Genomic DNA, 141,360 nt, shown 5'->3' with positions numbered 1-141,360 from the left:
CCATAGGTTCGCCACCACTGCTCTACATAGTGGGACTTCTTGTGCTTCTGCCCTTACTGACTCCCCAGAAATGTGGTTCTTGGAGGTCAGCAAACCCTTAGGAACAGCTAAGTAGGCAAAGCAGGGCACATCCAATTAGAAATGGGAGAACCGGTGGAAATCAATACTGCCTCTTCTGAAGATATAAGTGGTTCTATACATGCCTCTGATTTTAACACTGGTCTCCATAGCAATCCTGTTCTATTATGTTTGAGGGAGAAGTGCTAAGGAGTTTGGTGAAGTTTCGTTCTGAACAAACGTGCAGACTATTTTTCTAGGGGTCTGCAACCTGTGACTCTCCAGATGTTCATGGACTACAATTCCCATCAGCTCCTGCCACCATGGCCAATTGTAGTCCATGAACATCTGGAGAGCCACAGGTTGCAGGCTCCTGCCTGAGGTCCTTGCTGCCTTTTATTCTTGAGGTGCTCATTCCTACGTCTCCCACAACTTATTCAGCATCCTAAATAAAATTTGGCGGCTTTTAGCTAATGTATATATATTGGATATATAAAACATAATTTCCTTTTAACTGTTTGGAAACAGTTGCAGTTGATGTATAGAAAAGTTGCTATAGCAATTTATTGCTATAGCATTGGAGTGGGCTGCCGGCGATAGCAGAATAAATTAAAGGGGGAGAGGCTCTTTGTTCTGACAACTGGTCACCCACCAGGTCCCCATGGAATAGATCAACATTGGCAGTGTCAAAACTACAGGGGCCCACTGAATGGGGGAATGCCAGTCAGTGATGAAGAACATCAAGTGCTTGTCCAAGGAATTCTCAGATTGGGCAAACACAGATTACAAAACTGATATACGCATTTCCATGTCCCAGTCTAAGGAACTGCTACCAGCTCCTTTATCTCCCCAAACAGCCAGAAGCCAAGGGGGCAAGCTTCCAACCTGCCTGCAAGGTAGACTGCTTGCAAAGTTAGTTTCACACAAAAATGCAAAAATGCATTGGTAAATGTAGATAGTCCAGGGCTAGGAACTGGAATTAGACTGAAACCTCTGAAGACAAAACACTACAAGATTATCATGAAAGTGATTCATTACAGTCATGTAAGATTATTGCTAAAATAGACAGTGGACAGTGAGGATTAAAATACCAAAGCTAAATAAAAAAAACTGCACAGTAATAGCATTGGTTCAGATTAGCAGATGTCACCGTTCTGTTGAAGTCCTTCAGCTTTTAAAGTCTATACTTGTCTAAGAGCAACCATGGATAAGTCAGCAAGACTCACCCATGAAACAGGCACACAGAATCAAAGGTGCATGGTACTGGATTTATTAAGAACAAAACAAGAATGAAAGCTCAGTTGATGATGTCAATCATGAAAGCCAGTTGATAGGGATGGGACCACAAGGGTACAGTGTGACTAGACCAGTGATTCTCAACCAGGGTTCCGTGGTACCCTAGGGTACTATGAGCACGTCCCAGGGGTACCATGACAATGCTACTGCCTGTTCCCCCCCCCCCCACCGGAATCAAATGGATTTTGAAGGGGGGTTGGAAGCTTCATGGGCTTTGTTTTATTTGCCTAAATTCAGTGTGTGGGGGGGTGTAGATTTAAACGGAGCTCTCCCTTTAAATTCCCCCAATCCATGTTGAATTTTAGGCAAACAAACAACGCGGCTGTCAATGCTGCTTTCCCTCCCCTCCCCCTGCTTGCCACTCCCCCCACCTACAGGCCAAAAACGGGGAAAAACCTAAAAAATGCAAAAAAAATCAAATGAACCTCAGGGGTACCCTGAGATATGGAGAGCGAGGTCAAGGGTACCACAATGTCGAAAAGGTTGGGAAACACGGGACTAGACCAAAGTGGTTTCACAGTTCTTGGCCTTGGTAACTTGAAGAAAGGAATCAAAGGATGTGTTCTTTCTTGTACCTGGATTTTCCTATTCTGGGTTTCTAAAAGTGACAACTTGCTAAGTTTTGATCAACAGCTCAGTTATTTTCCAACTAGTACATTTCTGTTGCAGGCCTGAAGTCTGAACCAATGTATGAAAGAACAAGGAATTGCACTAAGGAACTTGGTTTCTTGACAAATACAGCTAAAACAACCAGTTATGCTAATAGTTTACCCTGCCTTGGATGGGTGGCATCCATGATCCTCTCTTCCATTTTATCCTAGCAACCCTGTGATAGATAGATAGATATTTATTATTACGGCCTTTTGGCCAGCCAAGTAGCAACCCTGTGCACTTGACTTGGATGGCCTAGGCACAGGTGTAGCTAGTGAAAATGGAGCCCAGTGCAAAATCTGAGTTTTGCGCACGCCCTCCCCCATATTTGTGTTTTTTGTGTTTTTTCCGTTTTTGGCCTACAGGGGGCACAGTTTTTAGGTTAGCAGCACCAAGATTTCAGGGTATCTTTAGGAGACTCTCCTGATGATACTACCCAGGTTTGGTGAAGTTTGGCTCAGGGGGTCCAAAGTTATGGACCCTCAAAAGTGTAGCCGGCATCTCCTGTTATCTCCCATTGGAAACAATGGGAGATGGGGGCACCCCTTTTGGGAATCTATAAATTTGGACGTTAGAGAAACCTTAAGGGATAAACACATATACTTATAAGCAAGGCTCTCCTAAATTAACAATAACAAAACCTTAAACTAACTGGAGAACTTAGTCAAACTAAAATCCTAAACAGCGGGCACATCATAAATTCAACTAAAGAGGGGCTTTTATTACATCTTAAAAGGGCATAAGCAAGAGGGAAACCATATAGCCGTGGTGGCGAACCTTTGGCACTCCAGATGTTATGGACTACAATTCCCATCAGCCCCTGCTAGCATGGCCAATTGGCCATGCTAGACTGATGAAGAGAATCCAACTGATCCTGCTATTGATAACGATGGATCCAAGGACCCTCAAAATAATCTGGACAAAGTTGGTGAAGCAGATAACAAAGCTTTTATTGGTTTACGGCAGGGGTCCCCAAACTTTTAAAACCGGGGGCCAGTTCACTGTCCCTCAGACTGTTGGAGGGCCGGACTAAAAAAAACTTATGAACAAATTCCTATGCACAAATGATTGTAAAATGTTTGATTTCACCTTTCAGCCTTTCTGTCATGGTCTATTTTTAGAACAGTGACCAAAGTATGTCAAGTATAGGGTGGGCTCCAAATATTGTTGGGGAGGCTGTGGAATACCTTCCCCTGTAAAAAAAGAAAAAGCAGAACTTTCCCAATGAAACATTCCATCTAACCCAGGATCAGGTATCTTCCTGATAACTCCTCTAGCAGCCAGCGATCGATTAGCCAGCCACTGGCTGATGCCAATGGGAGTGAGGCAGGGAGCAAGAAAGCCTGGAAACAGCTTACATGGAGTAGCTGAGAGGAAGAGGCGGGCGAAGGTTATACATGTAAGGTTTCCAACTCTGGGTCAGAAAATTCATGGAGGTTTGGGGGTGCCATCATGTAACTGCAATCAACAGCCGTTGGGGCCAGTTCCTCCTCTCCCTCGAGCCCCCACTGCACATGAATGGAGCCATCGCCGCCATGCCTGGCGGGCCGGATAAATGCCTTCAGGGGGCCACATTTGGCCCCGGACGTGGACTGAGGGACCCTGGTTTGGGTCTTGCAAGATCGGGTGTCTACCCAGTAGTAGGCACACCCTTCCTTTGTTCTACAACAGTTTATATTACTTTTTCAGGACCACCCAATCCCTCCCTCACTTCTCCATTGGCTAGGAGATGAGGGCCATAGCCTATTACAATTCATCTAGTCATACTATGTCATATACCAGGTGGTATCTCCTCCAATTAATACATCTCTATATGGTCATTTTCTGTAATTAATATTTGGTTCTTCTTAACTGTCAACCCTTCGGTAGTGCCTTCATGATATATATCCATGCCGTGTCTTCATGATATATATCTTCACAATATCCTTCCTCTGGATGCCCTCTGGATGCACCTGCCACGTCTTTGGTTCCCTTATCTTACTGTGAAGACACCATCATATTTTACCTTCATCCAAAGGCCTTCTATCTTGGCACAGGATCTTAGCTTTCCTATAGCGAGGGTACTTCTTGGCACAGAACCTAGGTTTCTTGACCCACTCCCTGCTTTGAAGACACTATCCCAAGCTTGCTAGGGGCCCTCTTATCAGCAGGTGTCTGTTTGGCACAAGAACTCATGTTCCCTTATTATTTATGACTATTGAAACCAAGCCTCAGAAGCATTTTAGAAAGACTTTTGGCTAAAAGGCTTTAAGAAGCTTCTGAATGGAGTTCTGTAGCACCTACTGATTAGGATCTAGAGAAGCAACTGTTTTAGCTATTTTACACTTTAAACTGAGAGAATAACATTTATAGCAGGATTCATTACACATGAAGCATTAGGATACATATATTGAACATGAGTGATTAACATATTATTTAAGTTTCATTATTTAGTTACAATATAAAAGCATTCAAATATACAAACATGATTATAAACTACTACATCACCACATCCCATATTCCCCTCTAACCCTTGACCTTTCTTCTTCTGCTAGCTCATTATTTTAAAGCAGGTGTGCTTTTAATTGTGATATAATAAGAAATACACAAGTCAAATGGAATATATTAAGCATCATACTCCCATCTCTCTTTGGATTCCATCCAACTTAACAGGCTTTCAACCTCATTATATTCAAGTGTAGATACTATACATGAACTTTATATTCAGAGTTCGCCTACTAAATCTTGTGATTCTGTGAAGGGTATATTCTTTGTGACTTCTAAATCCCACATTTGTGCACTAAAATATGTTTATGTGTGTAGATAATTTAATATAGTCTTAATACCTTATGAAAACACCTAAAGATACCTTCTTTTATAACTTATAAGGCAATCATTGTCATTGTCCCATGTATACTTATGTTTATAAAAGTAACACCTCTTTGGTATATGTAAAAGCAACATTTTTACCTCTCACAACATCTGGAGTGCCAAAGGTTCGCCACCACTGCCATATAGCATTGGCACAATCATACATATACATTCTCCGTGAGCCTTATGGAGGCTTCGGAACCACACAAGTCTCTGCATCCCAGCATGGAGCCAGTGTAGTCAGGCAACCTGACTCAGGAAAATATTTTGTTTATTTTCCTGGGCGGTAACAGTGCCACAAGGTTCCTGACAATTCTATTTTGTTTTTTACTGCAACATAAATGGCTAACCCATCTGGGATCATGCCCTGGCTATTTTTTGGGACTGCAAGCTTTGTTTGTTCAACGAAATCAATGAAAGCAAGGACATTTTATTTTTGCATATGAGGATTAAGAACACATTTTAATACACTTAATATAATTTGGTTGATATGCCTCTGTAGTAATATGTAATAAAAAAAGGATTAACATTGGCTTATCCTTATAACTATGTTTGGTAGTTTTTGTTTATTGATTTTTTACATTGTTTCGCATTGTCTTAATTGTCATGTTAGTTTGATAATTTGCAAATGTACTGACATTTCTTCAGTTAATTAACGCCGAAGGAAGACATTCTCCATCCGCCCTTCAAGCATCTTTACACCCTCTGGAGTCACTCAATAGGACATTTTTGAGGCTGAAATACCTGGTCAGCCTTCCGTCCTGGAGGAGGAGGAGGGGCGGCAAGAGGCCACGCCTCTTTTCTGTTTTCGCCCGACCTAGTGAAGCTGGTCTGGGACGGCAGCCTGATAACTCCCCTCCCCGCCTTTCCTGAGCCCCCTCCTCCACTTTCCCGCCACTTCGAGTTTCGGCGCGTCAGAGAAAAGCGGGAGCCCACAAGGGAGTCAGCCGGTATGGCGCGCGCGTCTTTGTCTCCATGGCAACGGAGAAGGCAGGGGCCGCGCTTCGGATGCCTTCCTCCTCCTTGGGTTGAGGAAGGCCCCTAAAGGGGCGGGGGGGGGGGGCGGGATGTTGTACGACCCAGGGTGCGATAACGAGGCTGAGAAGGGGCGGGTGCCCCCGAGTACTTCCCCAGGAGAGTGGTTAATTTTTTGAGTGCCAGCAAGCCCTTTTGAGGGGGGGGGGGCACCTCCTCTTCTCCCGACTGGGCAGAAAACGACTTGTCCCTTCAAGTAATAGTGATGAGGGTGGGATGTAAAGTCTCACATACATGAAATCCCCATCAAGTGGAAGGCAAATCTTCCAATCCACAAAGTGTGTGTAGGAAGAAAAGGCTTCTTTTTTTCTTCCCCTTCTCTGATTCCTTATATGCAAAATAATGGTATTAAGCTAGAGTCAAATTATTTTTATCCTGTAAATTGCGGGGTTGGTTATTTTTTTGCTGTACACAGTGAACACAGAAACCACATTCAAAGTCCCAATAACCAATCTGCAATAACTAATTGCCGCTGTTCTTTGTCTATGCCTTATTACCTGTGAGGCTGCTTTCTTGGTGGGTTTCATCCATCTCTCCCCCCTTGGTCTTTCATGGGGACAGACTTTCCTTTCATGTATGGTTCCCTCCTCCTTCATCTTACCTTTAAAATAACCACAGAACCTAAGTTCACTTGGTAAAGCTTACCTACTTGGGAAACCTCACCTGTTGTATTTCTGCCTCTTACAGCTTGGTCTCTGAGATGGGAGAGGGTTGGAGGGGGCTTGGGAGGGTTGGTGCTGGGCCCAGCTTGGTCTTTGGGGCCAAACAGTCAGAAATAGGAAGCACACTACTCCCACCTAACAACTGCCAACCACACTTAGACTTTTTTTGTGAGACAATATAGTCACAATTATTTAAAGGAACCTCTACATCCAAAGGCAGTAAATGTATTCCAGCGTTCAGAGGCAACATCAGGATGAAGCCTTGTCCTCTATGCTTCATAGATTGGCTCTCCAGAACAACAGATGGGCAACTGTGTGAAATAGAATTCTGGGCTAAATGCACCACTGATCTGACCAAGCAAAGAAAATCCCTTTTTTTTCTTATACTAGACCAGGGGTAGGGAACCTTTAACACTCAAAGAGCCATTTGGACCCGTTTTCCACGGGAAAAGAAAACACTTGGAGCCGCAAATAATTTTTGACATTTAAAATAAAGATAACACGACATATATATATATAGGTTTTTTAACCTTTTACTCGCTCATTCTGAAGCCTGCAGAGGAGCAAGGATAAGCCGACTCAAATGCCTTGCTGGCTGCGGCTCCGCCAAACTCCTCAATGAAGGTGAATTTGAGAGGAAGCCAGCCGGCGTGTGAAACCATGGGCGGTTGGTGCCCTGTACCTGCTGCCTGCAGGGGGGGGCAAGAGATGGAGCTGGCTGCTTTCATTACGTGGAGCCACAGTGCAAGGGCAGAAGAGCTGCATGCGGCTCTCAAGCTGCAGGTTCCCTACCCCTGTACTAGGCTGCTGGTCCAAAATCACCCCGTGATTTTTGTGGCCTGAACAGGGGTTCAAACCCATGCAGAAGTTCAACACTTTAGCCACTATACCAGGGGTAGGGAACCTGTGGCTCTCCAGATGTTCAGGAACTACAATTCCCATCAGCCTCTGTCAGCATGGCCAATTGGCCATGCTGGTAGAACTGATGGAGCGTTCTATTCAGAGGCATACATTTCCAAAGTATTTAATAAAATCCCACTACCCATTTTTTTGCATGTGAGGGTTTTATATTTCAGATATTCGTAATGGTAATATTTTTCTATTTCAGATATTTTCTAGAACAAAACACCATGGACAAGTATGAAATAATTAAAAAGATTGGGGAAGGCGCTTTTGGCAAAGTATTCTTGGCTAGAGGAAAAGAGGATAACCAACAGTGTGTTATCAAAGAGATCAATTTAGTGAAGGTAAACTTTCATTGTTTTTCACCCAGCAATGTCTCATTGAACCATGGGTACCACTCTTAACTAGTCTTGTGAAAGAATGTTTGCTGAGTGTCTAGAAGAAGAGTTTACAAACTCCTTTCCCTTCCCCGCTCACAGCAAACAGTGGGGCTGAGAAATAGGTGGGGCTGAGAGAGCTCAGAAGAACTGTGACTAGCTCAAGGTCACCCAGCTGGTGTGCACAGGCTAATCTGAATTCCCCAGATATAGTAAGTCTCCACAGCTCAGGCAGCAGAGCGGGGAATTAAACCCGGTTCCTCCAGATTGGAGTGACCTGCTCTAACCACCACCCCACTGCTGCTCCTAGCAAACTTCTTCATTGGCAATATGCAGCTAGTAGGACTAAGTGATATATGTTTGCCCTAAATGTCTATTCTCTGTGTGTGTGTTAGTTGCCATCAAGTTGCTTCAGACTCATGGCAGCATGACTCAAAGGCCTCCAAAACGGCCTATCGGCCTATCATTAACAGCCTTGCTCAGTTCTTGCGAACAGGGCTTTGGCGGTCAATGCATCTCCTGTCAGGGTCTTCCATTTGTCCTGTTGCCTTCCACTTTTCCTAGCATTATTGTCTTATCCAGTGAATATTGTCTTCTCATGATATGACCAAAATACAATCACCCCAGTTGAGTCATCTTAGCTTCTAGGGCAGGGGTAGGGAACCTGCGGCTCTCCAGATGTTCAGGAACTACAATCCCTGTCAGTTCCTGAACATCTGGAGAAGCCGCAAGGCTGAGTAGTTCCTAGTGGCTTCCTCTGAAGGAGAGTTCAGACTTGATTTGACCTATAATTCACTTATTCGTCTTTTTGGTGCCTGTTCTACATACTATGAAAATCACACACTAGTCCAACCATTAGGACACCTGACGGGATGCTGGATGAGCTGTAACGTTTCAGAAGATACAAACCCAGCTGTGGTTTGTTGTGTGGATTATTCATATGTGAAAGGAAATAGAAACAGAGAGGATGAGAGAGAAAAACTTGCATAGGTAAATTATGACATTGAAGCCAAAGGTAGGGCTTCATTGCCATCAGGTACTTTCTGAAACATGTTACCTGGTCGTTGAAAAGGAGGACAAACATCCACTGCCAGTATTGCTTCTGTTAATTCTCAATCTTGAAAACCCACTAGATTAGGGTGCCATTGGCCATGTTGATAACTGGAATTTTTAAAAGTGTTCTGTCATCTATATTCTGATGTATGTGCACAGTGTTCCATTCCCCCTTACCCTAGGAAATGGCTGTGGCTCAGTAGTGGAGCCCTTGCTTGGCATGCAAAAGGTCCCAGGTTTATTTTATTCATTTATTGCATTTATACCTCGCCAATCTCCCGAAGGATTCAGGGTGGCTTACAAATAAAAGTATATAAAAGAATATAAAAGAATAAATAGTATAAAAATATAAACATTGGGGTGCTGTGTGGTTTCCGGGCTGTAAGGCTGTGTTCAAGCAGCATTTTCTCCTGACGTTTCGCCTGCATCTGTGGCATCTTCAGAGGATCCTCCACTACAGTAGGACTTAAATTACAGAACCGGAAAAACAGTGCAAATGAAAAGTGGTCTAAGGTAGGTCATACCATAATGAAGAAATGGGGTTATGAAGGGTAGATAAAATAGTAAAGTAAAAGGAGATGATTCATACAATAAACAGTGGCAGTAGACTATATTACCATTCCTAGAAGAAGAAGAGTTTGGATTTATACCCCACCTTTCTCTCCTGAAAGGAGAATCAAGGTGGTTTACAAGCTCCTTTCCCTTCCTCTCTCCATAACAGACACCTTGTGAGATAGGTGGGACTGAGAGGGTTCTGAAGAACTGTGACTAGCCAAGGTCACCCAGCAGGAATGTCGGAGTGTGGAAACATCTGGTTCACCAGATAAACCTCTGCCACTCAGGTGGAGGAGTAAAGAATCAAACCCAGCCTAGAAGTGACCTCCTGTGCTGTTCCATTACATTTACCATGAAATGGTGGAAATGTAGAAGTTTGTTGTGAGGGGGGAAGGGCAAGGAGATTGTAAGCCCCTTTGAGTCTCCTACAGGAGAGTAAGGGGAGTAATAAATCCAAACTCTTCTTCTTCTTCCGGACCACTTCAAGCAGGCCATTCCACTAGCTCGGAGGCGGAGCCACCACAGAAACAGTGCATGAATGGAACAGTTGCCAGTCTGATCTATTTGCAGGATATCACCTTCAGAAGGCTTGGCTCAGATAAGTGAACCTGTCACAGGGGAACAACGCCCTTAACCATGGTCATAGCGTTTATCATGATTGCCACTTACGTAATAGTTGGATGAATAGGAATTTTCCATCTTCATTAACTTATTTCTAAACTAATTTAGATGCCGAGGAAACAAAAAGAATCCTCTAAGGAAGAAGTTGCTCTCCTGGCCAAGATGAAGCATCCCAATATAGTAGCCTTCTACTCTTCACTTCAAGGTCTCCTTTTTAATCTGTGGTTGTTATTTCATTAAAAAAATCCACTTTAAATGTTTTTTCCCTAGTAGTGAGAAATTAAATACCTGGGAACAATTGGTGTATGTGTGCGCTGTGACGGAACCTGGTAGCCTTCTTTTCTTCCAAGTTACCCTAAGGCAGGGGTCTGCAACCTGCAGCTCTCCAGATGTTCATGGATTACAATTCCCATCAGCCCCTGCCAGAATGATCAATTGGCCATGCTGGCAGGGGCTGATGGGATTTGTAATCCATGGACATCTGGAGAGCCACACGTTGCAGACCCCTGCCCCAAGGCCTTGCCTGAACAATTGACTTTGTGTTATAGGTCTGGTTTGTTTTCTGAAGCTTTTTGTGTACTTCACAAATAAAATAGATGAGCTCTTGCTTTTGAAGGCTGACAATGTGATGAGGTAATTTCTGGCTCCCCTCCCATTCAAGTGTCGTCTCCCTTCACAACTTACGTTACTTTGAGGCAAATTCATTTTATTATGAAGTAAATAATGGAGTGAGTATTCCTGGTCTGCTTCTAGAGTTGCCAGCTCTGGGCTGGGAAATACTTGGTGATTTTGAGGGTGGAGCCTAAGGATGGGGTTGGGGAGGGACTTCATTGGGGTATAATAGCATAGAGTCCACCTTTCAGAAAGGCCATTTTCTCTACACTTATCTCTGTCACTTGAAGATTGGTTGTTGGAGGTTGGCAACTCTATGGCCCCTTCCGCACATGCAGAGTAATGCATTTTCAGTCCACTTTCAATGCACTTTGCAGCTGTGTGGAATAGCAAAATCCACTTGCAAACATCTGTGAAAGTGGATTGTTCTACATGTGCGGAAGGGGCCTATCTGGCATTGGCTTCAACTACCTTCTGACAGTCAGCTATTTCTTAATGACTTTTGCTCTTGTGGCTTTAACAGACTGCTTGGTCACACTTGTTTCTTGAAATAGTTGTGAATGTAAATATTGAATAGTATAAAACAGATTTTAACAGAATGGCTATTAAAAAGAAACAATATAGCTGCATCTTGTTTTGTGTTGATTGACAGCTGTGGTGAAAGCAGTTGATTGATTTGTTTATAAATGCAAAAGCATATTTAAAACACAGTATATTTTATTGTAGAGAAAGATAAGCTATATATTATCATGGAGTACTGCAGTGGAGGTGATCTAATGAAGAAGATAAAGCAACAGCGTGGCATATTGTTTGAAGAAGACAAGGTAGGATTATGAAGATTTTGAAGAAGTGTTTTTCCCCATTCCATCCCTCATGTATTCATCACAGAAAGCAAATAAATAAAACAAAAGCCAGAAGTCCTGACTGTGACAAAGCTGTGTGTGTGTGTGTGTGTGTGGTGGTGGGGGTGGTGGGGGTGCTAGGGCATTCCTGGGGCTGGAACCGACATTAGTCAGTTTCCACGCCACGTTTGTGGTTAATTGCGCCACAGCCCTGCCCTTGAACTTGATGGCATTAAGAAGAAGAAGAGTTTGGATCTATATCCTCCCTTTCTCTCCTGTAAGGAGACTCAAAGGGGGTTACAAACTCACTTCCCTTCCCTTCTCCTCCACACCAAACACCTTGTGAGGTAGGTGGGGCTGAGAGACCTCCAAAGAACTGTGACTAGCCCAGGGGTAGGGAACCTGCGGCTCTCCAGATGTTCAGGAACTACAATTCCCATCAGCCTCTGTCAGCCTCTGTCAATTCCCATCAGCCTCTGTCAGCATGGCCAATTGGCCATGCTGGTAGGGGCTGATGGGAATTGTAGTTCCTGAACATCTGGAGAGCCGCAGGTTCCCTACCCCTGGACTAGCCCAAGGTCACCCAGCTGGCACCAGATAAGCCTCTACAGCTCAAGTTGCAGAGTGGGGAATCAAACCCGATTCTCCAGATTAGAGTGCACCTTCTGTTATCCACTACGCCACACTGGCTGTCCATTGCCCCAGTGTTGTGCTTTCCAGTGCCAGGGAGGGGTTTTGCTTTTTTCTCCCTCCCAGCATCTTTGGAAAGCCTGTCAGAGGTGATGCAGTGCTGCTTTTGCAACACCACCACCAATGCCACAGTGCAGTCCAATGCACTTGGAAAAGTGTAACTCTTTTAAAGACTGCACTGTTAAACTATTGGTGTGAATATGCTTTAAACTGGACATGGTCCAATTGCTGTTGGATTTTATTATCCTTTATACAAGTAGAACTGTCATTGTAGCTAATAGGTGTGTTTCTGGTATAAGGACCGCAACTATAGATTGTATTTTTTGTAACCTAATAGTATTAACCTAATAATATTCCACTTTTTACTGAGCTTTAGAAAAAAGATTTCTTATTTTGTTTTTTGTTCCTTTTTTGTCTAGTCCTATTGAAATGTTAGTGATCTAAAAGATGTTGTGTATTTTGTATTTTTTTTTGCACATAGATCCTGGATTGGTTTGTACAGATATCTTTAGGACTAAAGCATATACATGACAGGAAGATTTTACATAGAGATGTAAAAGCACAGGTGATTTTTAGAGCTCATTTTTCATTCCTTATCAAGCCAAAAAATTTAATACTGTTTTCAGCATGACATATTGTTTTTTGCAGAATATTTTTCTCAGCAATAATGGAATGATAGCAAAACTTGGAGACTTTGGGATTGCAAGAACATTAAGCGAGTAAGCATGCTCTGTCGTTGATGATAGGTTTTTAAATGATGACTTTGTTCCATAGCATATTGAGATAGAGAAAAAAATGGACAGTGTCAGTTCAGTATGAATTATTGCTTTTCACATTAGAAGAAGAGTTTGGATTTATATCCCACCTTTCTCTCCTGTAAGGAGACTCAAGGTGGCTTCCTTGCTCTTCCTGTTCCCACAACAAACACCTCATGAGGTAGGTGGGGCTGAGAGAGTTCCGAAGAACTGTGACTAGCCTAAGGTCACCCAGCAGGAATGTAGGAGTGCGGAAATACATCTGGTTCACCAGATAATCCTCTGCCGCTCAGGTGGAGGAGTGGGGAATCAAACCCAGTTCTCCAGATTAGAATCCACTTGCTCTTAACCACTACACTACAATGGGTAGGTGGCATTAATCTCTCTCTTAGTGGATTGTGGTAATACATCTGATTCAATTAAGGATTTTTTAAAAGATTGTGGAAGAAAATCTGTAATTTTGTACTATTTTGGAAAGGACACAAACTCAGTAATGTCGATATTTCCTAAAAAACCAAAAATTTGCAACAAATGTAATTTTTGTACAATACAGTATGGCTACCCACCATTTTTCAAATGAATTAAACCTTTTGAATTCCTTCAGACACTTTCTTTTGTTCAGACACATGATTTTTTAATCACTTTTCTTTAGTACTATGGAATTTGCTTGTACCTGTGTAGGAACACCATACTACCTGTCTCCTGAAATCTGTGAGAACTGCCCATATAACAATAAAACGTAAGTATCAGAATGTTTCTAAATACCAGAAGATTGTCCAAAAATCTGAAACAGTTTTTCCAATCTCATGAAGAAATTATCTGCGCCATTTTCCAATATGGCAACTCCCACCACAGATTTTTTAAAACTTTCAGTTTGTTTATTGCAACTGTCAAATGAACATACCTTGCCATGTTCAGCTTTTTATTATAAATATTTAGATTGGGCTTATAATGTTGGCTTGCAAATGATGGAACTTTTTGTTCTGTTTTGTTTTTTGGGTTTTTTAGCCATTTTGGAAAGAACATTTCTTTCTAAATGCTATAATTAGCTGTCTAGAAACAGTAACATGTTATGGGTCCAGCTCTGTTATTAGGAAATAGCATTCACATGATACTGTAAATCCAATTTAGTTTGTGTACAATTGAATGTTGTGAATCATGTCACTGAACTCAGAGCTACCTTTGTTGTGTTGCTAGATTCAGTTTTCACTGATACATTGATTGTTTCCATTTACAGAGATATATGGTCTCTTGGATGTGTCTTATATGAGCTCTGTACTTTAAAACATCCTGTAAGTATTTTTATAAGTTGATTAGTCACGTGTCATTGAACATAATATTATAACTGGAGATGGCTCCATTGTGGCCTTTCAGTGATGGCTGTTGAAACCAGATTAGATAAGTGCTGTTCTGTGGACCATTTAGGAAGACGGGTTTGTAGATTTGGCACGGAAAACCCTATTTCCAGATGTCATATGGGAAGAGGTGCTCTCATTTCTTAAGCCAACGTTGTAGGCGATATAATAAAAAGTCACTTATCACAGGTAGCGTTTAACAGGGTTATTTACAAAGTAATGGTGTGTGAAAACACTGTGAGTGTAGAATGATTTCCCCTTGTTTGTGTGTAATGATGATTCTCCTCTGGTTTAAGGTATATTTATACTGATATTTTTCATGTGAATCCTGCCAAAAATTATTGCTGGCATAAGGCTTTCCATCAGTGCAGTGTGACTTTCTCATTTCCCCCTCTTCAGCTGCAGTCCAAATGCTCCCCTGCTCCTGAGGGATAGGGGAACCCAAGAACAGCATTAAGAATTGAAGGTTTCCAGTAGGAGGGAGGAATTGACAAATATCCCCCTATCAGTGGTAATGTTTGGTGGGATCCAACCCTTTTTCTGCAAATTGGCATCCATCCAGTTGTGGACACCTGTTGAAATCAGAATTGAAACAGGTTAATGGATGTGTACAATCCTAAAGATACTTAAAGACATTTTGGGAACTTGTGTATGCAGGTCCTTTGGAGACAAAACATGGCAGAGAACCACAAATTAAATATGAGTCTAGAATAACCAGTGAAATGCAAATTATATACTTTGAAAATGATGCACATTGTGTGTGAGTTGCATTCACTTACCTAGCTTACTTTCTTAGTGCAATACTTCAGTTTGTTGCAAATTCGGATTGGAGGAAAACTGTTTATAGTACAAGGCAATAGAAGACATGGGATATGAAGGTGGGAGTAGCAGAAAGGAAAGGAGGCTAGGGATTGAGAAATCTTAATTCTTAGTTGCTGTAATCCTCCCAACTGAGTCTTTAGTGGATGCTATCCACACACTTTTAACTCTTTTCTACAACAGGATGGCTAGATTTTTTATATATAATGGATAAAACCTGATATCCCCCAGTTGCAGATTGTTCGATTTTTTCCAGCTGGTTGGCATACATGTAGGGATAGGCTGGTTGGCATACGTGTAGGAATTCATATTACCTACAAAGTAGTCATAAGCATTTGAGATTAAAGGAGAGGACATCACAAATGAGGATGAGTAAAGCTAGCCCAATTGATTGGAAGGCCTTGCTAAAGAGCAGGCCATGGCTCCTTTTCATATTTGGCTGTCTGCTAAAATTTGTATTTACATTAGCACAGGGTGACAACATGTGGCAACTTACTATTTTTGGAATGTATCTTAACAGTTCGAAGGCACAAGTTTACACCAGCTCATGCTGAGGATCTGCAGAGGCCATTTTGTGCCGGTGTCTACAAAGTACTCATATGACTTAAGAATTTTAATATCCCAGTTGTTTAAAACAGCTCCAAGAAATCGCCCCTCTATCAACTCCATATTGAAAAAGCCCTTCTTGGAGAAGCGAATAAAGAAACATTTATCTCCAAAGGTAAGTGTGTCTGATGCTGTACCAGGAAGTACAGCCCAATAGAAGGATATAAGCTATCTCCTCCTTTCTTAGTTTCATACCACTTGTTCACATTTTCCCTGTCTTGGTGCCTCCTGTTTCATTTGTCCTCTGTGCATTCTGCGTGGTGTCTAGGGAGATGTTTAGCAAAGGATAGAGTTTTCCTGTGAGTAATGCAGCTTTCCATGTGAAAAAATAAATACAAGGTTTTAGCGTGTCCCACCTTAGGCTGCCAGAAGGAGCTTGTGGCTTAGTCAGATCACTGTATGGGACATATCTGGATCAGCGTACATACAACAAAAAGATAAATGTGTTTGTCGGTGTCTGTTATTTGCTTGTAGGTAATGGAAGAAGAGTTCAGCCACACTGTTATTCACAGTAAAAGACCTCTAGCTTCATTGTCATCTGGTAAGTTGTTACAACCAAAGGTTTTTATAGAGCATTGAAATGCACATATTCATAAAACATGTTTATTTTCAATTGAGACTGGCTCTGAGTCAATATGACAGATTTCAAGACCCAAAGATGAATACATGGCATGAGTAAAGATGACCCAAGATGGGTAAATGGCATCCACTTAGTCCTTAAAGAAAAGTGCAAGGCTACACTCATCAAAGCATTTAAGCTTATGAGCCTCTCTGGCGCTTGAGATTTCTAGATGTGGTGTCCGTTTGCAAGTACTGAAAGTGAGAAGTAGGATCAGAAGCTCTGTGCCTTAAGGAGAAGCGCAATAGCAAAGTTAGCTTGTCCAGGTTTTCACTAGTATGATGAAAGTGTGTTTGCTGTTCACATTGATGACATTGAACTAAAAGCAGGTTTGTTACACTTTTACCTAAAAAAAAAACCCGTGACCATGGATTGGACATGTGTTTTATGTGTACATGAGTGTCATCAAGTTGCAACTGACTCATGGCAACCACAGCACGGGGCTTTCGAGGCAGGTGAGAAGCAGAGGAGGTTTGTCAGTGCCTTCCTCTGCACAGCCTTCCTCTAAGGCAGTGGTGGCGAACCTTTGGCACTCCAGATGTTATGGACTACAATTCCCATCAGCCCCTACAATTGGCCATGCTGGCAGAGGCTGATGGGAATTGTAGTCCATAACATCTGGAGTGTCAAAGGTTCGCCACCACGGCTCTAAGGTCTCTTGTCCAAGTACTGACCTTGCTTAGAAGAAGAAGAAGAGTTTGGATTTATATCGCCCCTTTCTCTCCTGTAGGAGACTCAAAGGGGCTTACAATCTCCTTGCCCTTCCCCCCTCACAACAAACACCCTGTGAGGTAGGTGGGGCTGAGAGAGCTCCGAAAAGCTGTGACTAGCCCAAGGTCACCCAGCTGGCGTGTGTGGGAGTGTACAGGCTAACCTGAATTCCCCAGATAAGCCTCCACAGCTCAGGCGGCAGAGCAGGGAATCAAACCCGGTTCCTCCAGATTAGAATGCACCTGCTCTTAACCACTATGCCACTGCTGCTCCTAGTACTGACCTTGCTTAGCTTCTGAGATCTGATGAGATCGGGCTGAACCATGCCGCCTTCCCTTCCATGTCTTTTACAGGCATGCCAAAACAAGGTACATCAAGTGATGCACTGTAACCTGCAAATTTAGAAAACGATATGAACCCACAATATGAAAAAAAATGTGACAAGCATATGATTATAAATAATATTCAGTGTACCCATATGAAGTGTATAAATACACAGAAAAATGGTCAGTATAAGTATACATCAAAAGACTTTAAGACATATGGCTCCTCCTTGATGTATTATATATTTAAACATACTGTCCATTTTTGTATGCATTTATATACATCTTATGGATGAATTGAGTATTATTTTTTTTTCCACAATGTGAGTTCAGGTAATCTTTTCAGTTCGCAATTTACAGTATACCCCTACTTTTGATGTACCGTCTTTTACTTTTATGCCCTTTTTGCATTCGTTCAGGGTATTCTTTTTTTTCCTATTGCCTTTTTTAGGCATATCAGTGCAACACGTAAAATTATCACAGGCTAAATGACAGCGTCTGTGTTGTTTGCACATTAGTCACAAGTTACACAGCCATATTGCATATGTGTAAATCATTTATTCACTGCATTTTTATTCTGCCTGTCCTCCAAGGAATATAGGGTGGCCTCTTCAACTCGATTTAATTCTCACAACAATCCTGTGAGGTAGTTTAGGCTGAGAGATTGTCATAGGCTCAAAGTGAGTCAGCAAGTTTCCATGGCGGAAAGAGGATATGACCCTTAGTTCTGTTAATGGAGGCCATTCAGTCTAAGGCTTTTGTGTCATAACTATATAATGCGTTTTAAGCATGATTATACAAATATTTTAATTATATTCTTAAATCAGCTCCTAAAGTTCAGAAATTAAAAATCCATGATCATCATCCTCCAAGACCCAAGATGGAGGTGCAGGCTGGAAAACAAAAAATATTATGTAAAAATGAACGCAAATCTCCTTCAAGACTCCAGGATCCCATTATCCAGGTAATTAAAAATTTCACTATGGTTTCTTTTGGGCTACTTGCTTCTGCCTTGCAGCAATAAGTAACAATAATGATGTTTGCCTGAGAAGGCTAATCAAGTTTTCAAGTCAAGTTTTTCTTAATTAAGTGACTGTGAATTCTGGAGGGCTAATGATTTGTACCCACTTGTAGTGGATGGAGTGGAGTTGGCATTTACGGAGCAGGGTAAGAGCTTGGGCACAGCCTTGCTGTTTGAAAAAGAGAGTGGCAGAGTGACTTAAGAGTGCCTTCCATCATCTTCAGCTGGTTGCCAATTCTCACCCTTCTTGGATTCAAATGATCTAGCCATGCTGGTCTATGATTCTGTAACCTTGCAGTTGGACTACTGTAATATGCTCTGGGTTGAGCTGCCCTTGAAGACAACCCAGACACTGCGGCTGGTTCAGAATGCGGCAGCCTGATTACCATCAGCAGCTAGCCAGTGGGAATGTAACCTGCTTGTTTTAAAACAGTTCCATTGGCTGCCAGTTTATTTCAGAGTTCAGTTTAAGGTGCTATTCATGACCTTCAGAGTCCTGCATAGTCTGTCCTCTCATCTGTCAACTGCAGTCCTCAGGCTGCCCTCTGCTAGTTGCTTCCACACTTAAGGTAGTCTCCCTGGAATCAGCCAGAGCCTGTGCCTTTCCATTATCGCTCCCACTCGTGGAACAGGCTTCCCAAGGAGGTGGGGCGGGGGGTGGGGGGGCACCCACCTTTAGAAATGTTGCTGCTATAAAGCCATTTTATTTGCCAGGCTTTGATGGAATATAAACTGCATGTATCTTTTGGGTGGAGGAGATTATTTGCGGGGGGGGGGGGGGGGGAGTTGATTTTAAATAGTGATATTTTTAGTTATGATTTGTAAGCTTCTTTGTGCCGGAAGGAGAGGTGAGATATACATGTTTCAGTAAATAACATTAATAAATTAAGGAGAAAAGTCTGTATTTTCCTACATAGAAGCCAGGCTGGATGAATGTAACAGGTTAGGGAATATTTTTAAGAAGTTGTTGACTTCGTAGTTTAGACTTTTGTCAGGCCATGGTAGTTGATAGTATTACTTTAAAAATAGAGAAGAAGTGCTGGAAATCACTTGAATGTTTTGGCCATTAGAATTAAATGTACCCTTTGTTCATAGACTCCTTCCATATGTAGAACTGCATTTTGGATCAAATACTGAAGAGACTAGGAAAGACATGCTTATTTGTTTACATTATTTTTGTCTCACTCTTCCTTAGAAAGGTCAAAATAGTTTGCATGTTGAGTATCACTACCTTGATGTTACTTTAATCAGAGGCATGTGAGTGGGGAAATGGCGCCCGGGGCAACACCCCCCCCCTCCCGTGCCCCACTTACCTTAGCTGGTGGAAGCCTGCTGTGGGCCACCCCTTGACCTGGCCCCACCAGGCTGCTCCTTCGGCCAGTGGAGGCTCCGCCGGCTGAAGGAGCAGCCTGGTGGGGCAGGGCCAAGGGAAGAGGACACCCCATGTGTCCTCGTGAGCGCTTCACCCCTGACTTTAATAGACAGGCAGGATAAAAGTCTGGGTTAAAATAAACAAATAAGTCTCTCAGTAGTCTTAATCCAAGCACTGATCAATTGTAGACTTCCTTTGAACAATGACATACAATTGAGTGCTCCCAGGCCATTCACTAAGCCTATATATTGTTACCAAAATCGAGAAACATTCAAATCTGGAGTTTTGGGTTTATTGTCTTTCTCATTGGTGATACGTTTTCAGCACAGGAACCCCAAGTTTAAGTTGTACGGGAAGCCAGAAGTTGTCAAAATGTGTCGGCCCTATAACCATTATTATGAAAAACTTGACAAGCTGCGAGAGAGGGCCTTTGGGGAAGACGACTGTCCTCCTATTAGCCAAAGAATGGAAGATTATTTTATGGAGAAAGGACAAGAACCACCACCACCACCATCTCATTGGTACTAGTGTCTTTTCTCGAGTGTTTATATAAGTAATTACCCCTAGCTGGAACAGGAACTCCTAGCTGTATAAGAATCTGCACGACTGTATTAGTTTATTCCAACTCCTCAGCCTAATTCCATACCCAACCTAAGCCTGGGAATGTTCAGAGCTGAGACCCCAAAATGCAACTGAAAGTCAGCAATTTTATTTATAATGTGTACTTTGAAATATGTTGCAACTTAATTGCACTTGTACTGGGCCAGATCCTGAATCCCTATTGTTTTGAATGGCATCTGTTGCCAACCTTATTTTAACTTTGATTTGAAATTGAGCTTTTAATTGATTTTAATTTAAATGTATTTAAACCAGAGTGGATTGGATTTTACCTACTATAACTTTTTTATATTGTTTTAACTAGATTAGATTCGGGCTTTTTTAGAACTGCTATAACTGTCTTAAACTGCTTTAGGTGTTTTATTGTTTATTTGATCAAATTTATATGTTGTTCACTATTGTAAGCCACCCTGAGCCCTTCTGGGGAGGGCGGCGCAAAAATCTAAGTAAATAAATATGTAGCTGATACAGGCAGTAGCCAGCTAATTTCAAGTAGAGGCATCCTGGAATTATTAGGTCATTCATAACCCAAAACAGAGATGCAAAATGGAACATTTTAATGCAGTTTTTTATATTACATGGAGTGTATGGGAAATCAGCAGTTTAACATAAAATACCTTATTTTATGGAGAGCCAGTGTAGTGTAGTGGTTAAGAGCAGGTGCAGTCTAATCTGGAGAACCAGGTGCAGTCTAATCTGGAGAACCAGGTTTGATTCCCCACTCTGCCACTTGAACTGTGGAGGCTTATCTGGGGAACTAGATTAGCTTGTGCACTCCAACACAGGCCAGCTGGGTGACTTTGGACTAGTCACAGTTCTTTGGAGTTCTCACAGTCCCCACTACCTCACAGGGTGTTTGTTGTGAGTGGGGAGAGGAAAGGAGTTTGCAAGCCCCTTTGAGTCTCACAGGAGAGAAAAGGGGGATATAAATCCAACTCTTATTATTATTATTATTATTCATCTTCCTTTCAGTTCCTCAATCAATGTTTCTGCTTTATTTTAGGCCTGCAGATTACCTTCAAAGACGATTCAATGCCCAGCAATACAAGATAAAAGTAGAGAAGCAGCTTGTAAGCCAACATCGATTCATGAAATGAGTGTATAAATTATAATAGATAAAGTAGTAAAAATTCTGTGAATAATTATTGCAGGAATCCCAGGGGAATGCTTTTTAAAATGTGTCAACATGAAAAGCTGCTGTGACTGTGTACATTTTAATCTATGTGTTCAGTGGGGTGGTTTTGTTAAAGGAAAGAAAATCCTTTTCATATGTTAGTGTTATATTTTCCAAATCATTAGGGGCTGCGACCATCATCTGCTGATCCCCGCTATCATGAGATGCAAAATCAGGAAATAAAGGAAGAGAAACTTAAAGTCTGGCAAAAACCTAATTCTAAAAAAAATGAAATGAAAGAACAGGTGAGAAAGAGGAATTGCATTGCTCTCAGCAATTTGCTCTGTACAGCATTAGTTCTGTACTTGGATAAAGTTTGAGGAAACTGTAAAACTTCTTTAAACAACTCAATTTATAATGCAGCTAACCTGATGTCAGCAATGCAATCCTAATCATAGATGTATCCTTCAAAATCCGTGGGTTTAGGAGAGTGTATCTCTGCTTAAGATTGCACTGCAAGCTTAATAAGGTAATATCCAAATATTTATCTGTGTGAAGCTACAAAAAGTCTATGAGACACATATTTCTTTGCAGAGCAAGATTTGAGCCTTGTAGCAGCTTAAAGAACAACATGATTTCTGGGATATAAGCTTTCAAGAGTCAAACCTCCCTTTGTCAGATATTTTCTAGTCTAGTCCAGTTAGTTATAAAGTATGTTGTCCAATTCAGATCTTTATGATGCTTGAGAAAGTGTAATGTAAGGCACATTCCCTAAGGGGATGTGGTTTTGAGTTTAGCCAGTTGTCAGCAATCAGATGATCAATCCTGATGGACATGGTGCCATCCATGCCTGTCTCTTATATTAATGGTGTTATGTTTAAAGGAGCATGCCTGCTTAGTTGCTTTTTAACTCTGATGATAATTCAACAGGAATACCTAGAAGAGCTGCAGAAAATTCGTCAACAGTACCAAAGTGAAATCAATGAAATTAAACTTAGAGCAGAAACACTAGAGGTAAATTTCCCTACTCCAAATATTTATCCTGTCTTTCCCATACCTCGATTTCCACAATGTGAAAAATTGGTAATATGGTCGATTAAAAACGGTTCTAGTTCTTGAAATATTGTAATTATCTGTTGTAGCAACTTGTTAAGCATTTAGAGAGAGAGTATGAGATTCTTGCCGCAAGACCCCATCATCATAGGATGCTGACCACTGAATAGAATGCTATGGGCTACCTTCTGAGAAGTGGGAGTGGATCTGTTTAAGGAATGGATCTTTCCTGTTGTTTCTCCTTCCTTTGCAGCCCTCCTCTGAGGGGTCATAGATTTTTCAGAATGGTGTGACAAATTTGGCAAAAGGATACAACTCAAAGGGGAAATCTATGGAAATTACAATCCCCTTGCTTTTGTGTGAGAATGTTGTACATTCAGTAATGTACACTTCATATCAGACTTGTAAAGCATCGCCAAATTTCAACTTTTTCTGGCTTAGTTGAGTAGAAAAATTCTTAGGGGAATAATTTTATATATCCCTGAATGTAGATTTTGTTTGTTTAGTTTAGTTTGTTTTTTAGTTTCAGAAATTATATTTAGGCTGGGTTCTTTTTAAAGATGTCTTTTCATTCTGTCGTATGTTTGGTTGTGAGTTTGCCTTATTTCATTTTCATTATTTTAACAGTATTTTCGTTTAATTCTTAAAATCACATTAACATTTTCCAGAGCATCCAGAACACAGGGAATTACCTTCTGCTGTTATCTAGCACACTCTTTAATCGGTTTTTAACTAAGTATGGTTTATCCTAAAGGAGAACCCAGATGTGAGTGGGAAAACCTATCTCGTGAAACAAAAGAAGACCGAGGACCAGCCAGCTCACAACAGTGACGTCCCTGAAGGAAAATGTGATCCTGTTCAGGTACTGACACTTCTATGACATAAATTAGTCGTAAAATATGATGATGCCACGGTCATATTAATCTGAAAAGGTGTATGCATATAATTAAAACATGGTATAGAAAGGCTGAAGTGGTGATCCACAGTGCTTCATTATCTTACAGTCCATTCCCTTCTAACAGCCTGTAACAGGGTCCCTTCTCTCTGGCACCACTAAAAAGGATTCCCACCCTTTGATACCACTAAAAGGGAACCCTTACTGCCCTGTAATGGTTTATTTCCCTCTATTTTGCTGAGGGAGAGCCGAGACCAATAGCACCAGGGCAGAGGCACGTACTCCACACTCACACATAAGCCCTTCAAGGCTGATCCTGTCAGGCAATGTCACGCTGCCACCACTGAGGGAAATTTAGTACTGTGAGATCTCACTTTTCCCTCCAAAACTATGTACTCTTGACAGAGAGTCACTGTGAGACTTTTTAAAAAAACAGTAAAACAGAATCAGAACGTTTAATTTCAGGATCTTTCTTCTCAGATTGATGTTACAGAGAGTTCTTTTAAGCGTTTCTTGTTTCTTTAGCCAGGTGTTACTTAGAAGTTACAGAGCAAAATGTAGGTTCTTTTAAACAGCAGCTTCAGTACAAAATAACTTCACACAGCCCAATCCAGAAGCCCAGGTGGGTGGGGGGCAGCACTGCTGCTGTGCTATCCCATCACCTCCAGAGGGTTCTTCAATGGTGCAGGGAGGGGAAAAAAGACCAAAAAAATCCCTTCCCTGCCACCAGAAAGCCCTCCACAGAGTTTCAAAAGGATGGCGTAGGTTGGAGCCTGGGGCCACAGGACATCCAGAAATGCCCCCGCCACATAGCAGCTACCCTCCAGTGGATTTGTCCCTCCACCGGGTTAAGCTCCCCAGGGAGGGTATATCCTCCTGCATAGGGCCGCACTGCCTCCACAGTTGCCTTCACATCCCCCCCCCCCGCCCAGTTGGGCTGTAAGTCTATTAAAGTTAAAGCCAATGGACTTAGAATGGTATGACTCTCTTTAGGATGGCATCGTCTCTTTTGGTGCTTTAGAATCTGCTGTTAGGTCAGTTAACATACAGTTGTCACTATGATGTCTATCTGCTGTATTAGTAATACTCCTTTTAAGTTTTTCTCCCTAGCCATCTTTGATCAACAATTCAATTGGCCTTTGAACCATGCTTACACCACATATTTTGTTGGCTTAATTGCATATCATTTTATGTACTAGGATTGCACTGTAAGAATACTATATTTTATCTGGGAATATCTGAGCATGTTTAAAACAGTGGTTTTTCTCCCTTTCAGGCTATTGAACAAAACTTGAAAAAACCTGGACTGCGTAATTGGCAAGACAGAAATGTTGCAGCAGTAAAACACAAAGCGAAGGTTAAAGATTAATAGTTTTATCTTTTTCCCTGTTGTTGTTTTGACTGGTCTTTTTAATGTTGATAACTCCAGAAATTGGTTTCACGTGGCATTTTATATATTTAAAACATTATTTTACCAAACTCGTGTGTGGGAGAAAGAACCCCTCAAAATAATACACAGTGATTAAAAAAATGTGCAATATAAAAATACAAAAACTTTAACCTAGGAAAAATTGAAAGCAGCCGGCAGGTGAGAAGGTAAGTTTTGTTGGATTTGACATAGTTTTAATGTAAGCTGACTTCATATTCCTCTCAGCGTAAAGCAGAACTTTGTCCTTAATGTAAATATGTGTTGAGGGAAGGTGGTGTGATAATAGCCTCATCTCATCAGATCCCAGAAGCTCAGCAGAGCTGGTACCTGGATGGGAGACCACCTAGAAAGGCTCTGCAGAGGAAGGCAACAGCAAAACACCTCTGAAAATCTTTTGCCTTGCAAGACCCTTGCGGCGGTTGTAATAAGCTGGTTACAGTTTTGCACCACTGATGAATATATAAATAATGTGTGTTGTTTCTGGCCATCAGTGTTGATTGGTGCTATAATGAACATCCCAGTCAAGTGGGGGCATAAGCTATCGCTACTTAACTTCATCCTGCTAATCTGTTGCATATGCCCACATACACTGGGAAGGGAAATACAGAGCCTTGCTATAGACTGATGCTCCTTTCCATTTGGCAGGAAGAATGACCTCCCCCACCTCCAATACCACATAGACCCCTGCCTGCATTTCAGGTAGACAGATAGCAGGAGGTCTTTATCTAAAAAAAAAAAAAAACACAATTTTTGAACTTTGGAATTTAGCATCCTTTTATCAGCTATTTATTTTTGCAGGTTATTAAAATACTTAAAACTATTTTTCAGGGAGGTATAAAGTTTCAGATTGATTTAGAAGATGGTGTTCCACAGGTGAATAATTCCCAAGGCAATAAAGAGGTAAACAGCTTTGCGTAACATAATATAGCAATACTGCATTCTGATAATGTGTTTGGATCATAGGCTGACCAGTCTTCTCCAGGTATCTCAGTGGGGTGAACATCTGCGTTTGCATTCTGCTTCTTCCATTGGAGTGAGGCAGCCCCAAGAGGAATAATTATGTGTGCAAACAGATTAATATACACGAATTCCTGAAAGGCTGTGATTTTGTTGCCATAAAAACTGGCACTCTTGTGTTAAGGTTTGCTTTTTTTCCAAAAAGAAAATGTGGAGAAAGATTTCATATTCCACAAGGAGAGCTCTTGCTGAAATGAACATCTTCAGTCCAAGATGAAGGATTGATGGGATCCACTGGTTCAAATTTGTTGGGTTATTGCAGTTCTTTAGTTTTGCTTGTTCTCCCTGAAGGAGAAGTTTTCATACGAAAGCTAAAATAAGCTTCAACATTCTTTTGTCTGATTTCAGGAACAGGATAAGCTTAATGAGACCTTGACTTTTGAGGCTGGAAAAAATCTTAAAGAAAAATTGACAAATATCTGTAATAATTATACTGACCAAGCTTTGGCAGAATTATGCTGTTTGGAAACAGGTATTTCTCTTGAAATTGGTGGATTTATTACGATGGGTGACCCCTTATTAGTTAGCCTTACATTCCTACACATTTGGATTGGTATTACACATAAACTTTGAGAGCTGTTTCACGCAGTTGATTCCTTATTATAGCATGGCTCCCAGTGGCCCTGGTCTCTGGGCCTGATCAGCTCTTTTAAGAAAATAGATACTTTATTAAGCATGTGGCCAATTCATACACAATAATGGACTCCAAAACATCATCAAGTCTTTGCCAAAAAGTCATGCAATGGAGAAGAAAACTCTCTGAACTCTTTTGTGCTTCAGAAATGTTGTAAGCCTTCTTGATCAACCGTTGACGTTGGGGAAAAATAAATTTCAGTCAGCATCAGCATTCCATCCACACAGAGTTAAAAACAGTTACCGGTAACAATCACCTCATCTTTCTCCTTAGATTCTGAGAATGAAGATGATTCTATATCTAACAGGAAGCACTGGCAGGACGCAGTTCCACAGACACTCCTGAACCTCTTAGGAAAAGCAGATGTCACCACTGAGTCCCTACCCATGGATAAAGGTGGTTTTTGTGGCATATTTTCAGTTCTTATATTAAGCTGAGATTTGTGGGATCCACTACAAATTGGCCTTTGCATTGGAGTGTGAAAATGCAGTGCGATTTGTTTGTTTGTTTCAAAAAGAGGACTCTGCAGTAACAGAAATATTATTTCTGTGGTTCTCGAGACTTTGAGAGAGGTGTCCTAAAGAGATCAGGGCAAGTGCTAGGTTAAGGATGTACTGAAAATTCCATCAGTACATCCATCCTGAAAATTCCCAATCCAGTGTGTTTCCATGCTCAACGCAGTTTGCAAGGAGAACAAAGTCCCATTAAAATTATAAGAATGGTACAATAAAACTCCGGGCAAGGAAGCCTCAGTCAGAGTTGAAAAACCATGTCAAGCCCAGCTCTTGCAGATTGATTTACCGTTTCAACAAGGACTGCTGGCTTATTACTTTGGATTTTGTTACTTCCTCTCCCCCTACATAGACAGTGAATTGCCCAATAGTGTTCCCTCATTGCTGTATTTAATAGTAAACTAGCCATGAATGTGGATGACAAAAGTCAGTACAGTAGGGCCAGACACAGACAAGATAGGGGTCTCTGTATCTTGAAGGGGACTTTTCAAGTATGCAGAAAAAAATGACTTTGCAAATTAACCCAAAGGAGAAAAAACATCAAAATGACACCATGAAAACTAAATATGCTTTGGCTAAAACAGAATGCTGAAGGGTTCTTGATATACTGAAGTGTAACTCAGATTTATATGATCATCTCACTAACATGCAGTGAGCTAACACCTTGTTTCTTAGCGGACCCAGTGATCATTATGCCTTTAGACTTCTCTGAAAAAAGGAAAAAATGGAGCCAAGAATCCCCTGGGACACTACTGAACATGTTAGCAGAAGCAGAGTGCTCCAGTGTCTCTCTGAACCAAGCTGAAGAACCCAGTAAGTCAATTCTCATGTTCTAAAAACTGTTCACATCCAAGCTGTTCACATCCAAGCAAAAAATATCTAGCGTCTTAAAATGTAGTTTAAAGTCGGACAGCTAGATCTGAGTCCTCCAGCCCCATAGAGACCATCAGGATTCTCAGGGGATATACTTTCAAGTGTCAAAGCTCTCTCTGTTAGATATCATCTGACTTAATCCTGATAAGACAGATGTTCTCTGGATTAGTAGAAAGACAGTCCATGGACTTGTGATTTCTCGTGTTGATGGGGTTACACTTAGCTTGAAAAGCCAGGTTTGCAGCTTGGGGGTGTTTCTCAACGCATCATTCATCTCAGGTGAAAACCAGGTGGCTGCTGTGGGGATTGAAAAGTCCATCTCTCATATATCTGCACCAGCTGAATTGGGCTCAGGGGGGAGGATTGGTAGCTAGTGTAATTGCTGAGATATTGGGGTCACATGTTCCTGATAGCTGGCCCTGACCAGTGGTCTAGCCTCAGCATTAGCTACAGCTTTCAAACAACCTTCAAGAGTAGCCCCAAGAAGAGCACATTGCAATAGTCTAGTCTCAATGTAACTGATATCTCCCAGTGCCAGTGGAAGACTCCACAGTTAGGTGACTGGGAATGTTGAATAAAACCAAATATAATTGTTGATTCAGAAAATGTCTTTGTCTCCTTTCCATAAATTTAAGGGGGCTTTCAAATTAAAACCAATTAATTGTTTTTCTCTTCAGAGGAGGCAGTAACCCCACCAGTGCCCAGAACTGATGACACCGAACCAGAATCAGGTTCTGCTGTTGAAGTGGATGAAGACAGACTTGTGCCAAGGTCTGATGATGATGACACGTAAGTTAGTTCAGTTAATACAGTTCAGTTAATTCAAGGTCTGGGCAACATTATTGCAGTATTGGTGTCATGTTAACACCCCTGAACTTAAGACTTTCTTCAAGATCATTGTTGCTTAAGGATAGAAAAGGTCAATGATTGATGGAACAAGACTTCTGGCTAGACTGATGCTAGCAACTGGGATGCAGTTTGCTTTGCAGGTCCTAGAAAGATCATGTAGTGGATTTCCCATTCGGTCAATTAACATCTCAGTTCATGTGCAACTTATTATCATAAATATGTTGATAGCAAGTTAATGATCTATATGATTATTTTTAAATTTCATACATAGCCTGCCTTTCTTGCCGAGACTCAAGATGGATTACAAAAGACAAATCAAGCAGCATAAGACATCCAATAAACAATGCAATAGTACTAGGTTTCCAGAGTCAGAAAGCAATGTGACAAAAAAAGACAAAATATCTAAAGTATGACATACCATAATGCAATATGGATTACAATGGTTAGAAGATAATGCAATGTTTGTTTTAACCTGTTGTGAACTGCCCTGAGCCCTCAGGGGGAGGGCGGTATATAAAACTAATAATAAATAAAAAATAAATAAAAGCAAAGTGAAATGTTGCAATTGACTGTAATCCTTTCCTTCTAAAAGGGTCCTCCTGAGCTTTTGTTGCTGTTGTTATACTAGAGTTCCAATCCTTTTAAGAAACTTTCCTGAACATTTCTGTTTTGTACATTCTGTGGAATGGTAGATATGTGGGGGGCCTTCCTAGCGGAAGCTGTCAGATTCAGTTCAGGGTACCAGTTATCATTGCAATGACCTTGGATCCACATACCTGCAAGACAGCCTCTTGTGCTGTGCTCCGCCACAACTTCACCTATCTAAGCCAAGGCTTCTGAGGATGCCACCATACAAATGGGTAAGACTGGGAACTGCTTGTTCACAGATATTCTCTCCTGTGGCTCCCACCTTGTGGAACAGGCTGCCTGAGGAGGCAGGAAGACTCCCACATTCCTATCATTCTTCAGGTTGTGCAAAAAGAATTGTCTTCTCTTGTAAATGTCTGCATTGTTCTGACTTTTGTAATCCTAGATCTTGTTTTATATCATGAGACCACCTTGAGTGTTAGCAAGAAAGGTTGTCTATAATTTTTTAAAAAACTAGCCTGGACTTCTGAACATCAGGATGACAGCCAGCATGGTGTAATGGTCAAACGCGATGGACTCTAATCTCACGAACTGGGTTTAATTCCTTACTCCTCCACATGAGTGGCGCATTCTTAACTGGTGAACTGGATTTGCTCTTCCACAAGAAGCCTCTTACCTCATGAGATGTCTGTTGAGGGATAAGGATGGGAAGGAGTTTAGCCACTTTGAGACTCCTTACTGGAGAGAAAGGTAGGATATAAATCCAAACTCCTCCTCTTCTTTAACTCTCGGTTTTCTCTCATGCGTTCAAAGGCATAGAATAGGTACAATTTACAGTTCCTTGTAATTTGAAGGCACACTTGAACACAAAGGCCACTTCTAAGCGAATGTGCACCCCATTATGTAGCGGCCCACATGGGGTTTCCTCTGGAAAATCACATTGCTGTTTGATGGGTCTTGCTTATCATAGCCATTATACTTTTCCCAGATGGTGCAGGTCATTAAAGTGTACTACTGTCACAAGAGGAACCAGGGCAGCCACAGCTACACTACCTCTGTGGAGGGTTCTGTTCGCACAAACCGCCCATTCAGATAATCTGCTTAGGTCACAAGCCTTCACCTTGCCAGGGTGACTGGGCAGGAATCACCCACAGAGCAGCCCTTAGATCTTCAGATCAAGCCTGAACTGTCATTAGAAGCTAAAATGAATAAACTGAGGCTGAGATACTTTAGTCATATTAATGCATTACTGGAAAAGACAATAATGCTAAGAAAAGTTGAAAGCAGCAGGAAAAGAGGAAGACTCAACATGAGATGGATGGACTCTATAAAGGAAGTTTGCAAGACCTGAACAAGACCTGTTAATGATAGGATGTTTTGGAGGACATTGATATGTAGGGTCTCCATGAGCTAGAAGCGAGTTGACAGCATTTAACACGCACACACTGGCCAACTTGAAAATGGAATATGCTGTTTTAAAACCCTCTGAATATTCATTTTCTGCCATTAATTACACAGTAATTTTGAAGAATCTGAAGATGAATTGAGGAATGAGCTGATAGAATCCCTGGAGAAAGTAATATCATCACTGGAAGAAGGTTTAAAAGGTCCAGTGGAGTCAGTGGACCAAGATCAACAGGAACAAGACAGATTAACCAAGAAAACACCGGATGGAGGTTTGGAAGAAAATGGTGACCTGACTGGAAACAAACGGGAAACTCCAGTCAGTTAACGTAATCTTGCACAATAGCTTCTAAAGACTTATAGCAACAAGAGTTTGCTTTACAAAACTAGTGCCCATTTGTAGGATCAACAGCCATCACTCTGTAGTGAACCAAGTATCAGGTTCTCAGTACTAGAAATGAGATGTTCCACTGCACCTTACATTAATGAACTTGACAAAACATACAACTGCCCTCCCTGTCTTTGAAGTTACTACTTCTTTGCATTAACTCCATGCTGGTTTTTTATGCTGAAACATTTAAGTTGCCAGTTTCTCTAGTTTATCAAGTATTCCATATTATTTTCCAAAACTAGAAGTTGATCATTCCATCCAATTATGATATTGCCACTTTCTGGTGACCGGATTTTTGGCTGGGCTGATGTATGTTATGTCCAGCAGAATACAATCTTCATGTAATGACTGGTGAAATTGATTACCTATTTCAATGATAGTTTTTCAGTATGATACTTCAGGAAGGTGGTGTCAATTTAACAGTAAGAATAATTTCCAGTCAAAAGTAGATGGGGGACTTAATACTATAAAAGTTAATTGAAAAATCTAACTAACTTTTAGCTATACAGTCAAACAAGTTGAGCTACCCCCTTGAAAAACAACTGCAGTCTTAAGATGTCCTGACACATACAGTATGCATGATTTTATCTGTACTTATACTACATAAAATACGTTAAAATTCTACCATACTAAGTTGTTATGGCCTATCCCCATACCCAGGAAGCCAGTATGTATCAGAAATACTTTATTGCACAATGTAATTAATAAATAAAGACAATATAAACGGCGCACCGTAATCCCTCTGGTGTCCAGACGCATAAACAACATTTTATTTAAAAAATTGTTCCATGGATGATAGGAATGTTTCCTCAAATTCTTGTTCCCCAAATCTCTTTACAGACTGACGCGCATTTTTTCTGATCTCCAGCCTTTTTGCAGGAGACAGTGAAAAGATATGAGCCATAGTGTCTGCATAGTCATCTTCACTCTCTGACAGAAATCCAGTGAGATTCCCTTCGTAGGGCACCACAATGTCCAGTTTGGGGCCTCCAGAGTTGTGAGCGAGTATAACTGTGCCTGCTGCCATGCATTCAACGATTCCTGTTAAAAAGGCAAAAGGAATTGTTGTGAATTAGTGCATCTCATCTGGAGGAGGAAGAGGGATGCCTGCAAACCACAGAACAATGAACAGTGTTTGCAGTAATCACTGAGGGGCAGCTTATCCTTTGGCAGTTCTGTTCTTGCCTTTGCCAAGATCTTTCTGTCTCCTTTACCTGAGAATTTGCTGAGGTTTGTACGGTTGTAGACTGTTTACCAACTGATGCTACCAAAAGGGAAGAAGAGTGCCACCCAGCTGAGGTTACACAAAGTTGTGCTGCTGTCTTGCATCCTGTCCCAGTGGGAAGAAGCATTTATTTATTTACTTCATTTATAGTGTGCGCCTTTCTCACTGAGAAAGAATGCTCTAATATCTCCACACAGGTTGGAAAAAAAATCACGGCAAGGCAGCTCAATCCTTCATGATCCTACAAACATACATTATACTTAAAAACACTAAAGAAAATATACTTAAAAACACTAAAGAAGAAGAAGAGTTTGGATTTATATCCCCCCTTTCTCTCCTGCAGGAGACTCAAAGGGGCTTACAATCTCCTTGCCCTTCCCCCCTCACAACAAACACCCTGTGAGGTAGGTGGGGCTGAGAGAGCTCCGAGAAGCTGTGACTAGCCCAAGGTCACCCAGCTGGCGTGTGTGGGAGTGCACAGGCTACTCTGAATTCCCCAGATAAGCCTCCACAGCTCAGGCGGCAGAGCTGGGAATCAAACCCGGTTCCTCCAGATTAGATACACAAGCTCTTAACCTCCTATGCCACTGCTGCTCCCAAGAAAAACATACATTATACTTAAAAACACTAAAGAAAAACACTAAAGAAAATTTACAAGCGGTGTTCCTAGCATGCAATTCTGCTGTATTCACTTGGCATACGAAGTGGATGGCATTTTGCTGAAAATCACCTCTACAACCTGTAGGTAAGGGAACACACGTTTTATGGAGCCAGTTTGACTTTGTGAAAAAGAATACAGGCAACTTTCTAGACAGATCAAGGAACTTGGTTCCAACATAATGGCAAAACATGATTTAGCACTCCTTGAGCCAGCCCTAAAGGGTCTCCAGGCTTGCTTGTGCAAGCGCAACTCTCTGTATTCTGTACTCTCTGGGAGCCAGTGTGGTGCAGTGGCTAAGAGCAGTGGGCTCTAATCTGGAGAACCGGGTTTATTTCCCCACTCCTACACATGAAAACAGCTGGGTGACCTTGGGCTAGCCACAGGCCTCTCAAAACTCAGCCCCACCTACCTTACGAGGTGTCTGGTATGGGGGGAGAGGAAGGAAAAGCTATTCTGAGCTGCTTTAAGACTCCTTATGGCTGACAAAAGCTGGATACAAATCCAAACTCTCCTTCTATTCATGGAATAATGATTAATTTTGTTTAGGCCAACCCCATACTTTAGCTTTCCATCCAAAGTGAGAAACTGATTTATGCCTGCTATGCAAGCCAGCATTCTCCCCATTTAGAATCCGGGATTGTGGAACGTCTCATATCAAGCCAGATTATATGCAGAAATACTCACCGATTCCAAAGTGTTCGTTCCACATGGTGTGAAGACCAATGGTTGCATTTCCCACGTGGGTTTTCAATTCTTCAAATGGAATGTTAACTTTGAATTCCACCCTTTTCTCAACACCCAGTTCTTGACAGAGCTTTTTAAGTTCATTTACACGCTGGTCATCTTCTTGGTTACGGCAGCCCCCAACCAGAATAAGTTTGGGTAGCGCCTGCTGCCCTTCAGGCTTCTGCAACAATTTAGCAAAGGCTCTGATCTGCAAAGGGTGGTCCTTCTCTGGCCTGAACTGGCTTACTGAAACAACGGTGTGCTCGGCGGTGTTATTTTCCTTGCACAGAGGTATATCCAGGAATGCCTGAACGTCACAAGGAGGATATACAATGTTTGGGTAGAAGCCACAGCGCCAAAGGGAAACAATATGACCGAGTGTCCATGAAGAATTAACCATGACAACATCAGCACAAGATCCAGCTAGCCCATACATTAAAGCGAAAAAGTAATAATATACAAGTTTCAGCTTGCTTAATAGGGGATTTTTTGCAATGATGGTGGCATTATTAAATCTGGCATTCTGATTCTTAACCACAGAAAGCATATCAGTACTGATGGTTGGGTAGTGAACGTAACATCCTACTTGACAGCCCCCTAAATACTTGAAGAGGGGGAGCGTGAAGGCATAACCCATGGAGTCAATATAAACATCGGGAGTACACTTCAGAAGAGCTTCCCAGCCCAGAACCAGTGAACCCAAGCTCTGTCCCAGCAGAGTGAAATACGGGTACAGGGAAGCTTCCACAAGGTAGCGCTTTTTCAAAAACACGAACTTCACAGGTTGATTTAGTCGGATGTTAAATCGCCTGTAAGCACCTTGGTGAATATTCTCAGCTGTGACACCGGTATCGCCAGTATAGACAATGTAAGAAGCATCTTTGTATCTGCAACATAAAACATAATTTACTATTCAGACTTTTCAGTGAAGACATTTAGAGTACAAGTAAAACTAAACATGTTTCCCTCTCAGCTTTTCTGGTCTATTTTAAATGGCCAGATGAAGTTGGAATTGAGGCTGCACAGTGCCGTGGAAAAACAGGTCATCCCCAATGATCTCACCAACAAAAACTTGAGTAACTACCATAAAAAGTTGACAGCAAAAGAATTTAGCATATTGCTGCACGACAATAAATGAAAACCCAGCCCTTGTTATGCTTTCAATATTAACTAATTGCATCAAAATCTGTGTAATTCAGAAACTTTGACTTAATAGTAGTTATGAACCAGGTATATGGTATTTCAAACCTTCTAAAACAGTTCATGTGTTGTTTATTTCATTTATACCCCAGTTTACTTCTCACTGGGGACCCAGAGTGGGTTACAACATTCTGCCCTTCCCCATTTTATCTTCTCAACAATCCTGTGAGACAGATTAGGCTCAGTAGATACGACTGGTCTGAAATCATCCAGTGAACATCTATGGCAGAGTGGGGACTCAAACTTGATCCTCCAGATATTATTGCAGGGTTGTTGTGAGGATAAAATGGGAGACAGAGAAGAACGATACACGTGCCTTTGGTGCCCGCTGGGGAGAAAGGTGGGGTATAAAGTAAGTAAATAAATAAATAAATTCTCATAACCAAAAGCCTAATCTTTGATTCAACCCCCTCCCCCCAAAAAATACAGACAGAAAAACCAGTTTCAGATACTATTTGTACCATATTGCTGTAGTGCACATGAAAATCTTAAGGGCACTTAACTGAGCTCTCTCTAGATTAGGACCACTGGGATCATGTAAATAAGTGCTGTTTGACAAAACAGAGAATCTGTAGTGTGAGATTGATGTGCTTACACTTAATACTGTGTTTGCAAACTGGTAACAATTCATTTTCCTATAAGTGAGCTTTTTTTTACCAATAGTCTGTAACAGCTGCATTTTTCTACATTAATTTTTTTTCTAAGCATAACTTCTGAAACAGATTTGCCGGTTTCAGACACAAATGCACAAGCACATTAGTGACTTTTTGCCCTTAAGGACCAACACAAGATCTAGTACAGATAATAAGAAAATGAAAAAATGAAAACGAAATTCAATTACAGAATGGTTTAGTTGTGGAATGTCATCTTGGAAAGATACAAATGCAAAAATCAAACACCAGTATTACAAAGATAAAGTGCACTTACTTATTCTGCAAAGCTCTTAGAGCACACCATAAGACCCTTTCCCCTCCACCACCTGCATTGCAATATGGATGAAAAAATGCCACCACGCGTGGCCTTTTCCCATCTTTCCTTGGGGGGAGTAACTTGTTTTTCCTTTGTTGGAGCCACAGCCGTATACCCCACAGGAACAGCAATAGACCGATACATAGAACTCCACTGAGTATCAGTGCAGGGATAGCCAAGGTGTACAGCAACCTGAAATGACAGAGATGAGCTGAATGTACACCAGAAGTTCTTAAAAGCTAATGAAGCATACTTATTAAGGAACTCAGCAAGAACCAGTTCTTAATGTTTCTGTGATTGGATACTCGCCACAGGGACTAGATTCTGCTATGAAAGTAGTTGAAATGATTATCTATGGACCTTCTTTTCTCTCCCTGTTAAGTGGCCAAGTCGATTTCAAAATTTCAGAGGCAAGACTCCCCCACCCGCACTATATTTCAGGAGGAGACATGCTAAGTCCGTTTTGATGGACTATTGTGACTGGTCATAATTTTAGCCCCCTGATCTGGTGCATTCAGCCATCTTCAACAGCAGCATGACACTGAGCCACACGGCACACGAGTTTCTGAAACATTCTCCAGAATCAAGACAAAAATTACAGTTCGCATAAATTTAAAATATTCTGATAGGAAGAAGTGGTGGGGTATTTGAACACAAAAATGTATAAGCCCAGTAAAGCAGCCAGCAATGGTCTGGCAATCCAGATTTGGATTGGTGTTCAATCTTGACCTTCAGTCATTGCCATTCCAGCATTCAATTTATCCAAATTGAGCAGAGACATGTACCCAACACTGGACAGCAAAGGGCTAGTGTGGCATATCCCTTGTAGAGAGTTCGACTAGGTGCCCGAAGGCCAGGGTTCAACCCCCACTCTGCTATAAACCTCCTTCAACGACTGTATTTCAGCCTGGCCTGTCTCATACGGCTGTTGTAAGGCATAAGCAGAAAAAGGGAGAAACGCATTCGCTGCCTTGAACTCCTTGGGAGCAGCTAAAAACCACAATAAAGCAGGGAAGAAGCAACTTTGCCTCCCTGGGACCTACTTAGCCCCCGACCCACAACCTATGAAGATGAAAACAGTGCAATTGCGAGGGTTGAGAAACACCACTAAGTCTGATTGTTCACCCCCCGCACTCCCCTTGCCTCAATAATGGAAATTCATGTACGGGGGTAGGGGGAAAAGGGAGCCGCTCCGGAAGCCCCAAAACCTGAAGAAGGAAAGGGACACTTTCCAAGCTTAAGCACACCTGTTAGCGACCCTCACCTGAAAAGCGACCAAGACTCCGCGGGAAAAACTGCCATCTCGGCGGGTCCAACTCACCCACCCCCGGGACCACTCGGCGGCTTCCTGTTCCTGTGTCTGGAGGCGGGATTTCCTGGTTACGTTGGACGCCGACCTTCCTCTGGTTATAGCGAGCAGTGGTCGCTGGCAGGCGACAATGCGGGAGTCCAAGATTGTCCGCGCATCTGATGCATCAGAACACGTTCTTGGTTGTCCACACTGAATAGACTGATCTAGGGTGATAGCGAAATAAATTCAACGGCGAAGTCTACCTAGTCATAGTTTCCCATGCCCGTTGAAGTCAATGGCCTCGCAATAGTGTAACTCTGCTTATGATGGCACTGTTATATTTTGAGGGACCACAGGTCGGCTTAAGTTTTGCTGAAAGGGTTCCTAGTCAATCTATAATAAACAACAGTTTTTGCAACAGTAGGGAGAGGAGGGAGGGCTTTGAGAAAAGCGGGGTATAAATCCAACTTCTTCGGATTGACAAAACCGACAGTGAATTAATTTTTTTTTCATTAGTTCCCCAGGTTTTCTCAATTGATACTTTCCTATTATGCGATTTTAACGTATACTGGAAATTGCCATGTGCGCAATTTTAAAACGTTTCTTTAGTCGTTTAAAATACTATCTTAAAACAGTTTTTACATAATGAATTACGAAAACATTTAAACTGTTAAATGTTAACTCCCTAAGCCTGTCACCCTCTCTTAACAATATGAATAGACTAGAAATACAACCCGTCCGTGTCGCTCTATTATATCATTCTCTATGGTCAGACGGATGTCTTAAAATAAATTTAGACGATATCATAGAGTTGGAGAACTTATGATACCGTGTGATTTAAGACTTCCGTCTGACCATAGAGAATGATATAATAGAGCGGACTGAGTGGGCGGCTCATGGAATCTGAAAGAAACAAGAGAAATCAGGTGTCTTTGTCGTCATCTCAGAGCGCCCGCAAGAAAATTAGCCAATGAACGAATGAATGAATGATTGCGTAGCCAATCAGCGAAGGCAACTCAAATTTAAAGAGTAACTTTGTTATCTAAGTGGAAATATATATTTATTTTCCTGTGGGCTTCAAGGCATTTTTGTGTAAGAACTAGTGCTGTGATGTGAATACCAGGATGGTAACACAAGTGCATCGTGGCTTTTTTTAAATAATGATTTTCTTTGTTGCGAATAAAGCACAAATAGAACTCACATATAATGTATAGATTTTGTTTCAAGTGTTAATAGTGCGAAGCTGCATGAATCTCCGTGTTGGCTGTTTCGACCATTACGTTTGGAACAAAGAAATTTATTGTAGTCAAGCAGCTGATCCAAGGAGCTGGATGACCTCTACTGTGGAAATCCGAGGTAGCTGTGAAGCGATTTCTGCAGACTGGTTTTATGTGGGATTGCTCTGCATCTTAATTGTTTTAACTGTGACCTGTCTTCCGTTCAATTTGGGAGGGAATATGCATTAATATTTTACATTTAAAGACTGGATTTACAAGCCCCTGTGTGACCTTGAAACTAAACACATATTTAAAGCCTGCTTTTTTGGGGAAAACAATTACAGGAATGAGAATTTTTAAAAAAATTAAGTCAAACGATATAAATGTGAAAAAAGGATACATATCTTTGTGGGCTTCCTACTGGACAGAGGCCATGTTGAGCCATCTCAGGTTCTGAGATCTAATAGCGCTTTTCTGTATTTCACCTGGATCGTCCAGTGGGCCCGCATGGATGATCCTATATTTCAGTTTTTATACTCTCTTAGTACGTGAATGCCACAGTGTTTCTGCTCATAATTTGAGAGCCACCAACCTTTCCTTTCTTTGCTGGGAAACAACTGGAAAAAAAGGATTAAAAATAGTGGCACTGTTTAAAAAATGTTAAGGGATTCTTAATCTGTGATACTGAAAATCTCACTGTTATTGAGTACTCTCCAGAACATAAGAAAATTAAGATACATAATCTAAAATGGAAATGTGGTATAAAGTAAATAAATTGTAAGAATATAATGCACAATCTCAGGCCGTTTCCGCACGGCCAAAAGCAGCGACGCGATGACGTCGCAAATTGCGACGCATCCCAAAAAAAGCGTTCACACAGACAGGCGGAGCTGCGGGCGTCCGCAGCCCCGCAGAAATGTGACGGTTCGCACGGAAGCGCTGCGGAAGCGGCGTCTCGCGATGTTGCGCCTGCGCACTTGCGAAGCCGTGCAGGCCCGACGCCATTTTTGACGACAGCTCCGTGGCGGCTGTTCGCACGAGTGCGGCGTCGATGCGTCACATGGGGAAAAAGAGTGGTTTTAAGCGTTTTCTGAATACACCGTCTTCGCGCCGGTTTAAGCGTTTTACGACGGCAGCCGACTGGCGCACCTACGCCGCCAAGCTCGCGAACGCATCTCTGCGGCTTCTGGCGCTTTTCTTTTCCGCTATGACTGACGGCGCTCCTACATTTTGCCGATCGCGGAAACGGCCTCAGAGTTGGGGTAATACAGTATCAAACACAAATCTGTCAAAAATAGTTTGCATTTTTAATACAAACAAAAACGTGGAAACAAAATTAAAATTAAAAATTTGTTTCCAAATTGTCTTCTTTAATATACAAATGTGCCTTTTCAACTTGGCATTATTATGAGTAACAGTCCTGTTAGCTTCTTGTAGCTCAGTTCATTTTAACAATGTCGATTTCAACATGATATGACAATATATCATGGTGAATCTTGCTTCAGTTCCCATAAAGAATTTATCTGAAAAGGAAATATTCTAGTTTTTCCCTTTTGTTCCCTCTGTCTTCTAAATTTGGAATAGTTTAGTAATTGTATAGTATACTTTCTGGTTTCATGTATTTCCTGGGTAAGGAATATTTTGTAATTGAGCAATAAACAAGGAGCCCTTTTAAAAATTAATTCATGTATACACTGACTGAGATTATTTTTAGGCTGGGGAGGGTTGATTATTCTTAGGGTGGGGAGGGTGGGGTACTAAATCCAATAAAATAAATATTCTCACCCAGATGTTACAGCATTCAGACACTTGAGGAGAGTGAAGTAGCTACTTTTGAGCTATAGAAAGATTAGTGATGATGTGAGATAGTTGATGCCTGTCCTGAATGCAACTGAACCTTCCTAATTCTCCCCAGACCTTCTGACATGAATATAAGGGCAGAGGAATTTTTATTCACATTTGTATCTAACAAAGTGAGTTTTGACTAATGACAATTTTGCTTGTCTTTAAGGTGCTATCAGCCTCACATTTTATTTTCCTGCTTAATAGTATATGTGGGGCAGTAGAACTTTACAAAGTCCCATTGGGAAGAGAAAGCGTGGTGAAAAGACATTTTAGCCACAGATATCTGTATGTTTAAAAATCAGAAACTTTGCAAAGTACTACTTTCTTTTTTTGCAGTCTGCACTGCAGAGGTTAAAGCAAAGCCTCCTTTTCAATGAGCAGATGACCACAGTCCAAGATTTTCCATGTGTTGATGTGAGGTAGCCAACAGAACAAATGACCAGGGCCTGGTTGTATAATCAGGAAAGCCTTAGGCTCCTTCCGCACACGCAAAATAATGCGTTTTCAAACCACTTTCACAACTGTTTGCAAGTGGATTTTGCTATTCCGCACAGCTTTAAAGAGCACTGAAAGCAGTTTGAAAGTGCATTATTCTGCATGTGCGGAATGAGCCTTAGAGAGCCTTTTGGAGTCTGGCTAGCAAAGTTCCATCAGAAACGATGGGTGGGGTCTGATTGGCTTTAAAAAGAAGTCTGTTTAGGGCTGGGGTGTGGAAAAAGAGATGAGAACTTGGAACTTGGGGTGGTGGAGAATAAATGAGTTTGGAATTGATCTGTATAATAATTCAGTTAATTCATATCCTGATTTTTGAAATTGGGATTTGTTGTATGGATTGTGGCATGGTGTGGTGGTTAAAGTGTCATCGTAGAGCCTGGGAAACCCAGGTTCGAATTCCCACTCTGCTGTGGAAATTTTCTGGGTGAACTGATCACACACTCTTGACCTTGAGCCTGGCAAGCATTTGGATAGGAGTGTACTGGGGTGTACTGGGTTGTCCAAGGAGTGTACTGGGGTGTCATACAGAGGCAGACAGTGCTCTGAAAACCCTATGGAGTTGCCATACGTCAGCTGTGGTTTGACAGCTAAAAACAAAAAGGAAGCTTTATTCCTGCCCCCCTTACACAAATCAATAGTAAATCATTCGTGTACTGTCTCTCACAATTTGTAGGAGTCACCATTCCTTAAAACATTAATTGCAACTTTAAAATTGCTAATGGCATCCATTCATTATTCTTAATGTCTATGTAATTGTGTGTGAAAATTGAAAATTTTCCTGTGGCAAAAGTACAGCCCTTTCCTCCCCACATCTCTATCTCTGATTTATTGCTAATTTGTTTTAATCCTTTTTCTCAATTGCACCCTTCTGAAACTCAGTTTAATGCCTCAATTTTCTTACAAACCATATCTAGTTATGGAATAGTAGATGATTGTAGAGCTACTCAAGAGCACCTGGAAATCTAAGAAAGATGAAATGTATTGTCGAAGGCTTTCACGGCTGGACTCCACTGGTTGTTGTGGACTTTCTGGGTTGTGTGGCCGTGGTCTGGTAGATCTTGTTCCTAACATTTCCCCTGCATCTGTGGCTGGCATCTTCAGAGGTGTATCACAGAGAGAAGTTCTTTTGCAATGTACCTCTGAAGTGCCAGCCACAGATGCAGGCGAAACGTTAGGAACAAGATCTACCAGACCACAGCCACACAGCCCAGAAAGCCCACAACAACCAGTAAGAAAGATGAGTTTGTTTCCTTAGGATGCACCTACCTAGTCATGCCAAGTAGGATTTCCAACTCCAGGTTGAGAAATTCTTGGAGATCTGGGAAGGCAGAGTTTGGGGAGAGGAGAGAACTTAGCAGTATCTATCTTCCAAAGTGGACTTTTCCCCCATGGGAGCCAGTTCTGACATTTGGAGATCAGTTGGCATTCTGAGAGCTATCCAGGCTGCACCTGGAAGTTGGCAACCCAATTTGTTTACTTTGTAGGCTGCCTTTCTCACTGGGATTTAAGGTGGATTACACAGTGTAAATTGATGCAGTCAACAGGATGAGTCATGTAATAAGCAGCATAATAGGAAAGATAATAAAGTATGAACATAAAGTATTAGACACGGTAGGTTAAACATTGCAAAAATGATGTTGCATAAGTTGAAAGCAATCCATTGAAATCAGGTAACCCATACCAACAAACAGATAACCTATAGCATCCATACTGGTTAAGACCACAGTTACAATTTTGCCATGCTTTCAGCCATCTTTTTGCTTGAACATAGTAGGTAATGTGTCAGTATAGGACAGGAGTTCTAAACCTGTGGGTCGCAACCCCTTTGGGGGTCGAACGACCCTTTCACAGGGGTCACCTAAGACTCTCTGCATCAGTGTTCTCCATCTGTAAAATGGATAAATGTTAGGGGTGGGGGTCACCACAACATGAGGAACTGTATTAAAGGGTCACGAAATTAGGAAGGTTGAGAATCACTGGTATAGGGGGAAGCACACCCATTGTAGATTGAGGACTGAGCAAATTTGATCTTTGTGTGTGTAATTTGCCATTATGGCTCTCGATGCTGGTGTTCCATATCAATTCTGAATTAAAGGGTTTGCTCATGAATGCTGAACCGGAGAAGAACACGTGACATCTTCGTTCAAAAGTTCATTTATTACTTTAGGCATCAGAGAACTGCTGTTTGTCCCCTTGCACCAAATGCCTTTGGGCCCATGTTTGTAGCTGCAGGAAAAAAAGCAACTTTAGAAAGAAGGGAGCCCAGCACAGGGAAAGCTATTCATGTGGAGCTGTTTGCTGAGCTGTGTCATCTCGAAACAAAAGTTATACAGCCAATTTCATGCAGTCAGTCCGGTCAGTAACAAACTAGATTAATTGGGCATAAGTACATTCCCGTGATCATCATGTGGTCTGAAAGACCACGTTGGCTAAGTTGTTGGCTTTGCTTTTCTCATGCTATACATTGTGCACTACATTGACAGCCCCTGGGGAACTACAGCCGCATCAACACTCAGCTTCCAAAATGCCTGGAACTCTACTGGACCAGAGAAGCTTTAGATTATTCAAATCCAAAGTAAGTTTACAGAAGCCCAGTTAAGATTTCTTGCGCAGCATAAACAGCGGGAGCTATGTTGCATGGTGTGTCAGTTGTCCCAGGTCTGAGACTGTGGCCCTAGCCAGTTCTTTTGGAGTAAGTCTCCTTGAACTCGGTGTGGCTGAGTAAAGAGGCAAAGGGTTCAGCTATATGCTTGGTTAAAGTAAGGGGAGTATTTCAGGTTGGTGAAGAGTAGCAATTGATTTGGGGATCAAAGTTACGGAGATCGTGCTCGTGAAAGACCGAATGGTACAAAGCCAAGAAAATGGATGTTGTGAAACTGCTGTGTTTAAACAATTTTTATAAATGTTGCAGGAATTAAATTGGGTTGAGGATAATGGGAGTGCAAGAACAATTTTAATCTGTTCAGTTAATCCCATTTGTTTCCCTTTTAGGAGCTCAGAGCAGCACCTGTGAATTAGCTTTTTACCCAAGAGTGCTATGAAATAGGAAAAGCAACTTCATGGTGGTGATCCAAGCAGTGCCCTCCTAAGCAGAGTTGCCCCTTTCTAAATCCAATGGAGTTTCCTGTTTAGGATGTTTCCTATTTAGGATGGCCCTGTCTTCAGTTTGATCAAGTTTGATTTCCAGCTTCCAAAAAGAGTACTGCATTGGGCACACACTTAGGGACCTGAAAAATGGCTCTTAGAAAGCTTGCTTTGGGTGGCATGCAGAGGTGGGATCCAGCAGGTTCTCCCCAGTTCCCGAGAGTGGGTTACTAATTATTTGTGTGTGCTGAGGGGGGGTTACTAATTGGGTCTGCTTTTCCATTAGAAATTCCATTAAGTCCAAAAATCATAAAGTCCTGTTGTTTCCTATGTGGCTGGTTAGCGAAGGTAGAGAATGGGATAATTCTCCCTGATGGGCTGTTTTAAAAACATGTTTTAGAAATATGGTAAAGTTCCTTGTTTAAGAAAAGTATCCTTCTTTTGATTTCTAGAAACAAAATTAAGTATTTGAAAGTATTAAGTATTTGACAGGCCGTCAATTAGAGGAGAAGTAGGTGTTTCTGTTGGCAGTAGACAAAGGACTTGCTATCATGAGTTTAAATTATGGACAGAAAGATACCAGCTGGAAATTAGGAACTTTTTTTTACAGTAACAGAGAAATTATTAATGCCCCGCCCCCGGAATGCCCGGCCACGCCCCGTCATGCCCCGCCCAGCCCCATTGGCGCTACGCCACTGTTTGAATCCCACCACCATGGGAACCTGTTACTAAAATTTTTGGATCCCACCACTTGTGGCATGCAAGGGAAGTGAGTGAGTGAGTGAGTGAGGAGTGGCATGCAAGGGAGGGGAGGGGGCCCGGCATCTGGACATGGCCCACCCACCCTAGCAGAGGGAGGGGGAGGGGAGTGAGTGAGTGAGTGAGGGGTGGCATGCAAGGGACGGGAGGGAGGGGTAAAGCCTTTTTTCTCTGTGACACTGTTAAGTAGCCAAATCTGATTGACATGGGGGGGAGGGGAAGGGGGCCCAGGACCTGGACATGGCCCGCCTACCCTAGCAGAGGGAGGGGGAGGGGTGGCATGCAAGGAAGTGAGTGACTTCAGTTTGATCAAGGTTTCTAGACTTCAGGAAAGACAGGTCTTGTCTTGTGTTTATCTTGATTCGTTCTGATTTAAAGGATTTTATGCTTATGTTTTAGGATTTTTAAATAATCCAGAATGGATAGACATGCACAGTCTTCATTTACACATGTATTGCCCAAATATTTTTGAGTTTTTCTAAAGTTTGTAAAAAAAAATCCTGTGAATCCAGCACTATGGGCTTAGCTGAAGAGGTCAATCTGGATGTTTGCTTCTAACTTTTTAAAAAACCAGTTGGCGGACTGTTCCTTTTCTTGCGATTTGGATAACTACTGAGACTTGATTGCTAGAAGTTTTTATTCAGAACTGAAAGGCATCTTTTAGCTGTCATGGCAATGGTAAACCTGTAGGGTTGCCAGCCTCCAGGTGGGGCTGAAGTTCTCCCAGAATCACAGCTGATCTCTGGACTACAGTGATCTTTCCCCCTGGAGAAAATGGCTGCTTTGGAGGGTGGACTCTATGGTCTTACATTCCTACTGAGATCCTTCCCCAGGCTCCACCCCCAAATCTCCAGGAATTTCCCAATCCGAAGTTGGCAGCCCTAGGTCTGCCCTGTGCTATCTTAGGTTGTCAGCTGGAGCTTATGTTGAGGTGCCAACTTCCAAGTGGGGCTTGGGATTCCCCTGGAGTCCCAACAGATTTGTACACTGCAAAGATCAGCTCCCAGGCTACCTGCTGTGCTCCCTCTACTCCTGAAAGTCTACCTCCCCTCAGCAGATTTCCAGGAATTTCCCAAGTTGGAGTTGGCAACTGTAGACTCATATAATTGGATGTTTCTGCATTAAAGGGAGAGGAAATGTTCAGTGTATTAAATTGGTATGTTGATGAGCAGGATTGTGGCCTGGTCTTCTCTTTGACATGTTTCTATTCAATCTGTGGACTCTTCTCCCTCTGTTTCTATTCAATCTGTGGACTCTATGGCACTGTACCCCACAGTCCTCCTGAGGCTCCATCCCCAAATCTTCAGAAGTTTCCCAACTTGGATCTGGCAACCCTATCCACCCTTCCCCTCAATTGATTCTGCCACACACATCCTGAGCTCAATGGCAGAGCGGCAAGGGAACGGGGGGGGGGGGGGGGGGAGTTGCGCATCGGGCGCATGCCTGGGGGCGGAAAATCATCCCCAGGCCCTCCCCCTTTTCCTTGCGACCCCGCAGCGCACCCCCCTGCCCCCTTCCCACATTTACCTTAGTTCCTTTTCTTTTTCTAGTACCTTTTCAGGCTGAAAAAAGCGGTCTATTTACAGCTCAGGCTCAAAAACGGCCTGAGGAACTACAGTACGCAGGAGACCTTGGGGCTCACAAGGTCTCCTGGGAAGTATAGTTCCTCAGGCAGTTTTTAGCCTGAACTGTGAAGAGGCCGCTCAGCATCTTCAAAAATACTAGAAAAAAAAAAAGGAACTAAACAAAAGTGTCGGAAGATGAGGCTTAAAGAGAACGCCCATAGGGGAACCCAGGAAAAAAAAAACAGTCTGCGCACTGGGCGCATTTTGGCCCAGCTACGCCTCTGCCTGAGCCTCACTGCCTCCTGGGACCTCTTGCCAAAACAGTTCCTTCCATTCCATAGGCTCAGTCTTCAGTTTTAGTTCCAGCTAAAGTAACCACTTTTGTCCCTCAAAGGAAACTACTTGTGGCTGCAAGCATCCCTAAGGAAAGTATTTACTGTCAGTTTTATTCTTCTGCCACGCTGGCATCTTATGAACATGGTCAATAGGAGTACAACAGGGTATGACAGTAGTTGCTCCCAACAATGTTAAAATCTTGGTCAAAGGCGGGAATTGCGATACCGAGTCCGTTCTACCAACCATGTGACTCAACCTGCTAAGTGTTTTGCCATGCAGGAGATTAGATGTGCTTCTGAAAGGTAAACTTCTCACCTTCCCTTCAGTTCTTTCTAACTCTCAAGCTGAACCTGATCATGTTTCCTTTGTGTGCTATCTTAAAGAAGCCTTTCACCCTCAGGTTTGTTCTTGAGTCCCCCGAGTCAGGTTGCAGTTCGATTGTTTAGAGCACTAAGGTGCTTTCATTGTGAGTGGCACCAAGGGATTAGAAAGGAGCTTTCCCTCATACATACATTCAGCTTGGGAGCGAGGGATGTGCAGGTGAAAGGGGGGCTGGCAACGTTTGATCTAACAATGTCAACACCAGGCCAAACAACACCAGCCATACCATCTCAGGTTCATTCACTAGTTCACCTTCCAGAGTTATATATGCCAAGTATCAAGAATGTCCTTCCACTCTGTACATCGCAAACAGGTCAGTCCCTAAGCCAAAAAATAAACGGGAATAAATCTAACATTAAAAAATCACAACACTCAAATTCCAGTGGGAGAACATTTTAAACCTTCCAGGTCATTCAATTGCTGACACACAAGTGGCAGTCCTCAAACAAAGGACTCGGAGCTTCAAGGGGAGAGTATAACGTGAGATTGCTGAACATGAGTTCACTCACAGATTCAGAACACGGCCATACAGCCCGGAAACCACACAGCACCCCAAAGAGAAAAAACCTTATCTGTGAGTGTGGCTCATTCCGCACATGCAGAATAATGCACTTTCAAACTGCTTTCAGTGCTCTTTGAAACTGCGCGGAATGGCAAAATCCACTTGCAAACAGTTGTGAAAGTGGTTTGAAAACACAATATTTTGCGTGTGCGGAAGGGGCCTGTGTGTGTAAAGGTCCTACTGTTCACAAAGGCAGAGGCACAAACCATGGGAAGGTACTTTTTTATTTCGCTTTTAGGTTTTGGTATAAATAGAGATGAACATATTCCCTTGACTCAGTACTGTCACGGTTTTTCTGTTTATTTACTTGCAGGCTCTTTGTTTCTCTTCAGAATTTTTCTGAAGTGTTTCACCCATCTTTTACTTGACTTTGATAGAAAATTTCATATGTATGATATAGAAGAAGAAGAAGAGTTTGGATTTATATCCCCCCTTTCTCTCCTGCAGGAGACTCAAAGGGGCTTACAATCTCCTTGCCCTTCCCCCCTCACAACAAACACCCTGTGAGGTGGGTGGGGCTGAGAGAGCTCCGAGAAGCTGTGACTTGCCCTAGGTCACCCAGCTGGCATGTGTGGGAGTATACAGGCTAATCTGAATTCCCCAGATAAGCCTCCACAGCTCAGGCGGCAGAGCTGGGAATCAAACCCTGTTCCTCCAGATTAGATACACGAGCTCTTAACCTCCTATGCCACTGCTGCTCCTAGGCAAGTTTATATAGGCAAGTTTAAATGTCTGGTAGAGTTATTCCACTTGCATATTCAAAAGGGTTGGTTAAAAACCAATGTCAATCCAGTTTCCCATTTCCAAGGCAATGCTACCCTTATTTAGTGAATTAGGTGAATGTGGAATCTTGAAATACGATGCTTTTGAAGTGGGAGATATTTATGAGAAAGAGGTAGACTAGAAAGCAACACGGTTATGTTACAATGGAACCTGACAGATAATCTAAAATTATATTGATGTCTTCCTGATTTGCTAACAGTTTGACATTACAGTCCCATGAAAACTGCTTCAGTCTAACCCACTGAAATGAACGAATCTTTGTGGTGGAGGAAAATCCTGTGAGCCCGCAGTGTTTTCAAATGCAAGAGATGAACAGGGGAAGTTTGTCGTTGCCTACCTCTATGAAGCAGCCCTGGACTTCCTTGGTGGTCTCCTATCCACGTGTTAACCAGGGCTGCCTCTGCTTAGCTTCCGAGATCTGACAGGATCAGGCTAGTCTGGATCATTCAACTCACGGATGAGTCTTCAGCCAAAGCATTTCTGTCTTGTTAGTGGCATGCACTCTCTGCTGCTTGGTAAAATAGCAAAGCTGCAGAACATATTCCTTCTCACATTTTAAAATCAATCTCTGCAAATAAATACAAATAGTGAATCCAGTGCAACTTTCTCTATGTTTTGAACATTAGAAAGGTGAAAAATTGGATTGGCGGAGTTAATTATCCATCTGGTTGCCTCATACCGGTCATGTTTGACAAAGTTGTGAAAGGCAGCCTTGACTGAGGACACAGGAGAGCCGTGTGCAGAGATGAATAGTGTTGAATGCCATTTCTCTCCGAGTGAAAGGATAGCAATTGGTGGGAAACGCACAAACCTGTTTGGAAAAGCACGCAGCCAAGTGCAACCCACAGGTTACGAAAAAGACAAGGAGAGTTAATCTAGGCTCACAGGCGGGCGTAGGAATAGAGGGGAAATGTTAATGCAATTATATACCAAGTGGCTCCACGTAAACGTTTTCTTTTTCCCCGCTTGGCTTGCTGGTGTTTTCAACTTGACAAGGAAATGGAAACCACGAGCTATTTGAGAGACGGCCAGTCCTCACTTGCAACTTTAAACCACAAAACGATTACTCTGGTGTCCTTCTCCAAACAGCAGTCTTCTAAAAAGCTCCACGTGTTGGAGGATGGAGAGTGTCCTGTGAAGACAAGCCAGGTTGCTCAGAAAGAGGAAAACCCTTCCATCCATAACTTCCCAGAGGCACTAGGAAGCTGTAGCCGACAGGTCAGTTTAAGGGGAAAGGGGAAGGCCAATTAATGAGCTCGTAATCTTGTTATGTTCAAATCTGGGTCTTAAAAACCCGCAGAGAAATGGCATTTGAATGGTCTTAAACTTCGGTTCACATGCAAAGGGTATAATTTAAACGCTCCTTGAAATAATACATTGCTAGAATCGTTTATGTTTGGGCGGCAGGCGATTCTAGATTCGTTCAAAGCTCTAATTTTGAAACACTTCAGTGCCACTATTGTTTTTGTTTGTTCGCTTGAGAATAAATCTTATCCTTTTTCCATTGAGGATTTTCTAGCTCATAAAGTGAATTACTTGTTACCAGCTAGCTAGCTCCTTCTAAAACAGCTTGCTCCAGTAGTGAATAGAGAATAGCTAAGCGTCAATTTGTGGGTAGCATGCAAATTGAAAATAATGGTAATTGCTTCGTAATTATCAAAAAGCTGCTTATCAGAAACTGAAACTAGCAATTCTTCTTAGCAATGTGACAGATTGCAGCTGTTCGAGCCATAGCTGCCCTTTTTGAATCCATTTCTAAAACTGTTGATGTCGCTTTGGTTTTTTTTTTTTTTAGCTGTTAAGTTACAGCAGACTTATGGCTATCTGTAAGGTTTTCAAGGCAAGAGACAGTCAGAGGTGGTTTGCCATTGGCTCTCTCTCTGTTGCAACTGTTGCATTCCTTCATGGTCTCCCATCCAAATACGAACCAGGGCTAACCCTCCTTCTGAGATCTGTCCAGATTGAGCTAGCCTGGGCTATCCAGGCCAGGGTCTTTGGAGCTTAACGACATTCATAATGCAGAAGATATTTTAAAGATTTTTATGGCGGAGTTTTTTCCATGAAACATAGATGTAACACATAGATTAAAAACTAAAGCATCAAGTACATTTCCATTTTTTGTCTGGTGGTAGAAGTTCATGTGTTTGATTAGTCTGCATTTTGCTAGGTTTGCCACAACACAAATGTCTGTTACTTGGAGATAAAGAAGAAGAGAAGAAGAGTTTGGATTTATATCCCCCTTTCTCTCCTGTAGGAGACTCAAAGGGGCTTACAATCTCCTTGCCCTTCCCCCCTCACAACAAACACCCTGTGAGGTAGGTGGGGCTGAGAGAGCTCCGAAAAGCTGTGACTAGCCCAAGGTCACCCAGCTGGCATGTGTGGGAGTGTACAGGCTAATCTGAATTCCCCAGATAAGCCTCCATAACTCAAGCGGCAGAGCGGGGAATCAAACCCCGTTCCTCCAGAGAGTGCCACTGCTCTTAGCCACTACGCCACTGCTGCTCCAGGCTGAATTTTTTGCAATACCACCATTGGTCATTCTGATGTTTAAAACGTAGTTAAGACAAAAAACATAGCTTTGGCCATGCTGCTTTTTGAAGCTGAGGGGCAATACAGAACACGGTCAAATCCGATTTACAAAATAAAGTAGTCAGAAAATGCTTCCTGCATTTCTGGAAGAGAGAGCTGAACCACAAGTTGTGCAGCAGATCCATGGCCCCTTCCGCACTTGCAGAACAATGCACTTTCAATGCACTTTGCAGCTGGATTTTACTGTGTGGAATAGCAAAATCCACTTGCAAACAATTGTGAAAGTGGATTGAAAGTGCATTATTCTGCATGTGCGGAAGGGGCCCATGACAGGTTTTCCTGAAATCTTTTATTTTGACTCATATTCTGCTGCATGGAAAGTAGGAATTTGACCAGATAGAGGTGCCTGAGCTGCTGAATGTTTACAAAACTCACGCAAGATACTCAGTCCAAAATCAGTCCAGGGAAGAAATGCTTTAGGATTGGATGTGACTGCGAAAGGCGAAGCAGGCAGGGTTTATCTTGCTGGCATGGATAGTTGCTTCAGAAGAGCGGTTTGGAAAAACAAAAGAACTTGGATGAGGGCGGTTTGGAAAAACAAAAGAACTAGGAAATCTGCAAATGGACCAGGAACGAACGTCCTGATGACCCAACAGAGTAAGGAAATAGATGACACCTATATTCTTCTGGTCTGTTTGTCAGCCCAAATGGAAGAGGGGGGATATTGTGTGTACCACCCTGAGCTTCTGTACTATAAAAATGCAGAAATGTCCATTTTAGCCTTCTGTTTTCTTGGGCATCTCGGGGCTTGGAATGTATGTATGTGGGAATATCTCCAGGGTGTCCAAATGACAGCCTTAGAGGGTATACCATATAGCAGTGGTGGCGAACCTTTGGCACTCCAGATGTTATGGACTACAATTCCCATCAGCCCCTGCCAGCATGGCCAATTGACCATGCTGGCAGGGGCTGATGGGAATTGTAGTCCATAACATCTGGAGTGCCAAAGGTTCGCCACCACGGCCATATAGTGTAGGATAAAAAGAAATCTTGCTGAGCATCCCTGGTGAGCTTCCACTCCATCCTCCCAAGGGACTGCCCTGTGCACCTGCCCGCCCCTGCCCGCCCCTAAACTGGTACACGCCGGTGCATTGTGCACCCACCACCACCTTGACGCTACACTACTGGTGCACCACCAATGTCCTCAAGAACATTAAAAGGGTAACTAGAACTGCAGTTCAGTCAGCCATGATTGCCCCTTTCTCCAAAGTAGCCCTCTACAGTCAAGTGCAGGGGTAGGGAACCTGCGGCTCTCCAGATGTTCAGGAACTACAATTCCCATCAGCCCCTACCAGCATGGCCAATTGGCCATGCTGACAGAGGCTGATGGGAATTGTAGTTCCTGAACATCTGGAGAGCCGCAGGTTCCCTACCCCTGGTCAAGTGAGTGCAAACAAGCTCATAGGGGAGGGGGAAGCATTTAATTAGTGTCCCATTTTTCATTGGGTCAGTTTGTTCCTACTTCACCCATGCTTGATGCCTCTGTGGTTACAATGATGAAATTATTAGCCACCTTTGGTCAGTCTGAAGCACAGGTGTCAAACTCGTGGCCCTCCAGATGTTATGGACTACAGTTCCCATCATCCCCTGCCAGTTCCCATCATCCCCTGCCAGCATGATGGGAACTGTAGTCCATAACATCTGGAGGGCCACGAGTTTGACATCTATGCTCTGAAGGCTAGTCAACCATTTCAGATATCGTATTGTTTAAAAATCAAAAGTGTATGATTCTTTTTCCCCTCTAGACTCTATCAGGGGACACTTCCCCCATCTATCTACCTGCATCGACAATGAAGCACAAGTTTGCCTTTGATAATGTCGGCTTTGAGGAAGACACAGAACATTTGCCCGCTCTTTGTTCTCAGGTGGACGTTATTACAGTCAATATTTCAGGTATGACTTGCCAGGCGTGCGTACAATCCATAGAGGGAAGAATTTCCAAGGTGAAAGGGATTGTGGATATCAAGGTTTCTCTCAAGCAAAATAACGCTGTAATCAAATATTTGGGAGTGGAAATAAACCCCTACCAGATCTGCCAGGAGATCAAAGACATGGGATATGACGCCTGCACGATGGACGCAATGCATTTTTCAAGGCAACTGACCTATGAAGCCTCTGTGAAGATCAGGATAGAAGGCATGACCTGTCAATCTTGCGCCAATACTATCGAGGGAAAGATTGGAAAACTACATGGCGTGAAGAGGATCAAAGTGTCCCTCGACAAACACGAAGCTGTCGTTGTTTACCACCCCTACGCCATTAAACCTGAAGAGTTAAAGGACAGCATAGACAGCTTGGGATATGAAAGCACTATTAAGCACAAGCAAGTCCCGTTAAAACTGGGTGTGATCGACACGGAACGCTTGCAGCAGATGAGTACAAGAAATCCGGGTGGGCCGGATGGTGATAGACACACAACAGAGAACGGTGCAGACGACGCATCCTTTGTAACGTTGGCTGTGGAAGGGATGCATTGCAAATCCTGCGTTGACACCATTGAAAAGTCCACCTCAGCCTTGCCTGGGGTGCGTTGCGTTCAAGTGTCTTTGGAACAGAAAAATGCTGCTGTGTGGTATGACCAGACTCTGGTCACCCCGTCCTCGCTGCAGCAAGCCATCCAAGCCCTTCCTCCCGGTCACTTTAAAGTATCATTTTCTAGTAGAACAGAGGATTGTAATGGGACGCTTCCTTCACATGCGGCGTCCTCCTCCTCTTGTCCTGGCAATCTTTCCCAAGGACAGCTGCAAAGCGAACCCACCACCACCACCACTGTAATTAGTATTGGCGGAATGACCTGTAACTCCTGTGTGAAATCCATCAAAAGCTTGATATCTCAAAGAAAAGGGGTGCTGCATATATCTGTATCTTTGGCTGAAGGGACCGGAACCATTTGCTACAGTTCAGATCTAACAACCCCTGAAGAACTGAGGGCCGCTATAGAAGACATGGGGTTTGACACTTCCGTTCTCAAAGGTATGGTGTAGCTTTCAATAACTCTGAATAAACACTGGCGTAGATGGTTAGTAACTTACAATATATCTTGGGCAATGTGATTATTGTATAAGTAAACCTACTATTTACACTATGTCCAATGGCTTAAAACAGAAACATATACACAGAGAAGGAAAGTGCACCTGCGAGACAAAACCCTGAGCAGGTATGAGATCCTGACTAGCTTCTGCTCCTCGCCTGCCACTCCCCTTGTGATTCAGGCCTTTGGAGTGTAAGGGTGCTACCAGTACACAGCTGGTATTTTGCCAGCATAGATTTTTTATGTTGGGTATATCAAGGAAGCAAGAATGATACCTTAGAGGCGTGAATCAGTGGTAGTAGAGCCAGTGGGGTGTAGTCAGTGGTGGGATCCAAAAATTTTAGTAACAGGTTCCCATGGTGGTGGGACTCAAACTGTGGCATAGCTGCCTGGTTTGAGCTCTCAATAGCTCCATGCTACACTTTACCGAAAGAAGCGATTTGCCGGCATAAGAGCAGACTGGGTCTGACAGGTGAATTAGTTGAGGGTCAATACGAGACCTACTCATTCTGGACACATCCAGGATCAGTATGTGTGTGCAGTGGTGGGATCCAAAAATGTTAGTAACAGGTTCCCATGGTGGTGGGGTTCAAACTGTGGCGTAGCACCAATGGGGCTGGGCGGGGCACAACGGGGGCATGGCTGGGCATTCTGTGGGTGGGGCATTCCTGGGCAGGACTGTGGTAAGGACGCAGCCACTGCGCTGGTCCTTGGGTAGGAAACTAATGCATGCAGGCGCAGCCTGCCACGCATGCCGGTGCACCTCCTGCTAGACTGCTTCAAGCTCTGCACGCTACTGCTGAGAGGAGGGGCGTAACTAAGGCCAAAATCACGTGGCAAAATCACCAATTAGTAACCCCCTCTCGGCACACACAAATAATTAGTAACCTACTCTCGGGAACCTGTGAGATCCTGCTGGATCCCACCTCTGGGTGTAGTGATTATGAGCAGCAGGCTCTAATCTGGAGAGAGCAGCAGGCTCTAATCTGGAGAATCAAGTTTAATTCCCTGCTCCACCGCATGAGTGGTGGACTCTAATCTGGTGAACTGGGTTTGTTTCCCTATTCCTCCACAAGAAGCCTGCTGGGTAACCTAGAGTTAATCACAGTTAATCTCAGAACTCTCATCTCCATCTACCTCACCAGGTGCCTGTTTGGTGTGTGTTGAGGGGGGATGGGAAGGCAATCATATGTCGCTTTGAAACTCCATACAGTAGAGAAAATAGCTCTTACTTCCCTGCATTACAAAATCTCGCAACTTTTTAGTGGATGAGGTACAGCCTCTTCAATGTGTGAAAGCAATCGGCATCTCTTTCTCTTCTCTCCCATCCCAGCTTCTGTGGATTCCACCTTTCCTTCAAACCTTCCAGCATGGTGTAGTGGTTAGGAGTGGTGGACTCTAATCTGAAGAACTGGGTTTAATTCTCCATTCCTCCTCATGAGCGGCAGACTCTTGTGTGGTTAACTGGATTTGTTTCCCTGCTCCTCTAGTTTAAACTTGCTGGGTGACCTTGGGCCAGTCACAGTTTTCTCAGAACTCTCTCAGCCCCACCTACCTCACAAGGTGTCTGCTGGGGGGGGGAGAGGAATGGAAGGAGTTTGTCAGCCACTTTGAGACTCCTTATGGGAGAGAAAGGCGGGGTATAAATGCAAACTCTTCTTTTGGTATTCATCTATGATGTATTTGCCCTTAGGATTTTTGGGGGGAATCCCTCTCCATTTATTTCCATTTTTACCCAGAAACATGGTGCCTCTTTATTACATTAATGTTTTTGATGTCCCTCTTCAAGATATCACCACAGAAAGTCTTACTGCTAGAAGTATAGAGGCCAACGAACCAGCCTCTACTCCTTTGAAAACTCAAGTTGCTTCTGCATTGCCACATGGAGATGCTGTTCTGGAGAAAGAGAACTTGCATCGTGACCATCCAAAGCCATCTTGTTCGGGAACCACTGAAAAATGCTTTATGAAGATCACGGGCATGACGTGCGCATCTTGTGTGTCAAGCATTGAAAAGAACCTGCAAAAAGAAAATGGTAAAATGACTAATGCTCCTTTGTTTTCTCTTGCTGGTGCTGCGAGCTAATACCAAAATATTTTTTCATTAAAAACAAAATATGCAGAATAAATACAAAGTTGCGCACATGCTGCAGCAGATCCACCATTTAGAATCAGCACATTTGTGAACAGCTCTTTCCCATTCAGTGCAGCAGCCTTCAACAACCAGATTTATAGATGCAACATTATGCCCATTTGATTATTAAAAGATGAACTGCATTTGCCATTTCTTAGCCCACTCACCTAATTTATAAAGGTCCGCTTGGAGCTCTTTGCAATCCTTTGCGGTTCTCACCACCCTACAGAATTTGGTATCATCTGCAAACTTGGCCACCACCCTACCCACCCCTACTTCCAGGTCATTTATAAATAGGTTAAAGATCACAGGTGCCAAAATGAATCCTTGGGGGACACCACTCCTTACATCTCTCCATTGTGAGAACTTCCCATTTACACCCACCCTTTGTTTCCTGTTTCTCAACAAGTTTTTAATCTATAGGAGGACTTCCCCTCTTATTCCTTGATTGCTGAGTTTTCTCAATAGTCTCTGGTGAGGAACTTTGTCAAAAGCCATTTAGAAATCCAAGTAGACAATGTCCACTGGTTCCCCCTTATCCACATGCCTGTTTACACCCTCAAAGAACTCTAGTAAGTTTGTAAGGCAGGACTTGCCTCTGCAAAAGCCATGCTGACTCATCCTGAGCAGGTCTTGCTTTTCTACATGTTTTATAATTTTATCTTTAATGATAGATTCTACTAATTTACCAGGAACAGATGTCAAACTGACTGGCCTGTAATTTCCTGGTTCCCCCATAGATTCTTTCTTAAATTTCCTGGTTCCCAATCTAGATCCTAGATTGGTGTGACATTGGCCATCTTCCAGTCTCCAGAGTTGGAGGCTGATTTGAGGGATAAATTGCATATTAAAGTGAGAAGATCAGCAATTTAATGCTTGAGCTCCTTAAGAACTCTTGGGTGAATGCAATCCGGGCCAGGGGATTTGGTAGCATTTAGTTTATCAATGGCTGCCCGAACTTCTTCCTTGTCTACCACTATCTTCACTAGTTCCTTGGATTCACCTCCTAAGAAGCTTGGTTCAGGTGCAGGAATTTTCCTTTTATATCCAGACCTGGAGAGGCCTGCAGGTACACCATGGACGTAGGTAAGGGGGGGGGGGTTCTCGGGTTTGAAACCCCCCCATTCATGTCCGAAGCTCCTAAAAACATTTTAGTGCTTTTTCGGTTTTTGGCCTGCAGGGGGCGCATTGTTTGGGCTAGCAGCACCAAACTTTCAGGGATTGTTTGGAGGACTCTCCTGATGATACTACCCGTGTTTGGTGAGGTTTGGTCCTGGGGGTCCAAAGTTATGGACTCCCAAAGGGGGTGCCCCCATCCTCCATTGTTTCCAATGGGAGCTAATAGAAGATGGGGCTACACTTTTGAGGGTTCATAACTTTGGACCCCCCAAACCAAACTTCACCAAACCTGGGATGTATTATCAGGAGAGTCTCTTATTGATACCACCCAGGTTTTGTGAGAGCAGTTCAGGGAGCTCCTGCAAGCTATGGACTCAGCAAAGGGTGTTCCCCATCCCCCATTGTTTCCAATGGGAGCTAATAGATGGGGGCTACACCTTTGAGGGTCCATAACTTTGGACCCCCCAAACCAAACTTCACCAAACCTGGGTGGTATCATTAGGAGAGACTCCTGAAGATACCCTGAAAGTTTGGTGCTTCTTGCTTAACAATTGCACCCCTGACAGCAGGCACCCCCCAATTTTCCCCAGATTCTCCTTTTAAATCAACCCCCTTCAGCATGGATTTAAAGGGAGAATCTGAGGTCCTCAGTTTAGAAGAAGAAGAGTTTGGATTTATATCCCCCCTTTCTCTTCTGTAGGAGACTCAAAGGGGCTTACAATCTCCTTGCCCTTCCCCCCTCACAACAAACATCCTGTGAGGTGGGTGGGCTGAGAGAGCTCCGAAAAGCTGTGACTAGCCCAAGGTCACCCAGCTGGTGTGTGTGGGATTGCACAGGCTAATCTGAATTCCCCAGATAAGCCTCCACAGCTCAAGTGGCAGAGCAGGGAATCAAACCCGGTTCCTCCAGATTAGAATGCACCTGCTCTTAACCACTACACCACATTGAAAGTGATGCTGTTTCAGGGTGGGGGATAATCCACCCCAAAACAGCATCACTTTCAAAGTTGTTTAACTAGGGATCCCAGATTCTCCCTTTAAGGTGGATTTAAAAGGAGGATTTGGGCTCTCTAGTTTAAACACCATTGAAAGTGATGCTGTTTGGGGGTGGATTCCAGCATCACAGCGGCTGCCCGGGGGGGAGGGGCGCAAAAATCAGATTTTGCACCAGGCTCCATTTTCCCTCTATGCCTCTGCCCAGAGGGGAGGGGCAGGGCAGGGCAGGGGAGTCTGTCATCCCCGACTTCGGAGAGCTACTTTTATAAGCGCTAGGCCAGGGGCGGGGCTTGGGGAGGCGTGGCCATGCCCTAGGGGTGGGTGGGGGTGTGGCCGAACCTACGTCCTTGAGGTACACGTAGATACGGTGGAGAGCCAAGGAGCAGAGCTGGGAGCCAAAAAATCAAGGAGAAAAAGCCTACAAAATGCAGTAGGTGTTCTCAGAAGCAAATCAGCGTTCTAGCCAGCAGAGATCTGGACCAGCAGAGAAGTATGAGGAACCATTTGCTAGGTCCTCAGGATAGGTGGAGATTTGACCATTCTGACTTTGAATTGGGTCATGATAAGTTTAAATCTCACTGGCCGGTTTAAAATTAAGTGCTGTCAAACTTTGGCAGGAACAATTGGGAAAAATACCCTGATTGGGCTACTGGAAGAGAAACCTGTATGAGGAAAAAGAGCCAAGGTGAGGCAACCTTAATGAGTTGGAAATGAGCTAGATCTGCCTGGACTCAAAAGTCTGGGTGACGCAACATAACCCCTGAAACGGAGCAGGAGGCAATTTGAGTTAAAAATAAAGGAAAAAAGAGAAACCAGGAGTTGGTGAATGAAATAGCAGTGTCCTTGAACATAAGAAGAACGTAAGAACAAGCCAGCTGGATCAGACTAGAGTCCGTCTAGTCCAGCTCTCTGCTACTCGCAGTGGCCCACGAGGTGCCTTTGGGAGCTCACATGCAGGATGTGAACACAATGGCCTTCTGTGGCTGTTGCTCCCAAGCACCTGGTCTGTTAAGGCATTTGCAATCTCAGATCAAGGAGGATCAAGATTGGTAGCCATAGATCGACTTCTCCTCCATAAATCTGTCCAAGCCCCTTTTAAAGCTATCCAGGTTAGTGGCCATCACCACCTCCTGTGGCAGCATATTCCAAACACCAATCACACGTTGCGTGAAGAAGTGTTTCCTTTTATTAGTCCTAATTCTTCCCCCCAGCATTTTCAATGAATACCCCCTGGTTCTAGTATTGTGAAAAAGAGAGAAAAATTTGGGCTGGTCAGATGCTGGGCAGATCCCTCTGGGACATGTCAGGATGTCTTTATTGTTGAAAACTCTTTTGTTATTGAAAATAATAAGTTGCTGAGGTGGGGGAGACTGACCTTGTTCTGCTTTCTTTGCAGCAACACACTTCCTCTTCATTCCTGGAAAGTTCCAATGTCATGGCTGAACCCAGGTGCCTTTGGCTGTTTCTGCATCGTTATCGAGTTGGGGTTGGGTCGGCTCTGTACATGACGCCTACTTAATTCGTTCCCCTTGGACCGCTTTCTCGCCAGATGAACGGTCCCCAGAAACACCGGAAGCACGGGCGCTTCGCAGAGCTGCACGCTCGCCCGGTCGACCCTACTCAGGTCGCTGGCGGCCGTCTGGCTGCCGGGCCGAGGCCTTCCGGGGACACGCTTCCCCCTGCCCTGCGCTGACCGGCCCGCAATGCGCTGGACGGCTGCAGCGGTTTACCGTGTAGCCATTTGACAGTTGTATGGGGGAGTGGGAGGGCGCCTTGGAGCCGCTCAGAAACCCCGGCTGGGGAGCCGCAGGTTGAAATGGTGGCTTCGCGCCGCTTGGGAGGCGCGAGGGTGGCGCGGCACCGCAGCAGCTGCGCCCTCTGTGTGAACAGCTCCCTGGGGACGGCGTTTTTGCCATCCCCAGGGCTCTGTTAATGGCCTGTGCGGAAAGGGCCTTTGGGAGACTCCCCAAGTTTCAGATCCCCTGGCATTGAGGATGTAAGAGGGGATGCCTATTAAAGCAATTAAGTCCAAAATAAGAGAGTTCTTGGCTGGAGGAGGGTGCAGGGTCCTCCCAGGCCCTGATTAGTACTTGGATAGGAGACCACCAAGGAAGTTCAGGGTTGCTGTGCCGAGGCAGGCAATGGCATACCACCTCTGTTACTCTTGTGCCTTGAAAACTCCACTGGGTTGCCATAAGTCAGCTGTGACTTGACACACTCACTCATTTGTTCATCAAAGGCTGGAAATGCAAGTGTGAATCAATCCTTAAGATGCTAGCTCTGTGGGATCTGCTTGGGGATTTTTTTTGCTTAGCCCCTCCCCCCAATTTTGTGATGTGTAACTAACGCAGCGCTGTCATTTGCAGGCATAGTTTCCGTGCTTGTTGCCTTGATGGCAGGGAAGGCTGAAGTAAAATACAAGCCAGCGATTATTCAGCCTCTGGAAATAGCCCGGTTGATTGAGAATTTGGGCTTTGACGCTTCAGTGATAGACGACCCTGATGCGGATAGCAAGATTGATCTTAAGGTGAGTATCACGGGGTACGCTACGATTGGTGTAATGGAAGAGTAGTGAATTTATTTATTTATTTATTTATTCATTCATTCATTCATTCATTCATTCATTCATTCATTCATTCGACTTCTATACCATCCACCCCTGGAGGGCTCTGGGTGGTGTACAACATTACATTACATTTTTACATTACATGGATTCAGAAGACAATGTTAAAAGGGGACAAAATCTCCCTGAAGAGGGAATATAATAATTTTGGTGCCACAACCAAGACGGTCCTGTTGCAAGCTGCCACTCATGCAGCTTCAGATGGGATGAGAACCCAAAACAGGGTCTCCAAAGATGACTATAGCGGTTGGGAAGGTTCATATGGGACTGGGCAGTCCTTAATATGGGGTGGCATCAACAGTGAGCACTGCAGGGATGGAGCATGCAGACACCATCCTTACTTGTTGCTATAGCAAGGCACCTTTTCCTGTCTCCATGTGAAACAGCAGAAGTGCTTAAGTGGTAGTTGAATGAGACAACCATGTTTTGGGTGGGATGATATCAATTGCCAGAAGTTATCATCATCAATTGACGTAGAATTGTACCACATTGTATCACAACATCCGTTCTGTTCTAGTTTTAAGTTCATGTATATGAATTCCTAATTTGAGATTGTGAACTTTAGGTGTTACAGAAGTATTGGTGACTGTTGTGGGAGGAGGGGTCTGCCAAAGAGACCTTTCATGGTTGGCAGACTGCCCTTCCCCGTTTCTGCTTCCTTCCCACCCTTCTCAATTAATTGCTGGACAGGTGGGGTGGGGCAAACCACTATTCTGGCTTTTGGGAGCTTTGGGAGTTAAGAGACGCCCAGGTCACCTCTTGGCGTTTTTCCCTTGGACTCTTCCAGTAGCACCCCTGTTCTCTCAAGGAAGAGCTGCCGGCATCAGACACAGAGTCTGACATGAACAAAATCCCCAGCAAAAATGTAAAAGGTTTTATTAAAAGATGTGTTTTGGATATGAAAAAAGACAAAAGATCCAAAAACCTGCCAGAACCATGGGAAGTTTTGCATGGAAACAACTAGTCAAGGGCAAAAACAGTGCCTTTGAATGAGCAGTTTTGTTCAATTCCCTGTTCCAGATGAGTTTTGTACAATCCCCTGTTCCAGGTGAGTTTTAGTTAGTTCCAGAAATGGTTGCAGAAAAGATTGGCTGCTATTGGGCAGCTAAAACACTGCTGCTGTTGGACTGGAGTTTAATCTGCATTCACGCAGCAAAGAGGCTGGTGAGGTTTTGACCCTGAAGGAAACAAGCAATAATACAGCTGGAAAGTTGCCAGACCAGGTAAGAAAATGATAAAAGATTCCCTGGCACATCTAAACAGAACTTATTCCCTAATACAACTTATATGCCCTCTGGAACAGACTGTCCCTAACCATGATTCCTATATACAGATCCATTTCCCATCAGTCACATCCATTCTACTGACCGATTCCAGGGAAATGTACACCTGACTTCCTGGAAGGGAGAGATTTATAGATTCTCCCAAATATCTCTGCATGAACCTCCGCGCATTAGGGTTGCCTAGTGGGCAAACAGACACTCCTGATGCTTGAATTTTCACCCAGGATATTGAAGACAGGAAGAGAAGGATTAGCCTCTCCTTTCTAAAATCTCCATTAAGCCTGCAACCATGTACTTCTGGCTGAAATACTAGAAAGGGGTGCTTTTGAGTGTCTGAGGAGGTCTTTATGTTCAGGAAAGTTGTAGAAGCCATGGAAATTCAGTAAAAGATCAGTTAAAATATCATGATAGAACACGTGATTTATTTATTTATTGTATTTGTATCCCACCATATCTCCAAGGACTCAAGGCGGCTCACAGTAAAACATACTTAATAAATACAATAAATATCATAAATATTCAAAACAATTAAAACGTCAAAATTACATGTTTAAAAAAACAAATACAAACAGATAGCATAAAACCCCAATATGGGAGCACAAAGAAACAGATGCATGCGCCGTATTCAGCGAGGACCAGAGATAGTTTAGAAAGAGAGGGAATGTCCAGTTGGCTTTCACAGGCCCTGCAGAACTGACTCTGCAGGGCCCGGATTTTAACAGGGAGAGCATTCCACTAGGTCCTGGTCAGGTCTGTAAAAGCCCTGGCCCATGTTGAAGCCAGTCAAACAGTCCTGGGTCCCAGAACCACTAACAAATTCCCCTCCGTGGACTGGAGGGGCCTCCAAAGGCAATATGGGGAGAGATGGTCACACAGATAGGCAGGTCCATAAGTTCTATAAGCACATAAGTACTAAAGTATGGTTCCTAGTATCTCCAGTTTAGTAGGATCTAAGATAGATCTCAGCTTGAGACCTTGTAGAGAAAGCCGAGAGCCTCTGTCAGTTGGGTCTGCAACCAGCGGCTCTCCAGATGTTCACGGACTACAATTCCTATCAGCCCCTGCCAATTGGCCATGCTGGCAGGGGCTGATGGGATTTGTAGTCCATGAACATCTGGAGAGCCACAGGTTGCAGACCCCTGGAAGAGCATTGGGCTTGATGGATCAGGGACCTGCTTAGGTAGAAGACTGTTTTTATTGCTTAACACTAAGTGTGCTTTGGTTCAGATCCTAGGCATGACTTGCTCTTCATGCGTGCACAACATTGAATCCAAACTTTCCAGAACACCTGGGATCCTTGACGCATCTGTCGTGCTGGCCACATGCAAAGCCCGTGTCCGTTTCGATCCTGAAGTTATCGGTCCTCGAGATATTATAAAAATTATTGAGGTACGTTGTTGAAACAAGTTTTTTTTTAAAAAAAAGAAAACTCTTGTTGATTTTCTAAAATTTAAGTTTTGTTCCAGTGGCAGGGTATCCTTCTTTAGCTTTCAGTAGTACAGGGGAATCAGTAGTACAGGGGAAAATAGACAATAAGGCCAACATGCAAATGTTGATGGGATTATGGGAAATATTGCGTAGACTCCTGTGAGAAGCAAAGTCCAGGCAACATTATTTTAGGATGATAGTTTGTTACAGAGTGCCAGCATGCATAGTGCTTCATAGCTATGGACTCTGATCTTGAGAACTGGGTTTGATTCCCCACTCTTCCATATGAGTAGTGGACTCTAATCTAGTGAACTGGATTAGGAACTGGGTGACCTTGGGCTGGTCACAGTTCTCTCCAAACTCTCTCAACCCCACCTACCACACAAGATGTCTGTTGTGGGGAGAGGAAGAAAAGGAGTTGTAATAAGAGAATTGAATGAGTGAAGAGTGGAGTGCCATGAGAGAAATCTGTGTTCTCTGTGGAAGTTATTACCCTACGTGGCATGTGGGGGTGGAAACTTTTGTGGCTAGCTTTATTTAAAGAACTTCAGAGAAACAAGAGGAACAGTACATCTATCTGGAACAATTTGGCATATTAACTATACAGAAATTGTTATTCTGTTTAAGAAAAACCAACTCCCACGCATTGACTGTTCTGTCAATTTACCATATACAACCATATTTATTTTATTTTATTTATTGATTAGTTGGATTTATTATACCGCCCTATCCCCTAAGGGCTCTGGGCGGTGTACAGTTTAAACAAACAAACAAACCCATATACCCCAATAAAAATATATTACACAGTGGCTTCACCTACACCATATACAACTAAGCAGGGGCGTAGCTAGGGAAAATGGACCCGGGGCAGACTGTGAGTTTTCGGGGGGGGGCCGCCCCCCCGCCCCACTTACCTTAGCTGGTGGTGGGGCCTGGCAGGGCGGGGCAGGGGCGCCCAACAGTGGCCTCTGCAGGGCCAGGGGGGGCAAGGGGGGAAGGAGGAGGGGTACGGGGGCGATTCCCCCCACACATGACCCTAGTTGCGGCTGCCCAGGGCACCTATCCCCACCCCACCTTGTGGAAGCTCCAGCCATCCTGTTATTTGGGTTTGACTAAGAATTCTAAGGTAAGAGCCTTTGGGGGTGGAAGTTAAGGAGGCAGCATAACACACATCCCCTCAGACTACAGAGAGGTGCCTTTACACAGTTTACACACAATGGCTCTCACAGAAAAATTGAGAACATTACAGGTCTCTTCCTAGAACACTCCTGGGAGCCTGGAAGTATTGGCCCTCTGGTTCTTTTATCTCCTTGTGTGCATTTATGTCCTTTTTATGTCCTTCTTGTGTTCATCAGGGCATCCTTGTTCATTTTTTCTATATCACTATATAATCAGTGGGAGGGGCCTTTGGGCTGAGAGATCTATGGCTTTCTGGAACTCAGTGGAAATAGGTTGGCACGCATCTGTTTTGGGTGACATGTTAGAGAGACCAATTCTAATCATGTCTCCTAACCTTGTGAGAGCCCCTGCTTGTTTTAATTTATACAACTCCCTGTTCCACATGAATTTTAGCTAGTTCCAGAAATGGTTGCAGAAAAGATCCAGGGCCGTCATTTTCTAACTACATCTCAGAAATAGTGTAATCTGTGTGTTTGTGCAGAGGGAAATGGTATGGAAACCTAATATCTGCATTCACCCACCAGTGGCGTAACTAGGCAAACTGGAGCCCTGGGCAAAACCTGAGTTTGATGCCCCCCCAGGCTGCTGGGTGCCTCCAATGCAACAAGCCAACACACACACCCCCTTGTAGCTATGCCCAGTGGCGTATCTAGGCAAACTGGAGTTTGGCACCCCCCATGGGCAGCCACCCTCCCCCACTGTGACCAAGCAATGATTTTTTACACCAGGTTGTTTCAAAGTCACCATCACATTATAGAACATGCCCCAACTCACAAATCTGAACACAGCAATAAGCCATGCCACACAGCATAAATAATTTTTTGAAAACATTTTCAAAATGCTTTCAAAATAAGAACATAAGAACATAAGAACAAGCCAGCTGGATCAGACCAAAGTCCATCTAGTCCAGCTCTCTGCTACTCGCAGTGGCCCACCAGGTGCCTTTGGGAGCTCACATGTAGGATGTGAACGCAATGGCCTTCCATGTGCTGTGCTCCCCATCACCTGGTCTGTTGGAAGCATTTGCAATCTCAGATCAAGGAGGATCAAGATTGGTAGCCATAAATCGACTTTTCCCTCCATAAATCTGTCCAAGCCCCCCTTTTAAAGCTATCCAGGTTAGTGGCCATCATCACTCACCTCCTGTGGCAGCATATTCCAAACACCAAATCACACGCTAAGTGCAGCTAGTGTTTCCTTTTATTAGTCCTAATTCTCCCCCCCAGCATTTTCAATGAATGCCCCCCTGGTTCTAGTATTGTGAGAAAGAGAGAAAAATTTCTCTCTGTCAACATTTTTCTACCCCATGCATAATTTTTATAGACTTCAATCATATCCCCCCTCTCAGCCAGCCTCCTCTCCAAACCTCAAAGAGTCCCAAACGCCTGCAGCCTCCTCCTCATAGGGAAGGTGCTCCAGTCCCTCAATCATCCTTGTTGCTTTATTACTGCTATGAAAACATTTTATGGTGTTGTATCCAGTAAATTCCCCAATTGTGTGAGGAAACAGCATCACTTTCTTAATGTGCCTTCAAAGGAGAATCTGGGCTCCCTAGTTTAAAACAAGTGATGCTGGAATCCACCCCCAAACAGCATCATTTTCAATGGTAAGTTTGGGGTCTTAGGGAGCCCAGATTCTCCCTTTAAATCCACACCTTAAAGGAAGAATCTGGGGTTCCTAGTTTAAACAACATTGGAAGTGATGCTATTTTGGGGTTGATTCTCCCCCACCCTGAAATAAAGCATCACTTTCAATGTTTAAACTAGACTCTCAGGATTCTCCCTTTAAATCCATGTCAAAGGCGGGGGGATTTAAAAGGAAAATCTGGGGACATTTGGGAGGTGCCTGCTGGCAGGGGTGCAATTGTTAAGCTAGCAGCACCAAACTTTCAGGGTATCTTTAGAAGACTTCCCTAATGATACCCCCCAGGTTTGGTGAAGTTTGGTTCAGGGGGTCCAAAGTTATGGACCCTCAAAGTGTAGCCCCCATCTTCTATTAGCTCCCATTGGAAACAATGGGGGCACCCCTTTGGGAGTCCATAGCTTTGGACCCCCTGAACCAAACTTCACAAAACCTGGGTGGTATCAGTAAGAGACTCTCCTGATGACACCTCCCAGGTTTGGTGAAGTTTAGTTCAGGGGGTCCAAAGTTATCGACCCTCAAATGTGTAGCTCCATCTCCTATTAGCTCCCATTGGAAACAACGGGGGATGGGGCACTCCCTTTGGGAGTCCATAACTTTGGACTCCCTGAACCAAACCTCACCAAACCTGGGTGATAGCATCAGGAGAGTCTCCCAAAACATCCCTGAAATTCCGGTGCTGCTAGCCTAAAAACTGCACCCTCTGCAGGCCAAAAATGGAAAAACACTAAAAATACAAAAAATCCCACAAACAAACCAGCGCCCCCCACAGGGCTGCGCCCAGGGCAACTGCCCACTTTGCCCAATGGGAGGAACGCCTCTGTCACCCACCAAAGACTGTTTAGCTACAGAACAGAGCGCAAACCAGAGCAGCTGCCCTTGCTGCTGACCTGGATATACATCACACATGAGTGACCGTTCCAAGTTCCTTTCTGCAGAGGCATAGCTCCAAGGGGGTGGGAGAGGGCACAACGCACCGGGCGTGCACCCCTGTGGGAGCGTGGTGAGGACATTCCAGGGTGGGGGCGTGGCAGGGGCAGAGGACACAGTGCCCCGGCCCTTTCCCCCCTTGCTACGCCTCTGCCTTTCTGTAAGCATTTTAAGTACTAATACATATTAAATACAAAAGGAGGGGAAAAGTATTTCTTCCCATCTTCTTTTTTTTTTCAAAAGGGAATTGGTTTTCAAGCATCTCTGGTTAAAAAGGATCCACGGGATTACAGCTTAGATCACAAAGAAGAGATCCAACAGTAAGTATAGCCATGAATGAGAAAAGATTTGGCTGACATGCTGCGTATAGCCGTGAATGAGAAAAGATATATGGTAACTGACAGATATTAGTAAACAGTTTTCCAGTTTTGCTTTATCTGTTTATTTATTTAAAACATTTGGTGCCACAAGGTGGCAGACACAATTTTTTTTACAACATTTGAGCTATTAAAAATCCCTTTAAAGTTATAAAATAGTTCAGTTAGAATCACATAAACAGCTGTGGTAGTTTTGACAGTGCTTTTAAATTGGACAGTTCAGTATAAATCTTTCTGAATTTGGCCCTTTTGGACCTCCAGACAACAATACATGTATCTGTCTCAACAAATACGGAAGAACCATATTCAGAGTGCAGCAGTCACTTGGTTCCCATTTGGAAATATTAGGCAACAGTTTGTTGGTTGGTTTATGTTAAATATTTGTATGCTTCCAATACATCCAGCTAGGGGTTCCCAAGGTGGTCAACAATCAGAAACATTAAGACAGCGGTTCTCAACCTGTGGGTCGCGACTCCTTTGGGAGTCGAATGACCCTTTCACAGGGGTCGCTTAAGACCATCGGAAAACACATATTTCCGATGGTCTTAGGAACCGAGACACCGCTCCTCTATGGTTGGGGATCACCACAACATGAGGAACTGTATTTAAGGGTCGCGGCATTCGGAAGGTCGAGAACCACTGCATTAAAACAAGCCTTTAAAATACAATATTTTAAAGTAACAGTTAAAACGGATCACATATACACAGTCAAAAGAAACAGTTAAAATGCATACTCAGGATTTTTACCCACTCAGATGTTATGGATGGTTGTCTGACGCTGTGAATTCACTGCCTTTTCAGATGGAAGAAATCATTCTTATGCAGCCTGGTGTTTGGCATCCCTGTTATGGTCTTAATGATTTACATGCTAATACCAGGTGGCCAAGAGCATGGATCCTCTGTGCTGGATCAAAACATAATTCCTGGATTGTCTATTCAAAACCTTCTCTTCTTTGTCCTTTGCACTTTGGTTCAGGTATGACTTGTTTCCTTTTTCTTTTTCTTTTTGGTAATCTTCTGTAGCACAATCGGCTATAATCGCAGTGTTTGCACTAAGAGGACAGAATGGCCTTTCAGCTAGAGCTGTTGACAGGGAGTTGAAACTTTTTATTTTGTCTTGACAGATCCTTGGCGGATGGTACTTCTACGTCCAAGCCTATAAGTCGTTGAAACACAAGATGGCCAATATGGATGTCCTCATAGTGCTGGCCACAACTATTGCTTATGTTTACTCTTGTGCTATTTTACTGGTCGCCATGGCGGAACAGGCAGAGCAAAGCCCCATGACCTTTTTCGACACCCCTCCAATGCTGTTTGTGTTCATTTCTCTTGGTCGGTGGCTGGAACACATAGCAAAGGTAATGAACGCATCCTGCAGCGAAATGCTTTACAGGGTTGGAAGGGACTAAATAGGAAGTATCTAGTCCAGTGGTGGCGAACCTATGGCACGGGTGCCTGAGGTGGCACTCAGAGCCCTCTCTGGGGGCACGTGCAAAGTCACACACACACCCCACACACAAATCTAGGCTGGCCTGGGCCACTGAGCTCGATTATTTATATTTATTTATTTATTTATTTATTTATTTTTAAATTAAACTTATAGGCCGCCTCATCCCCGAAGGGCTCGAGGCGGCTCACAACATGGCTGTTCCAACAAACAGCAAATCAACAAATCAAATCAACGGATCAGCACTTAAAAACTTAATCCCTTAAAACCTATGCAGCAAAGATTGTTTAAAACAGGAACCCGAACCAAGGCCAAGGAAGGGAGGAGATAGGTAGGGCCCGCGATGTTATCAATGGATCAGGCCCAACCAAAAATAAAAAGATGGAGACAGGCAGCCTCAGATTTGGTGGGGGGCAGTAGGACCACAGCCGGCCTCTCCAAAAGCCCAGTGGAATAGCTCCGTCTTGCAGGCCCTGCGGAACTCACCAAGGTCCTGCAGTGGCCGGACAGCTGGAGGTAGAGCATTCCACCAGGCAGGGGCCAGAGCCGTAAAGGCTCTGGCCCGGGTCGAGGCCAGCCGTATCATCGCGGGGCTAGGGGTCACCAGCAGTTCTGCCGTTGCCAAACGCAGCGGCCTCTGTGGGACATAAGGGGTTAGCATTATTAGCATTAAACCTCAGACCTAGTTTTGGGGAAGCAGCATGGGCAACCTTGTTAAGCGCTGTTAAACCCCACTGATTTTCATGCGAAGAACTAAAGCGCAATCCTTTACCTGGGAGTAAGCTCGGTTGCTGGCAATGGGGCTTGCTTCTGAGTAAACCCTCCTAGGGTCGTGATTCACCCGTTGGAAGAGTTGCACGGTTGCTTCAAAGCAAAGCCACCAACTACCACCAAGCTTACTCCCGAGTAACGCACGCCCCGTTTTTTCTAAACTAAAACCTCAGTATTCAGGTTAAATTGCTGTGTTGGCACTTTGCGATAAATAAGTGGATCTTGGGTTGCAATTTGGGCACTCGGTCTCGAAAAGGTTCGCCATCACTGATCTAGTCCAACCCTCTGCCCTGCAGAAGAAAACCTAACTTGAAAAGATCTTCCCTTACCTGTTCTCTTCTTGAAAATCTGCATGGAATAATAGACACCAGCTTCCTTATCAAGTTTTTAATTTGACTTTTAAGTTGCAAGGTCTGCCTTGAAACTTTGATGCATGTGGGAAAGCAGGCGTGTATGCTGGCATGACTGAAAAAGTTTAACATGGAATGGCTGATTATTGTACAGACTGTGATGTGCAACACAGATGAGTACAGATCTCAATCTAGAATTTTCTGGGTCTTTCCCATTGTGGCTGCTTTGTGCAGGAGGAGCCAGTCACGTCTGTTCCCTCCCTAGGGCAAGTCTGCTTCTGTTTTAGCACTTGGCATCATTAGCTACTTGAAGTCTGAGAAGTTAAGGCGGGAGACAAACATATTAGGAAAACAGGTTATTCTTGGGAACAAGAAAAGGCAGAAGTTAGTTTTATTGCAGCCGTTTGCATATGGGTAGAGGGACGTGAGCAAACAGCATGCAGCGTTTGCGTAGCAGAAAGAAGCAAACTATCCAATGGGATTTTAAGGTTCATGCTTATAGCACGTGAAAGGGGTATGGATTATGTACGTGGGTATGGCGACGAACTGGGACGTATATATCCTTTGTATCTATAAAGACTAAGGTCTTTCCTATGGTGGCCGTGTCTCTCTTTTGAGAGCACCCAGAGTGTGCCTCTCCCTCGGGAGAGTTCACCTTCTGTCACTGTCTATATTCTGTTCAGTAAAAACGTTCTGTTTGTTTCTGATGTCAGATGTCTGATGCTTTTTTGGGAGTTTGTTTCTAACCTATCTTTTCTCAAAACAGCTGCGCAGGCTGGACAATGGGTTCTGGCCTCACAAATAAATAAATCAATGAATCTTTTGAGACGAGTCACTTGATCTCATGTAGGTTTATTGTGAGAAAGCACATGAATTTAAAGCCGTAGTTTCTTGCCTTGCTCTCCTCAAACATGATCCTGTTCTCTTAAACCTCCATTGTTCCTTCTGCCTCTTTTGTACAGTTTGCATTTTATCCTCCTCTTCCCATAGGCCAATTTCCATCATGTCTGCACCTTTTTTTTGAAATGTTTGGAATATCCTGTTGGTTTTTAACACATTTCAGCAGAAGTGGGATCCAGCAGGTTCTCACAGGTTCCCGAGAGTAGGTTACTAATTATTTGTGTGTGCCAAGAGGGGGTTACTAATTGGTGATTTTGCCACATGATTTTTGCCTTAGTTACGCCCTCCTCTCAGCAGTAGCACGCAGAAATTGAAGCAGTCTAGCAGGAGGTGCACCGGTGTGCGTGGCAGCCTGCGCCTGCATGCATTTGTTTCTCGCCCAAGGACCGGCGCAGCGGCTGTGTCCTTGCCACAGCCCAGCCCAGGAATGCCCCTCCCCTGGAATGCCCGGCCATGCCCCCGTCGTGCCCCACCCAGCCCCATTGGCGCTACGCCACAGTTTGAATCCCACAACCATGGGAACCTGTTACTAAAATTTTTGGATCCCACCACTGCATTTCAGTATGTTCAGTGGCCATAGGCTCAAAAAGGCTGGGGACCCCTGATCTAATCGCTTCATGTATAGCTCACCTTTCTCGCTGAGACTCAAGGCAGATTACACAATGTCTGTGCAACCAATAAGATGAAGCACCTGCCATAAGTCTGGGATTGCAGAAACCTGAACAAAGCATGAGAATTAAAGCAGTAAATGATAATACATAACTGGAAATACTGTGTACTGAGAAGAAGTAATGTATACAACAGCAGATAGTACATATTATACAAAGTAGTAAAGCGTACTGTTCCCTTCCTTGAGACATCTCCAGAACCATTCTGTGATAATAATAGTACACCCAATTTTCAGTAAAATAATGCTGAATAAACTTTCAATAATGCCTTATCTTACTTCTTTGTTTAACGTTAACTATCGAAGAGCCTACAGCCTACTCCGTTACGACGCCCTTTCGTCTAACTATACCAACGGGATTTATAACAAAGTACCAACTGAGGGTAGATTTTGCAGTTGTCAAATAGGAGGTGTTGAAAACTCGGAACATATATTATTTGAATGCTCATATTATGATAAGATACGTTGGATGCTTCTGTCCTTTGACCAGACAAACTCTCCTTTGGCTAAGAAAGAAAAGGTTAAAATACAGTTATCAGATACCAATAAAAATCTAACGTATTCTGTTGCCAAGTTTGCCTGGATATCAAGTAAAATCAGGAAGGCCCGACAGAGCACTACTGGCTCTGCCAGCTAATCCTTATTGTTAATTATTATTAGACTGACATTCCACTCATTATCTTGAGCTGATGTTCTGAGTTCCTGAGGCCTATTATCTGCATTTTGTTAACTGTTTTAATCTGTATATTTGTAATATCTGTAAATTTTATGATTTTAATTCTTTTGGATCTTGCTGGTCAATGACCGTAAATAAACTATGATGATGATGATAATAGTCCCATTATTTGATCAAAATGCCCTCCCGAACAATTTGAATTAAAATGGCATCATACAACACTGGCTTTGACAACTCTGCAACTCCCACATTGATTGGGCCGTTCATTTTTAAGGAATTATTTGTGCATTTTATTTTTAGTGTAAAGTATCTTACTGTTCTTGGTAGAAAATCAGGATATTGTGCCCTGTTTGGAAGAAATGTTACAGGATCTGGGGCTGAATGGGAAAGTGAACCAATGTACCAAGAATGTTTTAGGCACTTCTTCTTTTTTTGTATAGAGTAAAACTTCGGAGGCACTTGCCAAATTAATATCTCTTCAAGCCACGGAGGCTGTTGTAGTGACTCTTGGACCTGACAACTGTGTGATCAGGTATGTCCATGGCAAAAGTATTTTTCAAACGTGATGGTAATATTAGCTGTTCCAATACTGTGCAAATCCCGTTTAGCGATAAATTATAAGTGGTGAATGAGACTGACTTTTAGGGAACAGAGCTGCTAGTTCTGGTATTTCTTAGCATGCATCTTTGAATTGTGTGCATGCACACGACTTTTTGTTTTTAAGCAGTGGCTGAAGGGAGCAAATGCATGAATAGAATTCTTGGATTGCACCATATCACTCCAGTAAACTGAGTTCAGAGAGTTCCTGTGACCCTAAAGAGTCTGCAGCGGGACATTGTCCTGGAAAAAGCCCAATGGAATGAAGTGGGCCTTGCGTCTGAGCAGATCTCATTAGACTTGATGCCGTCTCCCGGTGGAAGAGGCTGTTCTTCTTAGTTGAGTGGAGCGATGAATAACCCCACCACCGCTCATTTCCTGTGGTATCCAGAATTTAGAATCTCATACTCAAAGTGCCAGGGCTGTAGCAAGGGGGAATTGTGCCTGGGGCATGCGTGCGCCCCGCCCCCACCGCGCCCTGGAACACCCCCCCACACACCGGCACGCACCCGGTGCATCATTCCCCCCGTCCCCTTGGTGCTACACCACTGCAAAGTTCTATATTCTGGGACAAGAAAATTCGAAATTTAGGCAGGCCCATATTGGTTGTGCAGGGTCTGAGATTCAGTAGTAGAGCACATGATTTGCATGCTGTGGGCCCAGAGTTCAGATTCCAGCATCTCCAATGGCAGGATTGCAGGTGTAAATGGTGGGAAAGATCTTATTCTGCTTGTGATCCTAAAGAGCTGCCGTCAGTCATGGGAGATAAAAGAGCTGCCGTCAGTCCAGAGGGACAAATGATCAAACTGTGCATAAGGCAACATAAGTAGAGTGCAACTGCTTCTTCTGGTTTTGTTTAATGGGGGTGGGGCGGGGCTTGCTTATGCCAGAAGAAGGTGGAGCAGTAAATGTTTCAAAGCCACAAGTGGTACAGGGCCTAGGTGTTGGGTGGTTTCACAATGCAAGTGGTACTGGGTCGAAGTATTGGCTGGTTTCATAAGCTATCTCAAATATTGCTTCCCAGTTTTTCCCCACAAAGAATGTTTAAAAAATGAGATTGTTGATAAATTATCAAATGGTGTGGAGGAGGGGGGTTGCTACTTTTTGTATCAGATCTTAGTTCCTGATACACATTATTCATTTTATTCATATAAAATATTTCTCTTTGATGGTCTTAGCAGATATCCACTGGAGATGGTTTCAGAATTAACAGCTGCCAACCACAAAGCTATCGATAAATGAAATTGGCAACACTCTTCCACAAAATTCCACAGCGTAAATACAGTAACGACTCACACATCAGTCAGAGTAAAATAAATAGTTAAACCAGGACAAGGGAAAAAATAAGTGTGTGAACTTCCTGGAAAACCAAGGGGTGGGTGGGTGGGTGGGTGGGTGTGTGTGTGTGTGTGTGTGTGTGTGTGTGTGTGTGTGTGTGTGTGTGTGTGTGTGTGTGAGAGAGAGAGAGAGAGAACTCACTGAAAAACCAAGGCAGCAACATCAAATCAGCGTGGAGTGTGAGAAAAGAAAAATGTTTGCCGCTAGAGCCTATGATCTTTATGTTCTGATCTTTATCTGTGCATCCCACTATCTCCTGGCTTTATCAAGTATCTTATTTAATTGCAGAAGTTTAAGCAACAGACAGAATGTGCTGCACATTGGACACTGTGCCAAAATGCATGCACATACATGCGACGCACACTGTGCTTTAGTATCTGTAGGGGGATCCTCCCAATTAAGATAATGTGCAACTTCTCTTAATGATTTGGATCAACGGGCATTAACTGTGAGTTCTTTGCAGGGAAGACCAAGTGCCTGTTGAGCTGGTTCAGCGAGGAGACATTGTCAAAGTGGTACCTGGGGGGAAATTTCCAGTGGATGGGAAAGTGATTGAAGGCAGCTCTATGGCAGATGAATCGCTAATTACTGGTAATTTTTGTATGCTTCAGTGACTCACAGCCAAAGAAACCCTCTTCCAGTTTAGGTGGTCCTTCCCTTCAGTCTAAGGTGGGATACATGCCACTATGCAGCAGTGGCGTAGTGGTTAAGAGCAGGTGCATTCTAATCTGGAGGAACGGGGTTTGATTCTCCACTCTGCCGCCTGAGCTGTGGAGGCTTATCTGGGGAATTCAGATTAGCCTGTGCACTCCCACACACGCCAGCTGGGTGACCTTGGGCTAATCACAGCTTCTTGGAGCTCTCTCAGCCCCACCCACCTCACAGGGTGTTTGTTGTGAGGGGGGAAGGGCAAGGAGATTGTAAGCCCCTTTGAGTCTCCTGCAGGAGAGAAAGGGGGGATATAAATCCAAACGCTTCTTCTCTTCTTCTATGCCTTGGTAACAATTATGGATGAAATCAAGCAGCTCTGGAAAACCTGTTAGGTTTAAGCCAATAAACAGACTCTGGTTAGTTGATCAGCAGCATTTAGTGAAAGCAATAAGGCAGTAGTCCCTAGCTTGAGAAAGCCAGTTCTGGAGACCTAGCTTTTCCTGGGCCATTTTATCCCCAACCAATCCCTCTCCCTTTTCCACAATGAAAGTGTGAAATGATTGGTTGTGGTGTGTTTTCCGGGCTGTGTGGCCGTGGACTGGTGGATCTTGTTCCTAATGTTACACCTGCATCTGTGGCTGGCATCTTCAGAGGTGTATCACAGAGGGAAGTCTATTACACAGATCCACCAGACCACGGCCACACAGCCTGGAAAACCCACCACAACCAGTTGAATCCAGCCCTGAAAGTCTTCGACAATACCGTGAAGAGAATTGTTTAGGAGCCGAGGAAGTTATGCCGCCTACGAAACCTCCCTGCTGTGGTGCCACAGACATATCCTGTTGCCCATGTGGGGCCAGGACCGTGTCTCTGGTCCTACACAGCTGAATTAGTTTAAGACTAAATTAGAAAACACCCAAGAAGCAGTTTTGAAACAGATATGTTAGAAATAAATTCCCAAATAAAAGCAAAAGACATCTGACATCAGAAACAAACAGACAGTTTTTACTTAGCAGAATATAGATAAGTTACAGAAGGTGAACTCTCCCGAGGGAGAGGTACGCCCTGGTGCTCTCGAGTGAGAGACACGCCCCCTTCCGGGTGCTCTCGACCGAGAGGCACACCCTACATACAAAAGACCCCAGTCTTTATAGATGCAAAGAGTACAGACGTCACACAGTTCATCCCCTTAAGTTTCACGTACATGATCCATACCTCTTTCACGTGCTACAAGCATGTACCTTAAAATCCCATTGGATAGATCTGTCTCTTTGTCACATCAAGACAGCCTCTTATTCTACGTGTTAGTTTCCTTAGCTCATGCCCCTCTACCCATATGCAAAGGGCTGCAATAAAACTAGCTTGCTGTCTTCCTTGTTTCCAAGAAAAACCTGTTTTCTAAGTTTGCTCCCAGAGAGAGATATATCCCTAGGGTGTGCAGCATTCTGACATTCCTTTTGACCTGCTGCAAACATGCAGGCTTCTAGTCACTTATACAGAAGCTCCCATTTTGATTCTTAAGATCTTTGGTTCATATGACTTCCATATTTCTTGATCAAATACAAATTTATAGACATTCTGATCCATCTCCACACCCAAGGCCAGGATGTTTTCCAGGATCAACATTTGTTATCAAGTAAGAAACAGACCCCTTCTACAGATCAATCAGTAGGTACATCAATCAGGCTAGACCAGGGATAGGGAACCTTTAACACTCAAAGAGCCATTTGGACCTGTTTTCCACGGGTAAAGAAAACACTTGGAGCCGCAAATCATTTTTGACATTTAAAATAAAGATAACCCTATATATATTGGGTTTTTTAAAACCTTTTACTCCGCTCATTCTGAGAAGCGCATGGATGCGCCCGCCCTGCTGCTTGCAGGGCAGGCAAGGATGGGGCTGGCGGCTCGGCTCGTGGAGCCACAGTGCAAGGGCAGAAGAGCCGCATGCGGCTCTCGAGCCGCAGGTTCCCTACCCCTGGGCTAGACATAGAGTAGGCTGCGTAGATGCACCAGCCCCCATGAGGGGTTGGTTCTGGCAAAACCACAAAGGCAAATAGCATCAAAACAATTACGTGAGTGGGATTTAGAGGCAGTGATAATTCTATAACCTCTTCCTGAACTGAGGGTTTTGTTTGGCTGCTTGAGTTTCTTGGTTGCTGAGAAGTATTGCTAGGTTGCCATGGGGAAGCAACATAGAAAGAAAGAAAAACCCAACAAGGTTAATTGTTTCTGGCTTATTAAGGTCTTGCCTGAGAGTGCATTCATCTCCTTTCCCCCTTGATCCGGGGTTCCCTTTCAATAGGCTTTTGATTTGATCAAATGTTGAACTAAAACTCCAGTGTGCCTCTTTCTTGGTAGGAATGAGAGAGATGCTGGTATTAAATTTATATTGATGGGCTCTTTTTTTTAAATAGGGGAAGCCATGCCTGTCACTAAGAAGCCCGGCAGCACCGTAATTGCAGGCTCTCTCAACGCCCATGGCTCAGTGCTTGTCAACGCAACTCATGTTGGCTCGGATACCACCCTGGCCCAGATTGTGAAATTGGTCGAAGAAGCTCAGATGTCAAAGGTAAAGTGGTTGCAAGTGGACACCACCATAAGAAGAAGCAGAGTTTGGATTTATATTCCCTCCTTTCTCTCCTGTAGGAGACTCAAAGGGGTTTACAATCTCCTTGCCCTTCCCCCATCACAACAAACACCCTGTGAGGTGGGTGGGGCTGAGAGAGCTCCAAAGAACTGTGACTAGCCCAAGAGCACTCAGCTGGCGTGTGTTGGAGTGCACCGGATAATCTGAAGCTCTGTGGGATGAGAAATGTTACTTAAAGAGCATTTGATTTGCAAGCTAAAAATGCCAGAGAAATTGCGGAAATGGTGAGTGGGGGAAAAAGAAAGGCCTTGTGAGCAACTCGGGCTCATTTCCCCCGTTCCCCATGCCTTGTCAATTTCACTTTTGTCCGTTTCTCTATTGAGAGATCAGGCAGAAACAAAACAAATTAAATGAAAAATTCCATGCTAAACCCCCAAAACTACTAAGGGCCCCAAAATTATCCGGCTTCAGCCAACATCAACCCAAACAGAACGCGTCACTTTCACCTCTCCGTGCCTATCTCTGAGCCCCTAGTGTTCCAGCACCAACTTTGGTGGGGGAAACAAAGGCTTTTGTGGGTGATTTGGACTCACTGCGGCGTTCCTGGCCTCTCCCTTCTCTTGCCCGGTCCCTCTGTTCTTGTCGGGGCTGTCTCAGGGCTTGCCGCAACTGGTCTTCGGGGTGGGCTGGGTTGTTCCTCTCAGGAACGGATGTCTCCAGCTCCTCTCCTCTTCCAGCGGCAGGCCCCCTCGGGTAAGTCCCGTGAGGCCTTGCAGGGGCCATGGGTGAGGGCCAGGACAGGGTGGCTGCTCCCAGCCTTGGACCCCGGGGAAGGAGGAGGGGTGTGGGGGGCAATTTTCTGGCCCCCCCATGTGACTAAATGACCACCACCCAGGGACATATGACCCCATATGTTCTCCTGGACGATACGCCCCTGGACACACCACTCAGAGGTGGGATCCAACCAGTTCTCACCACTTCTCTAGAAGTGGTTACTAATTTTTTCTGAGTGCCGAGAAGGGGTTACTAAAGCAACCTCCCTGCCCAATAGGGACTGGAGATGCGTGTGTGCGGTGGTGCCACTGCTTGAATCCCACCCCCATCGGAACCTGTTATTAAAATTTTTGGATCCCACCACTGACCCCACTGCTCTAAACAACTAAACACCTTGCTATCTACAGGACTGATGCCGATCCAAACAGACAAACCCACTGTCCTCAATTTTGGTTTGGCTCACACTGCAAGAAGGTTGTTTAGCCTTTGGCTAATTTGCAAGTGCTGGGCAGGAAATTTGGTGCAAGAGGTTCCTCTGTGGGGAAATCTGGGCTGGGAACTGGTGCATCATACATCAGTCACTTTTATAAAGGAAAGGGGTCTTTAATCTCTGTTGTATTTTTATGCCTAATTATAAAGATCTGCTTGTCTCTGAATTTTACAGGCACCCATCCAGCAACTGGCTGACAAGTTTAGTGGATATTTTGTCCCCTTTATCATCATAATTTCTACCGCAACTCTGGTCGCATGGATTGTGATTGGATTTATACACTTCGATATTGTGCTGAAATACTTTCCTGTAAGTATGGCATTGATAGAGCCACTATGGTACAGTGGTTGGAATGACTGGTTAAAGCAGTGATGGCGAACCTATGGCACAGGTGCCAGAGGTGGCACTCGGAGCCCTCTCTGTGGGGATGCACACACAGAGTTTGTCATGTGGGGGGCGGAAAATCACCCCCCCCCCCACACACACACACATCTAGGCTGGCCTGGGCTACTGAGCACGACATGCATGCACTGCAGTGAGCAGGGAGGACTCGGCTGGCGGGCCTGGTGCCTGTGCTCTGGGTGGCTGCTGCCGGGGGGGGGGGGTGCAGAGGAGGCAGAGATGCTACAGAGGCACAGAGCGGCGCGCAACGGACTTGCTGGAGGCTAGAGCAGGCTGGCCGGGGGAAGAAGGAACCAACCGTTTTTTTCAAAACCTCAGCATTCAGGTTAAATTGCCGTGTTGGCACTTTGCGATAAATAAGTGGGGTTTGGGTTGCAATTTGGGCACTCAGTTCGAAAAGGTTCGCCATCACTGGGTTAAAGTCTGGGAGATCCTTGGCTTCAAATCCCCGCTTTGCTGTGGAAGCTTGCAGGGTGACCACGGGTCAGTTGCCTTCTCTTAGCCTCATCTACCTTACAAGTTGGTTGTGAGGATATTTGAAGGACTGTATCTTTCCATGTGTCCCCATGCATCAACGATAGTAATCCAACAGCTATCTGTGAGCTATCCCACCCCTCAGGGTGGCCTATCTGGCATCAGCCAGAGCCCACGACTTTTCCATCATGGCTTCAGCTCTGTGGAATGTGCCCCCCTCCTTGGAGATCTTCAGTGGACTTGCCCGTTTGCCTGGACTTTAGAGAGAGTTTGAATTGGCAGGCATCTTTTAAGGGGGAAGGGGACGAGATTTGGGGTGTGTTATTTTATTTTTGGTTTTTAAACTGAAAATGGTTTTAAACTAATTATAAGCTGCCTTGACCCACAAGGTAAAATGGAATATTCGTGCTGTAATGAATACAACTAACGTGGAGAAGGGGAGAACTATATATATTGCCCCAAGCTCCATAAAGTAAGATATTTAGATTTTTTTTTTTTGGCCGCCAAGTCACAGCTAACTTATGGCAGCCCTAAAGGGTTTTTGAGGCAAGAGCTGTTCAGAGGTAGTTTGCCATTGCCTGCCTCCTTGTCTTACCCCTGGTATTCCTTACCCCTGGTATTTGAATGTCCCTCATCCAAATACTTGCCAGGGTCGAGGCTGAGAGCATGCATCTGGCCCAATGTCACCCAGCAAGTTCCATAGCAGAGCGGGGATTTGGGTCTGGTTTTCCTAGTCCCGTGGTGGCAAACCTTTGGCACTCCAGGTGTTATGGACTACAATTCCCATCAGCCCCTGCCAGCATGGCCAATTGGCCATGCTGGCAGGGGCTGATGGGAATTGTAGTCCATAACATCTGGAGTGCCAAAGGTTCGCCACCACTGTACCTAGTCTGACACTGCACCATGCTAGCTCTCATTTAGATTTCTAGATGATAGATAAGAATGTATCCTTCATTTCTGTTATAACTCAGTGTTAATGATTTCCAAAGTGGTTGACTACTGTAGATTGTCCAGTCCATTTATTCCAGTTCATTTATTCTTCAACAAGTGTATATATTGCTGCTTTTAAAAAAATCCAGCTTGTTTGTAGGTAACATCTGTGACAGATCTGCTCAGCACTGGAGTCCTGCATCTATTTTGAACAGCCAAAGGGAGCAATTCAGGATCAGTGGTGGTTGGGAAGAATTGGATTAGATTAGATTACAGGAGCAAAAGACTTGCCTTCTGCAATAAATCTCCATTACTGGAAGGCATTTGTTATCAGTGAAACAGGAGTTCCCCATTTCCCTCCTCCCATTGTATCGAGGGATGTTCCCTGAAATACTGCTTCTGAGGTACAGGAGACCCCCAGTTAGTAGCATATCTAGGCAAAATGTAGCCTGATGCTAAATCTGAGTTTTCTGCTTCTTAACACCCCGCCCCACCCTGCACAACCCCCCTGGATGGGCAGCAGCCCTCCCACACCATGACCAAACAATGTTTTTTTGCACCAGGTCTTGAAATCAGTGTATGGATCCAGGGAGAAGGAGGGGTGTGGGGCAGTAGTGGGATTCAAACAATTTAACAACCGGTTCCGGTGATGGGATTCAAATAATTTAACAACTGGTTGTTTACAAGCACCATTTTAACAACCGGTGCTGCTGAAGTGGTGCGAACCTGCTGAATCCCACCACTGGTGTGGGGGGCGATTTTCCACCCCCACATGACTAAACGGCTGCACCCTGGGGACATTTGACCCCATATGTCCCACTGTGTGGTATGCCGTACCCCCCGTGATAGTATGTGGGGAGAGCTGAAAGCATGTCGTGGAAGGGAAGAAAAGGCAAAACAGAATCGCACACAGAACCCTTCTTTCCGTTACCTGAAATTTACTATGGGATCCGAGTCAAAACTAGGATATCTAGTACACAATCTTGCAAATATCTGAAAGGTTACTATAAAGAAGAGGGTGCCCAGCTGTTTATCAACAGCAAGAGGAAATAAGCAGACCTCGGCTGAATTAAACAGGATGGGAAATGCTTTGCAGCTGTCACAACCGGCCAATATTTTTTCGTTTTCCTGAACGTGAATGGAAGCCAGTTTAGATCTGAGGGAATTTTCTGGTTCTCCAGAGCCTGTTCATCATTAGCAGGACTGCATTTTCCAGCATCAGTTTAGCCATTTGTCTCCAAAGCTCCAGCATCAATGACAATTAAGCATGTCTGTCTGCTTATTGCAAACGCTTTACGGTCTTTCAAAACCGCTAGATTTCCCTGGTGAGCAAAACCCATTTTCCTCTCCTTTCCCTTGCAGCATTACAGTAAACACATTTCAAAAGCAGAGATCGTCGTACGCTTTGCTTTCCAGACCTCCATCACAGTCCTGTGCATCGCCTGCCCCTGCTCCCTGGGGCTGGCCACCCCCACGGCTGTGATGGTGAGCACAGGAGTCGCCGCGCAGAACGGTATTCTCATCAAAGGTGGGAAGCCTCTGGAGATGGCACACAAGGTTAATATTGTCGCTGCTCATCCATGCCTGGAGCTACTATTAAATTCCCAGTCTGGGATTCAATAGCTTTGTTGTCAGTCACGCATTTCTTGAGATTGGTTTTGATTACGTTGACAGGAAGCAGAGGACCTCCCCAGAGATTCAGAGGGGAGGGCAGAGGCGTAGCTGGGCCAAACTGCGCCCGGTGCACATTTTATATTTTCCACACCCCCTCCACAGTGCCCTCATGACGCCCCCCCCGTGGCACTCCCCTTTCTCCCTTTCCACACTTACTTTATTTCCTTTCCTTTTTGATAACTTTTTCAGGCTGCAAAAGGCCTGTTCTCAGTAAAAACGGCCTGATGGGAACTATACTTCCCAGGAGACCTTGTGAGCCCCAAGGCCTCCTGGGAACTGTAGTTCCTCAGGGCGTTTTTACTGCGAACAGGCCTTTTGCAGCCTGAAAAAGTTATCAAAAAGGAAAGGAACTAAGGTAAGTGTGGGAAGGGGGGAAGGGGGGCGCACGGGGGCGCTGCGGAGGGGGAAAGGGGGAGGGGCCTGGGGGCGATTTTCCACGCCCCCCAGGCATGTGCACGGCACACCCCCCCGCCCCCTTATAGCTTTGCCACTGGGGGAGAGTATTTCTGCTGCTCCATCCTAGTTGGAAGGGAAGGCTGGCCTGACTGGCCAACTTTCCCTTCCAACTAGGATGGAGCAGCACTATTATTGTTGTTGAATTCCCCAGAGGTTTATCCAGTGGTGGGATCCAAAAATTTTAATAACAGGTTCCCATGGTGGTGGGATTCAAACTGTGGCGTAGCGCCAATGTAGATAAACTTTATTCAGGAACTAGCATAATTGATAATGAAGAGGAGAGATTTGTGCCTGTTTGCCCTGGAAGTCCAAACCAACACAGGAAAAGGGGCATGGACAATTGGGAGTCAGTGGCATAAGAGGACTCTCCTGCCTGCTTCCTGTTGCTCAAATCTGCAGTATTCTCTAGAAGCACGGGGATTCCGTTGGAACCCATAGCCACAGACGTAAGCCACCCTAATACAGAACCATAGCTCCAAGGGGACAGGGGGTGCACGATGCACCGGGCGTGCGCCCCTGTGGGGGCGTGGCAGGGGCGGACGGGGGCTTGGCAGGAGCGGAGGACGCACCAGTGCACCGGCCGCTTTTCCCCCTCACTCCGTCCCTGCCCTAATATCTCTGGAAAATTGGGGGTTATAGGCTGTAACATCTTAGGAATCCAAGAAGAGGAAACAGTACTGATGGAGGAATGATGTGTGAACTTCCTGCTTTGGTATTTAGGCCCTGGCTCTTCCTTAATGGCTAGGCCACCTGCTGTAGCCCCATCCACCTTGGTCGTCTCCCATTCTGCTTCTGGAATCACATCTTTCTCTGCTGCTCTGATTTTGGTGTTTTGTCACATCTGAGCCCATCTTACATCACTCAGAAATGTTTCTAGACGTCTCTCCCACTCTAGCCTCAGTGTTCAATGGCTTGTTACAGGTATAAATTCTTCAATTTATTTTTACAGTCTATAAAAACAATTGCATCTAACCAAGATATATATATAATGGAACTCAGCCTCAATATTTAATATTCCAGAACTCCATACGTCCCAAATCGATCTCTGCGTTCGGCAGAGGCCAACTTACTGGTGATCCCTGGCCCCTCAATGATACGGCTGGCCTCCACCCGGGCCAGGGCCTTTACAGCCCTGGCCCCGGCCTGGTGGAACGCCCTTCCACCAACAGTCCGGGCCCTGCGTGATCTCATCGAGTTCCGCAGGGCCTGTAAGACGGAGCTGTTCTGCCGGGCCTTTGGGGAGGCTAGCCTTTGATGGGGGCCCCCTCCCTATACAACATCAAGTGGATTCTACCGTCTCTCCCCTCTTTCTGGGATTAGAGGAACTGATAATAGATGCCATTCTTGTTTTAATACCAATTTTAATGCTGCTTTTAAGATGAGATAGGGTTTATTTTTAATTATTAGAGCCTGTATTTATTGATGTTGTGGTTTAAATTGTTATTGTGCTCTATCTGTGTGTGTTCACCGCGCTGAGCCCTTCGGGGGAGGGCGGTCTATAAACCTAATTAATAAAATAAATAAATAAATAAATAAATAAACCTAACAAACATGGGCCATTTCTTAATAAAGCAATTAGGTTTGTAAACTGAGCACGTTTTTATATTTTGCACACCATTAATTTTGTCATTAGTAGAACATTGCAAATTTGTTTTAAACCAGCCCTTCTATGTTGATGGTTTTGATTTCTTCCAGTTAGCAACTGTGCAGATCATTCTCATTGCTGGCAATAGACGAAAAGTAACTTCCAGAACAGATTCCACAAGTTATCCTTTTTGAAAACATCCTATCAATATTAGCTTAAGATCACAAGGCAGCAGATACCCTTTTGCACCTTAAATAGATCTTATAAATATACACCAAATTTTTGTACAATTCCCAAATACTTGCATTGTTCCATGTACAAATTCTTTGTCCCATTGTGGAGTGGGAGATTGCCAACCTACCAACATTTTCATTGGTGGTTTAAGTTTGTGCTGGACCTCTGGATTCCATTCTGTCTTAAAACCCACAAAAGAACCTCTCTTACTCCAACAGGTGGTCAGTCGGTGGTCCCATCTTTCTGGTGGCTTCCATCCAGAGCCATGGGCTGACCTCCACCATCTTGGGGGAGGCAATTAATTACCTCACCCAAGATGGTGGATATCAGCCCATGGCTCTGGATGGAAGCCACAGGAAGGAAATGAACAGCCCACCCAAGGCAAAAACAAACAACGTAATGTGCAAGAGGCAAGTAGCATGAAAAGGCACACATAAGGTCACATGAAGTGCATTCAAATACAGTGAAACATTTCCAAAGATTACGATCTACACAATTCAGCTGATGGAAATTCTTTTGGAAGTCTCTAGTAATCAACACTGTTTGAAATTACCAGGTGCATACAACAGTCAGGTGTATCGCTCAATGAGCGAGTTCCACATATCAGAGATTTAGGATCATTTCCTTTAGCCAGTTGGCTAAATAATAGCTTTCTGCAAGTGCCAACAGCTTTATCATGTCTATGAATGCTAACAACCCAATTATGGATTTTTGATGCACTGAAGAAGACAACGTTTGTTCGAAAACGCCATTTAGCACGCAAAGCGTTTTGCTCCATGCCTTGGTTTTTTGCGCTTCAATTGGAATCATTGCGCTTGGGTTCTTCTCTCCATGATCACACTGCAGACTCCTAATTAGATACACCTGACTGTTGTATGCACCTGGTAATTTCAGACAGTGTTGAATACTAGAGACTTCCAAAAGAATTTCCATCAGCTGAATTGTCTCTTGTTTGAACATTATTGAACTCGTATAAGGAGCTAACCCCATCCTCACTTTCCCCTTCCTCCACCCATCCCTACACAGCCCCAAATACATCAACACAAAGCCGCGGAGTTCAGCATAGCCACAGCTCTAGAGTAGAAGCTGTCTCTAAGCCTCTTTGTCCTAGTTTTGATAGACCTGTATCGTCTGCCAGATGGTAACAGTTCAAAAAGAGAGTGTGCTGGATGAGACGGGCCTCTAAGAATATTTTGGGCTTTCTTTAGGCTTCGGGAATTATAGAGTTCTTCCAAGGAGGGGAGAGGGCAGCTGATAATCCTCTGTGCAGTAGGGATCACCCTTTGGAGCGCCTTCCTATCTGCCGCTGTGCAACTGGAGAACCATACACAGATGCAGTAGGTTAAGACACTCTCTATGGACACCAGGAGTTTTCCATTCAGTTGTTGTTTCCTTAAAAGTCTCAGATAGTACAGTCTTAATTCAAGGCTCCTATGAAGATTATGGCTATTAATGCTTCTTTTGTTTCTTGCAGGTCAATACTGTGATGTTTGATAAAACAGGGACGATCACTCACGGGGTTCCCAGAGTCATGAGAGTCCTCTTGCTAGGCGATGTTGCCGCTACGCTCTCTCTGAAGCAGATCCTTGCTGTCGTGGGCACAGCAGAAGCCAGCAGTGAACATCCCTTAGGGGTGGCTGTCACTCGATATTGCAAAGAGGTACCTTTCGACCTATATTTAATTAACATTCAGATCAGGAAGGAAAATATACACTTGTATGTTACCATCTGTGCCCTGTTTCCTTGCCCGTGCTGAGCTTCCAGGGCAAGCACACTGCAACACTCAGCATGGTTGGGGGTCTGAGAAGACCAGAGCCCTGTGGGACGTTATGATATTCTGCAGGACTTGTAAGATAGAGTTGTTCCACCAGACATATGGTTGAGGCAATTTCGATTAACATCTGGACCTCTCCTGACGATCAACTCTGAATTCTAATCTGGAGAACCGGGTTTGATTCCACACTCCTCCAGCTGGGTGACCTTGGGCTAGTCACAGCTCTATGGAGCTCTCTCAGCCTCACCTACCTCACAGGGTGTTTGTTGTGAGGGGGGAAGGGAAAGGAGATTGTAAGCCCCTTTGAGTCTCCTGCTGGAGAGAAAGGGGGATATAAATCCAAACTCCTCTTCTTCTATGCCTTGGCAACAATTATGGATGAAATCAAGCAGCTCTGGAAAACCTGTTAGGTCTCAGTCCTTAAGCCAATAAACAGACTCTGGATAGTTGATCAGCAGCATTTAGTGAAAGCAATAAGGCTGTAGTCCCTAGCTTGAGAAAGCCAGTTCTGGAGACCTAGCTTTTCCTGGACCTTGGGCTAGTCACAGCTCTATGGAGCTCTCTCAGCCTCACCTACCTCACAGGGTGTTTGTTGTGAGGGGGGAAGGGAAAGGAGTTTGTAGGCCCCTTTGAGTCTCCTACAGGACAGCAAGGGGGGATATAAATCCAACTCTTCTTCTTCTTCCACCTGAGTGGTGGAGGCTTATCTGGTAAACCAGACGTTTTTCTGCACTCCTACATTCCTGCTGGGTGACCTTGAGCTAGTCACAGTTCTTCAGAACTCTCTCAGCCCCACCTACCTCACAAAGTGTCTGTTGTGGGAAGAGGAAGGGAAAGGAGTTTGTAAGCCACCTTGAGTCTCCTTACAGGAGAGAAAGGTGGAATATAAATCCAAACTCGTTGTCGTCATCATTACGAAATCTGTTAGAGTGGTTCACATTCATTTTGTGCCCTTTGCTGTATGGTTTCAACATCGAGATAACGTTGCCTCTCAATATAGAGTATTTATTGCTGAGATGTTTAAATGTCTTAAATTGTTTTAATTATTTAATATTGTTGTATACCACCCCGAGCCTGTAATTGATAAATTAATTGATAAATTAATAAATGTGGGTTTTTCAGGAGCTCGGCACGGACGTCTTAGGGTATTGTCAAGACTTCCAGACAGTTCCTGGCTGTGGAATAAGCTGTAAAGTTAGCAGTGTAGAAGCTGTGCTGGGTGAGACGGAGCAGCATTTGGGCAGCCTGAGCCCACCGCTTGGTGACAGTGATAGAATTCCTGCAGACCAGATTTCACAGACTCCGTTTTCCAAAGTGGGAGGTAAGTTGTAAGTGACTTGAGAAAGGGGCTATACTCTTTCTCACTGAAGGATGACAGGAGATTTGTGAATTAATCTGCCGTTTCCTGGGCCTGCTTTGTTCTAGAACAGGGGTAGGGAACCTGCGGCTCGAGAGCCGCATGCGGCTCTTCTGTCCTTGCACTGCGGCTCCACGAGCCGAGTCACCAGCTTCATCCTTGCCCACCCTGCAGGCAGCAGGGCGGGCGAACCAACTGCCCGTGGCCGGCTGGGCCGTGCCATGGGCTTCCCCTCTCGCCCACCCCGTTAGAGCGGGGTAGGCACTTTCCCGGCGGCCGGCGAGGCCGAGCTCTGGCCCCATCCTTGCCCACCCTGCAGGCAGCAGGGTGGACACATCCATGCGCTTCTCAGAATGAGCGGAGTAAAAGGTAAAAAAAACTCAATATATATGGTGTTATCTTTATTTTAAATGTCAAAAATTATTTGCGGCTCCAAGTGTTTTCTTTTCCCATGGAAAACGGGTCCAAATGGCTCTTTGAGTGTTAAAGGTTCCCTACCCCTGAGCTAGAATGCTCTGCTTGGGTCCTGGTGCCTTGGTGACAGCACTAGGTAGGCACTAGGACCCAAGGGGAGCATTCTAGAACAAAGAAGGCCCAGGAAAGACAGAGAGCTGCATTGTGTGATGACGATTGTAATACCTGAAGTCAATGTAATTAATGTTATTAATGAGTAGATTTTATAATGGATTTTATATTTTGGATTTTTGTACAAATGGAACGCTATGTACTTATATGTATTATGACTTTAAATTATTGGCTGGCCTAAATGCTGTAATAATAAACTAACTAACTAACTTTGTCAGTTTAATGAAAGTGGGGAGGACTGGTCTGGCTGAGAACAGAGTCAGAGAGAAACTTGGCCTACTCAAGCCAATAAAACCATATTGGATACTGACATGGAGACATTTGGGTTGAGGAAAGGAGATAAATAATTGGAAATTTCCCAATCATTTATATTCTGCATCCCAATTTTATGGATTCCTCAAGAAGCTCCAACATATTTGATAGATTTCTTGGCTCAAGGATGCTGGTATTTTACCAGAGAAGTAGATTGGAGTCCAGTAGCACTTTAGAGACTCACAAGATTTTTGGGGTATAAGCGTTAAAGAGTCAAAGGTCTCTTTGTCAGACACTCTGAAACTACCAGACAAATAGGTTTCGTTGAAATATGTAGTTGTGTAGCAGCTGGCCCTACTGAAAAATATGTGTATGGAACAGGTTTTGGGCAGGCAAGAGTATTGATCTTGTAACCCTTGTGCTGTGATTTTTGGAGCCTTTTAGAAAGCTCAGTTTTCACCTTTTGAACAACAGCTCCCATTACCTACTCCACTATTACTTCTGTGCCTGACAGATTCAGCAGCCCCTCAGACCTACTCAGTACTGATCGGCAATCGGGAGTGGATGAGGCGGAACGGCTTGCCTATCTCCAGCGACGTTCATGAAGCCATGACCGGCCATGAAACCAAAGGACAAACCGCTATTTTGGTGGCTATAAATGGGTAGCCAACACACTTAAACGCCCTTTTATTGCACTTTCTGTGGCTGGCTGGAGTCCAGCTTGAGGGGGTCAGAGGATGAGACAGGGGAAAGATATGAATGGTCAAGGGTAGACCAGTGAAATCTTACCAAGGTCCTGCAACTTTTAAATGCTACTGGCCATTTCCACCGTGAGAGGTGGGCGGCTTCAGTATTGTAGAACACAGGTGTCAAACTCGCGGCCCTCCAGATGTTATGGACTACAGTTCCCATCACCCCCTGCCAGCATCATGCTGGCAGGGGATGATGGGAACTGTAGTCCATAACATCTGGAGGGGCGCGAGTTTGACACCTATGTTGTAGAAGGATTGGGAACATAAGACTTTTCTTGTGTATTTATTTCTCCCCTCCTTTGCAAGGAAACACAGGAGTTTCAAAGGAGCTCTGGAGGCAGGAAGGGGGATCCCATGTGGGAGAAGCAGCGCAAGTGGAAGGAAGTGAGAGAAGAGAACAGATCAGAAAATAGGAAAGAACCTGTGTGATACAGTGGTTAAGAGCCTGTGTGATACAGTGGTTAAGATTCTCTAATCTAGAGGATTGGGTTTGATTCCCTGCTCCACATGAATGGTGGACTCTAATCTGCAGAACCAAATTAGATCTCCTGCTCCTCCACATGAAGCCTGCTGGGTGACCTTGGGCTAATCACAGTTCTCTCAGAACTCTCTCAGCCCCACCTACCTTACAAGGTGTCTGCTGTGGGGGAGGGGAGAGGGGAGGTGACTATAGGCTGCTTTGAGACTCCTTAAAGATGAAGCAGGGTATAAAAGCCAACTCTTCTTTGTCTTGTACAAGTGGCTAAAGCTGGGGGGTAGGGCCACAGAGTTTCTTACCTGCCACTTTCAAGCCTACCACGTCTATGGGCTGCTGATTCACTCCCGGCCCTCAGTCAATAGGAGCAGCATCATATGCCTGTCAAAGGCATATTCCCAACAACTGTCTTTTTTTTTCTTCTGAAGACAAGAATTGGGCTCTAGTATTGTGTGTTAGTGTAAAGGTTGGTAGGTTAGACAACATGTTTTAGATATATTCTTGTTCTCTTGGAAGGCTGATGAATACAGTATAGGACAGTGGTGGCAAACCTTTTAGGGACCGAGGGCCAGGGGCAGAGCAAGGGGAAACTGCATCCGGGGCATGCGTGCACCCTGCGCCGCTGCCACGCCCTGTCTGCCCCCTCCAGATTAGATACATGAGCTGTAATCTGGAGGAACCAGGTTTGATTCCCAGCTCTGCCGCCTGAGCTGTGGAGGCTTATCTGGGGAATTCAGATTAGCCTGTGCACTCCCACACACGCCAGCTGGGTGACCTTGGGCTAGTCACAGCTTTTCGGAGCTCTCTCAGCCCCACCCACCTCACAGGGTGTTTGTTGTGAGGGGGGAAGGGCAAGGAGATTGTAAGCCCCTTTGAGTCTCCTGCAGGAGAGAAAGGGGGAATATAAATCCAAACTCTTCTTCTTCCATGCCCTGGAACGCCCCTGGAATGCCCTGAAACACCCCCAACACCCCCCCGGAATGCCCTCGCCATGCCCCTGCAGGGTCATGCACCTAGTGCATTGCGCACCCCTCGCCCCCTCGGCGCTATGCCCCTGCAGAGTGCCCAAACTGGGGCAACGGCGTGCTTGCCCACAAAAAGGGCTCTGAGTGCCACCTCTGGCACGCGTGTCGTAGGTCTGCCCTCACTGGTATAGGACAGCGTTTGGTTTCTAGCTGCTGAATGAAGAGGAGTTGTCTCCTTCTGCAGGGATGCTTTGTGGCATGGTTGCGATCGCGGACTCCGTCAAGCAGGAGGCAGCCCTGGCCATGCACACCTTGCAAAATATGGGCGTGGACGTGGTGCTTGTGACGGGGGACAACCGGAAAACTGCCACGGCTATTGCCACTCAGGTACCAACTCTCTAATTTAGGCTGATCGTGAGAGGGAGGGCAGGAAGGGATGAACCAACGCTTGGCTCCTGTGGCCCTTTCTTATATGCCCAGGGTAGAGCTGAGGTCAGGAAGGAATTTCCCTCAGGGCAGATTGACCTCGGGATCCTGGAGTATTTTTGCCTCCCTCTGGGCATAGAGCTGGGGGAGCGCAAGGGGCGGGGATCAGCTGTGAATTCCCTGCAGCCAGTGTGGTGTAGTGGTTAAGAGCAGGTGGATTCTAATGTGGAGAACCGGGTTTGATCCCCCACTCCTCCACCTGAGTGGCAGAGGCTTATCTGGCGAACCAGATGTGTTTCCACACTCCTACATTCCTGCTGGGTGACCTTGGGCTAGTCACAGTTCTTCAGAACTCTCTCAGCCCCACCTACCTCACAAGGTGTCTGTTGTGGGGAGAGGAGGGGAAAGGAGCTTGTAAGCCACCTTGAGTCTCCTTACAAGAGAGAAAGGTGGGGTATAAATCCAAACTGCTCTTCATCGTACAAGGGGTTGGACTGGATGACTCTTGGGAGTGCCTTCCAGCTCTATGTTTCTATGTTTTACTCTTTGAGTTACTAAAGAGATATGTATACGCACACATCCTTCAGTGGTCCATTGAACTGGAATGCCGACTGTCATTTAGATCAGGTGTCTCTTGCAGCTCCTAGAATGCCCAAGGAAGGACTGTGCAAGATTGTGCTCTCACAAGATTCAAAGATCTCGAAAGATCTCAATCGACTGACCTGTTCTGTCTCTGAGCAAAGAAAATTGGAACCAGTTCGGCCCTTAGTTGGGAGTAGGGAAGCAAATTTCAGTTACTAACAGAGAAAATACGAGTTTGTGAGGGAGAGAGATTGGTGCTAATGGTGAGGAGAGAGAAATAATCCTGATTCTGGTCAGATGATGCTAAGAGCAGTGGTGGGATCCAACCAGTTCTCACCACTTCTCTAGAAGTGGTTACTAATTTTTTCTGAGTGCCGAGAAGGGGTTACTAAAGCAACCTCCCTGCCCAATAGGGACTGGAGGTGCGTGTGTGCGGCGGCCCCACTGTTTGAATCCCACCACCATCGGAACCTGTTATTAAAATGTTTGGATCCCACCACTGGCTAAGAGGCCTTCTGAATCATTTGTACGCAACTGTTCCTGTGGTCTGCGACGGAACCGCGTTGCAAATAAGTAGGATGGGTGAATTCCCAATTAGGTGGGGCCGAAGTGTTGCAGTAAAGCACGATATCTTTCCGTCTCTAGGTTGGGATCCGGAAAGTCTTTGCTGAGGTTCTCCCGTCGCACAAAGTGGCCAAAGTCCAGGAGCTCCAAGCAGCTGGAAAGAAAGTCGCCATGGTCGGAGATGGAGTCAATGACTCCCCAGCTTTGGCAAGAGCGGATGTTGGCATCGCTATTGGGACTGGCACAGATGTTGCCATTGAAGCAGCAGACGTTGTTCTTATTCGTGTGAGTGCATACTATTCAAAATAGGGCGTTTCCCCAAACACACACACCTGGGCTATTTCAGGAGAGCTTGGATCTTTCCTCTGCTTTTTTTTCTCCCACTCACAGAATTGTTTGATGGATGTGGTTGCAAGTATCCATCTTTCCAAGAAGACAGTGAAAAGAATACGATTAAATCTAATTCTAGCCTTAATATACAACCTCCTTGGGATACCCATAGCAGCAGGTAAGCTGTGACGGTCATTCAGTTAGCTGCTGGGCTGACTTGGTTGTGGGCCGTTTCCAAAGATAACATGTTTGAATGAAGGCTTCGGGTTGACCACTTGCCTTGCGTGTCTCCAGGAGTGTTTATGCCTATTGGAATTGTGTTACAACCATGGATGGGGTCAGCAGCCATGGCAGCGTCTTCAATATCAGTGTTGCTCTCTTCTCTGCAGCTGAAATGGTACGTTCTAAGGGGATTCATTAGAAAGTCATTACTGAGTGAAGGGTATCTTCTCATTTTAAGTATAAGTAAGAGCAGGGGTGGAGCACTCAGGGGAACGTGGGGCATATGTCCCCAGGCGCACGCCGGGGGTCACGTGGGGGGGGCAGAAAATTTCCTCCCTACATCCCTCCTGTCGGCCCTGTCCCACAAGGCCGTCAGTTGCCCCGGGGCCTGGCGGAGGCAGCAGCTGGGCACCCCTTGACCCTGCCCCGCCAGGACCAATGGAGGCCGCACCTGGGCGTCCCTTGGCCCTGCCCTGCCAGGCTTCCTGGGACCACTGCCGGCTCAGGTAAGTGGGGCTGGGGGGTGCCCGGAGCAGGTGTTGCCCCAGGGGCCATTTTCCCCCACTACGCCTCTGAGTAAGAGGATTTGTGCCTGATTTGACCTAAAGACTTTAAGCACCAAACCATTGGAGGTAGGAATACTACAATTATTTTTCAGCTGATTTTTCTGCTGACTTGGATCCTGCAGTAGGTCTCTGACAAAGGGCACATCTATCAGCAGGACAAGACATCTCCACTACTCCTTTCCCAGCATTGCCTAAAATGCTGCTCCCGGAGGATGGGGAGTCCCCACCCGCCAAACAATATGAGGGGCAAATTGGAGATCTGCAGTGGGAGGGAGAAAATGGCAAATATCTCTCTCCGCTTCCATTTGCAGAAACTTACTGCAAGATCCCAGCTAGTGACACTATTGGTGAGAGCACCGTCCTCAGATCCCGCTTACAATTTCTGGAAGCAGGATTTGTTCCTGGAAGTGTATAATTTTTCTGCCTACCTCCCCTTGCCCCTCTGCAGCCAAAATACTGCTCTGAAGGGAGGAACCACCAGAAATAGCTGAATGAGGGAATGCCACTGATGGAATTGCTGAAAAACTGACTCCCCTCTAAATTGGTCTTCAGAATGAGGAATATAAATTGCATCGCCTGCTTTGCCAGTTATGTTCTTAGAGCATAGGTGTCAAACTCAGGCCCTCCAGGTGTTCATAGACTACGATTCCCATCAGCCCATGCCAGCAGGGCCAATTGACCATGCTAGCAGGGGCTGCTGGGAATTGTAGGCCATGAACATTTGGAGGGCCTGAGTTTGACACCTATGGCTTAGAGCAGTGGTGGCGAACCTTTGGCCCCCCACCCCCCCCCCCCCCCCCCCCTCCCCCCCCCCCCACCCCCCGCCCCCCCCCCACCGCCCCCCTCCCCCACACCCCCCGCCCCCCACCCCCCCCCCGCCCCCCCCCCCCCCCCCCCCCCCCCCCCAACCCCACCGCCCCGCCCACCCCCCCCCCCCCCCCCCCACCCCCCCCCCCCCCCACCCCCCCCCCCCCCCACCCCCCCCCCCCCCCACCCCCCCCCCCCCCCACCCCCCCCCCCCCCCACCCCCCCCCCCCCCCACCCCCCCCCCCCCCCACCCCCCCCCCCCCCCACCCCCCCCCCCCCCCACCCCCCCCCCCCCCCACCCCCCCCCCCCCCCACCCCCCCCCCCCCCCACCCCCCCCCCCCCCCACCCCCCCCCCCCCCCACCCCCCCCCCCCCCCACCCCCCCCCCCCCCCACCCCCCCCCCCCCCCACCCCCCCCCCCCCCCACCCCCCCCCCCCCCCACCCCCCCCCCCCCCCACCCCCCCCCCCCCCCACCCCCCCCCCCCCCCACCCCCCCCCCCCCCCACCCCCCCCCCCCCCCACCCCCCCCCCCCCCCACCCCCCCCCCCCCCCACCCCCCCCCCCCCCCACCCCCCCCCCCCCCCACCCCCCCCCCCCCCCACCCCCCCCCCCCCCCACCCCCCCCCCCCCCCACCCCCCCCCCCCCCCACCCCCCCCCCCCCCCACCCCCCCCCCCCCCCACCCCCCCCCCCCCCCACCCCCCCCCCCCCCCACCCCCCCCCCCCCCCACCCCCCCCCCCCCCCACCCCCCCCCCCCCCCACCCCCCCCCCCCCCCACCCCCCCCCCCCCCCACCCCCCCCCCCCCCCACCCCCCCCCCCCCCCACCCCCCCCCCCCCCCACCCCCCCCCCCCCCCACCCCCCCCCCCCCCCACCCCCCCCCCCCCCCACCCCCCCCCCCCCCCACCCCCCCCCCCCCCCACCCCCCCCCCCCCCCACCCCCCCCCCCCCCCACCCCCCCCCCCCCCCACCCCCCCCCCCCCCCACCCCCCCCCCCCCCCACCCCCCCCCCCCCCCACCCCCCCCCCCCCCCACCCCCCCCCCCCCCCACCCCCCCCCCCCCCCACCCCCCCCCCCCCCCACCCCCCCCCCCCCCCACCCCCCCCCCCCCCCACCCCCCCCCCCCCCCACCCCCCCCCCCCCCCACCCCCCCCCCCCCCCACCCCCCCCCCCCCCCACCCCCCCCCCCCCCCACCCCCCCCCCCCCCCACCCCCCCCCCCCCCCACCCCCCCCCCCCCCCACCCCCCCCCCCCCCCACCCCCCCCCCCCCCCACCCCCCCCCCCCCCCACCCCCCCCCCCCCCCACCCCCCCCCCCCCCCACCCCCCCCCCCCCCCACCCCCCCCCCCCCCCACCCCCCCCCCCCCCCACCCCCCCCCCCCCCCACCCCCCCCCCCCCCCACCCCCCCCCCCCCCCACCCCCCCCCCCCCCCACCCCCCCCCCCCCCCACCCCCCCCCCCCCCCACCCCCCCCCCCCCCCACCCCCCCCCCCCCCCACCCCCCCCCCCCCCCACCCCCCCCCCCCCCCACCCCCCCCCCCCCCCACCCCCCCCCCCCCCCACCCCCCCCCCCCCCCACCCCCCCCCCCCCCCACCCCCCCCCCCCCCCACCCCCCCCCCCCCCCACCCCCCCCCCCCCCCACCCCCCCCCCCCCCCACCCCCCCCCCCCCCCACCCCCCCCCCCCCCCACCCCCCCCCCCCCCCACCCCCCCCCCCCCCCACCCCCCCCCCCCCCCACCCCCCCCCCCCCCCACCCCCCCCCCCCCCCACCCCCCCCCCCCCCCACCCCCCCCCCCCCCCACCCCCCCCCCCCCCCACCCCCCCCCCCCCCCACCCCCCCCCCCCCCCACCCCCCCCCCCCCCCACCCCCCCCCCCCCCCACCCCCCCCCCCCCCCACCCCCCCCCCCCCCCACCCCCCCCCCCCCCCACCCCCCCCCCCCCCCACCCCCCCCCCCCCCCACCCCCCCCCCCCCCCACCCCCCCCCCCCCCCACCCCCCCCCCCCCCCACCCCCCCCCCCCCCCACCCCCCCCCCCCCCCACCCCCCCCCCCCCCCACCCCCCCCCCCCCCCACCCCCCCCCCCCCCCACCCCCCCCCCCCCCCACCCCCCCCCCCCCCCACCCCCCCCCCCCCCCACCCCCCCCCCCCCCCACCCCCCCCCCCCCCCACCCCCCCCCCCCCCCACCCCCCCCCCCCCCCACCCCCCCCCCCCCCCACCCCCCCCCCCCCCCACCCCCCCCCCCCCCCACCCCCCCCCCCCCCCACCCCCCCCCCCCCCCACCCCCCCCCCCCCCCACCCCCCCCCCCCCCCACCCCCCCCCCCCCCCACCCCCCCCCCCCCCCACCCCCCCCCCCCCCCACCCCCCCCCCCCCCCACCCCCCCCCCCCCCCACCCCCCCCCCCCCCCACCCCCCCCCCCCCCCACCCCCCCCCCCCCCCACCCCCCCCCCCCCCCACCCCCCCCCCCCCCCACCCCCCCCCCCCCCCACCCCCCCCCCCCCCCACCCCCCCCCCCCCCCACCCCCCCCCCCCCCCACCCCCCCCCCCCCCCACCCCCCCCCCCCCCCACCCCCCCCCCCCCCCACCCCCCCCCCCCCCCACCCCCCCCCCCCCCCACCCCCCCCCCCCCCCACCCCCCCCCCCCCCCACCCCCCCCCCCCCCCACCCCCCCCCCCCCCCACCCCCCCCCCCCCCCACCCCCCCCCCCCCCCACCCCCCCCCCCCCCCACCCCCCCCCCCCCCCACCCCCCCCCCCCCCCACCCCCCCCCCCCCCCACCCCCCCCCCCCCCCACCCCCCCCCCCCCCCACCCCCCCCCCCCCCCACCCCCCCCCCCCCCCACCCCCCCCCCCCCCCACCCCCCCCCCCCCCCACCCCCCCCCCCCCCCACCCCCCCCCCCCCCCACCCCCCCCCCCCCCCACCCCCCCCCCCCCCCACCCCCCCCCCCCCCCACCCCCCCCCCCCCCCACCCCCCCCCCCCCCCACCCCCCCCCCCCCCCACCCCCCCCCCCCCCCACCCCCCCCCCCCCCCACCCCCCCCCCCCCCCACCCCCCCCCCCCCCCACCCCCCCCCCCCCCCACCCCCCCCCCCCCCCACCCCCCCCCCCCCCCACCCCCCCCCCCCCCCACCCCCCCCCCCCCCCACCCCCCCCCCCCCCCACCCCCCCCCCCCCCCACCCCCCCCCCCCCCCACCCCCCCCCCCCCCCACCCCCCCCCCCCCCCACCCCCCCCCCCCCCCACCCCCCCCCCCCCCCACCCCCCCCCCCCCCCACCCCCCCCCCCCCCCACCCCCCCCCCCCCCCACCCCCCCCCCCCCCCACCCCCCCCCCCCCCCACCCCCCCCCCCCCCCACCCCCCCCCCCCCCCACCCCCCCCCCCCCCCACCCCCCCCCCCCCCCACCCCCCCCCCCCCCCACCCCCCCCCCCCCCCACCCCCCCCCCCCCCCACCCCCCCCCCCCCCCACCCCCCCCCCCCCCCACCCCCCCCCCCCCCCACCCCCCCCCCCCCCCACCCCCCCCCCCCCCCACCCCCCCCCCCCCCCACCCCCCCCCCCCCCCACCCCCCCCCCCCCCCACCCCCCCCCCCCCCCACCCCCCCCCCCCCCCACCCCCCCCCCCCCCCACCCCCCCCCCCCCCCACCCCCCCCCCCCCCCACCCCCCCCCCCCCCCACCCCCCCCCCCCCCCACCCCCCCCCCCCCCCACCCCCCCCCCCCCCCACCCCCCCCCCCCCCCACCCCCCCCCCCCCCCACCCCCCCCCCCCCCCACCCCCCCCCCCCCCCACCCCCCCCCCCCCCCACCCCCCCCCCCCCCCACCCCCCCCCCCCCCCACCCCCCCCCCCCCCCACCCCCCCCCCCCCCCACCCCCCCCCCCCCCCACCCCCCCCCCCCCCCACCCCCCCCCCCCCCCACCCCCCCCCCCCCCCACCCCCCCCCCCCCCCACCCCCCCCCCCCCCCACCCCCCCCCCCCCCCACCCCCCCCCCCCCCCACCCCCCCCCCCCCCCACCCCCCCCCCCCCCCACCCCCCCCCCCCCCCACCCCCCCCCCCCCCCACCCCCCCCCCCCCCCACCCCCCCCCCCCCCCACCCCCCCCCCCCCCCACCCCCCCCCCCCCCCACCCCCCCCCCCCCCCACCCCCCCCCCCCCCCACCCCCCCCCCCCCCCACCCCCCCCCCCCCCCACCCCCCCCCCCCCCCACCCCCCCCCCCCCCCACCCCCCCCCCCCCCCACCCCCCCCCCCCCCCACCCCCCCCCCCCCCCACCCCCCCCCCCCCCCACCCCCCCCCCCCCCCACCCCCCCCCCCCCCCACCCCCCCCCCCCCCCACCCCCCCCCCCCCCCACCCCCCCCCCCCCCCACCCCCCCCCCCCCCCACCCCCCCCCCCCCCCACCCCCCCCCCCCCCCACCCCCCCCCCCCCCCACCCCCCCCCCCCCCCACCCCCCCCCCCCCCCACCCCCCCCCCCCCCCACCCCCCCCCCCCCCCACCCCCCCCCCCCCCCACCCCCCCCCCCCCCCACCCCCCCCCCCCCCCACCCCCCCCCCCCCCCACCCCCCCCCCCCCCCACCCCCCCCCCCCCCCACCCCCCCCCCCCCCCACCCCCCCCCCCCCCCACCCCCCCCCCCCCCCACCCCCCCCCCCCCCCACCCCCCCCCCCCCCCACCCCCCCCCCCCCCCACCCCCCCCCCCCCCCACCCCCCCCCCCCCCCACCCCCCCCCCCCCCCACCCCCCCCCCCCCCCACCCCCCCCCCCCCCCACCCCCCCCCCCCCCCACCCCCCCCCCCCCCCACCCCCCCCCCCCCCCACCCCCCCCCCCCCCCACCCCCCCCCCCCCCCACCCCCCCCCCCCCCCACCCCCCCCCCCCCCCACCCCCCCCCCCCCCCACCCCCCCCCCCCCCCACCCCCCCCCCCCCCCACCCCCCCCCCCCCCCACCCCCCCCCCCCCCCACCCCCCCCCCCCCCCACCCCCCCCCCCCCCCACCCCCCCCCCCCCCCACCCCCCCCCCCCCCCACCCCCCCCCCCCCCCACCCCCCCCCCCCCCCACCCCCCCCCCCCCCCACCCCCCCCCCCCCCCACCCCCCCCCCCCCCCACCCCCCCCCCCCCCCACCCCCCCCCCCCCCCACCCCCCCCCCCCCCCACCCCCCCCCCCCCCCACCCCCCCCCCCCCCCACCCCCCCCCCCCCCCACCCCCCCCCCCCCCCACCCCCCCCCCCCCCCACCCCCCCCCCCCCCCACCCCCCCCCCCCCCCACCCCCCCCCCCCCCCACCCCCCCCCCCCCCCACCCCCCCCCCCCCCCACCCCCCCCCCCCCCCACCCCCCCCCCCCCCCACCCCCCCCCCCCCCCACCCCCCCCCCCCCCCACCCCCCCCCCCCCCCACCCCCCCCCCCCCCCACCCCCCCCCCCCCCCACCCCCCCCCCCCCCCACCCCCCCCCCCCCCCACCCCCCCCCCCCCCCACCCCCCCCCCCCCCCACCCCCCCCCCCCCCCACCCCCCCCCCCCCCCACCCCCCCCCCCCCCCACCCCCCCCCCCCCCCACCCCCCCCCCCCCCCACCCCCCCCCCCCCCCACCCCCCCCCCCCCCCACCCCCCCCCCCCCCCACCCCCCCCCCCCCCCACCCCCCCCCCCCCCCACCCCCCCCCCCCCCCACCCCCCCCCCCCCCCACCCCCCCCCCCCCCCACCCCCCCCCCCCCCCACCCCCCCCCCCCCCCACCCCCCCCCCCCCCCACCCCCCCCCCCCCCCACCCCCCCCCCCCCCCACCCCCCCCCCCCCCCACCCCCCCCCCCCCCCACCCCCCCCCCCCCCCACCCCCCCCCCCCCCCACCCCCCCCCCCCCCCACCCCCCCCCCCCCCCACCCCCCCCCCCCCCCACCCCCCCCCCCCCCCACCCCCCCCCCCCCCCACCCCCCCCCCCCCCCACCCCCCCCCCCCCCCACCCCCCCCCCCCCCCACCCCCCCCCCCCCCCACCCCCCCCCCCCCCCACCCCCCCCCCCCCCCACCCCCCCCCCCCCCCACCCCCCCCCCCCCCCACCCCCCCCCCCCCCCACCCCCCCCCCCCCCCACCCCCCCCCCCCCCCACCCCCCCCCCCCCCCACCCCCCCCCCCCCCCACCCCCCCCCCCCCCCACCCCCCCCCCCCCCCACCCCCCCCCCCCCCCACCCCCCCCCCCCCCCACCCCCCCCCCCCCCCACCCCCCCCCCCCCCCACCCCCCCCCCCCCCCACCCCCCCCCCCCCCCACCCCCCCCCCCCCCCACCCCCCCCCCCCCCCACCCCCCCCCCCCCCCACCCCCCCCCCCCCCCACCCCCCCCCCCCCCCACCCCCCCCCCCCCCCACCCCCCCCCCCCCCCACCCCCCCCCCCCCCCACCCCCCCCCCCCCCCACCCCCCCCCCCCCCCACCCCCCCCCCCCCCCACCCCCCCCCCCCCCCACCCCCCCCCCCCCCCACCCCCCCCCCCCCCCACCCCCCCCCCCCCCCACCCCCCCCCCCCCCCACCCCCCCCCCCCCCCACCCCCCCCCCCCCCCACCCCCCCCCCCCCCCACCCCCCCCCCCCCCCACCCCCCCCCCCCCCCACCCCCCCCCCCCCCCACCCCCCCCCCCCCCCACCCCCCCCCCCCCCCACCCCCCCCCCCCCCCACCCCCCCCCCCCCCCACCCCCCCCCCCCCCCACCCCCCCCCCCCCCCACCCCCCCCCCCCCCCACCCCCCCCCCCCCCCACCCCCCCCCCCCCCCACCCCCCCCCCCCCCCACCCCCCCCCCCCCCCACCCCCCCCCCCCCCCACCCCCCCCCCCCCCCACCCCCCCCCCCCCCCACCCCCCCCCCCCCCCACCCCCCCCCCCCCCCACCCCCCCCCCCCCCCACCCCCCCCCCCCCCCACCCCCCCCCCCCCCCACCCCCCCCCCCCCCCACCCCCCCCCCCCCCCACCCCCCCCCCCCCCCACCCCCCCCCCCCCCCACCCCCCCCCCCCCCCACCCCCCCCCCCCCCCACCCCCCCCCCCCCCCACCCCCCCCCCCCCCCACCCCCCCCCCCCCCCACCCCCCCCCCCCCCCACCCCCCCCCCCCCCCACCCCCCCCCCCCCCCACCCCCCCCCCCCCCCACCCCCCCCCCCCCCCACCCCCCCCCCCCCCCACCCCCCCCCCCCCCCACCCCCCCCCCCCCCCACCCCCCCCCCCCCCCACCCCCCCCCCCCCCCACCCCCCCCCCCCCCCACCCCCCCCCCCCCCCACCCCCCCCCCCCCCCACCCCCCCCCCCCCCCACCCCCCCCCCCCCCCACCCCCCCCCCCCCCCACCCCCCCCCCCCCCCACCCCCCCCCCCCCCCACCCCCCCCCCCCCCCACCCCCCCCCCCCCCCACCCCCCCCCCCCCCCACCCCCCCCCCCCCCCACCCCCCCCCCCCCCCACCCCCCCCCCCCCCCACCCCCCCCCCCCCCCACCCCCCCCCCCCCCCACCCCCCCCCCCCCCCACCCCCCCCCCCCCCCACCCCCCCCCCCCCCCACCCCCCCCCCCCCCCACCCCCCCCCCCCCCCACCCCCCCCCCCCCCCACCCCCCCCCCCCCCCACCCCCCCCCCCCCCCACCCCCCCCCCCCCCCACCCCCCCCCCCCCCCACCCCCCCCCCCCCCCACCCCCCCCCCCCCCCACCCCCCCCCCCCCCCACCCCCCCCCCCCCCCACCCCCCCCCCCCCCCACCCCCCCCCCCCCCCACCCCCCCCCCCCCCCACCCCCCCCCCCCCCCACCCCCCCCCCCCCCCACCCCCCCCCCCCCCCACCCCCCCCCCCCCCCACCCCCCCCCCCCCCCACCCCCCCCCCCCCCCACCCCCCCCCCCCCCCACCCCCCCCCCCCCCCACCCCCCCCCCCCCCCACCCCCCCCCCCCCCCACCCCCCCCCCCCCCCACCCCCCCCCCCCCCCACCCCCCCCCCCCCCCACCCCCCCCCCCCCCCACCCCCCCCCCCCCCCACCCCCCCCCCCCCCCACCCCCCCCCCCCCCCACCCCCCCCCCCCCCCACCCCCCCCCCCCCCCACCCCCCCCCCCCCCCACCCCCCCCCCCCCCCACCCCCCCCCCCCCCCACCCCCCCCCCCCCCCACCCCCCCCCCCCCCCACCCCCCCCCCCCCCCACCCCCCCCCCCCCCCACCCCCCCCCCCCCCCACCCCCCCCCCCCCCCACCCCCCCCCCCCCCCACCCCCCCCCCCCCCCACCCCCCCCCCCCCCCACCCCCCCCCCCCCCCACCCCCCCCCCCCCCCACCCCCCCCCCCCCCCACCCCCCCCCCCCCCCACCCCCCCCCCCCCCCACCCCCCCCCCCCCCCACCCCCCCCCCCCCCCACCCCCCCCCCCCCCCACCCCCCCCCCCCCCCACCCCCCCCCCCCCCCACCCCCCCCCCCCCCCACCCCCCCCCCCCCCCACCCCCCCCCCCCCCCACCCCCCCCCCCCCCCACCCCCCCCCCCCCCCACCCCCCCCCCCCCCCACCCCCCCCCCCCCCCACCCCCCCCCCCCCCCACCCCCCCCCCCCCCCACCCCCCCCCCCCCCCACCCCCCCCCCCCCCCACCCCCCCCCCCCCCCACCCCCCCCCCCCCCCACCCCCCCCCCCCCCCACCCCCCCCCCCCCCCACCCCCCCCCCCCCCCACCCCCCCCCCCCCCCACCCCCCCCCCCCCCCACCCCCCCCCCCCCCCACCCCCCCCCCCCCCCACCCCCCCCCCCCCCCACCCCCCCCCCCCCCCACCCCCCCCCCCCCCCACCCCCCCCCCCCCCCACCCCCCCCCCCCCCCACCCCCCCCCCCCCCCACCCCCCCCCCCCCCCACCCCCCCCCCCCCCCACCCCCCCCCCCCCCCACCCCCCCCCCCCCCCACCCCCCCCCCCCCCCACCCCCCCCCCCCCCCACCCCCCCCCCCCCCCACCCCCCCCCCCCCCCACCCCCCCCCCCCCCCACCCCCCCCCCCCCCCACCCCCCCCCCCCCCCACCCCCCCCCCCCCCCACCCCCCCCCCCCCCCACCCCCCCCCCCCCCCACCCCCCCCCCCCCCCACCCCCCCCCCCCCCCACCCCCCCCCCCCCCCACCCCCCCCCCCCCCCACCCCCCCCCCCCCCCACCCCCCCCCCCCCCCACCCCCCCCCCCCCCCACCCCCCCCCCCCCCCACCCCCCCCCCCCCCCACCCCCCCCCCCCCCCACCCCCCCCCCCCCCCACCCCCCCCCCCCCCCACCCCCCCCCCCCCCCACCCCCCCCCCCCCCCACCCCCCCCCCCCCCCACCCCCCCCCCCCCCCACCCCCCCCCCCCCCCACCCCCCCCCCCCCCCACCCCCCCCCCCCCCCACCCCCCCCCCCCCCCACCCCCCCCCCCCCCCACCCCCCCCCCCCCCCACCCCCCCCCCCCCCCACCCCCCCCCCCCCCCACCCCCCCCCCCCCCCACCCCCCCCCCCCCCCACCCCCCCCCCCCCCCACCCCCCCCCCCCCCCACCCCCCCCCCCCCCCACCCCCCCCCCCCCCCACCCCCCCCCCCCCCCACCCCCCCCCCCCCCCACCCCCCCCCCCCCCCACCCCCCCCCCCCCCCACCCCCCCCCCCCCCCACCCCCCCCCCCCCCCACCCCCCCCCCCCCCCACCCCCCCCCCCCCCCACCCCCCCCCCCCCCCACCCCCCCCCCCCCCCACCCCCCCCCCCCCCCACCCCCCCCCCCCCCCACCCCCCCCCCCCCCCACCCCCCCCCCCCCCCACCCCCCCCCCCCCCCACCCCCCCCCCCCCCCACCCCCCCCCCCCCCCACCCCCCCCCCCCCCCACCCCCCCCCCCCCCCACCCCCCCCCCCCCCCACCCCCCCCCCCCCCCACCCCCCCCCCCCCCCACCCCCCCCCCCCCCCACCCCCCCCCCCCCCCACCCCCCCCCCCCCCCACCCCCCCCCCCCCCCACCCCCCCCCCCCCCCACCCCCCCCCCCCCCCACCCCCCCCCCCCCCCACCCCCCCCCCCCCCCACCCCCCCCCCCCCCCACCCCCCCCCCCCCCCACCCCCCCCCCCCCCCACCCCCCCCCCCCCCCACCCCCCCCCCCCCCCACCCCCCCCCCCCCCCACCCCCCCCCCCCCCCACCCCCCCCCCCCCCCACCCCCCCCCCCCCCCACCCCCCCCCCCCCCCACCCCCCCCCCCCCCCACCCCCCCCCCCCCCCACCCCCCCCCCCCCCCACCCCCCCCCCCCCCCACCCCCCCCCCCCCCCACCCCCCCCCCCCCCCACCCCCCCCCCCCCCCACCCCCCCCCCCCCCCACCCCCCCCCCCCCCCACCCCCCCCCCCCCCCACCCCCCCCCCCCCCCACCCCCCCCCCCCCCCACCCCCCCCCCCCCCCACCCCCCCCCCCCCCCACCCCCCCCCCCCCCCACCCCCCCCCCCCCCCACCCCCCCCCCCCCCCACCCCCCCCCCCCCCCACCCCCCCCCCCCCCCACCCCCCCCCCCCCCCACCCCCCCCCCCCCCCACCCCCCCCCCCCCCCACCCCCCCCCCCCCCCACCCCCCCCCCCCCCCACCCCCCCCCCCCCCCACCCCCCCCCCCCCCCACCCCCCCCCCCCCCCACCCCCCCCCCCCCCCACCCCCCCCCCCCCCCACCCCCCCCCCCCCCCACCCCCCCCCCCCCCCACCCCCCCCCCCCCCCACCCCCCCCCCCCCCCACCCCCCCCCCCCCCCACCCCCCCCCCCCCCCACCCCCCCCCCCCCCCACCCCCCCCCCCCCCCACCCCCCCCCCCCCCCACCCCCCCCCCCCCCCACCCCCCCCCCCCCCCACCCCCCCCCCCCCCCACCCCCCCCCCCCCCCACCCCCCCCCCCCCCCACCCCCCCCCCCCCCCACCCCCCCCCCCCCCCACCCCCCCCCCCCCCCACCCCCCCCCCCCCCCACCCCCCCCCCCCCCCACCCCCCCCCCCCCCCACCCCCCCCCCCCCCCACCCCCCCCCCCCCCCACCCCCCCCCCCCCCCACCCCCCCCCCCCCCCACCCCCCCCCCCCCCCACCCCCCCCCCCCCCCACCCCCCCCCCCCCCCACCCCCCCCCCCCCCCACCCCCCCCCCCCCCCACCCCCCCCCCCCCCCACCCCCCCCCCCCCCCACCCCCCCCCCCCCCCACCCCCCCCCCCCCCCACCCCCCCCCCCCCCCACCCCCCCCCCCCCCCACCCCCCCCCCCCCCCACCCCCCCCCCCCCCCACCCCCCCCCCCCCCCACCCCCCCCCCCCCCCACCCCCCCCCCCCCCCACCCCCCCCCCCCCCCACCCCCCCCCCCCCCCACCCCCCCCCCCCCCCACCCCCCCCCCCCCCCACCCCCCCCCCCCCCCACCCCCCCCCCCCCCCACCCCCCCCCCCCCCCACCCCCCCCCCCCCCCACCCCCCCCCCCCCCCACCCCCCCCCCCCCCCACCCCCCCCCCCCCCCACCCCCCCCCCCCCCCACCCCCCCCCCCCCCCACCCCCCCCCCCCCCCACCCCCCCCCCCCCCCACCCCCCCCCCCCCCCACCCCCCCCCCCCCCCACCCCCCCCCCCCCCCACCCCCCCCCCCCCCCACCCCCCCCCCCCCCCACCCCCCCCCCCCCCCACCCCCCCCCCCCCCCACCCCCCCCCCCCCCCACCCCCCCCCCCCCCCACCCCCCCCCCCCCCCACCCCCCCCCCCCCCCACCCCCCCCCCCCCCCACCCCCCCCCCCCCCCACCCCCCCCCCCCCCCACCCCCCCCCCCCCCCACCCCCCCCCCCCCCCACCCCCCCCCCCCCCCACCCCCCCCCCCCCCCACCCCCCCCCCCCCCCACCCCCCCCCCCCCCCACCCCCCCCCCCCCCCACCCCCCCCCCCCCCCACCCCCCCCCCCCCCCACCCCCCCCCCCCCCCACCCCCCCCCCCCCCCACCCCCCCCCCCCCCCACCCCCCCCCCCCCCCACCCCCCCCCCCCCCCACCCCCCCCCCCCCCCACCCCCCCCCCCCCCCACCCCCCCCCCCCCCCACCCCCCCCCCCCCCCACCCCCCCCCCCCCCCACCCCCCCCCCCCCCCACCCCCCCCCCCCCCCACCCCCCCCCCCCCCCACCCCCCCCCCCCCCCACCCCCCCCCCCCCCCACCCCCCCCCCCCCCCACCCCCCCCCCCCCCCACCCCCCCCCCCCCCCACCCCCCCCCCCCCCCACCCCCCCCCCCCCCCACCCCCCCCCCCCCCCACCCCCCCCCCCCCCCACCCCCCCCCCCCCCCACCCCCCCCCCCCCCCACCCCCCCCCCCCCCCACCCCCCCCCCCCCCCACCCCCCCCCCCCCCCACCCCCCCCCCCCCCCACCCCCCCCCCCCCCCACCCCCCCCCCCCCCCACCCCCCCCCCCCCCCACCCCCCCCCCCCCCCACCCCCCCCCCCCCCCACCCCCCCCCCCCCCCACCCCCCCCCCCCCCCACCCCCCCCCCCCCCCACCCCCCCCCCCCCCCACCCCCCCCCCCCCCCACCCCCCCCCCCCCCCACCCCCCCCCCCCCCCACCCCCCCCCCCCCCCACCCCCCCCCCCCCCCACCCCCCCCCCCCCCCACCCCCCCCCCCCCCCACCCCCCCCCCCCCCCACCCCCCCCCCCCCCCACCCCCCCCCCCCCCCACCCCCCCCCCCCCCCACCCCCCCCCCCCCCCACCCCCCCCCCCCCCCACCCCCCCCCCCCCCCACCCCCCCCCCCCCCCACCCCCCCCCCCCCCCACCCCCCCCCCCCCCCACCCCCCCCCCCCCCCACCCCCCCCCCCCCCCACCCCCCCCCCCCCCCACCCCCCCCCCCCCCCACCCCCCCCCCCCCCCACCCCCCCCCCCCCCCACCCCCCCCCCCCCCCACCCCCCCCCCCCCCCACCCCCCCCCCCCCCCACCCCCCCCCCCCCCCACCCCCCCCCCCCCCCACCCCCCCCCCCCCCCACCCCCCCCCCCCCCCACCCCCCCCCCCCCCCACCCCCCCCCCCCCCCACCCCCCCCCCCCCCCACCCCCCCCCCCCCCCACCCCCCCCCCCCCCCACCCCCCCCCCCCCCCACCCCCCCCCCCCCCCACCCCCCCCCCCCCCCACCCCCCCCCCCCCCCACCCCCCCCCCCCCCCACCCCCCCCCCCCCCCACCCCCCCCCCCCCCCACCCCCCCCCCCCCCCACCCCCCCCCCCCCCCACCCCCCCCCCCCCCCACCCCCCCCCCCCCCCACCCCCCCCCCCCCCCACCCCCCCCCCCCCCCACCCCCCCCCCCCCCCACCCCCCCCCCCCCCCACCCCCCCCCCCCCCCACCCCCCCCCCCCCCCACCCCCCCCCCCCCCCACCCCCCCCCCCCCCCACCCCCCCCCCCCCCCACCCCCCCCCCCCCCCACCCCCCCCCCCCCCCACCCCCCCCCCCCCCCACCCCCCCCCCCCCCCACCCCCCCCCCCCCCCACCCCCCCCCCCCCCCACCCCCCCCCCCCCCCACCCCCCCCCCCCCCCACCCCCCCCCCCCCCCACCCCCCCCCCCCCCCACCCCCCCCCCCCCCCACCCCCCCCCCCCCCCACCCCCCCCCCCCCCCACCCCCCCCCCCCCCCACCCCCCCCCCCCCCCACCCCCCCCCCCCCCCACCCCCCCCCCCCCCCACCCCCCCCCCCCCCCACCCCCCCCCCCCCCCACCCCCCCCCCCCCCCACCCCCCCCCCCCCCCACCCCCCCCCCCCCCCACCCCCCCCCCCCCCCACCCCCCCCCCCCCCCACCCCCCCCCCCCCCCACCCCCCCCCCCCCCCACCCCCCCCCCCCCCCACCCCCCCCCCCCCCCACCCCCCCCCCCCCCCACCCCCCCCCCCCCCCACCCCCCCCCCCCCCCACCCCCCCCCCCCCCCACCCCCCCCCCCCCCCACCCCCCCCCCCCCCCACCCCCCCCCCCCCCCACCCCCCCCCCCCCCCACCCCCCCCCCCCCCCACCCCCCCCCCCCCCCACCCCCCCCCCCCCCCACCCCCCCCCCCCCCCACCCCCCCCCCCCCCCACCCCCCCCCCCCCCCACCCCCCCCCCCCCCCACCCCCCCCCCCCCCCACCCCCCCCCCCCCCCACCCCCCCCCCCCCCCACCCCCCCCCCCCCCCACCCCCCCCCCCCCCCACCCCCCCCCCCCCCCACCCCCCCCCCCCCCCACCCCCCCCCCCCCCCACCCCCCCCCCCCCCCACCCCCCCCCCCCCCCACCCCCCCCCCCCCCCACCCCCCCCCCCCCCCACCCCCCCCCCCCCCCACCCCCCCCCCCCCCCACCCCCCCCCCCCCCCACCCCCCCCCCCCCCCACCCCCCCCCCCCCCCACCCCCCCCCCCCCCCACCCCCCCCCCCCCCCACCCCCCCCCCCCCCCACCCCCCCCCCCCCCCACCCCCCCCCCCCCCCACCCCCCCCCCCCCCCACCCCCCCCCCCCCCCACCCCCCCCCCCCCCCACCCCCCCCCCCCCCCACCCCCCCCCCCCCCCACCCCCCCCCCCCCCCACCCCCCCCCCCCCCCACCCCCCCCCCCCCCCACCCCCCCCCCCCCCCACCCCCCCCCCCCCCCACCCCCCCCCCCCCCCACCCCCCCCCCCCCCCACCCCCCCCCCCCCCCACCCCCCCCCCCCCCCACCCCCCCCCCCCCCCACCCCCCCCCCCCCCCACCCCCCCCCCCCCCCACCCCCCCCCCCCCCCACCCCCCCCCCCCCCCACCCCCCCCCCCCCCCACCCCCCCCCCCCCCCACCCCCCCCCCCCCCCACCCCCCCCCCCCCCCACCCCCCCCCCCCCCCACCCCCCCCCCCCCCCACCCCCCCCCCCCCCCACCCCCCCCCCCCCCCACCCCCCCCCCCCCCCACCCCCCCCCCCCCCCACCCCCCCCCCCCCCCACCCCCCCCCCCCCCCACCCCCCCCCCCCCCCACCCCCCCCCCCCCCCACCCCCCCCCCCCCCCACCCCCCCCCCCCCCCACCCCCCCCCCCCCCCACCCCCCCCCCCCCCCACCCCCCCCCCCCCCCACCCCCCCCCCCCCCCACCCCCCCCCCCCCCCACCCCCCCCCCCCCCCACCCCCCCCCCCCCCCACCCCCCCCCCCCCCCACCCCCCCCCCCCCCCACCCCCCCCCCCCCCCACCCCCCCCCCCCCCCACCCCCCCCCCCCCCCACCCCCCCCCCCCCCCACCCCCCCCCCCCCCCACCCCCCCCCCCCCCCACCCCCCCCCCCCCCCACCCCCCCCCCCCCCCACCCCCCCCCCCCCCCACCCCCCCCCCCCCCCACCCCCCCCCCCCCCCACCCCCCCCCCCCCCCACCCCCCCCCCCCCCCACCCCCCCCCCCCCCCACCCCCCCCCCCCCCCACCCCCCCCCCCCCCCACCCCCCCCCCCCCCCACCCCCCCCCCCCCCCACCCCCCCCCCCCCCCACCCCCCCCCCCCCCCACCCCCCCCCCCCCCCACCCCCCCCCCCCCCCACCCCCCCCCCCCCCCACCCCCCCCCCCCCCCACCCCCCCCCCCCCCCACCCCCCCCCCCCCCCACCCCCCCCCCCCCCCACCCCCCCCCCCCCCCACCCCCCCCCCCCCCCACCCCCCCCCCCCCCCACCCCCCCCCCCCCCCACCCCCCCCCCCCCCCACCCCCCCCCCCCCCCACCCCCCCCCCCCCCCACCCCCCCCCCCCCCCACCCCCCCCCCCCCCCACCCCCCCCCCCCCCCACCCCCCCCCCCCCCCACCCCCCCCCCCCCCCACCCCCCCCCCCCCCCACCCCCCCCCCCCCCCACCCCCCCCCCCCCCCACCCCCCCCCCCCCCCACCCCCCCCCCCCCCCACCCCCCCCCCCCCCCACCCCCCCCCCCCCCCACCCCCCCCCCCCCCCACCCCCCCCCCCCCCCACCCCCCCCCCCCCCCACCCCCCCCCCCCCCCACCCCCCCCCCCCCCCACCCCCCCCCCCCCCCACCCCCCCCCCCCCCCACCCCCCCCCCCCCCCACCCCCCCCCCCCCCCACCCCCCCCCCCCCCCACCCCCCCCCCCCCCCACCCCCCCCCCCCCCCACCCCCCCCCCCCCCCACCCCCCCCCCCCCCCACCCCCCCCCCCCCCCACCCCCCCCCCCCCCCACCCCCCCCCCCCCCCACCCCCCCCCCCCCCCACCCCCCCCCCCCCCCACCCCCCCCCCCCCCCACCCCCCCCCCCCCCCACCCCCCCCCCCCCCCACCCCCCCCCCCCCCCACCCCCCCCCCCCCCCACCCCCCCCCCCCCCCACCCCCCCCCCCCCCCACCCCCCCCCCCCCCCACCCCCCCCCCCCCCCACCCCCCCCCCCCCCCACCCCCCCCCCCCCCCACCCCCCCCCCCCCCCACCCCCCCCCCCCCCCACCCCCCCCCCCCCCCACCCCCCCCCCCCCCCACCCCCCCCCCCCCCCACCCCCCCCCCCCCCCACCCCCCCCCCCCCCCACCCCCCCCCCCCCCCACCCCCCCCCCCCCCCACCCCCCCCCCCCCCCACCCCCCCCCCCCCCCACCCCCCCCCCCCCCCACCCCCCCCCCCCCCCACCCCCCCCCCCCCCCACCCCCCCCCCCCCCCACCCCCCCCCCCCCCCACCCCCCCCCCCCCCCACCCCCCCCCCCCCCCACCCCCCCCCCCCCCCACCCCCCCCCCCCCCCACCCCCCCCCCCCCCCACCCCCCCCCCCCCCCACCCCCCCCCCCCCCCACCCCCCCCCCCCCCCACCCCCCCCCCCCCCCACCCCCCCCCCCCCCCACCCCCCCCCCCCCCCACCCCCCCCCCCCCCCACCCCCCCCCCCCCCCACCCCCCCCCCCCCCCACCCCCCCCCCCCCCCACCCCCCCCCCCCCCCACCCCCCCCCCCCCCCACCCCCCCCCCCCCCCACCCCCCCCCCCCCCCACCCCCCCCCCCCCCCACCCCCCCCCCCCCCCACCCCCCCCCCCCCCCACCCCCCCCCCCCCCCACCCCCCCCCCCCCCCACCCCCCCCCCCCCCCACCCCCCCCCCCCCCCACCCCCCCCCCCCCCCACCCCCCCCCCCCCCCACCCCCCCCCCCCCCCACCCCCCCCCCCCCCCACCCCCCCCCCCCCCCACCCCCCCCCCCCCCCACCCCCCCCCCCCCCCACCCCCCCCCCCCCCCACCCCCCCCCCCCCCCACCCCCCCCCCCCCCCACCCCCCCCCCCCCCCACCCCCCCCCCCCCCCACCCCCCCCCCCCCCCACCCCCCCCCCCCCCCACCCCCCCCCCCCCCCACCCCCCCCCCCCCCCACCCCCCCCCCCCCCCACCCCCCCCCCCCCCCACCCCCCCCCCCCCCCACCCCCCCCCCCCCCCACCCCCCCCCCCCCCCACCCCCCCCCCCCCCCACCCCCCCCCCCCCCCACCCCCCCCCCCCCCCACCCCCCCCCCCCCCCACCCCCCCCCCCCCCCACCCCCCCCCCCCCCCACCCCCCCCCCCCCCCACCCCCCCCCCCCCCCACCCCCCCCCCCCCCCACCCCCCCCCCCCCCCACCCCCCCCCCCCCCCACCCCCCCCCCCCCCCACCCCCCCCCCCCCCCACCCCCCCCCCCCCCCACCCCCCCCCCCCCCCACCCCCCCCCCCCCCCACCCCCCCCCCCCCCCACCCCCCCCCCCCCCCACCCCCCCCCCCCCCCACCCCCCCCCCCCCCCACCCCCCCCCCCCCCCACCCCCCCCCCCCCCCACCCCCCCCCCCCCCCACCCCCCCCCCCCCCCACCCCCCCCCCCCCCCACCCCCCCCCCCCCCCACCCCCCCCCCCCCCCACCCCCCCCCCCCCCCACCCCCCCCCCCCCCCACCCCCCCCCCCCCCCACCCCCCCCCCCCCCCACCCCCCCCCCCCCCCACCCCCCCCCCCCCCCACCCCCCCCCCCCCCCACCCCCCCCCCCCCCCACCCCCCCCCCCCCCCACCCCCCCCCCCCCCCACCCCCCCCCCCCCCCACCCCCCCCCCCCCCCACCCCCCCCCCCCCCCACCCCCCCCCCCCCCCACCCCCCCCCCCCCCCACCCCCCCCCCCCCCCACCCCCCCCCCCCCCCACCCCCCCCCCCCCCCACCCCCCCCCCCCCCCACCCCCCCCCCCCCCCACCCCCCCCCCCCCCCACCCCCCCCCCCCCCCACCCCCCCCCCCCCCCACCCCCCCCCCCCCCCACCCCCCCCCCCCCCCACCCCCCCCCCCCCCCACCCCCCCCCCCCCCCACCCCCCCCCCCCCCCACCCCCCCCCCCCCCCACCCCCCCCCCCCCCCACCCCCCCCCCCCCCCACCCCCCCCCCCCCCCACCCCCCCCCCCCCCCACCCCCCCCCCCCCCCACCCCCCCCCCCCCCCACCCCCCCCCCCCCCCACCCCCCCCCCCCCCCACCCCCCCCCCCCCCCACCCCCCCCCCCCCCCACCCCCCCCCCCCCCCACCCCCCCCCCCCCCCACCCCCCCCCCCCCCCACCCCCCCCCCCCCCCACCCCCCCCCCCCCCCACCCCCCCCCCCCCCCACCCCCCCCCCCCCCCACCCCCCCCCCCCCCCACCCCCCCCCCCCCCCACCCCCCCCCCCCCCCACCCCCCCCCCCCCCCACCCCCCCCCCCCCCCACCCCCCCCCCCCCCCACCCCCCCCCCCCCCCACCCCCCCCCCCCCCCACCCCCCCCCCCCCCCACCCCCCCCCCCCCCCACCCCCCCCCCCCCCCACCCCCCCCCCCCCCCACCCCCCCCCCCCCCCACCCCCCCCCCCCCCCACCCCCCCCCCCCCCCACCCCCCCCCCCCCCCACCCCCCCCCCCCCCCACCCCCCCCCCCCCCCACCCCCCCCCCCCCCCACCCCCCCCCCCCCCCACCCCCCCCCCCCCCCACCCCCCCCCCCCCCCACCCCCCCCCCCCCCCACCCCCCCCCCCCCCCACCCCCCCCCCCCCCCACCCCCCCCCCCCCCCACCCCCCCCCCCCCCCACCCCCCCCCCCCCCCACCCCCCCCCCCCCCCACCCCCCCCCCCCCCCACCCCCCCCCCCCCCCACCCCCCCCCCCCCCCACCCCCCCCCCCCCCCACCCCCCCCCCCCCCCACCCCCCCCCCCCCCCACCCCCCCCCCCCCCCACCCCCCCCCCCCCCCACCCCCCCCCCCCCCCACCCCCCCCCCCCCCCACCCCCCCCCCCCCCCACCCCCCCCCCCCCCCACCCCCCCCCCCCCCCACCCCCCCCCCCCCCCACCCCCCCCCCCCCCCACCCCCCCCCCCCCCCACCCCCCCCCCCCCCCACCCCCCCCCCCCCCCACCCCCCCCCCCCCCCACCCCCCCCCCCCCCCACCCCCCCCCCCCCCCACCCCCCCCCCCCCCCACCCCCCCCCCCCCCCACCCCCCCCCCCCCCCACCCCCCCCCCCCCCCACCCCCCCCCCCCCCCACCCCCCCCCCCCCCCACCCCCCCCCCCCCCCACCCCCCCCCCCCCCCACCCCCCCCCCCCCCCACCCCCCCCCCCCCCCACCCCCCCCCCCCCCCACCCCCCCCCCCCCCCACCCCCCCCCCCCCCCACCCCCCCCCCCCCCCACCCCCCCCCCCCCCCACCCCCCCCCCCCCCCACCCCCCCCCCCCCCCACCCCCCCCCCCCCCCACCCCCCCCCCCCCCCACCCCCCCCCCCCCCCACCCCCCCCCCCCCCCACCCCCCCCCCCCCCCACCCCCCCCCCCCCCCACCCCCCCCCCCCCCCCCCCCCCCCCCCCCCCACCCCCCCCCCCCCCCACCCCCCCCCCCCCCCACCCCCCCCCCCCACCCCCCCCCCCCCCCCCCCCCCCCCCCCCCCCCGCCCCCCCCCCCGCCCCCCCCCCCCCCCCCCCACCCACCCCCCCCCCCACCCCCCCCCCCCCCCACCCATCCACCCCTCCCCCCCCCCCCCCACCCCTCCACCCCCCCCCCCCCCCCCCCCCCCCCCCCCCCCCCCCCCCCCCCCCCCCCCCCCCCCCCCCCCCCCCCCACCCCCCCCCCCCCCCCCCCCCCCCCCCCCCCACCCCCCCCCACCCCTTATCTGCCTGCTGGACGGGATTAGGCAGGGCGAATGGCGCTTCCCTCGAGAGATCTCAACTTTGTCCGCGTGTATCAGGATCCTTTGCACGTGAAAGGATGGGCTCGGGTGGAGCTGAGATGGCTCCCTGCCTTGGGCCAAGGAGGTTCCATGCGGTCGCAAATACAAAGAAACTTACAACTCCTATTTTCCTATCTAATACAGTTGGTGTCTACCTAGCGAACACAGAAATAAGACAATTTTAATCTTTAATTCAAACACAGTCCAGAAGTGGGACAATTTCACTTCTGGCTCCGCTATCACTCTCAAGAAAATAAATGCTTTGAAAGTGTTCTCTTGTTCGCTTCATTTTCTGCCACTTAGTGAATATGACTAGAGCTTATTTGTGTATGGCCGTAGGCCAGTGATGGCGAACCTATGGCACGGGTGCCAGAGGTGGCACTCGGAGCCCTCTCTGTGGGCACGCGCACACAGAGTTCGTCATGTGGGGGGCGGGAAATCACCCCCCCACACACACATGCCTAGGCTGGCCTGGGCCACTGAGCACGATGTGTGCGCACGTGGTGAGCAGGGAGGACTCGGCTGTCGGGCCTGGTGCCTGTGCTCCGGATGGCTGCTGCCCGAGGGGGGGGGGCACAGAGGAGGCTAGAGAGGCACAGAGTGGTGCGCGTGGGACTTGCTGGAGGCTAGAGCAGGCTGGCCCCTGCTCGAGTGGGTGGGGCGGAGGAAGAGGGAACCAACCAGTTTTTTCTAAACTAAAACCTCAGCATTCAGGTTAAATTGCCAGGTTGGCACTTTGCGATAAATATGTGGGGTTTGGGTTGCAATTTGGGCACTCGGTCTCAAAAAGGTTCGCCATCACTGCCGTAGGCCTTTACAAGATGTCATAAGCGACAGCTTAGTGAGAAAGACCTAATGAACTTCAAACGCCGCCCTGCCCTCTTAGGTTACCAGCTTCCAAAGAGCCAGCGTGGTGTCGTGGTTAAGAGCAGGTGCACACTAATCTGGGGGAACCGGGTTTGATTCCATGCTCTGCCACTTTAGCTGTAGAAGATTATCTGGTGAACTAGATTAGCTTGTGCACTCCAACACATGGCAGCTCGGTGACCTTGGGCTAGTCACAGTGCATCAGAGCTCTCTCAGCCCCACCTACTTCACAGGGTGTTTGTTGTGAGGAGGGAAGGGAAAGGAGATTGTAAGCTAAGGAGACCAGATGGTCACCTTTCTGACCCGGGACGTGCACGCGGCCGCAGAAGCGAACGGGCTTCTGGGGCTTGCTGATTGCCGTCCTGTCAAAGGGCAGCAAACGGCAAGCCCCAGAAGGCCATGCGCTCCTGCGGCCGGGCGCACAGGAAGCTGTCGCACTGCCTTGCGCCCCCAAGGCAGTGCAGCAGCCTCCCAAAAATCGGGACAATTTGTAGAACCCGCGGGACGCGGGACAAATTGTCCAAAGGCGTGACGGTCCCGCCAAAAGCAGGGCGGCTGGTCAGCCTATTGTAAGCCCCTTTGAGTCTCCTTACAGGAGAGAAAAGGGGGATATCAATACAAACTCCTCCTCCTCCTCCTTCTTCATCTTCTTCTTCGTCTTCCTCCTCCTCCTCCTCCTCCTTCCTCTTCTTCTTCTTCCAGTTGTTCTCCCCTGGGCTACAGGACCTTGTGGTTCGCGATGACAGCAGGTCTGGAGAAAGCATGTCATCAATGCATCTCAAAAATCGCCAGCAACGGTAGGTTAAGGCGTGGGGCTAACAAGGAGGCGATTGCCTGCTGGAATCTGCAGTGTGATGATAAACGCATGTTCTGTTTAGAGCATTTTGCTGGTTTAGCACCTTGAGAAAACAATAGAAATGTGTGGGCAGTACCTGCAAAGGGAGTAGAAATGTGGAATGGATGTGGGCAGCCAGGAATTTTTGCCTTGAACTGCAACAGCATTTCAGCAAATAATAGATTGTATCTAACTAGCTAGAAGGGGTCCGGGACGGGGGGGGGGGGGGGGCCAGCGTGGTGAACTGGTTAAGAGCAGGTGAACTCTAGTCTGGAGAACTGGGGTTGATTTCCCATTCCTCCACAGGAGCTGCAGAGTCTTATCTGGTGAACCAGATTTGTTTCTCTCTCCTACATTCCTTTCAGGGTGACTTTGGGCCAGTCACAGTTCTCTCGGAACTCTCTCAGCTCCACCTACCTCACAAGGTGTCTGTCGTGGGGAGAAGGAGGGAAAGGTGTTTGTAAGCTGCTTTGAGACTCCTTATCGTTGAGAAAAATGGGATATAAATCCAAACTCTTCTTCTTCTCCTTGGGCCACCAAAAAGCCTATCCTGGGGATTGTGGGACTCGCATGGACAAAAGCCATGTGGAGTGATGGTGAAGTAGGAGGGGAAGCTGGGGATTGAACCGGGACTTTCTGCATGCTAAGCAGATGCTCTGCCACTGAGCCACAGACCCTTCCTTATACATGCATCAGGTAGACTGTGCAATTGCCTCCCTATAAGAAAGAGCAGTTCAGTTAGCTTTTCAGTTGCCACGAGCCCGTGTAACGCAATGCTCCTTTTCTTCCAGCTTTCCTCATTTTTGGACTTCTGGCTTTCCTAGCATTACCACTGTCTATGGCTTTAGTAGGTAAGCTGCCTTCTTAGCAGTGAGAAGATGCAAACTGAGATCTCTCTCTCTCTCTCTCTCTCTCTCTCTCTCTCTCTCTCTCTCTCTCTCTCTCTCTCTCTCTCTCTCTGATCTTGGCAAATTTAAAAACCATGTACCCTGTTTCCCCGAATATAAGACATCTGTAAGGAATTCCATAGAAGCAGAAATAAAAGGCTTTTGGGGTGTAAAAGACCGTTTATTCAGACATCCTAGAAAGCTCACGTACACGCAGTGGCAGGAATAAGATCTCCCGCCAGAAGCACAGGTTATAACTCTGTCCATCCCATCCCCCCTCCCGGATTCCTATGGGAACGGAGGTCTCATCTCCCTCGCAGAGATAAGGTCTCCGCCGGAGAAGCCTACAGCTCCATCGCCCGGGCTGTGGGAGATGTGGAGGAGTCAAGGCCAGGCGGCTGACCTCAGCTTCATCAACACCATTGAATCCCTTTACACTCTGCCTCCCTTAAAAGACCTCTCCCCCAGGTTTGTGGAGAAAGGCGCGGTGGAAAGCAGAAATGAGGGCTACGTCAATATTTTCGGAATAAACCCATTGATTACTACCCAGAGGAATCACTCCCACCCAAGAGACTAAATATTGTAAGCGTTTGCAATTAAAGCGGTAGAGTCCAGGATGATCAATTTCGTGGCAATGCTTGTGGCCATCAATAATAGTCGGTGGGGTCTCTCCGGTAGTCGTAAGCCAGACGCATCGGAAACGGGAGCCTCCTCTTTGAGTAAACTGGAATGGAAGACAGGATGGATATTACTACTAAGAGTTAGGCAAAATCAATCCGGGCAGTGACATCATTAATTACTTTGAAGTAATCTAGAAAAGGTCCCACAAAATCTTTTGCCCTAGTTTTGAAAATTCTATGCACGTCTCTGAGATTTTTTGGTAGACAAATACACCCAGGCGCCCACACGCAGAGGGAAACTCCAACGGTGCTTTATCCGCTTGCAGCTTTTGGGAGTCTTTAGCCTGTTGTAATGCAGCCTGGACCATTTCCACCCTCGACACAGAGATAGAAATCCACTGTTGAAACTCTGGAGGGATCCAATGCTTCCGCGAGGTAGTTGCGGCAACGGCGGGAAGCGAAGCGACCGGACCACAATTTCTCGGCGGGGTCTTTTGTACTGCTATGAACCGCATTCATTATAGGCGTATTCTGCAAACGGAATTAGCTTCGCACCACCATTGTCTTGAGTGGTAGTTGGTGTAACAACGTAAATAACTGCTCCAGGGTTCTGTTCGTTCTCTCTGACTCACCGTCACTTTGAACGTGGTAGAGCGGCAACCGCCGGGGCAGCCCCTAACAACCTCCTAGAAAAGCTTTCCAGAACTTTGAAATGAATTGGGGGCCATGGTCGGAGACCACCTTATACTTGGGCGGAGTGTGTAGACGGTGAAAGCATGCTGAATGAACAGACGCAGCCTAACTTAGGAGCTGAGGGGATGGAAGCACATGTGGGATGCAAGATGGGCTTGTTTAGAAAATAAGTCCACCACCACCCACAAGACCGTGTAAGGCCATGACTTTCTGGCAAATCTGTAATAAAATCCATGGAGATGACTTCCCAGGGGCGGGAGGCCACCGGGAGAGGTTTCAACAGACCATGGGGTTTTTTTCGGAACGTTCTTGGCTTCTGCAACAAACAGAGCAACCCTTTAATATATCGTCTCAATGTCCTTCACATCGCGCGCCACTCAGAACTGACGTATGGCCAAAATGCAGAGTTTTTTAGAAAGCCAAAATGTCTAGCCGAGCAGGCATCATGACATGCCTCGAGAACCTGCTTACAGAGGGAGGGAGGCATCGTACCAACAATCCCCCCTGCCGCCAAACGCCATTCTCCAAACGCAATTGGGAGTCCACCTTCCCTCCCGCCCGGAGGCTCAGCGCCGAGCCCCACCTCCTCGAGTTCCCGTGGGAAAGGAGGGACCAGGCCTGGGAATGGGGCCGAGGAGGAGTGGATGTCTGAGATCGGGTGACAGCCAGCCCCAATTGGGAGGGGGAGAGGACAGTGCGTGGAATGTCTCGTCGAGAAGGCAGGCTCCACCCCCCCTCCCCGGGTAAAGCGAGAGCGCATCCGCCATGTTTATTGGTTTTTCCGGGGAAAAAATGGACCCGTGAAAGAGAAACGAGAAAGAAATCGGCCCAACGGTTGAAGTTGCTTCAGCGGACATCTTGAGGGGGGGTGGAGAGGGCGGCCAAGTTCTTGTGATCCGACCAAACTTGAAAGGGCTGTTTCGCCCCCTCCAGCCAGTGGCGCCAAGTGGAGAGTGCTACTTTGATGGTCGCAGTCTCACTTTATCCCCTACAGTCCAGTTGAGTTCAGCACCGGAGAATTTCTTTGATAAATAAGTTAACACGGAACCAGCCTATCATCTTTATTTCTCTGCCAACAGTGGCTGCCCAAAGCGCTTTGTCCGAGGCATCCACGTGAACCACAAACGGGAGATCTGGGTCAGGGTGCTTCTTGTGGATAGGATTCGGTAGTAAAAGCAGATTTTAAAAAAAGCTGAAGGCTGTCTGACATTCTTCAGACCAGGGAAGGGGGGCCCCGGGCTTGGCAGCCGCAGTGGATCTTTTACCCTTAGTCGCGTAAGAGGTCTGTGGAGTGGGAGGAGTCAGTTCAGCTAATTGGGGTATAAAGTCCACGCGATAGAAATTAGCAAAACCTAGAAAGATTGGAGTTCTTTTACCGGTTGGTAGGGGCAGGCCATTGGAGGACTGCATCAATCTTAGCAGGATCCATTTTTTTTAGGCCCCTCGAGCGAGATCCGGTAACCCAAATAGTCAATAGAGGTTTGGTAGAAAACAGCATTTGGAGAAGTTTGGCAAAGAGGGAGTTGTTGAGCAAACGTTTCAATACTTCCCGAACCAATGCTTCATGCTCCTCCATGGTTTTGTGAATAAATTAAAAAGCGTCATCTAAGTATACTACTACTACTCCCTTGTAACAATAAATCATGGAGAAACTTCGTTGATAAAGGGCCACTTAAAGCTCCGGGGCCCCACACTTAACCCGAATGGCATTATTAAGTATTCAAACTGTCCAAACTTTGTGTTTAACAAATGCAGTCAAGTGTTCATAGCCTTCAGCAATTCTGACCCTGTAGTAAGCTTCTCTCAGAGTCCCAACTTAGTAAAGATGCGTCCCTTTGCCCAATGCGTCTAAAAGATCCTTGATTAATGGCAAAGGGTATTTATTGGACAGGAGACTGCATTGAGTCCTCGATGAAAATCTGTGCAGAGTCGCAAGCACCCATCTTTCTTTTTACAAAACAATACAGGAGCAGCATGTGTGTGTTTGGTGGGCCATACCGTGATGAACCCGCGAAATGCCGGGTTCTTGTCTAAGAAGACCCGAAGTTCCTTCTCCTCATTGGGACTCATCGCGGTAGATTCTACCTTTGGGCAGTTGCGCCCCTGGCTGTATTACGATTTTGCAGTCAGTGTCTCTATGGGGTGGCAACCCCTGATCGCATTCTTGTTCCTAGAAATACTCTGGCTACAATCTTGGTAAGCGGGTGGAATGCCGGTAGGAATCGGGGAGCAATCGCTGATGAAGCCAGGGGTGTGTGTCAGTAGAAGCCGAGTTTTTCCCCCAATTCATGTGTTCACCGCGAGGGAGGGGTCAGTGAATCTCTAAGATCACTTTCTTTCCAAATGAATTTTGGTTCATGCAACAACAACCATGGCATGCCCAGAACTACTGGAGTGTTTGGCCACTGGCGCCAGAATAAAACTAATTTTTCTCCCAATGGTCGGGCGAAATGCGGAGGAGAACCGGTTATGCGTTTTGAACTGGGCCGGTCCCCTTCGCTCCCTTCAGGGGGACTGGTCTTACGTCCATTTGGGTGAATGGTATGGGCTTTGGCCAGAGGAACTTGGTCTAGACTCTAGCTCCTCCGCTTTCACCCAAATAGGGCGCATTAAGCAATGGGGAGCAGTTCTCCAAGAATCCACAAGGGCTGAGGCTATAATACGAGTATGCTTAGCGGGGTTGGCCAGAAACGCTTGGATTGTAATGGGAAGCTGCCTTCACTTCACCGCTGTCTGAGCCTTAAACCCATGTCCATGGGGGGGCTGAAGAAAAGAGCAAACAGCTGCTTCCCCTCCCTCTTCTAGATTGCGCCGATGAACTGCCTTAGATGAACCTGTTGGGGCGGCCAGGATTTGGCTGATGCGGGTGGCTTGGCAGATGGGGTGCGCTACGTCGAGCGGGTTGGCTTGCTGTTTTTTTCGGGCAGTTGGTGGCAGATGTACACCTGGTCCCTCCGCGAGTAAAGACCTTATTAATCCCAGTCGGCGACGGGCGCTCGGAGGTGGTCTCGGTAGAAGGCGGCTGGAAGCGGCTTAATTGGTGGTCGAGTGAAATTTAGGTTTTGGGCGTGGGGCGGCCTCCGGCACGCAGCGTGCACTCCAAACGAGACACCACCCTGGGATCCCAATTCGATCCAATCAGCAATAGTGCTGGGGATCCGAATTACAAAACCTAACCGTTCCACGCAGCTTGCCGTCCAACAGCATCCGCCAGAAGTATTCACATTTCATGCGCCTCAGGATTACACTCAGGGAGGGAGTCACCGGCAGCCGCCACCACTCGAAATTCCACCCGGGCAAATTCTGCAAACGAGCGGTTGCCTTGCTGAATAGATTTGATGGATGCGGATAGCTCGCTTTCAGCACCCGGATCTTGGAAGCGAGCCCTTAAGGCTTGGAGGAATGCGGGCACCCGTATCGCGAGAGTATCTTCTTTATCTTACGTGGTTCAAAAGAGTCACAAAACCAGTCGTGGCTGCTGCTCCCATCCAGGACTGGAGCCAATGTCCCGTATTTTTTTTAAACGCTCAGAGCCGGGCCATAAATCGTCATAGTCCTCCATGTGGGCATCGAAGTTGCAAGATGAAGTAGGGAAGTTTGGAAGCGGGTCCCATCGAAACGTGGCAGGTATTGGAGGTCTGTAATATCCCCTCTCCACGGCCCTTGGCGCCCGCAGGGGCTGCGGTTGCGCAGGTTGAGGCAGCGGTTGCGCAGGGGGGGCCGGAATCGGTGGAGGTACCAACGCCGGTGCCGCTGGCGTTCTGGTGGGAGCCGGTCCTTGGAAGGTGGCAGGACCCAGCAGCGTCGCTCCAACTTGGGTTGTCCTGTTCTGCTGCCTCTTCAGTTCCCTCTCCAAGGCAGCCAGCTCTCTCTCCTTGCGAGTCAATGCGTCCTGGTGCGCATGCAAAGCTGCTTTCTCTCGTTCCAATTTAGCCAGTTCGTCTCGTTGAACAGCTGCGAGTAAGTTCACTTTCGCGTGCGCCAAGGGCCTGAAGCAGCTGTCGCGTTGACGCTTGTGAAGTCCAGTTTGGAGTGTTCCAGGACTTTATCATGGACGGATAGATTCTCATGCGTGTATATTGCCGCTTGCAGCGCATGCTTTGGCACGGTCCAATTCGAAGTTGGACTTCTTTGGCGCTGCTGTTGCCCCGGTCTCTTTGCAGGTTTTTCACGCTCTTGCTGCAGCTGTTCTCGTTCCTTCTTCCCATAGCTGGCGTTCACGGGCCCATCGCTTCTTGGGCATCTCGAATTGACGCCCCACTTCCTCATCCCAGCTCTCTTCGATGGGGAGAGGGAATAGATCCACGACTGGGGAGTGCAGGAAAAACTTTCTCCGGACTCCTCTTCATCCTGAACGCAGGACGTCAGCGCATACCACCGGTGGCTCCATCAGGGCATCTCAGGTGCAGCCGCTGGTCCGGGATCTGGGGGGGTCCGGGATCGGAAGCATCGTACGGATACCCCTCCCAATCCCCTGGGTATAGTCCCAGTTTCACTCAATGGTCTTCGGGACGGGCCCCAGTGCTATGCCACGGGTGGGATCTTTGGGAGCATCACCAAAATACGAGTCCAGGAATCGATTCAATGGACTCCTGTGTTGCCGCATGAAAGCGTGGTCAGGCCCGTCTCCTCCCGTGATTGCAGGTTGCATCTGAGGTTTGTAATCCATAATGAAACGGGTAGATAACCCGATCCACAGGCGCTCGATCCATAGACAGCGCCCCAAACGACTCATGTAAGTCCCCATGGGCGTCTTCTCGTCCCTCGTTCCAACGGAGTAAGGGGAGACTCGTGCTGATACGAGGACGGGAAAGAAGTCACTCAAGCGAGACCCGCTCTCCCGCCGGTTCCTCTAAATCCAGAAGGGAGAGCTCGGAGCCCTCTTTGGGGGCTACCGAACCTTCCACAGGAACATTCAACCTCTCCATGCCGAGACACCAGAGGTCCACTGCACTAGGAAGATAGATGAGACGAAAGTGATTCCTGCCACAATGTAAGGAATTCCATAGAAGCAGAACAAAATAAAAAAGGCTTTTGGGGGTGTAAAAGGAGCCGGTTATTCAGACATCCTAGAAAGCTCACGTACACGCAGTGGCAGGAATAAGATCTCCCGCCAGAAGCACAGGTTATAACTCTGTCCATCCCATCCCCCCTCCCGGATTCCCATGGGAACGGAGGTCTCATCTCCCTCGCAGAGATAAGGTCTCCGCCGGAGAAGCTGGCCCATCGCCCGGGCTGTGGAATGTAGTCAAGGCCAGGCGGCTGACCCGCTCATCAACACCATTGAATCCTTTACAACATCCCCTGAAAATAAGACGTAGTAGAGGTTTTGCTGAAGTGTGAAATATAAGGCATCCCCTGAAAGTAAGAGGGAGCAAAGTTTTTGTTTGGAAGCATGCCCGACAAACAGAACACCAGAGCATGCAGCTATGGAGCGGAAAAATAAGACATCCCCTGAAAATAAGACATAGCGCATCTTTGGGAGCAAAAAGTAATATAAGACACTGTCTTATTTTCGGGGAAACACGGGTATGCATAGACTTACAGGTCACTCATTGTAGCTGCTGATGAAGGAAGGTTGCTGCCACTGTGACCTCTGTAAGCTATTGGCTATTAGACCTCTGGGTTCAGTTGATTAAAATCAGCCATCCTCCACTGAAGTGCTACGGAATGTTGACAAACATTCAAGCTGCTCAGAAATTTACAAAAAAGGTCAGATAGGGTCTTGTGTTGGTGGGATCTTTCGTATACCAAAGAAAGGAGTAAGCAGCCCTGTCAAAGGTGGATTCCGCACAGCATAATAATAACGGGTTACATTTGTTATTTTTAAATTTTTTATTCTGTTATTTTTTATTCCGTTTTTCTCCTTCACATGGGTGCCTGTTTTCTGTGAAGAAATTGAATTGAGGTCAGGGGGAAACAATCCGTTTGCTTTCAGCCCCTTTGCACGAACTTGCTAATTTTTTTTTTTACAATGCAAACAAAGCTACGCAGGCGCAAATGTCCTGTTTTTCCTGCATTCTGATTGTCTGTTCCATCACCACAGCCCCCCCCCCTCCACCTGTCCCCCCCCCCCCCGCTAAGGGAACACTTCCAATTGGTGGTGAATCGACAGCAACCCCAGGAGGCCAAGCAGGGCCCCCTCCCCGTCCCATTTCTCCAGTGTGGAAAAAAAGTGTAGGGCTTTGAAACCATGACACACTTAAACATGAAGCATGCCACCCCCCACCCCTTAATGTTGTGATGTACAAAATAATACAAATAACATGAAAAGGGGAGCAAAGCAATATGTCCTATCCACATCCAGAGGTGTGCATCTGCCTAGCGATGTGCTTTGAGCACCAAAAAAGAAAAAGGCAACGGAGCCATTGCAATCAATAGCCCTGTTTGTTGCGAATCCATTCCTGCACACATTTGGGTGAAATGGTGCTCACAGTCACTGCCATGGGGAGAAAATGTGCTTGGGGGATGTTTCTGAAATGGTGGGCTATCACACTGGTCCAGAGGAACCGCGTGGTGTAGTGGTTAAGTGCTTGCACTGCCACTCACACGGTCAGGAGTTCGAGCCCCCTGTGGGTCAGATATCCTGGCAGCCGGCTCATGGTCAACTCAGCCATCCATCCATTTCTTGGTCAGTAAATGAGTACCTAGCTCATAGCTAGGGGGTAAAGAATAGCCAGGGAAAGCAATGGCAAACTACCCCACAAAAGAGGCTTCCCTATAAAATCACTGCTTGCAGTGGTACCCCAGGGTCGAACAAGACTGAAGGGGAAACTTTACCTATCACACTGGTCAGCAGCTCAACAGAAACTAAACTGACATAAGGTGGAAGAATGAGCAGTGGGGCATGAAAAATAAGGCAGTTGGACGTCCATACCGTTTTCTTGGGAGCAGATTCAACCCAGGATTTTGGTGATTTTTAAAAAAAAAAAACGGGTTCAGGAAAATACAACAGGCCAATACCACTTGCGGGGAAGGGACCCATGCAAAGTTCTTCTCCAAACCGGGATATTTCCCTTCGTCAACCCATTATATTTGTACCGTGCAGAATCCACCAGAATCTTACATGTTGAACTGAGTGTATATGGGAGCAGCATACGGCATATGTGAATAGTGTCTTTGAACAGTACAAAAAGTGGGAATGGACACAAAGAAGCTGATGCACAAAACCCACATTTGATGTGGGTTCCTGTTTATGGTTTTATGCAGACAGGCAATATGTGCTAGGAAAAAAATATTAAGAGGTAAAGCCAGTGGTGGGATCCAAAATTTTTAGTAACAGGCTCCCATGGTGGGATTCAAACTGTGGCATAGCGTCAATGGGGATGGGTGGGGCACGACGGGGGCGTGGCCGGGCATTCAGTAGGGCATTCCTGAAGCGGGGACTGTGGCAGGGACGCTTGGCCGCTGCACCTGGGTATTCTGCAGGCGGGAAACGAATGCACGCAGGCGCAGGCTGCCACGCATGCCGGTGCACCTCCTGCTAGACTGCTTCAAGTTCTGCGCGCTACTGCTGAGAGGAGGGGCGTAACTAAGGCAAAAATCACGTGGCAAAATCACCAATTAGTAACCCCCTCTCGGCACACACACATAATTAGTAACCTACTCTCGGGAACCTGTGAGAACCTGCTGGATCCCACCTCTGGGTAAAGCACTGGAATTCTCTGCTCACAGCTTCCGATCCAGTTTAGCAACCGACCACCTCATCTCTCATTTGCCTGCAACTCAGACAAGCTCATAAGCTCAGTCTGATTAGTGTGTGACTCAGGAGTCACCTTAAAACTACTAGTGTTTGTGTTGGGGGGACATTGTCTCCTGAACACTCTCGGCATCAGAAGGTACAGCATAATTCACTTCCACCCCACACACTTTCGCTAGCAGGAAATGACTGTGTGCTTATATTACTGCCAGTTCCATGTATCTTCTGGGACTACCCTTTTCTTGGTACTTGCTTGGTGTTCTTCTGGTACTTCATACATATATAAGAATAGACACTGAGTCCTCTCTTCCTCTCTGTCACTTGCTATCTTGCTCACTTTCTTTCACACACCCAGGTTCGATCTAGGCTCATTCCCTATCTCACAGACATATATTAGCTGTTAGGGTTTCCACTCTGGTTTCAGAAATTCCTGGAGATTTTGGGTTGGAACCTGATGAGGTTTGGGGAAGGGAAGGATCTCAGTGGGGTATAATGCAATACAGTCAGAGGTGGGATCCAGCAGGTTCTCACCAGTTCCCGAGAGTGGGTTACTAATTATTTGTGTGTGCCGAGAGGGGGTTACTAATTGGGTCTGCTTTTCCGTTAGAAATTCCATTAGGTCCAAAAATCATAAAGTCCTGTTGTTTCCTATGTGGCTGGTTAGCGAAGGTAGAAAACGGGATAATTCTCCCTGTTGGGCTGTTTTAAAAACATGTTTTAGTAATATGGTAAAGTTCCTTGTTTAAGGAAAGTATCCTTCTTTTGATTTCTAGAAACAAAATTAAGTATTTGAAAGTATTAAGTATTTGACAGGCAGTCAATTAGAGGAGAAGTAGTTGTTTCTGTTGGCAGTAGACGATAGGACTTGCTATAATGAGTTTAAATTATGGACAGAAAGATACCAGCTGGAAATTAGGAACTTTTTTTTTTACAGTAAGAGTTTTTTACAGTAACAGAGAAATTATTAATGCCCTGCCCCCGGAATGTCCGGCCACGCCCCCGTCGTGTCCCGCCCAGCCCCATTGGCGTTATGCCACTGTTTGAATCCCACCATCATGGGAACCTGTTACTAAAATTTTTGGATCCCACCACTGAATACAGTCCACTTCCTGAGTAGCTATTTTAGTTAGGGAACTGCTATCTACAATCTGTAAAACAGTTGTAACTACAGGAGATCTCTAGCCACCATTTGGTGGTTGCCCTAATTGTTGTGATCTCCCTGACAGTCCCGTCAGTTTTGCTATGATTGTTACAGTAGCTGAAGGTTATACTTTCAGCATTTTGAGAAGAAAAAGTAAAAAAAAAATGATCACTCTCCCCAGAAAGATAAAGGCCAGGCCCCTTCCGCACATGCAGAATAATGCACTTTCAATCCACTTTCAGTGCACTTTGGAACTGTGTGGAATAGCCAAATCCACTTGCAAACAATTGTGCAAGTGGATTGAAAGTGCATTATTCTGCATGTGCCCGCAGTGGTGGGATTCAGCTGGTTCGCACTGGTTCGGTAGAACTGGTATCTAATTTTTTGTTGAGTTCGGCGAACCGGTTGTTAAAAGCTGCTTTCAGAGCCCAGGAGCAGCCGGGCGCCTTGCCGCCTGGCTGCTCTGAGCAGCTGAAAGCCCCGTCACACCCTCTCCCAGCGGAGGGGGAGAGAGGGGGCTTTCAGAGCCCTGGAGCAGCTGGGTGCCTTGTCGCCTGGCTGCTCTGAAGAGCTAAAAGCCCCATCGCACCCTCTCCCAGGGGAGGGGGAGTGAGGGGGTTTGCAGAGCAGTGGTGGCAAGTCCCTTTTGCCCCCTCCACCCCTGCAAGGCGGTGGGCGTGTGGTGGGAGGGTGTGCAGCGGCGGGGGTGGGTGTTGAACCGGTTGCTAAATTATTAGAATCCCGCCACTGGGCTCCAATGTCTCTCTAACGTAAACTGCACAGATCCCTTAAGGGCTCAGAGGTGACTTGGTAGTCCCTGTATTGATAGTATCAGAGGGCCTTTCCCCATTTACCTTCTGCTGCGCGCTACTCGGGCCAAGTTGCACGGGGTCCCGCAGCACTCCCCACTACAGGGGCGGCGATAACGCAGCTGCCCCGACACTGCCGCTGTCGCGCCCCCTCAGCGCGTGTCATTCCTGGCGCTGGAGAAAACGGCATCGTGGGGAAGCCCGGGCGCGCGCCAGAAATGACGCGCGCAGTGAGTAGCGCGCAGCAACGGTGGTAGAAGGAAAAGTGGGGAAAGGCCCAGAGATAAATGTAAGCGGAGGCACAAGGTAAGACATCATTTGAAGCCCAGTATTACTTTGTTTTGTCAGGGAATTTTGAAGCATTTTGGACTTTTGGCAGAAACACGGGTAGAAATGATAGTTTCAGCCCCTATGCTACACATTAATAAAATAACCAGTGCCGGTGATATAAAAGGGTTGTGATTGTTGCTATTGGTGTTAGAGGACTAGGAGACCTCCTGGCACAGTGAAGGAGCAAAGATGAGTCTTGAAAGTGTAATTCTTGAGTATAGCACAGCTGGCTGTGTGTAGTTTGTAACTGTATATGAAGCTAGGTTGGATTACATGAGTCCTGGTAAAACTGGGTTACATATAATGACAATTTAGTCCTGCACGGACAACATATTATTAGAAATTTCCCACTTTGGTCAAATGCTGTTGAAACAAAGTCCATGGAACTGCTTGGATTAATTAGGGTTCTGAGTTCTAGTGGTGAATCCACAGTCTTGTTAACATGGTCTTGTTAACTGTGCTGTCCCTGCCTCTTTGCCTATGGGATTTGCAGGTAAGATTTCCAGTGCCACCTGATAGGCTTTTTGTTCTGTTGTGCAACACAACCACAACCACAGTTTTTTTCAAAAAAAATTAAGTTTTCCCTCCTCCTTTCATTCCCACTTCAAAAGAAGTTTCACCAGCTAATTATCTGAATACAGTCCTTTAAAGTAGTGTTTCCAGATCCATCCTATATTAACAGGTTTTGTTTGTTTTATATTGTTGGGACTGTGACATTTGTATACTTTAAACACTACCTAACAAGCTTCTCTTTCTGTATCTCTGTGTTCCACAGGAATGAAGTTTTTAGATGACTGTCCGGTCCAACCACTAATTCCCTTATATCTGCTTGTGGCTGGCGTGATTGGTAGTCTGAAGGTACTGCTGTTCCTCTGACCAGGTTTTCTGTGAGAAGCTGTAGGTGTGATTAAGAATGCTCAGAGTAAACCTTGAAAGTTTAATCTGAGGCCGTGGTGGTGAACCTATGGCACTCCAGATGTTCATGGACTACAATTCCCATCAGCCCCTGCCAGCATGGCCAATGCTGGCAGGGGCTAATGGTAATTGTAGTCCATGTACATCTGGAGCGCCATAGGTTCGCCACTACTGAGCTAAGGCAACGAAAGCTTCCTCTCAGGAGAATAATTGGTGGCTGAATGCAAGCTGGGCTCCTATATGAAGTAGAGGAAGAGATCTATCTAATCTAATCATTCACATTTTATCTGGCCTGACTTCCAAGAATCTCAGGGTAGCAGAAGTGGATCTCCTCCATTTCATCCTCACAATCTCCCTGTGAGGGAGACCATCCTGTGGGGAACTTTCTGTCATAATTAGGGGGAAATCACCACATTTTGGACTCTGGAAGTTTATCTTCCAACATATCGGGCTGTCTGTTTCTTCAACTTCATTCATAACGAAGGTTACTAATTCTCTTTTTCTGGTTGGGCTGATGTGCTTTCAAATTTAATTTTAATTTTAGCTGCTATATGAAAGATATAAATCTATACTTTGTTTATCTGGTTGTTTACTTATTTGCTGTCATGAGCCAGCCCTTGGGTACTTACCAGGACACAGAGGACTCTGAGGCAGAATCTGAGGACACAGTGCAGCCAGAGTTGGCTGCTTATAAGGAAGACCAGGCAGCAGAGCCAACTCCCAGCCCTTCCCTGCCTGATGACATACAAGTGGGAGGACCCTACAGATCCTGCTAGGGAACCCAGTGATGAGCCAGTTGTGCATAGGAGGCAGAAGCAGAGGCTGCTGCTGCTGCAGAAGCAAAGAAGTGCTAGTTTGGCAGCAAGGTATAGGAGATTAGAAATCTTCACATCTGATGAGGATTAACTCCTTGCAGAATCCCAGCCTCTTGAACAAGGCTCTCTATATAAGCCTTGCTGTGAGCTTGCTTCTGGATGCAACAAGTGTGTTACCTGTTGCAGCTGTGTGCCTGGTTCTTCATTAATTCCCATCCTGCTCGTCGGTACTCCCGTGCCTTGACCTATTGGATTGTGACCTGACTATGCCTTGCCTGCCACCTCCCTTGACCCATTGGATTGTGGACCTGACCACGCTTGTGCTTGCAGCCCATTTGGCCCTGCGGAGTCAGACTCGGTCACGCCTCTGCCTGCTGGCAGTACATTTGCTATATTTATACCCTACCTTTCTTCCCAGCAGCAACGCAGAACATATTATACCATTCCCCTCTCCTCCATTTTTATCCTCGCAACAATCCTGTGAGGTAGGTTAGGGTGAGAGGGTGTGACTTGCCCAAGGTTAACTAGATAGTTTTCATGGCAGAGTAGGAATTTGAACCTGGGACTCCCAAATCCTAGCCAGACACTTGAACCACTAAACCAGGAGTCTTCAAACTATGGCCCTCCAGATGTTCATGGACTACAATTCCCATCAACCCCTGCCAGCATGGCTAAGTGGTATGGCTCATGGGAATTGTAGTCTATGAACATCTGGAGGGCCATAGTTTGAAGACTCCTGCACTAAACCATGCCTCTAATAATGCCCCTAAGAGGGGAGGCTTTCCTTGCTTGGACAATCAGTGAATAATACAGAGAACATTAATCTGTTTAATTCCTAGACATCTGGTAAATGTTAAATTAATGACTCCTGCACAACTGGGGTAACATTTCACTGACTCAGTCATGTGGGCGGGGACTGGTTTGCACAGGAACAGGGAGGAACAGGGAGAAAGAATTGCATAAATGGGCTTGCCTGCGAGGTATTTCATTTATTACCCCAACCAGATGAGAATGGTTTGTGGAAATACATCTGCTGTGCAGCTAGGGTAATGCTAGAACAGTGGTGGCGGTTCTTTTTGCATCTAGGAGTGTTATGGATGAGTTTCATCAGCCCCTGCCAGCATGGTCAATTGGCCATGCTGGCAGGGGCTGATGGGAGTTGTAGTCCATAACATCTGGAGTGCCAAAGGTTCACCACCACTGTGCTAGAAGAACCCTAGAAGATCTAGAACCCTAGAACCAGGGGGCATTCATTGAAAATGCTGGGGGGAAGAATTAGGACTAATAAAAGGAAACACTTCTTCACGCAACGTGTGATTGGTGTTTGGAATATGCTGCCACAGGAGGGGGTGATGGCCACTAACCTGGATAGCTTTAAAAGGAGCTTGGACAGATTTATGGAGGAGAAGTCGATTTATGGCTCCCAATCTTGATCCTCTTTGATCTGAGATTGCAAATGCCTTAACAGACCAGGTGATCGGGAGCAACAGCCGCAGAAGGCCATTGCTTTCACATCTTGCATGTGAGCTCCCAAAGGCACCTGGTGAGCCACTGTGAGTAGCAGAGAGCTGGACTAGATGGACTGTGGTCTGATCCAGCTGGCTTGTTCTTATGTTCTTATGTTCTTATCATGCTGTAGGGCAGAGGGTCAGGTACTTTCTATCCATATAATTTGCTTATACTGCCCCAGCTCACGCCTCGTTTTCTCCTTGCCATGCTGAAATGAGACACAATTAAAATACAGTCTGCCAGTCGGTAAGCAAAAGGTAGACCTGTAATTTGCTAACCCTGTCATCTCTCTTCTCTAACGTACAGATAGCTCTTCTGCTCTTTGACTCTACCCGGATGAGGCAGCTCCTTTCAAAATCGGTCGTGATTGACGACGATGACGACGATGAATATCCATGGAGGCAGAATGCGCACAAATATTACATCCACCTGACACTCAGCGTCTTTCTCTTCCTTTGGTTCATCCTGGGGAACTACTGGGTGTTTTCCACCTACCTGCCTAATTTCATCCCACCCTTCCATCACCCACAAGATTACTGTGATAAAACCCTGTACATTTTTGCGGTGGCGGTCCTTCTCCTCAGTCACACGGTGCTGGTTTTGCTGATCCTCTGCAGCTGCTGCATCTATTGCTTTTCCAAGCAACGCTACGCCGCAGACGAGGATTAAACTTGTTAAAAAGGTGGGGCAGGATAACGACAGGCAACCACCAGTTATTCATGGTGCATGCACAGAGTTTATTATTAGCAAATGCCACTGTAGGAATTACAAGCGTTATTTCGTGGTGATGGGAGGAGGGCAGGGAATGTGAACGAATGTTGCTAGGCAGAATTAAAGGTCTCTGCTCCAGGCACATGCCACGCTGCCTCAGCTTCCCCAGTGCATGCATTCAGAAATAGGGCATAAGTACTACCACTCACCCCTTTTCAAATGTCTTCTCAAACATACCTGTTAATTTCCCTGTCTGGAATGGTAAAAAGTGAAGCAGAGAAAAACAAGAGTCAATTCACCTTATCCTAGTAAAGGCCTGTGATATGAAAAAGAGCTGTGAAATACAAATGTTGTGATGCAAAAAATCCAGGTGTGATTTTACATCCGGCATCTGAGCCTTTTTACTCTGAAATTTGCATGGACAGTATTTTCAGGACTTTGGACTTGGGCTCTTGAACGCCACATGTCATTTGCTTAAATCTTCTTTTGTAGAACGGATGTGAGGGCCCTGCTCTTTTCCCAGTCTGCAGAAATGACGGCTTTTTAAGTCTGATTCAGATGAAAGCAGCCTTAAAATATTGATTTTGTTGCTTTTCTCCTATGAATTATGCAACATCATTACGTGCTCCTTTCACAAAGAAAACAAAAACATTTGCAAAGGATTTTATGATTTATATAGTACTTTTAAGTATACAAAATGCTTCCGTGTCTTGTTTGAGGTGGGTCATGAGCGTTGCTTGCAGTTTACAGATGGGGAGCTCAAGTGAGTTGCCTCACCCAGAACCAACTTTTGCTGGGGTTTTATACATGATGATGATGGCCTTTATTGGCATTCCAAAATACAATAAATACAATAAAACAATAAATACAATAAAACAATAAAACAATTGTCCATAAAAGACAGATAGATACAGCAGCCATTCAGAGTCTTATCAATAGTTTAGTCCAAATGGACTAATCAAAAGTGCCATTCCTATACACCTCTCCACAGACCTGACTGAAAACCCACCAACAGAGCCCAGGCATCTTGTTTGAGGTGGGCCATGAGCGTTGCTTGCAGTTTACAGATGGGGAGCTCAAGTGAGTTGCCTCACCCAGAACCAACTTTTGCTGGGGTTTTAACGGGATTTCTAGGCGGAAGCTCAATGGCGGCATGCTGAACTACATCACTGGCTAATTTTTCTCCTGATTCCCAGGTGTTATTTCCCACCAAAAAGCCTTTTGTATGAAGCTGTACTCAAAGATTTGTCATTCGCAGTGGATGCTGAAAGGCAGAGAATAGATAGGGAACTGGAGCCTTTGTTCACACCCTACAATGGCATTGCTCATTGGAAAGACTGTTGGAATAGATGAAGGGGGCTTCCTACTTATCTGTGGCAAGCATGAGGCACCTCGCCTTTCATCTACAGGTGTAGCCGTGCTTCCCACTGATCCTTCTATTGACACCAACTAATTCTGCTTGGGAGGAAAAGAAATATTCTTTTGGCACAATAAAGACTGAACCGATTTGCTGAAGCAGAATGGTATCTGGTCCACTTGACACGCTGGCCTTTGTGGGTGTTGAGCAGCATTGTCTCAATAGCCGTTCTGAATGACTAAGATTGCTTTGTAGAGGTTTACATTAAAGGAATATGGAAGAATAATACATTTCAGTGGCTCTTCTCTGTAGGATGTTGCCTCTGTAGGATGTTGCCTTCATTGCTTTCACATCCTGCATGTGAGCTCCCCAAGGCACCTGGTGGGCCACTGCGAGTAGCAGAGAGCTGGACTAGATGGACTCTGGTCTGATCCAGCTGGCTAGTTCTTATGTTCTTATGTTCTTATGCCTGAATAAATGGATGCAAAGAGAGGGCACCATCCCTCCTCTCCTATGGCTGGGGAACCTATTCCCAGAGGCAGGAAGCAGCATTTGCCAAATGGACATCATTATGATTGGCAATTGGGACTTTTGCATACAGATAGTCTTTTAATAAAAGCGAAGGGTGACTTGATAATGGAAGCAATTATTGAAAGGAATTAAGATATAACTTCCCGCCCTTCCACAGTGCTTGTAATTGGGAGTCCAACGAATGTCTATGCATATGTTACGTTGTGCAGTGTTGGGTATATGTTTCTCATTCGCAGCACGCTAGCCAGACAAAAATGTGCTTTTGAAGGTAAACTGTAATATATATGATGTACATTTGTCTATTTTGTAAGTTTCTATTTTATTGAAAATAAAGTTTAGGAACAGGACAAAACATATTGCATTGTCGACGGCTTTCACAGCCAGGCTCAACTGGTTGTTGTGGGCTTTCTGGGCTGTGTGGCCGTGGTCTGGTAGATCTTGTTCCTAACATTTCACCTGCATCTGTGGCTGGCATCTTCAGAGGTGTATCACAGAGAGATCTACCAGACCGTGGCCACACAGACCAGAAAGCCCAGAAAAACATATTGCCTTCCATGTTAAAAGTGGCAGAATATCTTTATCATTAGCAACGTTTCTAGAGAAAAATTAGAAAGGACGCAAGAACTTTGGAAGATGATCCCTGCAATAAGTCATTTTACCAGCATTAAAATGGGAGTGCATCTGATTTCTCGCTTGGTATCTGATTCTGGTACTTCGTGCTTGTAAAGTGTTATGTTCTAATGGAAACAATTTGATAGGCAAGACAGAGGTGGAGAGATCGTTTTGTAGTCTCCGTTGGTGAAACAGACATGTTCAAACATCTCTGACAGGTCAAAAACTAATGATTGCTCGTAAATTGCTGTCGCTCTGCCCCCAAAAAATGCCAAAGAAGACCAATAGTTTTATAGAATCATAAGTGTTTATGTGATTAGAACCCATGTCATCAGATCAGTGCCATGAAGCAGGATACAGGATACGTGAGGGGAAAGGGATGTGAACAGTGGTCAAAAGGCTATGAACAGCAAACTTTACAAAGATCCATTGACTTCTTTTTCCTCAGTTCACATCTTTAGCTGGGTGGAGATCTAACTGGGAGTCCTTCATAAGGGGAAGATTACCAGGGAGAGGCACTGAGGCACTGGTTGGCGTGAATTCTGTCATGAATTTTCCCCATATAATTTTTCCATGAGGCGATGGGGAAGGAAGGAGATGAGAATGTTAGGTGATAACATTTCTGTGCAAAAACACAATGCAAGATAGCCACAGTGACCTGGACCAACAGCTGGAATCCTTGAGAACAATAGGCTTGGTTGTAAACAAGAGGCTTAGTAGATCAGACAGCTTCCTAAACCAGTGTTAAACGGCTTACCACAGACTAATACATTCAGTTAGCAGCACTGACAGCTGATGTACTTATCGTATAGACTTCTATGTTTATATTATTCTGTTGACTGAGGCACTGGCCCACAAAATCTCACACACAGGTCAGTCTTCATAGTACCACAAGACAACTTCTCGTCTTGTGAAATCGGTGGGAGCCTCAACAACATGGCTCAATATGAACTTTGTCATATGTAAACACAGTTGGAAACCAGTGAGGTAATAGTTCAAGTTGCTGACAGAACGATGCTGCAGTGCTGTGAGGAATTGCAAGGCTATTTGAAAATACACTCCTAGGAGTTGTTTATTGAAAAGACTCCCCTGAGGTTCATTTTTGAGTTAGCAGGCAAAAGATTACCCCCTTACAGGTTAAAGTCCCACCACAGCATTTAGTGGCCGCTTACTTCTTTTTGAGCCTGAATAGGATTGCAGGTGTCTGTTTTTCCCTCACGCATTTGCTGACACCAGCAACTACCACTGATGAAGAAGCAGAGATCTCAACAAAGATCATTTTGGGGGTCAGGCAGAGGGGCATGGTGAAGAAATTTTCTTCACATTTTTCCACTGTCACAGCTAAGCATGGTGTAACCTCTGTCTGTGGGGCAGAACTTGGAATGAGTTTGCAACAACAAATTTTAAAAGCAAAATGGTTTACTTAACATATAACATCAAACATCAACATTTAACATCACACTTCAAGGTCCTGTTCAGGTTGCATTTTCAAGTCCTTATATTTACAGTCTACCGAAACTGCCAAGTCCAATTCTTCTTTGCAAGTGGGTTGGCTCCTGAAGACTCCAAGGGCTTGATGAACAGGATTCAACATGATGAAGGTTTCCAGGAGAACTCTCACCCATTACAACAACAAAAAAAACCCCTGAAACAATAAACTCCAACATTTACAACATAGCAAAAACAAACAACTACCTTCCCAGTAGTTCCCAACACCATTGCAGTTACCTTAACAAGGTGTTAAGGGCTTATACAAATCAAGGTCCGAGTCTGGTAGCCTTGTCTCCTCCAAACTACATGAGATCTGCTGCAGCCTCTTGCTGCTTTGAGTCTCCACCCCTTACTGGGTCAACCCATTCTGAGCATGGGGGTTACAATGGCAGTGGAGGAAGAGTGATCCTCCACTTACTGAACACCGTCTTGTGAAGCCACAGCCTCTGGGACCCATGCTAGGAGAGGTGAAGGTAGAAATAGTGCTCGCCGGTTAGAGTGTAAACATTTCTTGCCACTCGCAATTGGCTCTTAGCAGGGCAGGTGCTGCCACCATGCTGTTGTTCAGAAGAGTGGAACATGTCTACATTGCATGTACAAAAATAAAGAGTGAAAAGGAAGGGAGCCCTTCCTTTCCATGATATATGAACAGCAGTTCTGGTGGTACAACAGAAGCAGTCTTGGGACACCTTAAGGTGAATGCACTTATTTTGGCAGCTGTGTGTGCGTCTGATGACAAACCTTCAGCCAATGGGTGTGAAGTGCATCCCTCACATTCTAACCATCACCCATATCCCTTTCCAAGACCTGGGAGAAGTGGGCCAGATCCTCCATGTTAGACTCAGCGTGCTGAGTTCAGTATGGATGATAGCCCCCCCCCCCACTTCCCTTCCCTGTTTTCATAGGACTTGGGAAATAAGGAGGAGGGGGAAAACAGCCTGATCCTCCATGTGCGCTTGAGCTAGCTGAGACCCGCATGGAGAATCGGGGTCCCTTCCCTGTATCCAAAGCTGCGCAGGGTTTGGGAAAGAAGGGAAACAGCCCTATCCTGCCTGCCCTCTCCCCCCATCCCCCTGCATCTAGAGTCCATTTTTATTTCATTTTAGAATGGGCTTTACTGCTAGTATATAAACAATGCACTCTGAAGAAGGCGGGTTCAGCCCTAGAGAGAAAGATGACCCTGAGCCTTATTTGCTGTGAAGTAAACTCCACTGATTGAATGCATCTTACACCCAGGTCAGTGAAAAACAGATTCATTCTCACCGGATCCATTACTATCATTGGATATTTTATAGACAACATTATTTTCCTTGTAGATCCACAACGCAAGCTTCGTGAAGAACAAAGGGAAGAACTGTGTTGGACTCAAAAAGAATTTTGCAGTGAGCAGGGTGATTGATAAGTAGGGCAGTTTCTATGGAGACCACGGGAAGGACTGTCAGCGTCTCAAACATCTAGAAGTGCAGGACATACATTATCGACAGGAAGAAATGGAGCTCTTCAAATACCTTACAAACAAAATGATATTGAATTTGTCCAATTAAAAAAGCAATATTTTCACCTCCTGAATTCTTTATACCCGCTAATAGATGCTCCTGATGCATATTGATTTTTAAAAAGGGACAGTTTTATTAAAGTCAGCCTGCTCTCAAAGGAAAAAATAGCTACACAGAAATAAAATATTGATGAAAATTATTTCAGGCAATCTATGATGAGATCTTGCGAAGAGGGGGGAAAGAGCTCCTGGGGGGCTTCCTCAAAATAAAATCTATTTTGAGGAAAATGTAAGACCCGCCGCCCATTTGTTGCATGAGCGGACTATGAGATCCTGGAAATAGGCTTAGGAAGTGAAGTTTGTTTGCTTTTCCTTTTTCCACAACAGACAAAGCATTTGCTTAGCTACCCAGAAGCCCAGACAGATGGAGAAGAGGTAGCTGCTGGCTTCCTACCAGGAGTAGAAAGATTAACAGGCTAAAAAAAATGTACGACTTGACCCTTTAACCCTTTGAAAACAGTTCTTGCTTCCTACATGAGTTGTGAGCCTGCAAATCATTAGACTATTGACTGATTTAAGAGGGACATTTGGACCTTGCTGCCTGGTATTTTTTTAATGAGATGACCTTCCATGGTCTATTTCTTCTTCCCAGAATGTGTTATAATCTTAACACCTATAGCAAATAAACTATGAGGGTTCCAGCATCTAATGACAGGGTCTTGACCTTAAAAATCTGCTTTTTTCCCCTCCTCCATTTAAAATTTTTTGTAACATTTACCTTGATGAAAAGGTCCGATGAGCTCAAAAACTTGCACATCGTTTTGGCCATTTTGGTTCTCTATCATAAAAGGGATCACCTGGATTTCATTTGCAATTGCAATGTTAAATCTTCCTGTGACAGAAACTGCCATTGGCTTTAAAAATACCTTCCTGAGGGCAAGAGGAGATTGCTAATCACTGCTAGGGGTATTTTCCCCAGCATTTTTTAAATTTGGATTTAATATACCCAAAAGATTTTGGAAAATCAGAAAAAAGCCAAATCCCCATAGTAGTGTGCAGGGTTTTTCAGCATGAAGTCTGCTGGGTAACCATGGGCTAGTCACAGCTCTCTCTGAACTCTCTCAGCCCCACCTATGTCTGTTGTGGGGAGAGGAAGGGAAGGAGTTTGTAAGCTGCTTTGGGACTCCTTAGGAAACCCTGAGGAAAGCAGGGTTTAAATCCAAATTCCACCTCATCCCGTCCCCGCCCCCCCACCACTTAGGATAATGGGACTATAACATTTATTCTTAAAAATAAACCCTGAAACAATGTTTTATTACAGGTCTCCAGTATTCTAAAGGTATGTTTTACCCTGGATACTTTCCCCATCTTATAAAGATTCTTTGGGGCCCGCAAATAACAGACCCCAGATTTTTATAAAGAAACTCCACGTATTTATTGTACAACCTGAGGCCATGGCAATAACCAACCACGAAGTCATTTTACACCAACAACTTCTGGTTCTTCCTCTCAGACTCCACTAGGAGGCAGATGGTACCTCCTCCAAACTCTAATTGTTTGATCATTTTGTATCACCTTATCATAGTGATTATTTTTCCGTTGCTCATTTTTAACAGTAATATCATAACTATTTTGCTGGTAACCTGAAGCGCCAGTAAGTATAACAGGGGTGGGGGGAATGCAGTAGAGGCAGTACCTGTGAGTAGTACACACACTAGTTCTTTTCTTTGCAAAGCATAATCCATACAGCCACATTTGCTACACAATTGTTTTAAACTGTCCTGGCCTAGGCTACCTGATTTTGTTAGATCTTGGAAGCCCTGGTTAGTACTGTCAGGACTGCAACTCCCAACATGCACCGGTTCCCGCCTTTTTCCAAAAAGTGCCAGAAAACAAACTGAGAAGCTACATTCCACCAGAGCTTCAGAACCAACGGGAGACCAGGAGCTGGGAGGAAGGGAAAAGCTGATTGGTTGCTGTCTGTTTTTGTAAATAGTATAAATACTGGAACTGAGGACACGAATCCTCAGTTCTAGCACCCTGTACCTAGGGCAGTGTTTCCCAACCTTTTCGAGGTCAGGGTACTCTTGACCTCACTCTTCATATCTCACGGTACCCCTGCCGCCACCCTCCACCTTCCCCTCCCATTGCCCCTGCTTGCCACACACCCCACCTTCCCCTCCCAGGGAGAAGGGAAGCACTGGGGGTGGTGGCGGCTGCTGACCTTGTGGCAGGCCCTGCCCCATGGGCCAGCTCCATGTCCTTGCTGGCGCCGGTGGGAGACACCACAAAAATGAAGGGGGAGGGGTGGTAGTGTTGCCGCGGTACCCCTGGGACATACTCATGGCACCCTAGGGTACCATGGTACCCTGGTTGAGAATGGCTGACCTAGGGCGACATAAATCAATAAAGTTTCTTTTTTAAGCTGCTTTGTTTGAGTGTGTTCAGCCTTACAAGTACTTGGATCGGGAGACCACCAAGAAAGTCCAGAGTTGCGACGCAGAGGCAGGAAATGGCAAACCACCTCTGCTCATTTCCTGCCTTGAAAACTCTTTGGGGTTCCCATAAGTCAGCTGTGACTTGCCGGCACTTTACATCATCACCATCCGGTTCCATGTTTGGAGTACAAATTCTTCCTCATAGCTAAGGAGCTGGATGAAATTTGCTGGAGCAATTCTACGTTACATAGAAATTTGTGATCCGCTAAGGGCATAAGCGACACAATTCTAGCAGTTTCTCGAGAGATTTTAACACATCCCTCATTCTGACAGCATAATTAAAGATTGCACTGGCAACAGTAGCAGCCACTCGACTGCAAGTAAATCCATTCTCACAGCATGAGCACTTCATTACTCCCAGTTTTTCAAGTGATAGGTGATGTGAGAAATGGAAGCTAAAACAAGTATAAATGTAAGTACTGTATAATGATCCATCTACAGTACACTAGAGAAGGCTGTTCTGCCGAGAAAGTGCTCTATTGATCAAGCCATTAAGTACCAAGGAAAAACGAGGATTGCAGCAATAAGCATAAGAGGATCAGAGCGGCTGGCAGTAGAGAAAGGGCTTTGAAGAATTCTCTGCAACTTTCATAAGGAACAGGGTACACAACTACGATCTTCTTAATAAGCACAGTTAATCAAGGGGACGCTTGTTTCAACATGAGATAAGAGGGTTTGAACTTCAGGGGGAAAATGCTGTCTGGAAATAGCTTGTACTATAGCATGGAGGGGAAGACGAACAGGTTACTTACAGAATTATGACCTCATCACGGTGATGTCGTTGTAACTCTGTAAGACAGAAAGCAGACTACAGAAACAGATGGGGTCAGTGCGGAGAGAAGGAGGATGCTTACAGAGGAAAAATGAATGGAAGTCGAAATGAACCGTTGTTGCTGCCACCACTGAGGCAGCAAACTTCAGGGGCTGGGCAGTTGGGAAAATCGCTGACACTGTGATGCGAAACCTGAGGGTGGCGAGGAGAGTCGCCATTGCTGAAAGTGGTGTGACAGTGAAGCTGGTCGGGAGAGTCGCTGCCACCACCTGCAGGCCTGGCGCAGTTCCTCACATCTATTGCCCTCTTTAAACTTTCTCATCGGCTTCTAACCAGCAAGATTGTAAGGAACTTGAGCTGTATGGGAGCCTTTTCTTCACAACCACTCGGCCATCAGCAGCGATGCTTCTCTTCACAGTTCCAATGGCTAGAAACTGGCAGGAAAATTAAAGGGGAGCAGCTGAAGCAGTGGGGAGGAGACTCCTTGCCCA

General features: G+C 51.9%; 4 protein-coding genes across 6 annotated transcripts; 3 read left to right on the top strand and 1 right to left on the bottom strand.

Annotated features, from left to right (window-relative positions):
* Positions 1-5,669: 5,669 nt before the first annotated feature.
* NEK5 (NIMA related kinase 5) lies at positions 5,670-31,729 on the top strand. Of its 2 annotated transcripts, XM_048499445.1 has the most exons (23): positions 5,670-5,804; positions 7,660-7,798; positions 10,169-10,265; positions 11,399-11,496; positions 12,686-12,769; positions 12,853-12,923; positions 13,612-13,698; positions 14,197-14,251; positions 15,654-15,854; positions 16,214-16,280; positions 18,220-18,356; positions 20,110-20,306; positions 21,407-21,473; positions 21,703-21,822; positions 22,448-22,531; positions 23,325-23,432; positions 24,742-24,822; positions 25,723-25,794; positions 26,260-26,383; positions 26,819-26,941; positions 27,733-27,870; positions 28,608-28,719; positions 30,886-31,729. In XM_048499445.1, exons 2-23 carry the CDS (start codon positions 7,682-7,684, stop codon positions 31,097-31,099), a joined length of 2,454 nt encoding a protein of 817 aa, XP_048355402.1. In that variant the 5' UTR covers positions 5,670-5,804; positions 7,660-7,681; the 3' UTR covers positions 31,100-31,729. The 2 variants fall into 2 exon arrangements, with proteins under 2 accessions (XP_048355402.1, XP_048355410.1); XM_048499453.1 differs by lacking the exons at positions 5,670-5,804; positions 7,660-7,798; positions 10,169-10,265; positions 11,399-11,496; positions 12,853-12,923 and having other exon boundaries at positions 12,739-12,769.
* Positions 31,730-31,834: 105 nt separating this feature from the next.
* ALG11 (ALG11 alpha-1,2-mannosyltransferase) lies at positions 31,835-37,341 on the bottom strand. 2 transcript variants are annotated; one of them, XM_048499464.1, is made up of 4 exons: positions 37,208-37,341; positions 35,902-36,135; positions 33,733-34,661; positions 31,835-32,203 (listed from the first exon to the last, which is right to left on the bottom strand). In XM_048499464.1, the coding sequence occupies exons 1-4, from the start codon at positions 37,243-37,245 to the stop codon at positions 31,932-31,934; spliced, it is 1,473 nt and encodes a 490-aa protein (XP_048355421.1). In that variant the 5' UTR covers positions 37,246-37,341; the 3' UTR covers positions 31,835-31,931. The 2 variants fall into 2 exon arrangements, with proteins under 2 accessions (XP_048355421.1, XP_048355431.1); XM_048499474.1 differs by lacking the exon at positions 35,902-36,135 and having other exon boundaries at positions 37,208-37,286.
* A 5,948-nt stretch (positions 37,342-43,289) lies between these two features.
* On the top strand, positions 43,290-122,999 carry ATP7B (ATPase copper transporting beta). The gene is made up of 23 exons (XM_048499419.1): positions 43,290-43,366; positions 49,258-49,479; positions 52,596-53,823; positions 55,671-55,916; positions 60,496-60,656; positions 63,263-63,424; positions 67,457-67,533; positions 68,392-68,566; positions 68,715-68,948; positions 72,842-72,933; positions 74,800-74,927; positions 77,405-77,559; positions 79,016-79,150; positions 82,010-82,204; positions 86,071-86,256; positions 87,493-87,691; positions 89,079-89,226; positions 91,002-91,143; positions 92,410-92,613; positions 92,719-92,836; positions 92,953-93,059; positions 120,447-120,456; positions 122,989-122,999. Exons 1-22 carry the CDS (start codon positions 43,316-43,318, stop codon positions 120,447-120,449), a joined length of 4,368 nt encoding a protein of 1,455 aa, XP_048355376.1. The 5' UTR covers positions 43,290-43,315; the 3' UTR covers positions 120,450-120,456; positions 122,989-122,999.
* Positions 115,833-132,764, top strand: TMEM272 (transmembrane protein 272). The gene is made up of 4 exons (XM_048499430.1): positions 115,833-115,946; positions 116,776-116,835; positions 128,939-129,021; positions 131,709-132,764. The coding sequence occupies exons 1-4, from the start codon at positions 115,889-115,891 to the stop codon at positions 132,069-132,071; spliced, it is 564 nt and encodes a 187-aa protein (XP_048355387.1). The 5' UTR covers positions 115,833-115,888; the 3' UTR covers positions 132,072-132,764.
* Positions 132,765-141,360: the final 8,596 nt, after the last annotated feature.

The sequence above is a fragment of the Sphaerodactylus townsendi genome, linkage group LG01 (assembly GCF_021028975.2).
Source record: "Sphaerodactylus townsendi isolate TG3544 linkage group LG01, MPM_Stown_v2.3, whole genome shotgun sequence".
Lineage (NCBI taxonomy): Eukaryota > Metazoa > Chordata > Lepidosauria > Squamata > Sphaerodactylidae > Sphaerodactylus > Sphaerodactylus townsendi.
This window is presented reverse-complemented; position numbering and strand designations above follow the sequence as displayed.

Bases quoted from the DNA above. Each gene is read 5' to 3' on its own strand.
- ALG11 (XM_048499464.1), bottom strand. From the start codon at position 37,245: ATGGCAGTTTTTCCCGCGGAGTCTTGGTCGCTTTTCAG. The intron at 36,136-37,207 runs GTGAGGGTCGCT...CTGTCATTTCAG, and splicing joins GAGTCTTGGTCGCTTTTCAG to GTTGCTGTACACCTTGGCTA. The intron at 32,204-33,732 runs GTGAGTATTTCT...CCTTTTTAACAG, and splicing joins GAACGAACACTTTGGAATCG to GAATCGTTGAATGCATGGCA.
- NEK5 (XM_048499445.1), top strand. From the start codon at position 7,682: ATGGACAAGTATGAAATAATTAAAAAGATTGGGGAAGGCGCTTTTGGC. The intron at 13,699-14,196 runs GTAAGTATCAGA...TTCCATTTACAG, and splicing joins TGCCCATATAACAATAAAAC to AGATATATGGTCTCTTGGAT. The intron at 16,281-18,219 runs GTAAGTTGTTAC...TTCTTAAATCAG, and splicing joins TCTAGCTTCATTGTCATCTG to CTCCTAAAGTTCAGAAATTA.
- TMEM272 (XM_048499430.1), top strand. From the start codon at position 115,889: ATGACAGCAGGTCTGGAGAAAGCATGTCATCAATGCATCTCAAAAATC. The intron at 116,836-128,938 runs GTAAGCTGCCTT...TGTGTTCCACAG, and splicing joins ACTGTCTATGGCTTTAGTAG to GAATGAAGTTTTTAGATGAC. The intron at 129,022-131,708 runs GTACTGCTGTTC...TCTAACGTACAG, and splicing joins GCGTGATTGGTAGTCTGAAG to ATAGCTCTTCTGCTCTTTGA.
- ATP7B (XM_048499419.1), top strand. From the start codon at position 43,316: ATGCCTGGAACTCTACTGGACCAGAGAAGCTTTAGATTATTCAAATCC. The intron at 72,934-74,799 runs GTATGTCCATGG...AGTTCTTTGCAG, and splicing joins CCTGACAACTGTGTGATCAG to GGAAGACCAAGTGCCTGTTG. The intron at 87,692-89,078 runs GTAAGTTGTAAG...TGTGCCTGACAG, and splicing joins TCCGTTTTCCAAAGTGGGAG to ATTCAGCAGCCCCTCAGACC.